The 144179-nt window shown below is 37.6% G+C and overlaps 1 protein-coding gene across 4 annotated transcripts; it reads right to left on the bottom strand.

The window, feature by feature from the left end:
• Nucleotides 1-40065: 40065 nt before the first annotated feature.
• CALCRL (calcitonin receptor like receptor) lies at nt 40066-139602 on the bottom strand. Of its 4 annotated transcripts, none has more exons than XM_055308495.1 (16): nt 139344-139602; nt 120448-120515; nt 84556-84646; nt 84291-84379; nt 83154-83246; nt 80755-80890; nt 78159-78269; nt 77953-78065; nt 76449-76540; nt 59272-59398; nt 55674-55896; nt 54234-54294; nt 54082-54148; nt 48738-48956; nt 48543-48584; nt 40066-43119 (listed from the first exon to the last, which is right to left on the bottom strand). In XM_055308495.1, exons 5-16 carry the CDS (start codon nt 83202-83204, stop codon nt 42904-42906), a joined length of 1458 nt encoding a protein of 485 aa, XP_055164470.1. In that variant the 5' UTR covers nt 83205-83246; nt 84291-84379; nt 84556-84646; nt 120448-120515; nt 139344-139602; the 3' UTR covers nt 40066-42903. The 4 variants fall into 4 exon arrangements, with proteins under 4 accessions (XP_055164470.1, XP_055164473.1, XP_055164471.1 ...); XM_055308498.1 differs by having other exon boundaries at nt 55743-55896; XM_055308496.1 differs by lacking the exon at nt 120448-120515.
• Nucleotides 139603-144179: the final 4577 nt, after the last annotated feature.

The raw sequence follows: 144179 nt of genomic DNA, 5'->3' as shown, positions 1-144179 counted from the left end.
AATTGTCTGAAGTTTTAACAGTTCAACAAGAAAGAATAAGCTTCACTGCATTCAATTACAAATAGAATCATTTCTAAGTTAGTTTTCAGATTATTTTATTTTTACTGATTTTAATGATTCACATATTGTCCCTAGCAATATGCTTGGGTAAACTGCATCTTATATAAACAAAGCTCAAAATAGGGGTTTTTTTTGGTACCATAATTAGGGATTTACACACAGAAATGTTTGGTAATTAAATTAAACTACTAAGTATAATTGTAAGGGGCAATTTGTTTTCTGAAAATGTCTCATGAATTTTTAGATCACACTTCCCACAGAACTCCTTGATATATATATTTTATTGACCAAGTAGTAATACATAATAAGTAATATTGTTCAGGTAATCATATCCCTTTGAATGCTATAAACAGTATAGTTATTTCTACTCCTATGAATTTTGTGATTTTTAATTTCTAAGACTATCAGTTAAAAAGCGTAATTATCATTTGTATTCAATTGTTCCCATAACATAAGGTTTTAATAACTATTTCATATGTATAATACAGATGACATAGAAGAAGTTTGGTGATTATTTTTTTAGAGGCAGATAGGGAGAGAGGGAGAGGAAGAGAGCAAGCTCTCCACCCAGCATGTAGCCTGATGTGGGGCTTGATCTCACGACCCTGAGATCGCGACCTGAGCTGAAATCAAGTCAGACACTTAACTGGCTGAGCTACCCTGGTGAGGGTAAGTTTGGTAACTGCTGAATTTATTTTGTTACCTTTAAAAAAAAATTTTTTTTTTCGAAAAATAGCAGAAGGCCAAAGGAAACTAATCTGTTCCCTTTTCTTTCACAAATAATGCAACACAACAGGAATGCAGGAGTAACGTTAGGCAGTGAATGAGATGATGCACCTCCAGCATCTTCACTCGCATCGTGTCTCCAGAAAACATGCCTGTGCTGCTAGATGAGAATCTATTGCTGTGTCTTCTGAAAGTTTTATGAAATAGAGCACTTTGTTTCTTCTGTCTTTCCAGGAAAAGTTACCAAACACAGTAAACAATATCTGCTATCAACCCTCCATGAAAATGAGAAAAATTTCATGGTAAAAATAATCTCCTATATTTGTACCTCCAAATGAAGTTTCTATATGGCAATAGAAATTGGAATAGCAGGAAAAGTTTAGAAAGTTTGCAAAAGAATACAATATTTGAAATGTTTAAATTCAACATTGTTGATCACATTGTGATACGAACATCAGAAAGGTAGAACTCTGATAGAAACGTCATCTTTAGGGATTTTGAAATTACATTAGTGTTTAAATGTTTTTAATTATTTTTTAATGGAAACCATTAGAGTGCATCTCACATGAAAAAGAAACTGTAATAAAATATTTTGTTTCAGGGGTGCCTGGGTGGTTTTGACCCAGGTCGTGATCTCAGAGTTGTGCTCCAAACTCAGAACAGAGTCTGCTTGAGATTCTCTCCCTTTCCCTCCCCTGCTGCCCCTGCCCCTGCTTGCCTGCACTTGCCCTCCTCTCTCCCTCTCTCTCATAAAGATTTGTGACTTGAGCCAAAACCAAAAGTCAGATGTTCTACTACTGACTGAGCCACCCAGACTTCCTAAAATAAATAAAATCTTTAAAAATATATTTTGTTACAGATATATAGAGATATATCCTGTACCATAATGTATAATATATTCCTACAGTAGATGGGGATCCCTGGGTGGCTCAGCAGTTTAGTGCCTGTCTTCGGCCCAGGGGCTGATCCTGGGGTCCCGGGATCGAGTCCCATGTCGGGCTCCCTGCGGGGAGCCTGCTTCTCCCTCTGCCTGTGTCTCTGCCTCTCTCTCTCTCTGTGTGTGTGTGTGTGTCTCATGAATAAATAAATAAAATCCTTAAAAAATATATTCCTACAATAGAAAGTAATTTAGTAGCTAAAAAGTTGGAAAAAAATGCACTTGAGAATTTGTCTCATTTTCCCACATAACAGCCCATTCAAATGGAAAATAGCTCAAGTACATCATTAATATCTTTTGTTTATGTAAGGAGCAAAGCACTGGATTTCAGATTTGCAAAGAAAAGGTGTTGACTAGTTATGGAAACCCATATGTTTGAATCCTAGTTTAAGTCCTAAACATGAAAAGTCATGCTGAGAGTAAGGAAAAAGAGCATTTTATAGAAGGTGAATTGCTCATTTTTTAAAATAAGGCAACATGCTGGCTCCCAAAGATAGATAGATAGATAGATAGATAGATAGATAGATAGATAGATAACTAAAAAGATAAAGTTCTAGTATACAACAGAACATGGTAAAATAAATTATTTTTCAGAAACCATTACCAAGGTCATCGATAGGATAATGCACCAATTTGCAGCTTCAAGTCATTCATTAGATGTGGCACAAAGGAAATCCACTTAGAGAAACATTTTACAAAGACTTGGCGTTCCAGAAGATCACAGAGTACGTAACATTATTATTCTAGAGAGAAGAATGTACAACTTTAGGAACTGGAAAATTTAATATTTTGAGTCTAATACGAGGGATGAAAGATTAAAGATGAACCACAGTTTTCTTGTGAAAAGGAAAAATATTCAACATACTCTTCCTCTTTTCTTCCTTTGAGTGCTAATGTTTTCCCTTTATTAGAGAAGAACACCTTATAGAAGAAGGGCCCTGCCTTGGAATTGTTACTTGGAGGAGTCGCAATTATTTTTCTTTAGAAAAAAACATTATCATCACCTAAGCTTGAAGCAATTAGAAAAATTTCTACTACATGTGGTCTTTTTTAGACCCAGAGTAGGGCCTATCTTGTGATTTTGGGTTTTAAAGGCCTCCCCTGGGAACAGCTTTAAATCTAGGAAATACTCTTTCATACATAAAGGTGTTGCTGACCTTACATTTACAATGCGAGTAGTAATGGTAATGTTGTTTTCCATATTTTTAACTTATGAAATAGTACGTCAAAGTACTTTAGGAGAATAAATGTGTCTATCATCAGTTCCTAGTTAAGTGAAGGGTTTTGGCTAATGAATGCAAATATCACTTGCTGTTCTTGAGAAATGTAGGGAAAAGGACGGGAAAAACTTCATTTTCTTGATGAGTCATTGGTAGTACTTGAAATTCTACCATACTGGTGACATTTTCTAGTATTTTATGAGTAATTTCTTTGTTTTCTTCACATGCCAATAATAAAAGAAATATTTATTAACTTATTCTTCATCCAAAATAAAAGTAATACGTACCCCCCCCCCCCTAAAAATGATTACTGGGTACTACGAATTTCTTTTCTTACTAAGATAAAATCATGACAATTATGTAAAATTTATCAAAAAAATAAAGGATAGTTTTCTATCCTCAAAAAAATTAGGTTGTAAAGTTAGTATGTGTTAATTAGGTACCATTTTAATTTATGACTTAAAATCCAGTAAATGACCATAACTAAAATTCAAAATTATGTGGGCAGGACATTATTATATAAGATTTTAATCAAACCAAGAGATTTGCTGAACTTATCCCTCAAATCTTAGATAATTTTTTTAATGCCCTCAGTTAGACGAAGTATCCCTATTCAGTTTCAATAATTCAGTTTTATTATTACCATGGAAGTTGAATCAGAGGTTGAGATTAGAGTAGAGGATCAACTATTTTTCTTTACTGTGTGGTTACAAACATGTACTGGGGTAGAATTAATACTGAGTTTGGAATCACAGAACCAGTTTCGAGTCCCCGGTCCTACTATATTAAGTATATGATCTTAAGACAAGTCACTTTTAATTTTCAAGTTTTAGTTTCTTTATCTGTATCTGTAATGGTGCCTACCTCACAGCGATGCAGTGGAGTTTGAATTGTGAGAACCTATTGTAATTAAATACGATACAGAAATGAATTCTTTCTCTATAAGACTCTGAGTTATTGCAAATGCATCTCTTGCTTAAAATAAATTAGCTTTTTGTCAAGCATAAACAAAATCATGTCTTTACATGATGTGTGGAGAAAATGTTGCACAAAGCTGTTTCAAAGCATAGAAAATTTGAAAAACATGACTGTTGAGAATAATGCAATGCTGTTTGTTTATAAGATGAGCTCAATTTGACTTTATTACCATCTTTAATCAATTTGTTCCTATTACATCCAGGGATATTGGGATTTACTTAATCTGAAGGATAATATGAAAACTCTGGCTCAAAATATCTGTTGCCTTTGTTAACCTTTGCTGTGGTAGGTATAGTGTCCAAGCAGGAATTATAATAATAAGTATGAATTAATGCTTTGTTTCTCAAAACCTATTAGGTCAGTAGAGATGATCCAAACCTTTTCCATTCCAACATTTCCTCTAATGAGGACAGAAAAAAATATGATAATAATTACAAAACAAATTTGATTTGTAAGTCTTGGACATATCAACACATCTGTAAGTTGAAACTCTTATGCACTAAGTATTTAACTACCTGTTAAAGAAACTGCCAATTTTCTCCTTAAATATTCCCCCTGTGTCTTTTTTATTTTTCTCTTCATCTGACTTAAGAATTGCTAATCTTTTGATTTTTGTTGATGTTTTAACTTATCTAATCCCACCTTCTTCCAAATTCATTAGACCAGTTATCTTCTTATCAGCATCTCCAACCTCTCACTCTAGCTATCTAAGATTAAAGACATTTTTGAGGGTTTTCATCCTATAAAAACATTGCTCTTCCTATGCTTATAAAAAATACCATTCTTTTATTCTCAACTAATAATAATTTTTATTGTTAATTTTCACTGAACTAAGTTTAAACTTAGTTTAATAAAATATTTATTCTTAACTAAGTCACTTATTAGTCTACAGTTACTTGTTTCCCTCTTAAATTTGGCTTTTACTACCACTTTTCTATTGACACCTCTTCCTGAAGCTTTAGCATGCCTTACCTTATTTTTCATCCTTTGAATTCTTAGCAGCATCCATCACTATTTGATATGCATGCAGTTTGGTGGAATTTGAGAGTATTTGACTAAGTTCCTGACATGCTGGAATCCTGCCTTGCCCAGTCATCTCTCTCCTGATAACAGTTTCTGAATGAGAGAGGCCCAAGAAATAACACAGAATGGGAAACAAATTATCACTTTATTTTTAGCTAAGCCACTGCCAATAAACCCCATTTCTAAGCACTTGCAGAAGTAAACCATTATATGTTCCAACCAGAAAGCCTATAATCACCTCTTTTTTAGCATTCTAAACTAATAGGGAAGATGGAAAAAATCCCAAATATCGTACAGAGACATTAAGTTCTCAAAATGAAACCTCTTTTCTCTGGATAAAGTTCCAAAGTAACTAAAGTCCACTGCACTCCTCTTTCTTATTGTCTTATTTTGTTCATCTCAGAAGGATTTTCATGTGGATGTCTGGATGGTCTGAATCCCTTGCCCAGCATTTGTAGCATGCCCATGTTCGCTGGAATGGCTGCAGTCATCACCACAGATCCAAATTTGTTTTATTCAGTCCCATTTCTTACATGTTCTACTTTTTCAAAATTTCAAGAATCACCAAGTTCAATAAAAATAGCTCCGCACTCAATAAATTTAAAAATCACTAGAGGATATAGAAATGCTTTATCTAAGCTTTATTTTCATTATATCAATAAAGAATAATATACCCAAGCCCCGTGACCCTAAATTTGGATCGCTTCTTGCTTTAATCACTCATAGGCCACAGCTAAGGCTCAGAGCTATTTGGAAAGAAGAGAATTTGTAGAGAGCATGTAAGACAAAAACAAAACAAAAATGGAAAGCTTCTTGGTTTCTGCCTTTTGCGGATACCAGTCAGTTCATGCCAGTTGTCAAAATGTTATAATAATGTCTTGGTTTAAATGACATTGGGAGAAAACTCCATTCAAAAAGCTGATTATCTTCCATAGAAGCCACACACTGTCTCAATTTCATGCAGCTTCCATAGGGCCATCCCAAACTGAGGGATTCAAAGGAAAGTCTAATGAGAAGAAACATTGCCTCCTCCCAAGATCTTTTCTTGGTCAGACTTAGTTGCCTGTGTCTTGATTAATTTTCATTATAACCATCCTTTTCCATCATCTACTTTTTTTTTTTCCTTTAGTATCAGGGCCTTTTTTCCCAACAGAGAAAAAATACCATTTCCTCAGTCATGTCTAAATACAGAAAAGAGTAACAATAATAAGCAAGAAACCATCTAAAGCAAATCAATTTTGGAGCCTCCAGTCATATTATATCTTTTATCAGTTCACATCACTGCAAAGATGTCGGTCCAAACCTCATGATCTAGACTTCTGCTGTGCATTACTTCCTCAGTCTTGCAGACAGCAGCCATTGTTGAGAATAGCTGTACTTTCAGGTGAGTCTTCCTTTCCCTTGCAAGGCCTTAATAGCTCCACAAAGAGCTCCGAAGTCTTGAAGATAGAGACCTTCCATTATTACCAGACTTCCTAGGCAACTAGGTTCCATCAGTTCTCTTTCACCACAAATATTAGCTGCAGTTACACCTGAGAGTACTAGTTACAACTCGTGGCTACACCTTTGAGCATTAAATAGGTAGTAGTAGTATCCAGATAGTAGTCTGAGTATGACATTAGTGAGACTATCTAGAAATAATGATTTTGATAGAATGGAGACTTTGAAGGAATTCAAGCTAAGGATCTACAAATTACTCTGTGCACTGAATAGTGTCTCTTATCACTCTTCATTGATACTCCTCCTCTTTTGTAATGGGAGCTAGGAGACCGAAATCTAATTTAACGCTCCCAACCCTCCTGTTATGTTACATTAGTAGGTGGCACTGATGAAAGATTGGAACAAGGCAAGAAGAGCCATCTCTTTTCATTTGTTTATAAGATGGAAAACTCTTATGTTCCTCCAGGAGAACCAAAGAAAAATAGCAGCTCTCCAGCAATTCAGCCTCAGACTTGTTAACAGCGTCTTGATTTTTTTCGGAAAGCCCTTTATTCCCTTTTGCTGTTCCAGTACCATGTATGGCACTCGGCCTTTCAGCACTATCAAGAGCTTTATAACAAATTTCATGACCTAAATAATGACCATCGGCTGCATTTCCAGCCTTATTTTTCTTCTGACTGAGCATTGATTGATAGATTTCTTGCTATCAGGAATGGAATCAGGAAACAAATCCACAAAAATAAGCCTCTAGGATTCGTGACTTGATCTAATTGGATTGAAATGCAGTGATGACTTCAGTGATAGTGGAAAATTGGAGGCTGGAAGTCAAAATGATGCAGTGGAAAAATAGTCATTCAGGTTCCTTTCTGCAGTTGTCTTGTATGAAGTGCCTATTGAAGACAAAATTTTGGATCTGCTGACCAAGGATCTGCTGCATTTGATCATAATGAGTAAATGATGGCTAAATGGTAGGTTAGCACAGCTGTCTTTGACTTAACTGGAGAAATTATAGAAATAAAATGTCAAGCTGAATATTTTAATCAGCTCAAGTCATTGTCAGACAACCAGAGTACTTCTAGTATTGCCCTAAAATTAATTATTTTCTCTAATAGCTGCAAGGCTGCTGCAGATAAAAATAAGACCCAAAATTTGATTCTGTGGATGAAAAATTACAAAGTGAGTTGAATTCGTAGTATTGCCAGTTTTTATTCTAAAGTATAACCCAGGAAGAGGTATACGCCATATAATGTCACTAATTTCTGCAATGGGAATTTTTCTAAGGATATTAAACTAAAGAGAGTAAAACATACCATTTAAGTCAAATATATCAATATCAGAGTACTTGCCAGAGATTCTTGGATCAATATGTTATCTTGAGCAGCAACTAGGAGTAGATCTAATAATTTGCCCAGTTGATTGACTGAAACTTTAACTCATATTCATGAAGTTTAGATCCCAGACTATTCCTCCTGTATGTCTCTTTAAAATTATGTAAAAGAGAGTACCCAAAGGTTTATGGCAATAAGAGTATTACAGTGATTTTATTACGTGTGACTTTCCCTCCTATCCACCAGCTGGCCCAGAAGATGTTCCCTTTAGCAATGTATTTAAAAATCTAGAAAATCTTTGCATTGCTTGTTTCCTGAAATTTTAAGATGATGATACAAGATTGAGTCAAAAAATGTATTTCTTGATTTCAGTGGAAATTCTGGCAATGGCAAAAAATAAGCTATGGTGGCTGAAAGAACAAGAGTCAGGTGGGCATAGTTGCTGGAGGACAGAAGGGTTTGGGTGGCACTCAGAAAGTCAGAATGATTTTTTTCTTTAGCATTGGCTAACTGTTCAAGTTCTGTGACTGAAATAGATGGGCAGCCTCCTAAAATATTATTGATCTGTATTAAAAAAACACACAAAGTGCAACCAACACAAGACCTGTCATACATCATCAAAATAGGCAAAGTACAGTTTCAAGAATTTTACCATTTTCTCTACATTTGCCAAAGACCCAGGACCTCTTAAATGATGGTGAGGCCTCTTACCTTGAAAAGGGATGTGAGCAATCACAACTATGTACTGTTAATTTTCCTTCATCCTTTTTCCAAAGGAACCAACAATCATTTTTTGGAATTATTGTGTATTGGAAAAATGGAAATATTCAGATCTTTTTATGGGATTACTAAAACAATAACCTTGAATTGGCTTTAATGATGGAAGATCTGAACTGTCATTATAGTACACTGATCAAAAGAGGGGAGTTATTGATCACAGGTGATTGATATTGATTGGACCCCAGTCCATCTCATAATGGATCCAGTGGGTCTGTGGATACAACCTGTGGCTATTTTCCCTTTCTGTAATGAGTTGTTAGAAGACACATATTTAGCAACCAGCAAAACACCCACATGGCTTCCTGACCCATGGAACAAGAGCTATTAAAAAAAGAAGATCATGTAAAAAGCTTTGAAATGAACCTCCCTCCATGAATAAACCAAAACAATACTCTGTCTGTGGCAGAATTACAGAAATCAAAGCCATCATTGAAAACTTGAAAGATTCATATATGATTACAGTTACATTTCAGGTTTACTTAATTATTTAGCATGCAAAATAATTACCTGCAAAATAAATACATGCAAAAGGTAGGAAAATCATGAAAAATGACATTTAACTGTCGTAAAATAAATGCGTACATTTGTCATAAATCAAATTGCAGATGCTGTTCTAAATATCTCTCTGCTAGACAAATCAATACTGTCATGTTGATATGAAATATTTTTCTTATTTCTGTGATTCTGTCTCCTGTACTTTTGAACAGCACTAATAACAGCAGCTTATTTTGCTAAGACATGCCTATGGGTAGTCTAGCTGAAGCGATTCTCTCTTTTTGAGATTAATTATTATCATATTGACTTCTTCACATTTGTGTAATACTTCACAGTTTACAAAGCATTCTCTCATATATTTACTTTGTCTCTAAGGCATATTTTGAAGTAGGTATTTTAATCTTGGGGGAACTAATATTTTATATATATATATACAATTTTACACTATAATAGGTATTTTTATCTTAATGGGGGAACTAATATTTTATATGTATATATATATACACATATACACACACACAGTTTTACACTATAAATATATATGTAGTTTTTTCATATATATTTAATAACTTTGCCGAGGGCAAAAGGGTACCTAACTGAGAAGAAGAGGTTTCATTTCACATTTTCTTAAGTGAATCCCAGACTCTGTGTTGTTCACTAAGGAGAGATCAACATTCACTGAGGTGAGAGGTGCTTTGAGGCCTGCCCACTGCTTCTAATAGAAATATATCTCCCTATGGAATTATAAATTATGAAGAACCAGAAAGACTTCAAGGATCCAACCCACTCATTTTACAGACAAAGAGACTGTTATAAGCAGTTCGAAAAACATCACAAATACATACCAAGGAGACAAAAATTTCCTAATCTATTACATAAAACTCTCAGAGAAAACATAAATTGTCAATATTCAGTGATTCTATTGTATATAACTTCTCTTACTATTCTTTTATGATTGTATACGTGTGTGTGCACGTATGTTTTTTCACCATACAATGTTATTACAATATTGTTGACTGTATTCCCTATCTTGTACTTTTTATTTCTGTGACTTATTTATAACTGAGAGTTTATATCTCCTAATCCCCTTCACCTATTTCTTCACCTATACTAGTAGGCTTTTAATAATATATCTGAAATGTTAATTATCATTATTGTTATTGTGGCTGGATATGTAACACTTTGCAAGTAAAAGGATTCAAGTGACACTGAAGAGTCAAAATAAAAGAAGTCTAACTAATTATTGTAGTTCAATTTGTCAGTATGTCAAGGATGAATTCAGTGATGAATTTCCCTCCTGAAATAGTTGCAAGAAGCTAAGGCAAACAAATAGGGATTAAATGTCGTATGGAGTCAAGACAGCTGGTATTTGTTAACAGTATTCATGGGTCATATTAAAGTCAGTGGGAAGAAGCGATGGGTGGGGAAAGTTGTATTCTTCTTTCCAGATGGCTTCTGTAGCTTAGCCTGTCAGAATTAAAGCCTGATGATGGAATATGAGTATATGCACTGAGGCCTAAGCTTACCAGAGCTTTGAGGGATAGTAAGATGTTCCTTAATAGCCTGGGCCCATTCTTTCTATCCATTATCTAGGGAGATGGTGCACCATTTTGGAAAGAACACAGAAATTAGCATTAAAATACTTAGATTCCAGTCTCGTCTGGTGATCTTGGGCAAGTGCTACTTGTACTGACTCCTTTAGGTTAAGTATTTTAATTCATAACAGAAAGGAAAAAATAAAACTAACAGAAATATTATATGCCAAAACAGATGATGATAAAACCTACTACTAATCATTCTCTAAATTTTAATAATTGTTACATATACATATATACATAGTGCATATCGCAGATGGGTCTTTTCTGATCACCTCAAATCTATAATGGCAACTCCTGTGTCTAAAGATAATCGAATATCTGGTTGAAGTGACAGCCCACCATAAATATTAAAAAACTGGATTAAAGATGTGAAATGACTGTTTTCAGATTTTCAACAAGACTATTACAAAGCGATAATACCTAACATGAGGGAAATCAATGAGATAAACCCCAGAATAGTCAGTTTTTGGCCTAGAGGCATTTTCTGGATGTCAGCACAGAGAGGGGGAGTCCAGTGCAAGCACTGCAGTCATGCTAAGCAGACAAAACACGATTGGTCATTTACAGGTACTGAAGTGGCTGAAATAGGTGGGATACCAGAACACAGGACATGTTGCAGAGAAACAACCGGAGAACTGAGGGTTGCAAATATTGTACCATTGGCCATGTAATTTGCTCCAAATATTTAAATCGATCATGTACTATAGGGAAAAAATATATTTGAACAATTTTTTATTTGGGCATCATTGAAATATTTCAGAATATCCAATCTTCTGATCTTTCTGGATTTGGATCATCTTAAATATCATACTTCTTACTCCTACATTGACCTTTCAGAGAGTCCCAAACCATTTGTTATAAAAACCTATGCACAGAGAGAAAAATATACTAATGCTCTCTGTCCAAAAGATGGCTGTATCAATATGTTAGCCAGAATTCAGATATTTCTTATGAAAAAGGTCAAAATCTTACTCTTCAAGTCTCTTAAAGATATAATTCTGTGAAATAGTACCTAATTTATAAAATAACGTTATAAGAATAACTGTTATTACAGATGTCTGTTACTCATCTTCTATGCTATGGTCACAGACCATAACATAAGTTGCCGAAGCTTCTATGTAAGCATTAAAAAAATGGATTTTTTTCAGCTTCACTGACATTTGCATCCTTATTTTTCTGTTTTTTGTATTTGTTTACAAGATTCTGAACTACTTCAGGCACATAGAAAAGTAAAAGAACAAAATAAAGCAAATTACGTAATGCCATGATTAAAAACATGGCCTCAAGAGACAAAATGCATGGGTTCAAACCCAGTTCAACCTTTATTTGCTGTGTAACTTTGGAAAGCTTACTTAACTTCTCTGTCTCAGTTTTTATCCCATAAAATGGAAATAATATGGTGTTCTTCTTATACGTTGTTATAATAATAGGTGTAAAGGACTTAATGGTAGTAGTGGAACTTCAATAAGTAGAAGTGGTTTTAATAGAAATTATTCCATTTGGTCCAGTCTTTATATTTAGCCATATTTTCTTTAGCTCTGTCTCATTTTTAAGAATTAAAATATATGTAGTGCAAACTCCCTTGAATATTTTTCCTTTTTCTCTCCCTATAAGTAGCAAATGAGGTTGGCCTTTATCATTCCCCTGCCTGTTATAATTTGTATGTATTATGAAACTATAATGAATACATATATTGTTTTACATACTAAATTTGAAATTCCATACTTAGTGCCTAGGTATAATAAATGAGGATGCTAATTTTTCAATATGTGTGTTTAAATCACCTTTTGAAAAAGAAATGTGTATTTGTGTCTTCTATTGAGTGAAAGTTCAGCCTTTTATGGCTTGGTGTACCAGATAAATAAAAAACTTTATAATATTTCTCAGTGATATTTTAACTGTTGAAACATATCCCACAGTTATAAAAGGATGAAGCAAGGACATCTTAAATCACACTATAGTGACTTAAAACAACAAAGCGTTTGTTTATAAATAATCTTGGGCTAATACAGTAGATTCCTATCAATCTGAAAGATTTGGTTTTATTTTTATATTTTTATTTATTTACTTTTTTAGAGATGGACTTGGTTTGAGAGGTGCACATGAGGAACTGATGAGAAATTGGATATTGCTTTCTTGGAAAAAACCAATAAGATACTCTAATACTCTTAAGTAACAACTGAGAGAGGAAGAGGGAGAAGGGAGGAATAGCTTCAGTTAGACTATCCAGGGACACGTCTTAGCAAAATGAGCTCCTGTTACTAGCGCTGTTCAAGAATGCAGGAGTTGGATATCATGGGAATAAGGAAAACAGAGCCTGAATGGTACATCAGTTTGACTTGATGGACCCCTAGGGCTTTTTTTTTGTTCTTGTATAAGAATGTGCTTCTGTGTTCATTCATCAAAGGCAGTGCTATAGCATTTCATCATAACAGAAACATCATATTTTCAAATCGAGCCCTCATGGAATCTGTTATAAATGGTCTCTTCACGAGATACATGTTTTAGGTTTCTGCTTCCAAGGCGATCTTCTTATGTAATTCACCTTGAATTTCACTTACCCTGCTTCACCACAATCGCATAATATATGGGATCCTGCGTGCCAGAAAATAGTCACAAAATGAGGTCTTATCAAAACAATGAAAAGTTCCAGCTAACATTTATTTTCACAATCTTATTATATAAAATTATTGTTCAAAATTATTTTAAAATAAGTAATTTTGCCTCCTCCCATTGCTTTTTCTCTTTTTCTCTCTGTTTTTGTTATTTTCTGAAAACTCTTTTCGGACAAAGACCCGTGCTAGGAAATTCAAGTGGTAAACAAAGTAAGTTATGTGAACTACGTATTCAAGTGTACTTTAAGGGTAGAGGGTTCAGACAAGCACAAAAGAAAACCAAAGAAAAATCAAAAACTGTATATACAGCTTAAAGATGTTAAGAATTTTAGTAGAGAATAAACAAAGGAGTATGAGAACACTGAGAAGAGAGAGAGCATTTACAGAAATAACACAAGATTAAGAAAGAAGTAAAATTAGTTCGGAATAAAAGGGTGGAAATTCAATTAATGGAGATAGAAAAGATGTAGGAACATGCATAGTGATGTTAGGGGGGCTAATGAAAGCCACGTTGGCTGTCAGATATGAGGAAGAGTAGTAAGAGAGCAAAATGAAACCAGATCCTAGGGAAACCTGAAACCCAGCCTCAGTTTCAGAAGGCAATGGGGAATATATGAAGAGTTTGACTGTTGTGATACTAGCAAGAAAAATGGTATTAATTTTAGAAAAATCCTGATTTTAAAATATTTGAAATTTTCTTTGTGTCTTCAGCATTTAGAAAATGGCATGGAAATGGGTGGATATGGAATGTTTTCAAGAGGTCTGAGTCTTCTGTTCATTATTTTGTTATTGATTTCAGTTTTATTGCATTGTGGTCAATATGCAATTCTGTGTATCCATTTGTTTTATATTGTCCATTGCATCATTTAAGACTCCATGTACCTTCAACGTAAGTCTCAATTATTCTGCCTTTAGCACCCCTGTTCCTATCACCGCTGCCCTATCATCCTGTCCTTCAGATGGTCAGTCAGAGTAGTTAGAGATGCAATTCCAGAATGCTCTATGGGTCACATCACTTCTCCACTAACAATCATTTAATGGCTGCCAATCGTTTAGTTGCACGAAGGTTTGAATCAAAGTCTTTTGCCAAAAATTCAAATACCTTCATGATCTGATTCATGCCTTTCTTTCTAGCTTTATTTTCCATATCTTTCAGCATATTTTTTTATCTCATGGTCATGAGGAAATAATTTCTTTCAATGACATGCCTTTATGTCTTTGAATTTGCCATTGTCTCTGCCCAAAATATTTTTATCCTCTTTGCCTTTATATCTTCTGTTCTCCCTTGATATGAGCTTCAAGTATCCAGGAACGATTTTTTTTTTCTCACTTCTATAGACACAATTACTTAACCCTCCTCTATGATTTTTTCCACATAACTCTCTCATCATTTTGCTTTTTGTTGATTGATAGAATGAATAAATTATCAATTCTACAGAAGAGTGGTGGCTATATAATAAACTTAAAATATCTGTCCAGGGGGTGACTAGACAAATAAAAAACTTATATGTACTTATAATAACTAGTCCATGTCTGGTTATGCTCTTATCTTGAATCCTCATTTAATTATAGATCACTTCTGGAATTTGGCACAGTTGAAATGATTAAGGAAGCAGGTTAACTTTTATTGCTACCATTTGTTTAAAGGTAGATAACTACCGTGCTTTGTGCTATAATTGTATATATTCATCCTGATAAATATGATAGAAATAACAATTATTACTATAGGCAGGAATATAAAAAGTGGCAGTAGTAGTACCTGAAAAAGAGTTAATTCTAGAGAGTCTAAAAACAGATTTATTTCTGCCAAATCAAAACCATGATGACTGTGGGTCAGAAGAGGGCAGCAAAGTGCAGTCCCTTCCGAAATCTAGACTTGACAAAATGGCCTGAGAAGAGATGAAAAGTATACCTGAAAGAACCATCGAGGTGGGTGCAGCACTTAGCAGTGGAGAGGTGTAGACCCAAGAAACTAATCTGCTGTCTTTGTAGCAGGAATAGTAGACAAGAAAGTTGATGAAATAAGGAGTATGAAAACGATACTGTGTTCACCCTCCTTACCACTTTTTAATCTTTGAAACAATTCTCTGCAGTATGAATAACTAGACACCACCTGAGGGAAATAAGCAACAGTAGAGCCATGGCTTCTTTCAGAAAAATCCAGCCAACATGAGCATGAGCAAGTCAGATTGACAAGAGGCAGAGCCAGTAAGGTTTCAGCCATGAAAGCAAAGGCCAAGAGCAGAGTCTAAGAATCAGAACCAAAATGAAAGCAGCAGAAGACCAGAATTAGGAGACATTAAGTCTCCACAAGACGCACAACGGCTTTAAAAGAATATTGGGGATGGATTCTGAAGTCTTGGAGAGCCTTCTTCCAGGTTAAAAAGATGCTTTGTTATGCCCAGAATCGGTGGAGACCTTACATGACTTGTGGGAACCCAAGTCTTCTGACCTCTTTATCGCCAAGGGTTGTAGCATGGCATTTAAAGTTGAGTTTGGTGTATTTATAACCTGGTCATCGTAGTCCTACTGCTTTTTCCCTATTTGGTGAACCTAGGACAGTTTTACATGAGTTTGAACTGTTCAAGGGTATGGATAGGATAGGATATTAGCTCTCAAGCAATTTTTATTAAATGAGTGTACTATTGTACTTGCCCTAACATAGATGAGATATTTTTAGTACTCCGCTAGTACTCTATTACTTTGCATTTGGGTGGTAGTCCTTGAGGTGATCATTACAGCCAAATCAACACAACTGTTTTGCTGTTGCAGGGGCAGAGGGATTCTCTGAATTGGGGCCTTATCCTTAAAAGAAGTAGGTGCCTAAAACCCTCAACTACCCCAAGAGTCTGTCAGAAAACTGCCAACACAGAGAATCTCAAGAATTTCTGCCACATAGTCACGTGTGCACAAGGGCACAATCAGAAGGCCTCTCACTTCCTTACCCATCCCCAATCTCTCTCCCTCTTCTCTCTCTCTTTTTTTTTTTTGAAGCCCTATAGGCAGAAGAGAAAATTTCTCCTACCAAATGAAATTCTCATCATTTCCTTTTTCCTTATAAACACATTTTTCCCTTGGCCTTACACAATTTACCTTCTTGATTATTTGAGTCACATTCCATGCTTTCTATTATTAATATATTGTTTATACTTCTCTTAAGGTTTTCTTAAATTTAACTATAATGTGTATTATGCCCAGTAAAACAGCACTTCTAAATCTTACTGATATAAAGATCAAAAATCAACATTGCTTGATTAAGAGAATTATTACTGAAGATAAGCACTACCCGACCCTTTGTTCACTGATAGAACAGGCTTCCTTACCAACACGTTGGTTGAAAGATTTGTCTGAGAAGTATTATTTTAACCATGCCACTAACAAAAACAAACTTTCTAAGGTCATTGTCTAGTTTCATCTCTATATTCTAAAAGCATATCACAGGATATTATACATTCAGTTTCTCTAGGGAAATTTTGTTTTCTTTTTAGCTGTTGTAACAAAGTTCTGAGATTTCTAAAAAGTAATATTGTGGTATATAGCAAAAATTTTCTCTAATATTTTTATTTTAACCTAGTCTGCAATTCTTTTTTTTTTTTTTTTTGCAATTCTTTTTAGTAATTATCTGGATAATGGCCATGAAATTAAGATTCTCAAATGACAAGAGCAAAATCTGTATGTTGTTTCAAAAAAAGGAATTTTAATTTTAATAACAATACATTTATAAATGTATGTTTAAGCATGAAATGTTCAAGTATGATAGCCCTAGGATTTATTTGATGAATCAAGGATATACATACTCTAAAAACACTTCTTACAATTTCCACTTCCAATATCCATTAGGAAAAATATTTCCAACTAGAATGAAAATCTTTTATATTTGATACCTACATTTTCTATAGAGCATCATACAGTAAATTCATATTTTTTTGTCAATATCAGAACTGTATTTTTAATATCGCAAAATAATTTTTAATGAAAGTTAAATATTGACCTGAAGAAAAAAAAATCCTTCTAAAGTTTCTTTTCATTCACGACTTCCATAGTAAATTTCAGTTTTTTCTGTTGCTAGAAAAAAATGCGTAAATATTGCAGATGTCATGTTGATATTAGAAACAGATTACCCATTCATTACAATGTGTATTATTTTTAGAGTTTTGATTTGGCAAGACTTCTTTGTATTTTCTAAAAAAGCAAAAAAATCATTTAGACCATGCATCCGGACAACAACACCTCTATTTAGAGAAAACACAAACAAGTGACCATGGAAGAGTGCTTTTCTGTGTGTACTAACCCGGCGTGGCAAAAGTTCAAAAGCAGCAGGACTCTCCCATCTGTTTGCAAGCTGCCCCGGACCACTGGATTCACAGAAATTCCATTTCCCTTTGGTAAAGGGCACATTTCTCTAGATTTGAAGGGAAATTTTGATGGTGCTCAGGAGGAGAAATAGGTACACAGTAGTAAACCTAATAATCCTTTATTTGGCAATAATAAGAACTCGACTTTGGAAACAAAACACAACCTCTGGTAATTAGGGTAGGGTTATTTATTAAAGGATATAGGAAAAGCAAGTAAAAATGAATAATTTGCAATCATTAGAAAAGAAAGCACAGTATTCGTGGCATAAAATGGATCACAAAATATATAGAGCATTCAATTATTTGATAATTTTTTGGAGAGATGTGTGCAGGCGTGTGTGCACGCACACACACACACACACACACACACACACACACACACATTTCCTTTCACAGTGGAAATATTCCCCCTGTATTTAGTACCCAGTTTTATCCCATTGTTTTTGAAGACCAGGATGTGATTCATCCTAAAAATAGCTTTCTCCCTTATAAAGTGTCTGAATAAAAATAGTTTGTTGTTGTAGTATTCAGGGAAGTCTAAAGACCTTGTGTGTGTGTGTGTGTGTGCTTTAAACTTAGCAGCCTCATAACATTGCTAAAGAATCACCTGGTAGTAAAGGACTATATGCAGAAAAATTATTTAGTAGCTTGAGATGTTAAGACCGTGAAGATACACTGGTTTTTAGCTATAGTGGTAAATGATTTAAATATTAGTCTTTTGTATTAATAATTGAACATAGTTTCCTTCATTTTATGTAATGCCTTTAAATATGGCATGGTCAGATTATAAATAAACTTAAATTTTCATATTGTTTTCTCTTTACATGCATGCTACCTTTTGTATGTTTTAGGTGAACCAATATCCTACTGGGGAGTGTTTCTACATTTAATGTTTCCCATAATTACTGCATATCGTACAATCTTACAATGATTATTCACTTTTAACACTTTTAAAATATAAAAGAAAAAGACTGAGAAAATGCAAAGAAATACAATGAGAAATTCCTCGTGTTTGTGACTACTTGTTTGGGGTTGTTTTACTTTTTTTGTGTTTTTGTTTTGTTGTTTTAAATGAAACTGCTGTACGCTACTGCAGCAGAAGGCTTTTTTTTTTTTTTTTTTTTTTTTAGTTTTCTTTCCTGAATTCAGTAGTACTGTGAACCAAAAGCCTGAACAACGTTAGATACAATATCTACGTGGTAGGTGTTTAAAAAAAAAAAAAAAACTTCTCAGCTCGTTCCGGTAATCAGAATTTATCTGAAAAAGACTCAGTAAAACAAATAGGAACAAATAAGAACTTCAATGTCAGCAAGAGCTGAGGGTGTTGACAATGAAGCATGTCTTTTCTTCAATATTCAAGAATATATCATCCTGGTAGTTTTTCATACTGAAGTCCAACGTGACCAGTCCTTTAGTCTACTTCAGGTGCAAGTAAACTAAAGTGATTTAAGATGAATAGATACAATTAATAATGCAGTGAGTCGTATTTGTGAGTAACAGCACAACTCCAGAGCAAACAGAACATTAATTGGAACTGTAAAGGTTCCAATTTTGAGCTTAAACTTCTTGAGTGATTTTTATGATCACACTAGTTCACACTCCTCCAGCTATTTTTTTTTTCTCTTTCATAGGGAGGTTTTCTTTCATTAATTCCCTACTAGAGTAATTTAATGTTCGAAAGCAGGAAGCAATCACTAGGAGTAGGCCAGACTCTGTTATATATTAAAAGAACTGAGTTTTCCTTGTCATTCTGTCTTTGCAAGTGGTGATGAATATTCATGAACCTAGGGAAAGATTTGCCAGCTGTGAATCTTTGCACAGTGCCCCAGTGCTCCAAACCAAAAAGAGAACAAAAATGATAAAGCCTCTATTTCTGTGTATCATAAAGGATGAGGCAAATAAACTAGCAGAAGGAGTCCGGGGAGGAAGTATATTTCTATCTTACACAATTTAGGGGAATGTATGCACTTTTTTTGAGTAAAACTGTGATTTTCAGATTTTTTTCCAACATCATCTTTAAAAGACAAGATTAGGCTATCTCCTAATTTTTTACCCCTTAAGTTTATTTCCTTTCTGCTGTGCTGTGTAAGGGATCTAGATTGTTTTATTTTTTTAAACAAAATGTGACTTTCTGAAGCAGCCCACACTTTATATTATATTTAGTCAATATGAATGGGAATGGGGCACCTCTGCTTTAAAAGAACTATATCTTCCATATAAAAATCTGCGTTAAAATTCTTGGATATGAAAATATTTGAGTTAATTCTGGGTTTTCCTGTGTTTAAATGGTGACCATACTTAAAAAGAAATGTGCTCCAATGTGTTAGAAAAATGTTACCAATATTTACTGAATTACAGTGTGTTTTCAGATTTTATATTCCCTTAGATAAGAATGCTTTTACATTTTAATGTATCAGACTAAAAAGCACTATTTGAAAGTTTTACCTTCATTTTTCTCCATACTTCAATAATTACTTAGTAATTATTTAAAATTAATGTTAGTTTGTATTAAATAAACATTAAAGTCTCCACTTTAAGTCATAATTAGGAATACCAAAAAATATTATTTTGTTCCCAAAATATGTATTTATTTATTTTTTTATTAGAAGGCTTTCCTGTTGGTCAGGGAGCAAAGAGACGAGTTTCCCACTAGCCAAAATTAGCTTACTGATGGCTTGGAACCATTTATTTATAAGAAGAGTAGACTCAAAGTGAAAGAAATAACCCACTTAAATCACCACCCTGGGCCATTTCCTTTTTGGTAATTTGCACTAAGATCCTTACATGAAGTAGGAAGTGTCTGTCTTCCTAAACTATTGCTGTCCAGCTGATTATTCTTGATAAATTGTTCCATCTTTAAAAAATCAATTGTTGGGATATAATAGGTGTATAACATTGCATATGTTTAAGATGTACATGAGTTAAGATTTGACATATTGCAGTATGATTCCCACTGTAGCATGAGCTGACACTCTATCACTTTACATAATTATCATTTCTTTTTTGTGGTGGGAACAATTAAGATCTAGTCTTACCAACGTTGAGGTTTATCATACAGTATTATTATCTGTAATCGCTGTGCTGTGTGTTAGGTCTCCAGGACTTATTTTTACCTTCTGGTTGCATGTTGCTATCCTCAAACATCTTCTGAATCCCCCCCCCACCCCAGAGCTCCTGATAACTACCATTCTCCTGTCTTGAGTTTGGCTTCATAAAGCTGCTCAGTCCTAATGAGGATCTCTGACGTCCTGTACTTTCTGTGGGAATTTCAAGTGCCAATACCCTACCTTCGTGAAAATGAAAAATAGCTACCTTTCCGAACAGAGTGGAAAACTCCGGTTTGTAAAATCGTGGTAAAATCGATACCACTAAATGATTCTTTGACTACAAAAGCATCGTAGTACAATCAGGTCCAAAGGATTTTAAGTCATACTTACCAACGTTTTACTTCTATAGGGTAGTGGGAGGATACTACTGATAAATTTTTTTAGTTACCTATAATGTACTTGTATCTATCTATGCGTGAACATGTAGAGGAAATATTTTTAATGTAGCATAGGTATGTAGTAAGTGCAGTGTGGTAAAGCAGATTTCATATTTAACTGAATTTCCAAATCTAGATGACTCTTCTAGGAATCATCTCCCTAACTGCCCCTGTTTGTTGGCTGCCCAGAGCTCTCTCTAGATGTGACTTCCCCAGGGAGACCTCACTGATCCTTCTGCCTTTTTACCAAGGCTACGTGAGATATGACTTATATTTCTCCTTCTATAACACAGAGTACAGTTTAATTATTTGTTTGAGTTCTACTCTGCGTCACCACTAACATATTGCAAGTTTCATGATGGTACGCATATATAATTTCTATTCAGCTTCTCCATGTTGTATCCTTAGCACCTAGCAAGTTGACTGACATGAGGTACTCAATACATTTTTTGAGTCAGTAAATTAATTAAAATTTTAACCTTACTATGTAATAATTCAATCTGTCATATTAATTTTTAGTTTCACACTTATACACATGTTACTTGACTGGCACATTGTTGTAAGTTGCCTCCAATAGCTGGTGACACTGAAAATATAGGTAGATAATTGTAGCAATGTCAGGAAACTAGAATAACATCACATACCTAAACCATCAGTTGATGAGGAAGTATAGAGGTAAGCCTAAAAACCACATCGATTGCCTTCAGAATTAGAAAAAAAAAAAAGATCCTGGAATGATTTTATATGTTTGTTTATTTCATTGATATTTGTATTTTCAAGAACTAAATTCTTCAGACTGTATCAGGGAACAAAAGGGCATCTTCCTCTTTTCCTCTTCCGTTTGTCTGAATATTTAGGTACATTCACCCTTTGAATGTTTAAAATTAGACATTCTCACAGTCTTTCTTGGCATTTCAATGCTAGATATGAAAATATCAGCAGGAGTTATCTATGTTCTTAATTTAACCTCTCTTTGTTTTGATATTTGTGAAATCTCTCTTCTCCCATGCATTTAAGAATCCGTAAAATATAAACATGAACATATGTAAGTTGCTTCTGTGTTATGTATTTTGCTTTGTTTTATTGGTGGGGATTGGACTGCAGTCAGAAATGTGGCTTCTTATCCTGTTTTTATTTTCTGGTTTTTCTGTTTTGTTTTGTTTGCTTAATGAACTTTTTCTTTTTTCTACTCCCGACCTCTGCAGGCTTCTGAAACTGTGGCAGGGGCACTCAATGTCCTTTGTTAACTTGTACAAGGTCAGTACAACATATCAACTAGTCACACATCTTGCAGAGGCAGAGGTTTTCCATTCAAATCCTGAATCTGTTGCCTCTTTACCCCTGAAAACTTCTAGAAACTAGTTACTGACCATGCGCCTTCTTTCACTCATTGATGAAATGAAGATCATAACGTACTCCCCTCATAATGCCATTGTGAGGACCGACTCCATTAATGTATGTAAAGTGCTTACAATAATCCCAGTATGTAGAAACAGGACACAAAATGTTAGCTGCTTTTGTTATTCTCACTTCCCTCCATCTGTAGGAAGGGGAATATGTAGGCCATGTATCTTCTGTTGTTGAACCCCTGTGTAATGCAAGAACAAGTGAAGGAATGAAGTTGTAAAATCAGAGAAATTGTGGAGATAACGTTGTAGGGTACTTAGAAGAGTACCACCTGATAGAACACATTCAATAAATGTACTCACTTAACTTTCCTTTTCCTTAGTTCGTAGAGTTTATAGATTACTTTTTTAAATTGATGTACAATTGACATCATGGTTGTTTCCGTTATATACTATAATTATTCAACATTTGTATATACTGCAAAATGATCACCGTGAAAAGTCTAGTTAATAACTGTCATCATAGGGATCCCTGGGTGGCGCAGCGGTTTGGCGCCTGCCTTTGGCTCAGGGCGCAATCCTGGAGACCCGGGATCGAATCCCACATCGGGCTCCTGGTGCATGGAGCCTGCTTCTCCCTCTGCCTCTCTCTCTCTCTCTCTCTCTCTCTCTGTGACTATCATAAATAAATTTAAAAAAAAAGTTTAAAAAAATAAATAACTGTCATCATACATAGTTAAAATTTTTATAACTATAACAATATGTAGATTGATTTTGATTCATTTACTTTTCAATTTAAAAAGCACAGTGCAGAATGGCAGATGAGTAGTTAGCAAATTTGATCTTTTGTCACTATTTCAGATAGGTCCCTCAGCTTTTATTGATCCAGGATCTTTTTAATATATTGTTTCTCGCCAGTCACAGCTGGGGTGAATGACACTTCTTTTGCTCCTAATTATGTGATTTTGGGCAGGTTACAAAATCTCTGTGAATCTCAGTTTCCTTATCTGCAAAATGGAGCCATAATGACTGTCTGAAAATTTATTGTGGAGGTTAAAATAACAGATTTTGAAAAACTTAGCATCATGTCAAGCACATAGGGTAGGATTAAATAAATGGCATTCGTTGTTTTGTAATCTTTCCTAAATCCAAATTATAATTTGCTGTTTGGTTGACTTTCAGCTGTTCTTGCTTTTATAGGGACATTCCTCTTATCTATCAAGTCAAATGAGGTAACATGCACATGAAAAACCTGGTGACACAAAATGCACTATACACATGTTATAATTTTAAGATTTGCATTAATAACTTCTCTACTATGGCTATTATCATGTTTGACCTTACACCATCTGTTTTCCTTTAAATGTTCTCTCACTATTCCTTCTCTTGAATGACTTCAACCATCATCTTTCCAGGCCCTTAGGCACAATTTTCAGTCTTCCCCATCTCCTCCTCCTCTCACTCTTCATAATCAAAATCTTGCAAAATATTCTTCTGTATTCCTCTGAGAAAAAAATTTATTTCATTTGTCTTCTTTTATCTACCCAAATAGGATAATCCCTAGTGAAAGTTTTAGTCACATCATGTCATTTTCTTTCAAATCAATGCTCCTTTGTTTTTGATAAAAAATCCTCCACCAAACCTGCAGATTCTCTTATTCTTGAACTTCCAAGTTCATTGCTGAGGACCTCAAGATCCTCAGATACCTTCTGATCTATATGACTTTTCTTTTTCTCTTTACTTTAGCACATATTACTTATTTATTCATGAGAGACACACAGAGAGATAGAGAGGCAGAGACACAGGTAGAGGGAGAAGCAGGCTCCCCTGAAGGGAGCCCGACGTGGGGCTCGATCCCAGGACCCTGGGGTCATACCCCAGTCCCAAGGCAGATGCTCAACCAGTGAGCCACCCTGAGGACTCTTAAATTTCTGTTAATAAATTGAATAATTTTAAGAATCATTGGGATTATTCACCATCTTGAATAGTAACAAATGATATAAATATGATTTTAATTTGTATTATTGAACTAATATTGTTTGGAAAATTGAGCAATATAAAGATCAACAATTTTTACTCAAATCTAGTTAATTTTTTAAAAATTCATAATCTTTAAGGCATAATCATTATAACATCATTTAGATATGTCTTAGAAATTGCCATCTACAATAAGTATACATAAATAAGTTTATGAAGATGTAATAATCATAGTTCTTAAGCAAAAATTAAATATATTATTTTAATACACATAAAACGCCACATATACAGAAGAGAGATTTTTCTGGCTACATATGTGTTTGTTTAACTCACTGGACAAACAGTGGCTGGGAAAGTACAATTCAGTCTGTGAATCTTTTAAAAATTGGCAGTGATTCCAATTTGATGAAACAAGTAGGGGGAACGGGCGAAAGGAAAGGTCTCAAAAAGTTATTCCAGTGGCATTTGTCATCTTTGCTATCCTTAATTTTCACTAAAACAGATGCATAAACTTATGACATTCTGAGTTGGATTGAATTCAGCTATTTTAGAGGAAAGAAATTATGATTATTGTCCTCAAGCCAAGATAACAACACACCGATTATGACTAGACAAGAAGCCTGGAATTCACAAACCGCCTTATATTTATTTATTTCTTCATGTTGGCTGTTTATCAGGAAGTGACTTCAGTAAAGAGCTGTAATTCATTTATTAAGTAAACTCTCAAAACTCTGAAAAGGATGGCTCATACGCTATATTCAAAAACTACTCTTTCAGTACCTGTATATGTAGACATTCACTGCATTTAATTTGACTTACACTTTTAAAAAATCATTTGGAGAAATAAGGTCATGGTGAAATGAATGTATTTGCTTTTTAATATCTTTGCTCTTGTTTTTAAAACATCTTATTGATCTAGTACAATACCTAAGAGCAAAGGAGATATATGAGTATTTTAAAAAATCATTTTTCTTCAATAATAAGTCAAATGGTAATGTAGATCACAAACCACAATTTCAGGCGTCCTTCAGAACAGAATTCAATGTAAAGTTTATATGAATAACCAGAGGCAAGTCTTGGCTCAGATGATTTTGAGGGTTGTAGATCTAAAATTACTTTCCCCAAAATTGTTTGTAGTAAACACTAAAACATCTAAACAATAAGGAAAATTTCTGTTTCTTTTATCCTTTTATCTCCATTCCAAATACTAAACAAAATAGCAACTTTTTTTGAGAGGTCTTTAAGTCTTTAACATATCCTGTTTTATTTTAGAATTCTTTAAACCTTTTTTTTTTTTTTTTAATTTGGAGCCTCAAAAGTACTCTTAATTACTGCCTTGGAATTATTTCATTTGTGATCTCATTCTCTCTCTCCCTCCTGCTTTTTGGGTTCTTAAACTTTTAGGTAATTATAGGTTCCTTGGAGGATCTGATGAATGTTATTGACTCTTTTTCCATTAAAATATACTGCAAATCATATCGTGTCCTGAAGCTCATTCATGATGGCACATTAAGATCACTTGTTTTGCTATATTACTCTCTTTTCTCATCTGTATACCTAAATGCCTATTAGTAGTCAAAATAATATCAGCTTTGTGGTGAAAGGGCACGATGATCATGTTCATTGGAACTGAGTTGAAATCTATGCTTTTGTTAAAGGTCTTCTGTAGTTTAGTTCTGGCCTGTGTTTTACATGTATATTCACACAGTCATGGAACACTGAAAATTCTGGGGCAAAGACTAAGAGAGTCCTTTTCCTTTTCCACATTTCTAATATAGTTTATTGAATATGTAAAATTGGCACTTTCTGCAAGTTAGACAGTCTGATGGTGTATTGCCTAAATAATATTTTCTCAATCTCTCCTATATACTCTTTAAAACTTTCACACACTTATTTATTAGCTATGCTAGCTACTAAGTTCTCTAACTCCCTTTTTCATTATACATAACATACTGATTCTCTGTTCATCTACAATTTATTATAGGAATTTTTCATGATGTGCTTTTAGTAACACAATGCTTGCCACACCTCTTGGACGTTAGAGACCTACTAATGGAAGAGTGTAAGTGCTGTGAAGCAGGTGCGCTGTCTGTGCTTATTCAACATTGACGCATCTCTTGCACACTACAGGAATTGAATAAATATCTGTCAAATGATTAAATGAATTTAAAAGACCATGATTACAAATTAGGTACAATATTACAATTGCCATTGAATAGAAGTTAATTGCATTAGTTCCTAGTAAACTTCAGTGTCCCTGAATATACCCTGTACTCTTGCAAGGAAACCAAACAGATCAAAATACCTGTGATATGTTGTACAAAATTTCATCATGAAAGCCATAGATTTTATTCTCTCAGAGAGGCCAACCAATGCATTCTTCCTTGGGGGATATTTATTCTTTATAACATAGTTATAACATACTTCTAATCTTCAAGCCAAATAATATTTATTTTTTATTTTTTTATTAGTTTCAGAGGTAAAAATTAGCAATCCATCAGTTGCATACAACACCTAGTGTTCATTCCATCTTGTGCCCTCCTTAATGCCCATCACCCAGTTACCCTTTCCCTTCACCCACTTCCCCTCCAGAAACCACTAGAATTGGTTTCCTAGAATTCAGTGTCTCTCATGGTTGGCCTCCATCTCAATTTTCATCTTACTTGATTTTTCCTTCCCAAATCTTTTTTTTTTTAAATTTATTTGTTTGAGAGAGAGAGAGAGAGAGGGAGAGAGAGAATCTCAAGCAGACTCCCTGGTGAGTGCATAGCCCAACACAGGGCTCAGTCTCCCCATCTTAATCATGACCTGAGCTGAAATCAGGAGTTGGTCTCTTAACTGATGGAGCCACCCAGGGGCTCCAAGCCAAATCATATTTTAAAAAATTATATATAGACAGGTTGTTATTTGTAGATTTAGAAAAGACAAGAGAAACTATAATGACCAATCATGAAGGCCTGTGGCACTAAGATTAAGGAGCAGGTCTAGAGTGAGAGATGGAATTCATATTGATGAAGTTACACATGCCTGTAAGCTGGCATGCTGATTATATTAGTGATCATCATTTTAAACAATATCAGGTGTTTCGGGATATCTGGGTGGTTCAGTTGGTAAAGTGTCCAACTCTTAATTTCAGCTCAGATCATATTTTTAGGGTTATGAGATTGAGCCCACATCTGGCTTTGTGCTGAACATAGACCCTGCTTAAGATTCTCTCTCTCTCCCTCTCTCTCTCCTGCTGCCCCTCCCTTTGTATGCACTCTCTTTCTCTCAAAAAAAAAGTATTTAAATAAATTATTTCTTTTAAATAATTAAAATTATTAGGTTTTACCAAAATTTCAAACCAGAATATATCATTATTATACTGACTATAACATTAAGCTAAAAGGAGATAGGAAATAAATTTAAAAGGATATTTGAATGAGATTTCAGCATGTAAATATGCATGCATAAATTTAAATTATTGTGAATTTATTAGGAATGGAGGCACAGATGAATAAAACAGTATAGTGAAGAAGGCATACCCAAACCAATAACTACAATAGTGGGGTAACCACTGATATAATCACCATGTGAACTTGAGACCCTTAGGAAAGAAAAAATAACAACTGCTTGCCTGAGGGAGCGTGGAAAAGCCATGGATGAGATATATTCAAACTGGCACTGAATGATGAGTGGAAGTTTACCCAGAGGAGGAGGTGGGGTAGGGTATTCAGGGCACAATGTTCTGAAAGCGTGTTGTGCATTCAGAGAATGAGGAGAAGGTCAGCGTGCTTGGCTCCAAAACCATGGAGAAGGGAGGGAAAGATGGGTAGAGAAATAAGTTGCACCGGGTTACAAGAGACCTCATCTTCCGTATGAGAGATTTTGAGCTTCACACCACAGGTATGGCGAGTTTTCAGGAGGAAAAATGAAATGGTCTGATCTGTCCCGAGTAAAGAATATTAACCATTGGGAGCAGCATGTAGATAATTGCCCGGAGCAAGGAGAGATCAGCAGAAGGAAGCCAGACAGGAGAAAGAAATACTGCTCCGACGGAAAGATTCTAAGAAACTAAGCTAAGGCAATGGACGAGGAAAACAGAATGATAGTCCTGAGACACTCACAAAAACAAATTAACAGGCACAGACAGGCAGTAAAAAGGAGTGTGTTCAAGGACTCTTCAAATATGAGTGTAAGCGGACACAATATGACAATGGTCATTAAATACCAAATGCTGGGAAGATGAGGATTAACAGGATAAGTGAGTAGTTCTACTTTTGCCATATTGATATGAAGAGACTGTAGGATACCAGCTGGATATTCCCAAAGCCAGTTTCCCTCCCTCCCTCTTTCCCTTCCTTCCTCCCTTCTTTCTTTTTCAACTTTCCCCCCTTCTCTTTTTGTTTCTTCAATACAAACATGATACTTGAAGCCATAACATTAATTGGGATCTCCTGGAGAGAGTGAGTATAATTGGGGAAAGTCATCAGGGGCACCCAGTAAATTCCCTGCATTTGAGAGATGGTTAGAAGAAGACAGTAAAGATGACAGAGGAAAAAAAAAAAAAACAAGATCATAAAAATAGTTAGGGAAACAAAAAGAAGTCAATGATGTCTTGGAAGATAAAGGGGAGAGTGGGGAGAGTGTAGCAACTTCTGCAGAGGCCAAGGAGTAACAGGATATTGGTGCCTTTGATAAGACCAGTTAAGTGTGAAAGATTTTAATTATTCATTTATTCAATAAGTATTTTTCAAAGGTCTTCTCTGTACTTGGGCTTGAGACACAAATATCAACTATATATACCACAATGTACATTGCAGATTTTTACACTACCAATAACTTTGCCAATAAAGTATTCCATTACAAGTAGACCATCATGGTTCCACTTAGGCTTTAGTTTGCAATCTTCTCCCTAACAATAGTGATCTATCGAAGAGGCATCTCATTACATGGCATCTATCACCAACAGGTTCGTAACCTCCTTTTTATGAATCAGAGATATGAACCAAATGGAGATTTCTATCAAAACAGTTACTAGATATTGTTTACTTGAAATGACAAATCAGTAAAAAATTCTCCCCATCTTCTCCGCCACACACTTGTTATTAACAGCCGCACATCATTATCTAAAATCACTGGAAAAAATGGAAATTATATAAGTGAACTTTTTTTTTAATTTCTCAATTAGAAACACAAGCATCCCTTGCATTTTCAACTATTAATCATCTTTTTTTTTTTTTTTTTTTTTTTTTTTTTGGAGAGAGAGAGAGAGAGCGTGCACACATGTGCACACATAGGTGCAGGGGAGGAGGGGCAGAGGCAGAGGGAGACAGACTCTTTAGCAGGTTCCATGCTCCATGCAGAGCCCAAGCTGTGGCTTGATCTCATGACCCTGAGGTTATGACCTGACCCAAAATCTAGTCGGAGGCTTAACTGACTGAACCATATTAATCTTTAAAAATGAATGACACAGACAGTTGTAAACAGCATAAAAGCCTGGACCCAGATATAGTCCTTCACTTTCCCACTTACAGTCGTGTGGCTCTTAGACAAATGTGTTAATTTCTTTTCAATTCCACAGTAGGAATTACAATATCTGCCTTGCAGAGTCATGAATTAAGAGGAAATGAACAAATATGAAAGAAATAATTAAGAGTTTGTCAAATGGGATTTTGATAAATAGCAATTATTAATTTCCTAAAGTATCTACCAAAACTGTTTAACAGACTCAATCCTATAACTATGTTCATCAAAACTTCCTGCATTTCTTAGTATCCCACTAGACATCATAAATATCTTAACTAGTTTAATTCATAGAAAGTTTTGAAAATTGTCATTTTTTTGCCTTCCTGCTGAGGAGCAAAAGAAACAGAGATATAGCAATGTAAGCAACTTGGCTACGGTGGAAAATGACGGAACTAGCATTTGCACCTTGGCCTTTATAACTCAGAATCCTATGCAACTAAACATTATATGATCCAGTCTGTGTCTCCTTTAAAGCTTCTCCTCACATTTCCTCCATCTTCTGATTTTATTTTTTTTTTAATTTTTTTTTAAATTTTATTTATTTATTTATGATAGTCACAGAGAGAGAGAGAGAGAGAGAGGCAGAAACACAGGCAGAGGGAGAAGCAGGCTCCATGCACCGGGAGCCCGATATGGGATTCGATCCCGGGTCTCCAGGATCGCGCCCTGGGCCAAAGGCAGGCGCCAAACCGCTGCGCCACCCAGGGATCCCCTTATTTTATTTTTTTAATGTTTTTCATTTCCCATAAATTGCTAGTAGGCATTCAGAAAAGCAATTGATTTTCTGAAACTCCTTACTTGCTCCCAAGATCAGTCACTTGGGAGCCTCAGCTTACTATTCCACATAGGGCTACTAGTAATATGAAATCCCTCTGGGGCATCAATAATTTTTCTTAGAGTTATTAAAATTGTATACATCTATCAGTTCAAAATATTTTCACCAAGATTAAAATTTTCTAGCGGCCGAGATAGCTCAGTTGGGAGAGCGTTAGACTGAAGATTAAAATTTTCTCCCTTCCTGGGAGACCCATTGAGTTCTCTTTGTTTAATGTAAAGCAATGACGTCATGGACGAGAAAATGGAAAATATGAAATTGCAATTAAAGAGGTAGTAATGTAAATTTCAGAGCTTACCTTATATCATTATATACCTTATATATATGCCTTATATATTACCTCTTATCATCTCTTTTTCACTTTTGACACAAGAGAGAACAATATCGATTGCCTGTTACCATTTACTACTTAAGAAGTGTTCATCCTTCCTTGTATACTTGAAAAGATGAGCGATGATGATGATTCTGCTAACACTTTGTCAGCTGCTTCGTCTCTGAACTGGAATGAATCTTGGAATGTCTTAGAGATCCTGGATACTAATGAAAGCTTTCATTTCTTTTGATAAAAAATAAACTAAGAAATCTTTTTCTTTCATGGGTTAGCATCTGTATTTCAATCATTCTCCTTGTTGCTGCTTTTGTAGTAGTAGTAGTAGTAGTAGTAGTAATAATAATAATAATAATAGTAATAATAATAACAGTGAAGTGATCCAGGCCTTATCCTTTAGAAACCTAAGTGCCTTTTTACTTGGGATTCTCAAATTTGAAATGCCCCCAGCCAAATTTGGTGGATTTATTTAAATTTACCAAGCCTGTTTGATTGCTGATACTCCCACGCAGGTAGCAATGTAGCTCAAGCTCGGCCAGCTGCCCCCCATCCTGAGAGTATTGTTGAGAACACACATTTCCTTTTACCCAACAAACATTAATGCTGGTCCACCATACTTTTTGTCACTCTGGTTCCCTCTATGCTCCAAAATTACCTCTTCTTTAATAGGTAAGCTAAGCCTAATACAACGGTTGTCTAAGCAAAGAACGTGTGTATATGGAGTGGGAGCAGGAGAATGGAGTGATACCAGAATTCTGAGCTGCACATCAATTTCTAGAACATGGTGTGTCGAGAATGCCACGGGTTGCTAAATGTATAATCTAAACCGTGAACGCAAATATAACTCAGGGGCTAATGTTAATTAAAAATGCGCAGCCACAAGGGGAAGAGGCTATAAAACAAGAGAGTCTATCACCACACAATCTTTGTAATTCTTCTGCCTGAGAAGAAAGAGACATGCTTGAGAGAAAATTAAAGATTCCAGAGGCAACTATGCTAATTTGGAGCAAGACTAACTGAATGATAAATGCAACACCAACCTTCATAATTTAAATCAATTGTAGGTGGAACGATGCCTTTACTATTTTCATCGATGCATATTAACATCCACGCAGTTGGACTTGGAAATGTCCTATCTTGGAGAAGTTTCTGGGAAGTGACCTGAGGAAGAATCAAGGAAATAGAATGTTTTATTTTTTTTTTAATTGTTACAATGAACCATCCATCACATGCTTGCCCCACTTAGAGAAACTGAGTGTTAAGGAATGTACCTTTGAAGATATCAAAACTAGACACATCTCCTTGGGTATGGTTTCTCAAAGACAGCATCCTGACTACTTGCAAATTCCTTTCCTTGAGGTAAAAATGTGTTCCTCTTTGATGAGGTTGATGTTTTCTATTGATTCATATCATTATCATTGTGAGACAGGGCCAACTGATTAAGGTATAAATCTTCATACAATGGATTCACTGTACTCCAGGAACAAGAAGTCATCTGAGCGTTTCTTTATAACGTGTACGGATTTCACATTCTTCTGAACTATTATTTGCCTATATCTATATGATCTTTTAAAAACAATTCTAGGCTTTGCTTTTAAGAGCTGCCCTCCCTTCCTTCCAAGCAGTGCTTTTGCGGTCATTTACACAGCGTGGTCCTTGGACCTGTGGCATCAGCTTACCTGGAAGCTCACTCCAACTGCACGTCCTCAGGTCCCCCCAGAGGGGCTGACTCAGGAGCTCCCGGGATGGGTGGTAGTAATCAGTGTCTTAACAAGCTCCCCAGAGAACTCTGACGCACACTCAGCTCCCAGAACCACCGCGCTCTTCTCAACCACAGCTTGGGTGCTTCACCCCTTTGGCAGGATGGTGAAGCTGATGGATATTTTGTCAGAATATTTTTAAATATCCAAAATAAAATACATAGATTACTAAGGAAACAGGTTATATTGACATTGCATGATCTGAATATTAAAAAACAAATATGTGATACAGTAATACGTGTGCTTATCTATTAACACATTTAACAAGGTTCATGGGTGAGTCTAATACCTATCATAGTATCAAAATATTGGTGATCAAAAAGTTGTTTCCAGATACCTGCAACCATCATGGTGTGGTATGACTATACCTATGATTTATATTGGTGACAAAGTCTCAGATATTGGTAATGCTATTGTGGTTTATCCCTGTATTCATAATTGAAGGAGAGATTGGATTTCAGCCAGCAGTTGATGAGAATATAAGTTTTCTGTGCATCTGCATTCATGGATTCCCCTGCATCCTATCCACAATCCCTTCAGAGAGAAGAAGCGTTGCAAAATGGGTGGTTTGCAGCCCATCTAAAAAAAAATGCTTATCTTGTCATACGATAAATATGATACATTGTAAAACAACATAGGAGACAGGATATGAATCAAATGTGTTCTGAAAGCCATAAATGATTTGCCCCCCCCCCAGGGCACCTCGTGGTCTAACACCTGTGACAGCGAAAGCATAGCTGATCTAATAGTTTACTGGAAATTACCAACTGTGTTACATATTTTCCTGCTTATTCATACAAAACCTTTGTATTCATTATCATTTTACATTTTTTTCCACATGCTTTTTGTAGATCTTTACCTGTCACCTTATGTATTGTTGACACCTCCCGCAATTCCTTAGGACCTCTTAGGAACTTCTTAGGAACCTCTTAGGAACCTCTTAGGAACCTCCTAGGAACAGTGTATCTTCGACTCTTCCCTTGCCTCACAAACCCCATTTGAGGAAATGGACATTCAAAGAGCATATAAACAAGTCAAGGTCGTGGAGTCATGGAGCACAAATCGGGGCCTTGACTTCCACTCAGTTCCCCTTTTCTGGTTCTGCATTCTGGCCTTGCTGGCATGGCTGCAGGGGTCAGGGAGCCAACGGGACCTGGCCTGGCCACCATGTGAGATACCCAAGCGGTGCTATCAGTTGAATATAAAGAACAAAAAAGAGATTCTTTCTATTCCAGATACTGATGACAGACTGCTCAAGCAGGAAATAATCAGAGTATAAAAGGATAAATCTACTTCCATCGCAGGACAGAAGAGACAATAGACTGTCAGGAAAGGAACATGCCCCTCTTTTGCAGGTGGGACATTGTTCAAGGACTTTTTGCCAACTCCCTTTTTCAGAAGCCATTATTTTGAAGTCTTGTCTTTGCCTTTCAGCCCATTTTACTTGACAAATTCTTCCCCCACACCCTAATTATTAAAGGGCATTAAAAGGTCTTCTGAAGGGCTTTCTTATAACATATTTTCTTCCATGTTGTTTCTTGTTGGTTTGAATAGTTTGATACTATTTCTGGGATCAAAGACTGACCATGATTTCTGGTCTTAACTTTATCATTTGGAAACAGACTGACTTTAACATAAGTTTTCAAAGGCTCAGTTTTATTAATTATCTGAGGATTACATTCGCCCTACTGATTCAACTATAGTTTTTAATAAGAGAAGGAAAAAAGAATGAATATTTATTGAGTGCCTACCATGTGCCAAGCTCTTGCAATATAGAAGGAGCTGTGTAATACAGGGAAGGGGGTAACACATCCACTTGGGCAGGTGGAGGAAAGGAAGAGGAGGAGGAGGAAGAAAATAAACATCTGCAGATGTTATAGCTGTTCAGGAAGCCAGAGGCTGGCAGTGAGAAGGCACAGAAGAGAACGGAGAGTATAGGAGCATGAGCTCTTGGTGATGCTCACCATGAGCATCTCGGTGACGTTGAAGTGTCTGCAAAAAATTTGCAGCAGCAGGAACCAACCAAAGTATTTTAGTTATGCAGAATGCTGCGTTTTCTCCTTCAGCATTTGCTATGGGTATAGAAGGGTCTGTAGGCAACTACAGATGGAAAACTTAAGAAAGATGGAAAACACAGCAGATCTGTCTCATGAGGAACAGAACTGACTGTATTTTTAAAAGAGAATGAGGAAGGAAACTAGTGTTTTCTATTTCTGTTTATCACCCATAATCTCTACATTTGAAGAGTTGAATAAAAGCAGAGAGGAGAAAAAGTGACAGAGCTTCTGTGCAAAAGGGAGCATGAGGATCCCTTTGGGGAGGGGCTTCTTCATGGGAACCAGTAGTACCTCCAAAGAAACAACAACTGCCCCACAACTATGACGCTTAATTCAGGGTTTGGGAAAGCAGTCGATATTTATTATGTTAGTGCCAGGAAACAATTAAAATGATCGTTAGAACAACAGTGTGAAGCCGGTTTCCAAAATGTATCAGTGGAAGAAGCTTTATGACTTCCAAAGGAATCCTATTGCAATTCGACTTAGCAAGTCGGAGATAATGATTGTTAGTTACTTTCAGGAGTGGCCCATGCTTGGCAGGACCATGAGTTGATCGATAGGCTTATTATCAACTGGTACAACTAGCTGTTGTTGTTTTTTTAAAGATTTTATTTATTTATTCATGAGAGACCCAGAGAGAGAGGCAGAGATAGAGACAGAGGGAGAAGCAGGCTTCCTGCAGGGAGCCGGATGTGGGACTCAATCCCAGGTCTCCAGGATCACGCCCCAGGCTGAAGGCGGTGCTAAACCGCTGAGCCACCCGGGCTGCCCAACTAGCTATTTTTTTATGGCTATTGCCAAGAATTATTGAATTGTGACTGACTGAAAATAGCAGGTAAATGTAGAGTTTAGTACACATAATAAAAGCACGAAATAGATCTCTTGGAAAAATGGAAAAGTCTTAACCATGTAAAAAGTACTTTTCATTTGGGTTCAGGGAAGGCTTAGGGTAGAACTCAATTAGGGAACATCTAACTCATTATCCAAACCAAGAAATGTTTATCTAGGAAAATTGCTCAGGCTCCTTCCCTAATATCTGTGGAGCCAGAGGCAAGAGTACAAATTGAAGCCCTTATATTTGACATATTTCAAGTATTTAAAGGAAGCCAGAAGAACATTAAGTAGTTTTGTTCTTTCTATATTTACAACAAAATATGCCAAACACTCAAGAAGATTAGTTTCAAATTTCGATTTCTCAGAATTCTTAGAGTTTTGTGCAGGGATGTGCTGGTATTGGGTGAACTGGCCCCTGGCCTCAGAAAGCCCTTCCGTCCATCCTCAGCTCTGCTTGTGCTCATGCAGATCTAAGTGCACCCCTCAGCCTGCACATCTGAATCTATCCACTTCTCAACATAAATAGCGATGCTACGGCTACTCCTTGAGACCAGGGGTGGGCATAGAAGAGCCAAGGTCCATCATCAGACAGGGACATCCAGCCCAAAGACTTGTATAGTTCCTGAGTATGAGGCATGAGCATAAGTCATTTGGACTGGAAGCTCTGGGGTCCCAGGGTGCCCAGGACGTGATGGGGGGGGGGGGGAGATTAAGCTCTAGGTGGACATGTTTTCTTGGCTCAGATAACTTCCAATCACATGGAAAGAGGTCAATCTAGAATAAGGCCAGAGTTGGGGTTTCTAAAGCACCAGGACAAGAGCACAGCCCCTTTCTCATGGATCTGAAGCCAATGCTACAAATGCTAAACTGAAATGACACCAGGACAACATGCAACAACCCTCGATTCTTGAGAAAACTGGAATGTATTGTTACCTTAAATTTATGGAGCACATACTAAAGGATGAACTGCAGTCTAGAAAACTCCTGCATACATAGATCTGGATCAAACAGGTGTTTTCTAAAAAGAGCTCTTTGTAGATTATTGGAAATGAAGAGCATCCTTATGCAAACTTTGTGTGAGTGAGTAACACTAAATATACGAAACAGATAGAGCTGGGCAAGGTTTCTGGACACAAAACCAAAAGGGGAAGAATGATTCTGGCTGCGTTTGTTACACGAGCATGAAAAAAATAAAAGGTTAAAGTGACCTAAATGAACTTTAAGGAGAGATAATTTCGAAGTTTGGGAGGAAACTGGATGTCCCATGAAGAAAGAAGATCAAGAAGACAGCCATCAACAACTGTCTGGACATAGACTTAGGCAATAAGATAACGTTTACAGAACTCTGATTTCAGAAAAGGAAACAGTATCAGATTTATAGGAAGACTGTAAATTTTAGTTTTGTTATTGCTTTATTAGGTGATGAACAATATATCGGGAACTTCTGAGGAAACATTGGGGTGTTATGAATCAAATGTTTGTGTTTCCCCCAAAATTAACATTGAAGCTCTAACCCCCAATATGACTCTATTTGGAAGACGGGGCCTCTACAGAAGTAATTAAGATTCAATGAGGTCATAAAGGTGGGGCCTTGATCCAATATGATTAGGATCCCTATAAGAAGAGATAGCAAATTGTTCACTCATTATCTCTCCACATGCACCAAGAAGTCACGTGAATGCACAGTAAGATGGTGGCCAAGCCTAGGTAAGTGGTTTCAGAATGGAACTTTGGTCTTGGTACCTTGCTGGCACCATGATCTTGGACTTTCCAGCCTCCAGAACTGTGAGAAATAAATTTCTCTTGATTAAACCCCTCAGTCTATGGTAGTTTTGTTATGGAGCCTGAGCAGACTACAACATGGAGTAAATAGAGACTGGGGATTAGATATATAAATATGTTTACAGGAAATGTTGGACCATAATGGGATAGAATATAACATATAGCCTGAACTAGGATAAAGAGGTCAAGGGAGGGGCTCCTGGGTGGCTTGCAACTCTTGACAAAACTTTGTTGATCTCAGATTCATGAGTTCAAGCACCACATTAGGCCTGGAGCCTACTTAAAAAAAATAAATAAAATTAAAATTTAAAAAGAAGTCAAAGAAAAGTTAAAAATAGATTTTGAAGGGCAAAGTGAAAAAGCAAAAATATTTTATGAAACCTCTTAAAATAAAATTACATCATAAAAATATTTAAGTTTTCAGGAAGCCAGAGAAATGCCTTCTTACTGGGGTCGAGAGAAGTGAATGTGGATGGAATTTAGAAACAACAGGCTATCCAGCCAACTTTGTTATAAATGTAGGCTGAATGGTGTTCCTTGGGGTTTAGGTGCCCCTACATTGTCCATGAGTGCGGTTTGCATCCCTGAATCTATTAAATCAGTGAAATTATATGCAAAATCTTCTCTGCTTATACTAGTAACTCGAAACAGACAATTGGCTTGCCCACTCCTTTCCCAGGCGAAAATTGATGAGGAGGATGGCTGTTTTTCTACAGACTCCTATACTTACCAGATGATCATTTCAACGCATTTTCCCTTTTAAAGCCACAATGGCAGCCATACCAGTCATGCGACTTGCTAATAAGCCCATTTCTTACACCTGGTATTCCAGGGATGGCATGTTTTTGAAGAAGAAAAAAGTGAGAAAGGAAAAGAATTACTGATTTTCTGGTGACAATGTCATCTCGCTCCCTATCCGGATTATCATTTTTGGCTCTGTCTCCAGCAAAATATTTAAGAGCGTAGTCTACACACTTCTCCTCCCCATTCTCTCTGACCTTTCTTCATGTGCTAGTAAAACTGTTTTTTTTTAATTTTTTTATTTATTATTTATGATAGTCACACAGAGTGAAAGAGAGAGAGAGAGAGGGAGAGAGAGAGAGAGAGGCAGAGACATAGGCAGAGGGAGAAGCAGGCTCCATGCACCGGGAGCCCGACGTGGGATTCGATCCCGGGTCTCCAGGATCGCGCCCTGGGCCAAAGGCAGGCGCCAAACCGCTGCGCCACCCAGGGATCCCAGTAAAACAGTTAACTGTTAGGCTACAAAATATGGCAAAGCTTATCTCCTATCTACCCCTGCCCCTTGTTTAGAGCTTTCATAACTATTTATGAAATTGAGAATCATCACATCTGTTTTCAGAATAATTATCTACCATTATTTTTATTTGGGCCATATGTACTTTACAATTTATTGAGGGGCAGATTGACATCTTTATGGCGATCTTCCTATTCAAGAACATCGGGTGTCTTTCCATGATCTGACTGATTATTGTGATTGTTCATAGTGTTGAAACATATTTCACTCATTTCTTATTAATTTGTTCCTATATATTTTACCTTTTCTTGATGCTGCTACAAATTTGCTCCTTTTTACCCCAGCGCACCTTATACCTGGTGGCTTTATCTACATATGGGAAATACTGACCTGTGTACATTTACTGTGTGGGTTGCTACATTTCTGAATTCCCCCACTGCTTATGAGCATTTCAGGTGCGTCCATGTCTATCATTTCTTTATGTATTTATTATACTTATTGCATGTGCCTCATATTGTTCTCTCATTGAATAGGCAAGATATAGGTTGGAGTCATTAAAGTGTCCTTTCTAGTGCTCTCTTGTATGTCCTTGAGGGTTATCTTTACCTTTCATTATTTTGAACTATTTTACAGATACATTAGTTGTAGAAAACTGATCATGAGATACATTATTCTTGATCATAGAAATAAACATTAGTTATTCAGTAGACTGCAACTGATTATTGCCCTAAGAAGAGAGCGTTTCTTTATAAATTCATTTCAGCATTTCATATATTCTATATGTGTGATATTTTGAATTCTTCCATGAATCGTTGTGACATCTTATCCCCTCGTTAATGAACTAAACAAAATCCATGACATGGTTTCATCTTATGTTTGTGAGTCATGATTATGTTCTCTTTTTAAAATTGTCTTTAGTTTCTTTCCTTCTTTTTCTTTCTGCTATTCAATACAAAAACTACACAATGGAATATATTGGAGAGGGAAGAGAAATCCCTGTACATTTTCCTATTTCTGGGCATCCTTTCCCTTCTTTCATCCAAGGAAGGAATTTGAATATATTGCAGGTTGTGTGGAGTATTGTAGCTTGAAACACTAATTCATAATATTTTTTCATATCCATAATTTTTAAAAAAACAGTTTAAGGGGTGTTTTTCTGGTTTACTGGAGATTTTAAAGAGAGTAAAAGAGATATAGTCATTGATTTTAAGTATTATTCCACTGACCACTGTAAAGAATTAGGTTTGTAAATTATTCGGGACTTCAGTACACATAAGTGAAAATCAAGTTTAACTCATACCTTTAATATTTTCATATGCTCAGAAAATAGAGATAAACATTAAGTCGACATAACATGATTTATTTTAATTGATCAGAATATCTTGTTTATGACTTACAGATAAAAGAAATGGTGGTTTCTATTAGCAGATTAAAACCAAAAGAAATTAAAATAAGTTCACATTTTAAAAAATTATTAAGCAGTAATTACAGCACTATGCCTACCACTAATTCTATGTACACTGGATTACACTTGAGCAAACACCAAGTTCCAGAATGGATATTTTACAAATAAGTGCACTGGAAAATAACTTTAGAAAATTAAAAAAGGACAGATTAGAATTTTTTTAATTAAAGTGTGACTTTCAGAAGTACTTACAGAAAAATAGATCTATATTTTGAAAGTTAGAAATTCCCCTAATTAGTCTTTAGATACCAAAAAAGTTTCCTTTTAAAAAGTATTGATTTTATCTTTTCTTCGTAAGACATAAAGGAGATTTTAATTAGCACTTCTGCTTTAGAGAAGTCTTATATTTAAAAATATTATTCGTAAAAAAATATGGGTATAAAACTAACACTGAGTAATTATTGGATGCTTTCACCTGAAGACTGCAATAGATAATTCTCGGCCAGAAAGGAAATCTGATCTGAACTTAATATGATAAAATCACAATAAAAAAATACTGGAAAATTACAGTATTTAGAAATAGAATGCCCACGGAGAATTTGAAATTTTCTACTGTAACTTATGGTTGAGATTTGACAGTTTGTCTGGAAGAATGTGGAAATATGTGTACCTTATCAAGTGAAGGATTTGAATCTGTGTCTTTGAATAATAAGCTAAAAAGTGAGTTTATTTAAAGGAATTTTTGTATAATTTGGACAGTAGTAAGTAGAGAACAGCCTGAATTCCTTCTTAAGACAGTTTGCTATAAAATCCATAAATCTGAAACTGACAGCAAAATCTTTGCATGTACACAGATAAATTATAAAACTATCGACATTATTTAATTCTTACTAATTTAGATAATCTTCCTGGACAATTTCAAATGACTTCTGAACTCACGCTCTATTGACAGCTTAAGAAAGAAACTATGATTACCAAGTCATTAGTTTAATCCATTTTAAGCAAATTAACACACATACACAAACATAAAGTGATTTCTTCTCAAATTGACTTTTACTAATTAAAGGGATTTTTGTTTTTCAGAAATTTGAGTGGAAAATAACATTAGGGAAACTGAATCCTATTTAAATGTCCCTTTAATTCATTAGCAAGGCTTGCTTTCATCTTAATTAGTCCTTAAATGTTCTGATAACAATTCTTCTTCACTGATATATTCAAGTCTTTCACTGATTTTTAGTATTGTATAGTATGGTAGCTCTAGTAAAGTATTGGGGAATATATATATATTTTTTTCTAGATCTTTTTTTAAAAAAAATAACCTGGAATATTTCCAAAGCCATATATATTTATACAGTAAGAGAAAAGTAACATTTTAATGGTGTAAAAACCATAAGAGTGGCAGATTGGCATTTATTACTTAGGAATCCTTTAAAGCTTCTAGATTAGAATGCAAGTTCATCGTCAAAATAAAAGGAGAAATATGTCAAGCATATCTATTATTAAGTTATGAAAGAATCACCTAAGCTAATGTAATAAAACAATGGCCTTGAGTTTTTTTTAATAAATATTTTATATCTTATCATAGATATTTCCATTTTCTTGGTTCTCAAACAAACTTCTGATGCTGGCATCTGGTTGTCTTTAAAATATTTACCAAATATAGAATTCCAGACTCTATTTTATTATAAAATCAGCCCAGACACAGTATCAGATATTAACAAGCATACATTGTTACATTATGCATTTGTTCTTTTAAAGACTTACCTAGATTGTATGTATTTGATTTGAGACTATAAAATAGAATAACAGAGTATTTACAAGCTTATTTTCACAACTTTTTTTTTTTTTTTTACAAATTTCCAAGAAAGTAAGAAATCCTTCACTGATTTCCTTCAGGTAAAATAATTGCTAGGTTGTCTACACAGTAGAAATGGAAGGGGCAACACTTCTATTTACAGGTACAGGGAAACTGACTCCCTTCCACTTGTGTAGTAAGATAGGAAAGTAGCTGAGAAGGTGTTTGTAACATCAACCAACACGTCTCCATAACGATACCAAAGTAGGATTGCATGTCCTACATCCTATTCATCTAATCTAAAAAAACAGGTATGAACTGGATATAACTGTGAAATATCAGCCAATGAGTAGCCAATAGCAGTTCCACTCAATCACTTTTCTTGGAGAGAAAAGGGTAAGCCAACAGAAATGGTTACTTCTTTATCAAGTCCATTGGAAAGTGTAACTAGAAAAAGGGCTAGAATACTTGCTGTGTTTAAAAAAAACTGCACCAATGAATATGGGAGAAAGATTTTAAAAACACACAAATGAAAAGTTAATTTTTCCTCTGAGTCCATAGGCCTTAGCTAGCTCTCTAGTCAACAAGAGTAGAATCGCACCCATGGTGTATATGAACTTTTAGTCTTATTTGTCTGTGAATTCATGCAGTGTTGTACTAGAGCTGACACATACCAGCCTATACGAGTTGACTGTGCTCGTATTTTCCCAATTTCACATTAGGTAAAGTCAAATTGGTAGCCTGAAATCAGCCATGGTGGAAATATACCATAGAAACTGGAAATATTACAGATCAGGATTTTTTTTCCCCCAGAGAGCTAGTTGTTCAACATTTGACAACACACTACTGAATCGATGTGCGGGTTTTCTTTGTGGCATTCAAGAAATTCATTTAATGTTGAAGTCTTCTGGTTGTAAAGTCATGGATCCAAGTCCTTTAATTAGGAGTGGCACAAAATAGTTAAGCAGTAGTCCCTTGATTATCAATCATATAGCTTTTCTGGCTTTAACACAACATTTTCAATATCATGGATGCTTTTTCCATTTAAGTGTTCGCTAGGACAGTCATGACTATAACCTGTACCATCACTGATTGTTGACACTGTGTAAGATGCACTACGAAGAGCGTCTGAATGGGAAAAGCTGTTTCCAAATTGGATTTTATATTGATTCCAATTTCTTTTCAGAATTGCTTGAACCTGTCAATCAAAAAGAAACAGAAACGACAAGAACAATCCATTATCTGAAATAAAGATACTGTATTTAAAAGTACAATAAAATAACTTAGGTAAAACTTAAAAAAAAAAAACCTCAAAGATGTTAATTAGTGAATAATATTGCTTTATTTTCTTAATTAAAAAAATTAAATTGGGAACATTAGGAAATTTAAATTTAGGAAATTCACTGCATTACTCTTATTTTTAGAACCCATTAATATTGTTTTTAAAAATTTTATTTTTTTATTCATGAGAGACACAGAGAGAGGGAGTGAGAGGCAGAGACACAGGCAGAGGGAGAAGCAGGCTCCATGCAGGGAGCTCGACATGGGATTTGATTCCGGGACCCCAGGATCACGCCCTGGGCCGAAGGCGATGCTAAACCGCTGAGCCACCCAGGCTGCCCCCATTAATATTTTCTATGCTTTATCTTTGAAGCTTTAATAATGCATATGAATGTATTATTGTCAAGTAAGTAGTTAATCTAGACCCCCATTTGCAAGCTTCCATGTGTAACAGTTTTATATCAGTATCTTAATAATAGAATAAGAATATAATTGAGTATAAAAGAAGAGACAAAAGATATAAAAAGAAAAGAAGTTAGGGATACAGGGAATATAAATCATCATCATCATTAACAGCAGCAAGTACTTTTTATTGAGTGATTTTCATGTGCCAATTTTTATTGTGCTACTTTTTGAAAGAATGATCAGGGATTTTGTCCTCCTGAAGCTTACTACCCAAAAGCAAGAAAGTGTGAACAGGCAATTACAAATGGGATAAGCCTGTGAAAACGTGCAGGAATGTCACCGCTCCACTATTTTGTGTTTGGATTCCCCTCTGACAGGATGACTCTGATACTTAATGACTCCCTTCTTCTCTAGGAGTAGAGATCGGGACTGGTAGGCCATATACAGAGACACTAAATATGTCTCATGTTCAAAACTGAGAAAAGAAAAACATGATTTTCTTCATATTGAGTCAGGGAGTAGAAATGAGCATATTCAAATGTATCTCCAACATGGAAACCTGGATATTTCTGGGTGTCTGATGACTGGGCAGCCCAGTGTGGGCCTATCTGCTTCTACGTTGTGAGCGTACCGGCCATGTCCTGTGACCTAAGCTAGGTCTGTCCAAACCATGTCAAGCTTTGAATGGTCTTCCCCAAGCTCTCTACTGCTCTCTGACACTTGGATTGCTTCCTCAGAGGGAATCTGAGTATCACTAGGAACAATTTTCCAGTAATCCATGTACCAGAAATGTATTCATACAATAACTGTTTAACTTTCTCCTAATTACATAGAATTCCTCAACTTTCCATTCACTATATTCATGTGTAAAGATTAATATTAAGCTTTTAGAGCTGGTTTATTTCACTCTTCATTTTTTTTGGTCTAATAATAGATCAAGAGAACTTCTCCAAATTATGAACGATCTATTACTGTCATTCCTAGAAGATCTTTTAATGAGAGAACTTAATGGGATACTTCAAAGTCCTTTTAGAGTCTCCTGTACTCTGTCACTTAAAATGAACACAAAGTTTTTACTGTCTCACTCTGTCTCGGCATGTAGAAAAGTGAAAGACACATATACAAAGTCAACAGGTTTCTTTAGTTAGAATTCAGAATAAGTTATTAGAATTTCAGGTACTGCATTAGAAATGCAGTAAGTGTTTTAAAGGTTGTATTTTTATGAAATTCAGAAATTCAGGACTTTCAAGCTTATTTGTATATTTTAACTGCATCTGAAGGGAATAGCTTAATTCTTGTGAATTTACTTTGAAATAAAAGCATTTATAGGATAACAAATATATTTGTTTTGAAAAAAAATTAAATACACTACTGCTTCCTTCATGGTTTAGTATTGCCTTTCTTAATTCTCCAAATAGCATGTTAATTAAAGTAATTTAAAATAATATCTGCATATGTAATATCTTCAAAAGCATAAGTAAGTGACAAATGGGATGTCTTTAGAGGGTGCTTTTTAAGACAATACTAAAAGATTTATAACAAAAATGACTTTTGGCCAATTATCTAGATATTTCTTGTGGGAATTATTTTTTGTCTTGATTTTCTGCTAAATTCACTTCACTTTGTTACTAAATGATGGATTGACTAAATATATTTACTATATAGTTTCTGCTTGCAAGGAAGTGGAAGGTAACTTTACACAAAAGATTCTACATAAATGTAGGGAAGCAGCTGACAAGAAGAAATATCTTAGCTGTGAATGTAATACTTATGTTCTTAAAAATGAAAGCTTAAATTCAACTCTAAGAGTCAAAATGACCTTTGAAATATCTGTTTGCTCTTAAACTATCTGCTCTGATTACAATCATCACCCTATTTCTTCCTTATGACTAAATCGTCAGAAAACCCATGGAAGTTCAATTTCCTGAACTGTGTGGACTTATTTACTGAAGTTAAAAATGAACCTAATTAAAGACCCACGGGGCTTGTAGGCATCTGTTTATATTATTCTCTATAAGGATTCATATTTTTCATCTGCTTCCTCTAATACAATGTCCTACCTGTTTGACAGAACATTAAAGTGGCCACTTATGAAACACTTTTAGTGAGAAAACTGTAATGGGGAAAGATAACAAGGGAAATTGCCATTGGAAGGGAAGATAGCCTGATGTTATTAAAGATATGAAAACATTTTTCATTGTTTTACACAGGAGTGTTATACAAATAGTGAGGCCAGCTGTTTTTAGAATGTGACATTACAACTTTATATGCCCGTTAGCACTTGATAAGGAATCAACTCTATATTCCTTAACCTAAATTAATTAAATAATAGTTCATAGAGCTCCATATAAAAATGCTATCTAGTTCTCATCATAGAATACTGGTTTGCTTATTCTCAATAAATCTTTTTTTTCACTTTATGAAAGCATCCCTCTCAGGTATAGCTAGATTTACCCATGAGGTTAGGGAGGGCCCTTCTCATGACTAGGTCTCTCGCTCATGCTAAGGGTCCACAGTTTAGGCTGAGTGGGCTAGAGATGTGATGAATGTGGCCTGAGCATTTGGCCCACCACAGTTATTTAAATAGTGATAAATGCAAATAAGAAGATTTGGGCTAAAAAAAGAAAATAAAATGTGAGAGTCAAAAAAAAAAAAAAGAGTAGAGACTAAGCTAAAGGGAAGCTGTTTGACCTCTGTGGAAAGCAAGCAGGAAACGTAAGCCTGAGCAAATGATTTTAAGAAGTACATGACATAGTTGGAACTGCATAAAATGAATTTGGCAGCTGGTACCTTCATGTTATGAGAGAGGGAAAGACTAAGAGGCAAAGAGACAAGAAAGGAGGGATGATAGTATTTCTTAAGATGAGAAATGAGTCATCCACAAATAGGGACTGTATCTTGAGAGGAGAAGAAACGGGGACACATATTGGAGATGTTACGAGGAACCAAAAGACTTGGCAACAACTGGGCTCCAACACTTTGTACTATTGTAATTTTTTTACTGCCAAAATTTTCTCAATCTTAGAGCATGGCGGAAGATCAAGGTCTGTTGTGTTCTGCTTCCACGGGGGATGTGCAGCAAGAGGGTTTGGCATCAGCTTAGATATTCCCCGGGCAACTCTTCCAAATGAAAAGTCCAACTTGAGATAGATTCCAATACAAATATCACTCCCATTTGTACGGGTATTTTTGAAAATGAATGATTTGACGGACCTAATAAGGACTCTGTACTGTCCTGGTCATCGATGGGGGGGGGGGCACGGTGCTAAGACCTTTGGGTTTCTAGCTCACACTAATCGTTGTGGGACTTGTGTAAGGAACGTGTTTTTATTTCCCTTGAATAAAAGTGGACTCTGAGACTCCAGGAGGTTCAGAACATTGCCCCCCAAGTATGACAGCCAGGAACAAGGTGGCATCTCTGGGGTCTGAATGCATTGCTGGGTCTATGCCTTTATTCTGCACTGCTTCCCGCCACAAAACATTTTACTGGGGGTGATGATTGTAGATCATCATTCTAAATGTAGAAACATTTAGAAATCACCCTTTATAAAAATGAAATCTGTGCCTGCAGGAACAGAGGTGTATAGTTCACATTGCATGTTCTTTGGCACGGAGGCCATTTCTCTCATACCTACATGTAATTATAAAAACCCATATAGGCAACAAATAAGACTGTCTATTCATTGAGTAGACAATCATCGATTTATAGAGGTCCATAATCAATGCTATTTAAATTTTAGTATCAAAACAAATGATTTCTCTGTTCTTCCTCATTGGATTATCCATCTGTACTTCTCGTCAGCTCAGAAAAAGTCACTCTCGTTCACCGTATAGCGGAAGAATCATGGAAACACCACTTAAAGATATGAAAGATAGCCTACTACGTTTGAAAGTTCTATGCTCCATTGTAAATAAATAAATAAATTAAATTTAAAAATCAATAAAAGCAAACGTGAAACTTCATTATACGCCAAGGGAAAGAAGTAAACTACCATTGCAAAAGGAAGCAATATTTTATAGTTTTTTATGATGTGTACATGATTTCCAATGTCGATGTATTTTTTAGGAATAGTTCACATAAAGTTACATCTACTGGTTCATACGTTTCCCGTCTGAAGCTTTGTGATAAGCTTCACGGTTACCAGGTATTCAAGTCTCACTCGGGTGCTGTCTAGATTTCTAAACTTTGTTGAATTTACCAAAATCCTCCAACAGGTTAAAATTTGTCAAATGGATTAAAAAACAGATGAAGGGCTTAAATCAGTATCTCCCACTGTTCATATCACCACTGAGCTCTAACACTGTTCATATGCACAAGAAACATAGTCCCAGTCCCTAAAACACCTGAAACTTTCTAATCAGGCAAGCCATGGATAAAAATCTTGAAATATCCAGGAGCACATCACCGTGTTACAAATGACAGCACTCTGTTCTCCTAAGTTTTCTACTTACTGCATGTCCTCCTGTATAACTGAGAGTTTAATTTTTTAAAAATTGTTTTGTAACCACCATAAAACTGTTATCCAAGAAGACCATATTATGAGCGAGACAAAACAAAAAACAGACAAAGGGAGAACATGAAAATGAACCAATTCTCTTTTCTGTTAGAGTGTATGTTTTATGGGGTCAAGGATTGCCTAGCACTACACCTAGGAAAAAGGCCAGACTTAATAGGATTAGTGCAGGAGGTAGGTCAGAGGCTACATGAATCAAAGTCATTGATGGAGTGTTTTAAAGTGAGGCCAGATTTGCCCTACTCTTGAACTCCAGGATGACCTAAGCTTTTGGGAAGAAGAATTGCATTCTACGTTTTTATCCTGATCAAAATGGAACTTGAAATTGTTGTTCCTAGAGAATGCATGATTTTCTTTCTTTAAAGAAAAAGATCTATTACAAATAGAAAAGGATAAAAGGAATAAAAAACAAGCGCCATACCTCTCCATTAAAGAAACAGAAAATTGTAGAAACCAAAAGACCCTGTAAAAGAAAAATAGAATTTTCTGATTCCAAGCGGAAAAGACACATTATTTGTAACCCACATGCTACGTACATAGTCAAAACCAAACCCAAGCTATGTGCAATTTAATACCAAATTTCACAAGCTGCCTTCCTGATTCCAGGACATCGTACCTGGTAGTGCATGAGGATGTGCATGATGTAGTCATAGATCTCCTCGGCCATCCTTCCTTCAGGTCGCCACGGAATCAGCACGAACTCAATGCCGAGCAACGGCACCAGAATAAGTGTCGCTCTCACAGCTTTCATGTAGAGATTGGATTCCGCTTGGTGAGTGACTTTCAACTTGGTGATGAGAACACGTACGATATTTAATAGAAAAAAGAGATTCACCTAAAAAAAATAAAATGGCATACTGAAAATTATTTAATATTTAAAATTAAGGCTTATCGAAGGATCTTTGATTTTTATGTCTTAGATTATTTTCATTGTATAAGAATACGTTCTATTACAGAGAATATAAGCCTTATATATTAATTTATATTTCTAGAATTGTTATTTGTTAACAAGCACATCAGTTTTAATGGAGTTAGGTTTTAGAAAAAAAAATCATGGTGGAATCATCGTGGAACAGATTAAGGAATATCTGAGTGTTTTTCTCAGTTCTTTTTCTTATGCAATTTTTTAAAAAAAAATTTTACTATGGCCCCCAAATTAAATCTTTTGAACATTTTCAAAAAGCTCAAATAAAGAATTGTTTATAACAAATACTAATTTTTCAAGTGTCTCCTCTGTATCACTGTCCATACTAGTACTTTCCAAATACATATACCGTAATAACCATTTTTATCTTTTTGGTTTCTCCTTCCTGTCTTTCTCTTTTGTAACCCTCACAACTCCCCGAGACAACACTGTAAGTGTCTTTATCATTCTAAGGAGGCTGATGGTACGCTTACACCAGCTGATGTTCAACCCAGATCATCCTAGAGCTAAGGCAGCTTTGGCATCCCAAGGGGCCTTCTGTTAATTACTTTCCGTAATTACATACTTGCTGTGTGTTCACAATTTTCCCCAAGAGAAATCATTCTCTTTGAAAGGGAGATGTAAAACTTCAAAAATAGGGAGCCCTGGGTGGCTCCGTCAGTTAGACGTCTGCCTTCGGCTCAGGTCATGATCCCGGGGTCCTGGGGTCAAGCCCCACCCTGGGCTCCCCGCTCAGTCTGCTTCTCCCTCTGCTCCTCCCCCCACCGCTGCTTGTGTGCACATGCTCTCTCGCTCTCTCATTAATAAATAAAATCTTTTTAAAAATAAAGCTTCAAAAACAGTGTGGTTACTAAGTTAGGAAACAGAGTTCTGCTTTAATCTCTCTCTCTCTCACGTTGGATACCACTAGCTTATCTTTATCCAAGTCAATACCTTTTGTGCTTGTCTATTTTTCCTGTCCCATATTTTACACTTTCCATAAGATTATGGCTCTTAACTGCAGAGGAGCCCGATGGGGGCTATATTATGCTATATTTTCTTTCCTTTTTCTTCACCCTCACTTCTAACATGTGTGCTTTAATCCTCTAAAACTTTTAAAACTTAAAAAATAAATAAAATAAAAATAAATAAATAAATAAATAAATAAATAAATAAATAAAACTTTTAAAACTACATGCTGATATATAGTAATCTATATCTGCCCGCCTTCATAAATTGGAATAACAACGATGGCGTCTCATTTCACGTAGACAACAATGAACAAGTAACATACATTTGCTGATTTAAGGCATGTGGTATGAAAAGAACTGGGCTTAAAAATACTCCACTACTATTCTTAGAGAATCTAACAGAACATATGCTCCAGAGATCTACGGCTCACTGCGATCCTGACGGAAACACATCTATGAAAAGTAACATGGTGATAGACACAGGAATGTCTCTGCTACAGACAAAAGCAGAATAAGCCATTTCAACAGGTGTGAGAAGGAAATATGACAAATCAACACAGCAGCTGTTATTCCGTCCATCTTATTATAATCCCTTCCTAAGCGCCCATTGCTGTTTTAAAGTTTTGACTAAGTGGAAATTATTACCAGCCCACAGAAGAAAATACAATAATGCCTTTTTTTCTGCTTATAAATTCAGAATATAAAATATTTTATGATCTCTATGTGCAAAAATCAAAAAATTATAAAATCAGTAGAAATGTTGCAGTTTAGATGGCTATTATATGGAAACTTTCAAATGCAAAGGCCTTCCCCAAAATGGCAAATCTGACTTAAAAATGTGAACCCAGGAACCGGAAAGTCATCCTACTTTATTGTCTGTAAATGTTACCATTTATTTTGAATAAGAATGGAATAGGCGTTTTAAATTTCAGATGAGCTATATCTGAAATCTCATTTATCTGAGAGCAGAACAAGTGAAGGTGGAGAAAAGAAACTCGTGTTTACTCCAGTACTCATAAGGACCCCATAGATGTAGGCACCACAGGACGTTTGCATGTGACGAAACCGTCCTGGGGTCCCTGGAAGGAGGCGGTGCACATCAGCACGGGGATGCAGGAGGACTAGAAGCCATCCCCGGACCGGGACAGCCCGCTTAACTGCACGCTGAACTGACTCAAAAATCTCTCCCTGAACACAAATTAAATGTGTCCTCTGTCGACTTCCCTTTGGCCAGATCCCAACAGTGCTGTAGCCACTCGAATACCACCCTGCTCAAGGGGAAATGGGACAGGGGAAGTCTGAGGGGAAAGACACTGATTGAGGCCGAAATATTTTCTGTGTCAAAGTTGTACCGAAGCATGTGACCATGTAGACGGCGGCCAAGGCCCTCCCAAGGCCCTGGAATCAATCAGAACCAGCGAGGAGCCCTAGGACTTAAACTAAGACACAACCATTTATCCTGTTAGAAAAATAGGCTCCTGCCCTGTGTTCAAGCCAAGAAAATGGAAAAAGACTCATGCAAACACCATGGTTTTTCACTTCCCTTCTTACAGAGCCGCTTAATGGGCTATGTTTCTATGTGACCCTTGACCCTTGACTGCACCACCGCCTCCCGCCTCCCGAGCTGATGTGCAGGGGCTTTTCCAAGGACTGTGTCTCTTGCAATCACATTCTTCACTTGCTCAGTGCTTTGACTTACTTCCTGACCCTCTCAGACGTAGGCATTTGAATTACTTACCCCCCTGCAGAATCAGAGCTCTCGGACTAAAATTTTGCCTTATATTTGTTCTGCAAGCTCCTGCGTGGCCCAAACAACGCATCTGAGTTCTTTGAACACGCCTTGGAGCAGAATCACGGTATTGTGTGGAAATTACAAGAAACTTTTAAAAAGCGTTTTTTTTTGGAGAGTTTATTGTATTCTATGCACCAGGCTGACAAGATGCATCTCATTTAGTCCTTACGAAACCTTACGAGGTATCTGTTCTTTTTATTCCCTAATCACGGGAGGGAGCACAATGGCACTGAGAGATTAAACACCAGAAAACACATACACACACACCAAAAAATAAAAATAAAAAATATATAAAAATAAAAATAAAAAAATTAAAATTATAATTAAATTAAAATTAAATTAAAATTAAAAAAATAATTAAAATTAAAATTAAAAATAGCAGAACTGGCTCCGATATAGACAGCCTGATGTGGGTGAGCTAGATTTATCGCCAGCTCTCTAGGACGATGAGGCCGGGGTATGGTAAGGTGCAGCTTAAGTGCAGCGTGTCACCGTGTCCCCAGGGTATGCAGGGCAGAAAGGAAGGAAACGCCTCTGCCTGTGAGATTCTCACTAAAGTCTACATTAAGGTATTTTAAACTTCCCATAGTGATACGATGAATCCCACGCGTTAATTTTCCAGCTGCCTCTTACGGAGCTGGGCTCAGCTCAGAAGTTTGACGCTTCCCACGTGCCAGGCTAAGCCCTTTATCTGTACTAAGTCATTGAACTCCTTGTTAAAAGGACTAGAGGTCCCTATTGTTATTTATCCTTCATTTTACCAATAAGGCACTAGAAACACAGAGTGATTAATCCCATTGTCTCAGGTCGTACAGCAAGTAGAAGGTGGAAGGAGCTTTCAAGGCCAGGCTTTCAGCCTCCAGGAGTTTCCCTTCTTTTTGGGACAAGCCTTTGAGGATGGCTTCACCAGGATTCTTTTTTTTTTTTTTAAGATTTATTTATTTATATATATGAGAGAGAGAGAGAGGCAGAGACACAGGAGGAGGGAGAAGCAGGCTCCATGCCAGGAACCCGGTGCGGGACTCGATCCCGGGTCTCCAGGATCGCGCTCTGGGCCATAGGCAGGCGCTAAACCACTGAGCCACCCAGGGGTCCCCTTCACCAGGATTCTAATACCACCGTACGCTACACTGCATCTAGCAAATATAGCAAAACAATAGAAGAATCTCTGTGTAAAAAAAAAAAAAAAAGCATTTGAAAACAAGGATTAGGAAGCTCTGAATGTTGACTGAGAAACATGCCACCTTTATCTTTTTATATATGATGGAATGTCATCCGTAATCATAATCTCAGACATTAACTGGGTTCTGGTCTCTAATGCTCTATGGAAAAAAAAAAAAGCATATTGATGTGAATTTATTTCCCCATTGAAATAATGTAATGAAAACACAGAATGTGACTGTTTCCCTGTGACCACACTTGAAAACATCCAATTGGTGTGTTAGTATTAAGTGATGATCATTATAATAATAAAACAACAGGGATGCCCGGGTGGCTCAGTGGATGAGCGTCTGCCTTCAGCCTAGGGCGTGACCCCAGGGTCCTGGGATCGAGTCCCGCATTGGGCCCCCTCCATGGAGCCTGCTTCTCCCTCTGCCTGTGTCTCTGCCTCTCTCATGAATAAATAAATAAAAACTTAAAATAATAATAATAAAACAACAGCTTAACCAATACTCTCTTTTTCCAAATTAGACTCTTTTCTTTATTGAAAAATCCCTCTCGTTACCATCGCAGGTGTAGAGGTTTTCCCACTTGCCCTTCCCTGTTGTCAGCTCTATGCTCTGCTCTTCTCTGTTCCCAGGAAAGCCCGAGGCCTCTCTAAGGGCGGCATCCCTGCCCAGGCTGCTTGCTCTCTGACATCTACGGCATTTGGCCAAGTAATCAGGGCCGAGAAGAGAGAAGTTAGAGTATTTCTTCCTCTTTCGTCTTCCCTGACAGACTGTGGTTTGGGGCAGTGGCTGTGTTCCTCTACTCGGGGCCACCGCTCCTTTGGACCAGCCCTCCCAGCACCCGCCCAAGCCCAGTAACACTCTCATCCCCTCGTGGGTCTAGAACCATTAACGACTTCCCGCTACAGGGCCCTGGTGCAGGGCCATTCCTTACCAGTTAGCTCCTTTGCCCTTCCTGCCAACTCCTCAGCTAGAACACTTTTGTTAACCCGTCTTCAATTAAACACTGTGAACATGTCATTTATGTCCACCAGGATCCCGAAAGATCCCATAGGTCAGATGATTCGGGGAATAAAGTTGAAATATGAACCATGATGAAAAAAGGGAAAATTTTAGTTACCTACCAGTAAAGCAGCACAAATCGGACCATGGATAATGTAGAGGAGATGAGTATCGGAACTGATCCAGCAGCTTGGGGAGAAGAAACAGGAAAATCATGTCAAGGATTTTCATTTTATTTAGTTCCAATAGAAATCGGAAAGAGAGATTATCTTACTTGTCATTGTAATACAAGCTTCTTGCAACCGCGTGTATACAGGCGGGGATCAGTGGAAATCCTGTAAATAGCAGACAAAAAGAAGATAAACAGGCAACCTTCTCTACAGATGGAATTCCTAAAATGTGTCATAAAATATGAAACTCAGGGGTCTCTAGGAGCAAAAATAACTGGTCATTATATGAGTAAATATCATCTGTATGGTCAAGCAATAAATATGGCAAAGTACGAGGTGTTGATATACTCAGGTTTATGTGTCCGTGTGTGTGTTTTCTTCTAACAGAAGTCGTTCCGAATCAGTGGACTTCAGAGCCAAATCCATAAATGCGCTGCCTAAGCCCCAAGGCTTAGGATTTATATGTATTTTCTGTGATAAGGAATTAACTAATATTTCAGAGACGGTCAGAGGTGGGAAGTTGAGACTGACCAAGTGAAGGAGGAGAGAGGGTTTATGTATTAGATGTTTTGCATGTTTCTAGCTTCCTACTTCAGATCTTTCCAACATGAAATGAAGAAACGTTTTATAAAGGTGACCTACACTAAATATTCCACGTACACTGGCGATTGTGTGTGTGTGTGCCCGTGCCTCTGTATATCCGTAGCTATTGTCTTACTGGGTAGACAGGCAGATTGATGTACATAACTATAATTTCAGTTATGTCCTGGAAACTAGTCTAATTGAGTTCATTTTCAGCATTTTATATTTTGCACTATTCTAGTTGTTTTTTAAAAAATACACTAAAGCACAAACCAAGAACAGAGTCTTAATTACAGAGAACAAACAGGGTCACCAGCAGGGAGGGGGTTTGGGGGGTGAAATAGGTGATGGGGGTTAAGGAGGGCTCTTGTGATGAACACGGGGTGATGGATGGAAGTGCTGAAGCTCTCTATTGCACAGCTGAAACTAATATAATACTGTCTGTTAGCTAACTGGAATTAAAATAAAAACTGAAAAAACGCAGAAAAAATATGCTAGAAGTGTATTGTTATTTGCTGCGTGAATAATAGCACAGCAGGAGACTGTGTGGAAAAAATCTTTTGTATGGCTTTTTTCGACTACTGATCTCTCTATTCTTGAGATAAAATGTTATTTTTTTAAAAAACAAACTTTTTTAGACTGGAATTTCAAAGCTGGCTAAGCCCAGTGCGTAGGGATTTTTGCACATAGAGAAAAGGAAATTCTAACAAGATGAAGACCGAATCCCTAATTCATGCTTCTAATTCTATTGTATTAGCCACTGCATGTTTAGCCAAGATACACACTGGAATATTCAATAGAAAAAAAAAAAAGCCCAACAACATTGTGTTACTGACCTGTGACTCCTGGAAACAATGAGTCAGTGGTTCTCAGTGTATATATGTTTCAATTTACAGCAATAAGCAAAGGTTAATCAACTGATGTTGTTTAAGGATGATTAAGAGCAAGTATATTTTGATTACCAGGGAGCTCTGCATCCTCCAAGAGCTTTCTGAAAACGTGAGTCCGCGGACACGGGTGCTGGCACTTACCCCAGCCTAGAAAATAATACCACATCAGGTGTTGCTTCTCCGCAAACACCGCCACCACAATGAGAGTGTGGAGGTAAATGCCTTCACAGAGCATCCAGAAGTAGTTACAGCCCATCAGGTAAAGATGAATAAACTGAGACACTTTACAACTGACCTGTGACAAAAAAGAAAAAAAAAAAAAAAAGAAAGAAAGTCACCAATAGTGTGTGAATTCACATGTAGCGCAATGGCCTGGTGTAGCTTCGTTATACAGAAATATGGAATTTTCTCTCCTCTCCACAAAATCTTATACACTCATGACTCAGATTTGGAAAAGGCAAGTCTTCATCCAGTCTTTAACCAGTGACCCTGAAGATTTATAATGATATATACCCCTCCCCCACCCACCCACCCACCCACCGCGGGAAATGTGTGAACTCCAAATTTATTACAGGGATGAATGTGTATTTTCCAAATACGCCTTTTCAGGAAGAATGCCCAATAAACAAAAGTCCTGCATTTGACTGCTATCAATGCAATTATTACTTAGCAAATAATAATCTAATGAGCCCATATTTTATCTTATTCAAATATGAGGTTTGAAGATTTCATGTAAGTGCAAAGAAGAAAAAGTTAGGGTTCCTTCCTCTTTTCCTGAGATCTCCACTTTCTCTTGTCTAAAGGAGATCAGAAGAGGAAGTTTCAAGCACGGAGTAAACATGAAGTCAGAGATATGTTTTGCTCCCTTAGAAAGGAGAATAAATTTAAACGTCTCCCAGAAATATTTAGCCAATTACTCCCATCAGCTTCCAATTTCCAGTCTGGTCAATAAATATTTTGTGGCAGTTATCATTATTTTTCTAAATAAACTTTTTTTTCCATTAAAGAGAAAACCAGAAGTGAGATACACTAGAGAATACATAGCGGGATCTCCTAGAATAGTAATCGTGATGTGCATGTTAGTTAGCTTAAAATACTTTTAAGAGGTCGTTCTATTTAATCTTTAATTCTGTGGAGCACTATTTATCACCAGTCACATATTTTACGGGTAGAAAACTCAATACTGGAGAAGTTAAGTGATCTGCTAATATTCGGACAACATCGATCAAAGCTACACCCTGAACACGAGTCTTGTAATTCCAATTTTGTTTTCATGACTCTACACAATGCCTTCTTCCCGCAGACATTTATAAAACCTGTTCTTGGGGATCCCTGGGTGGCGCAGCGGTTTGGCGCCTGCCTTTGGCCCAGGGCGCGATCCTAGAGACCCGGGATCGAATCCCACGTCGGGCTCCCGGTGCATGGAGCCTGCTTCTCCTTCTGCCTGTGTCTCTGCCTCTCTCTCTCTCTCTCTCTCTGTGACTATCATAAATAAATTAAAAAAAAATAATAAAACCTGTTCTTCCATTAAATACATCGGCAGAGAGCACCGCATTAAATTTTAAATAAAGTATCTCGATGTCAGACGTAACTTATAACAAAGTCCTCTCAAGGGTACAAATGAGTTATCCAACTATATTATAGAGAAATAAGAGACTTTTGCTTCAAATTTTTATATATTCTAGTTTTTAGACATGCATATCTAATGGGCTTTTTACTCCTGATTTCACTTAAAACATTCATCTATAAAGCCACTGTGATATGGGCAGCCCGGGTGGCTGAGCGGTTGAGCGTCGGCCTTGGGCCCAGGGTGTGACCTGGGGTCCCGGGATCGAGTCCCACGTCAGGCTCCCTGCATGGAGCCTGCTTCTCCCTCTGCCTGTGTCTCTGCCTCTCATGAATGAATGAATGAATGAATGAATGAATGAATGAATATATAAATAAATAAATAATAAATAAATGAATGAATAAATAAATAAATAATTTAAAAAGCCACTATGATAAAAAGAACTTAAACATGCTTCACAGAAGTATTTCTATGGAGGGCACTGCTGACATAAACAATGAATTTTCTGAGAACACCCCAGAAATACAGTACAGCTTGCCATCTGTACGTTAAACACATGTAAATGTGAGATTTAGAATCTCTGGCTCTGCAGCTTTGTGACAAAGCTTCTCTTCGCTCTAGAAAAAGTCCCTCTCAAAGGGTAGGCCGCCCGCCCATTTTTATGTTGCTCATTCTGTCCCAGCGCCTTTCCTGGCCCCGTGACAGCGAGAGTGGAGCATACACAGGGTTATGCAGTCCGGGTGCATATGTGCAAACAGTGCAGGGAATTTCAGGATTATGGAAATTACCCTAAAACACATGTAAAATGCATAGAGTGTTGTTTGTTGATGCCCCCAGTGCAAATTCCTTTCCTCTCCTGATTTCAGAAACTAGATAACTTCATCTTCAAAAGACCACGTGATAGACACCCTACATACAAGCTCCTGCACGAATCCGGGTCCAGAGCTCTCGTACGGATACCACAAACATTATGAAAGCAGATGATCTTAAATACTTGAAAATATGTTTGTTATTTATGCCGATAATGTTAAATATAGCTCAGATGTGCATTTAGTTTGCATAAAAGATGTACACTGATGATGTACATAAATTTTAGTTTATGTTTTGAAAATATGGCTTTTGTATTAGGACATAATTAGAATTATGCTTTTGGAAACAGACCCCATAATACTGAGAACAAGCTGCTAGGGAACCAGGGATGGAGGGGAGCGGGTGGTGTGCAGGACGGGGAAAGGGGAGTCGCAGATACAAGCCTCCAGGGTCGGAAGAAAGGAGTCACAGGAGCGCAAGGTGCAGCGGGCAGATGTCATCACTGACGCTGACGGGGCCTACGGGGCCGGGGTGGTGCAGGGCGATGGGCAGGAGCCACACTCCCAGGGAGCAACGCAGAGTGCTGTGGAGTCACTAGGTCATGCGCCGGAAACTCCTGTGACATTGTGTGTCAACTATACCTCAATAAAAAAATTCCAAAGCAAAACAAATTGTGCTTCCAGAGGGGTTAGAAGGAAACAATTCGTAAATATTGGCTGAGATCCGAGGACCTGGTGGAGTCCTTTAAAAGTCCAACCTTGGGAGACGTTAGCATTACCCAGGGGGCGTATGATTCATTTTCCCCCTGGGTTTTATTAACTATTGAAAGTCAACCCGATCCCAAATATGTCATATTAAAGTCTTTCTGTTTTCACGCCTTGTGTTTTCGAGCTACATCTGTAGTCAGTTGCTTCGATTGGTTTCTTAAATTCGATAGAGTGAATGTCACATGGTCATAAGCCCTTTCTGTCCTACCAGCAGCAGGACTCCAGCCATAAAATGGGGGGGGGGGGCGGTATGTATGATGGATATGAATCATGGAAGCCAAGAGACACGTTCCTCCTCTGGATAGTCAACCTTTATAACTTGGGAAAGACTGAGATGTGTCTGCCTTCACAGACTGGAGTATAGATACACGTAGTCTTTATATGCCAGACCTTAAAATATCAACATAGAGTCCTGACACACATTCACACATATCAGGACACCCTACACACCCACCCCCCACCACCCCCTACACGTTTCTTTCCCTCTAAACTCTTGAACCTAAGGGAACAACCTCGTTTTACTTACAGGATTTGTGGCCACTAACGCCTGGTTGTTGGCCACAGCAGTGAGATGAATGATCGTTACAATAGAATTACAAACAAAAGAGAAGAAGAGGTTTTTGTGCAAGGTAATCCTTTGGCAGCTTAAGCTCCTAAAAGGCAAGAGAAACCAAATATTTTATTTTTATTTACAATCATCCGAATAAGACACATTCACAATTCCTAGTAGCTGTTCCAAATCTGCGAGAATCATTTTATTTTTCTCCTCAAGATTCACTCACAATAGAATCTTAATTAGAGAAAACTTGTGATTCCTTAAACAGAGACAAACGAGTTGCTTCAGTGCAGATAGACATACGTAGGAATAGAAATCTGCTCGTACCAAACTTTTACGTAAATTTCTTCTGTGAATCTCTCAATGTGATTAATATTTTAATTTATTCCGAAACACAGAAACTGAGATTCAGTGAGGTTAATTGATTAAAAAAAAAAATCCTGCAGCTAATTAATTTGAAAACTTTGGATTTATGTATCAGAATCTTATACAGATCATGCTCTTTTCATCATGCCACGTCGATTGTTCTGTCTAAATAGCCTGTTTATGATTGCTTGTGGTGGTTCTATTCACGGAGTCTCTGGGTGGTGGTAGTGATTAGCACACCAACCCTGAGAAAGATAACGTTGTGTTCAGGATGGATAAATTGATAAAAAATATATACTCAGCCACCAATGATGTTTGTTCACCTTTCCTCAAATTTTTTCTATTTGAGCCAACCACACGAGGGTATAAAAATATTACCACCTTGGGCTGGAGGTCCTCCCACATAAAATTAAAGAACTGGCCATTTGGAATTCATATAGAAATGAATTTTAGGAAAAGTCACTGTTAATGATAAGTCATGCGTTCCTCGGATCGAACCCACATCTCCTCTACCAGATTGTCCGCGTACGACCGCCTTACCTGGGCTCAAAGATCAACCCAAGTTCTCCCTCCTTCATGAAGCATTTTATCCGATCGCTTATATTTAAACTAATACAAAGGAATCCATTTGAAACTGAATTTTTAACATCAAAACAAAACGCTTGTGGGAAGACAGGAACGATTTCATTACAGAGACTTAAAAGTTCATTTTGTACTTTTACAGAATTACACAATATTACTATGGTCAACCTAGATAATCCCCCCTACGTAACACAAACTAATGACTTCTCCTCTGGAAACTTCCAGGAGATTATAATTTAATTTTATCACTGCATCACCTTACCCTAAATAAACTATGTGCCCGGGATATTATAGCTAGGCTGAAGGCCTGGGTTGTCTATATTTAAAAATGCAAGGTTTAAGCTGCATTGTCTCTGAAATTTCTTCCAGCTAGAGATCTGCAATTTTTATACACAGCTTTAGTATTTTAAAGGGCCTAGAAGTGAATTCAATCCAAACTAGTATTTACTGATTTTCCATACATGCCTTCCACAGAAGCGGGTTCTAAGAAAGAAACTATGAGTGGGATGGCTCTGGGTCAGTCACTGAGCGTGACAGTCATTTGGGGGCAAGTGTGCCAACTCCAGCTGGAGTCCTTTAAGACAGAAACAGCTGGAAGATGCTGGTATTTTCGTATTAGGGTGTCTTTGGTCCGACTTTGCAGCGCATGAGAGCAATGAGAGGCAGGCAGGGACCAAACTGAGTATAGATGACATTCTATAGGAAAAAAAAAAATCTTCAGAAGTTTTTTTAACAGAGAAGTGGCATGACGGCTGTTACTATTTAAGTAAAGTCAACATTGATGCAAAGGTGGCTCTATTTTGACAAAATATGGCAGCCGGGAGGAGAGCTTTGTGTTCCCTGAGAGTGAAGAAAATCAATGAATGTGAGAATAGGTCTAGAAAAGAATATTCTTTTCCAGGCATTTGTATCATGAGTGTTTTTGTGTGTGTGTGTGTAATCACTCTTTTATGATGAACACTCTGAACACATAAAATTTGTCCACGTGGTCTTATTTTAAAATGCCTTCCTTGAGCTTACCCTGTGTCCATGCAGTGCCAACTATTGTTTAGGGAAAAACTGCTTAATAGACACTTTTCTTTTTTTTTTTTCAGAACGGAATTTGAATAACTCAACTATCATCATGGGAAAAATAAAATAAAAAATATTTTTCTTAGCTGGCCTATTTTGCCCTTTCCTGCTGAGCACACTTATATTTAGGTCCTTTGGTTAAGACATGTATATAAACAACAAAGCTTCATAGTTTTCAAATTATGACCAAAATACTGGGAAGGTTTGCTTAGACAGCAAATAAGAAATGTTTGTAAAGAGTAAGTTGTAATGAAGGAAAACAAACACTAAAGGAGGCCTTTGAAAATAGCAATTCATGATAGAAGAGCCAAAGGATGAGCTAAGGAACACTAAGTGAACAGCATTTATATTGACTATTGGTGTTTGTAATATTCATGTGTGCGAAGATTAAAAATAAGTAGATGAAATGCTAACTGTAGTTAGTTGAAAACAATTTTAATTTTTTAATTAAATTTTAATTTTCTTCGTGTACACTTAAACTTCCTTTTCTACTCTAGGAGAGCGTGTATTTCTGTTCCCCAGAACAGAAATTTCTGGGGAACAGAAATACACCTTTCTGATGAATCTGCTCCCACCTCAATCTGGCTTGAAAGTTAAGAACTTTAAAAATGACCTGCTGGCATCTACTCTCTTCTAAAGATAGAGTTATCATGAGTCCACTAGCAAAAATAAATTGCTTCTAACTCTCTTACTCTGTGATACATGGATATTCCACACTTTCCCTTGGAGAGCCAAAATAAGGCCATATTATGGGCAAAATTTCGAAATAATAAAATGAAATCCTATTATGAATAAAATATCTAACATAAAAGCCAAACCAATCCTTAAGAGGATGCATGAAATCATTTCAATACAGAGACCTAAAGCTTATTTTGAGTGTCTTACAAAATTATCTAGATAATTTGGTCCACATACATATTCAAGTCAAATACTTCTGCTTTAGAAACCCTCCTATCCAGTTTAACTGTTCATGTTGTTGTGTTGAACTGAACCATTGCAAAGTAAATTCTCCTTGTGCTGTGTAAATATGTTCCACTATCTACAATATTCGCCTATGGCTGTGGTTTTAGTTTTTTCCAATTCTTCCTCCAGGTCCTGTGCGACTTAAATGCAGACAGATGCTATCTGACACATGTTTTCTATCAACGTTTGGGGTAAAAAATGTTCCCATTTTTCTAGTGATGCATATTGTTTTTCTCTAAACATATTCATTGACACATGTAAGTTCATCAGCATGAATAAAATCAATTGGTAAATGAAAGCCAAAATACATACACGGTTAAACACATTGGTTTGTTTACATAAAACCCTACAAATATCCAGGTATTTTTTTTCAAATGTCAACCTAAAACCAGTTTCATCTACTCTAAGTTTTAAAATGTGCCTATTTTACTCAGAATACTAAAACAATTGTTTCATACACTTGGAGAATGTTTTACAAAGTCCCTCTGCCTTCTTCGTAAGTTATAATGTCCCTTTCTACCCTAGCATAGCCACAGAAGAGAAGATGTGGCTTGTGGGTTTGGATTGTTTCCACCTCATATTTTTACATATAATTATTTTAGAATACTATTTCAGTACATAATTTGATGAGCAGAATGATCGAGGCAGCTGATGAAAGCATGTCAACAACCCATTATTCTTCGTGTGTAAGGGACCTATGCCTTTCAGGTCTCTTTTGGAACGATTAGGAGGAGGAACCATCCAATCCGTACACACACGTCAAAGTGGGTTTTGAAACGTGGCCTGAAGGTTTTTCATTTAATTTTTATTTTTTAATTTTTAATTTTAATTTTAATATTACAAACACCTGGACTGTGCTACCTACTGACACTATGACTTGGGCAAGTTATTTTAAAACTCTAACCCTTAGTTTCTACATCTGTAAAATCCAGGTAACAATAGTACTTCATAGGATTAGCTGTAAACTGAAGTGAGATTATTAATCACGTCTAGAGTTTAGCATAATATCTCATCCATGTTAAGTGAGCTATTATTTTTTTTAACACAGTTATCACGTGGCTGACTTTAATCAAGTTTTCTAATGGTCTTCTCTCACAAATAATAAAACAGCATCAAGTCTCACCTTAGTAATCTAAAACTGTCTGTATTTTAGGTAATACAATGGAATGGTGAATTGCTGTCTTTTTGTCACAAAGTAAAAGAATTTAGCGTTGTAAAGACAGTGTCCTGGGGGATCCCTGGGTGGCGCAGTGGTTTGGCGCCTGCCTTTGGCCCAGGGCGCGATCCTGGAGACCCGGGATCGAGTCCCACATCGGGCTCCCGGTGCATGGAGCCTGCTTCTCCCTCTGCCTGTGTCTCTGCCTCTCTCTCTCTCTCTCTCTCTCTCTGTGACTATCATAAATAAATAAAAATTAAAAAAAAAAAGACAGTGTCCTGTGACGAAGAGCAATAGATCAAGCAACCTGATTTATCTCCCAAGGAATTTCATCCTTTCCAGAGTTGTCTCCAAATTACCATTTTCATTATCATACAGGCCCCGAATATTAAGGACTTACATTTTTATTTGAGAGAGGACACGCACGCCTGTGGGTGAGGAGGGGCAGAGAGAGGAGAGCGAGAATCTCAAGCAGACTCGCCACTGAGCACAGAGCCTAATGCAGGGCTGAGGTCATGACCTGAGCTGAAATCAAGAGTCAGACGCTTAAGCGATGGAGCCACCCAGGGGCCCCATCCAGGCCCCAAATGTCACCCTGCTCCGCATTCAAAGTTCAGCCACAGTATCAACAGAGTACTTGCCTTTGTCTTCCATTTGGTTTTGACCTGAGGTAGAAATTTCCAAACTACTTTCACTCATTACTATTCCTGAGCAAAACTAGTAATGAAAAGAGGAAATATAAGCAATAGAAGAACAACCCGGTCTACCAAGTACTGCTTTCTTATGCTAGTGTGTCTAATTTAATTCCCTAATGCTTAGCTCTTTTCCCAACAAGACACTAACCATGTGTCTGGGAGGACAGCTCATGCCAGCTGGAACACTGTGAGAAAAGCAGGCAGAAAGCAATAAATCTATTACAAGGAGAAGGAGTACAGCTATCTTTTGTCTATGGAGGGGACCATGGACTGGATGGGTTCAGCAGGTTAGGTACGACACAGTGATACACTCTCTCAGTAGCTCTCTCTGGAGGCTGCTGCGGGTCCATTTGGTCACACTAGGAAGACCACAAGAGTGTTTTAACCAAGGTGATCAATGAATCCAAGAAGCTCTTGCTCCATCACACCCCCTTCTCCCTTGCCCCTGCCTTCTTTCCAAGACTGCTCATTTACCATAACATATGAGTACGGGTGCACGAACAAATGGGCGTATTTTGTGTGGCCAAATGGTGTTCTTGCGTGTGTGAGCTGCCCCATGCAAGACCACTTCATGGTCTTCTAATGGGCAGGAAAGCAAAAGTAGGAACAGTCAGGCCTCCTCTTACACCCCTCAAAAAACCCCCCTTAGAGATAAATTTATAACAGTAGCTGCCACCATTTATTGAGCTTTTAGAACATCCCAGACACAGAGATAAGTACTTCACATTCATTATGTCACATAATAAGCCCTTGCAGTGTCATTATCTTTTAATAAAATGGAAGTAGGTTGCTTCTGATCACAATCCTAAGTGATCTGTCGAATTTGAATGTTGAATTTTAAGAACATAATTAAGGTTTTTGTCTCTTTTACTATACATTTCATCACTCAGAACTGTTTATTGATGCATAAGTAGTATATTTTACACTATTTCTAGATTTTGAGGAAACACTTCTGAATAATACAGATGTCATTCATGTGAGAGTAGAGGGTAAATACACACATAAGTTATGTCATGGGATTCCTGATAGTGTTATATGTTTTTTAGAAACTAAAATAGGATTAAGAAATAAAGACTATGACTAAGGGGGGATCCCTGGGTGGCGCAGCGGTTTGGCGCCTGCCTTTGGCCCAGGGCGCTATCCTGGAGACCCGGGATCGAATCCCACATCGGGCTCCCGGTGCATGGAGCCTGCTTCTCCCTCTGCCTGTGTCTCTGCCTCTCTCTCTTTCTCTCTCTCTCTGTGGCTATCATAAAAAAAAAAAAAGACTATGACCAAAATGATGGGGAGACTCAAGATAGAACTCAAGAGGAGAAGATAGGGGAGAAAACCATTCCAAGAAGATTAAAAAGATACCCTGAGCCAAAGTCTTTTTTTTTTTTTTAATTAAGCTTAGAGTTTTTACAGGGTACAAAGAACAATGTGAATAAAGGCATAAGGCAAGACTCCACCTTGTTTTCTTTTTATTCCAAGTTGAAGAAAGTTAAAGAGCATAATTTACTAAAAGAATTTTTGATTCTGAAGCTCATACTCATTTGTATTACATTTTAATGTTCTGTTAGCAAATGTTAACAGCGTATTATCCAGTCATTTTTGGTTTTTGTTTTTCCTAACTACTAAGAAGATGGTACACGTCGGAGGGTTTACTTTGGCTTTCTCCTAATATATAGTCATATCTGTGGGTACAGTCTAGCAAAATAAACGAGGCCCACAAGAGTGGAAAGCCAAATTGCAAAATATATCATGACTTTGAGGAGGGAATGTTATATTATTTATGCTATTTCAGATCATGAAGTTTCAATCCTTTCAAGTGCCTATAGTCTTAACATCAAGCAATGGGTCATTTGTTTTCTTAAAATGATTTGTCATTCTATTTCCGTGAAAATTTAGCTATGCTTAAATAGCACTTATGTTTTAACTTGCTCATGCAAAATAGATTACACTTATGAAGAAGTTGCATATTTATCAAAAATATTAACAGAAATATGTGATCCTTAACATTTAGTTATGGCTTTAAATAATAAATTTGCTGGTGAAAGTAAGCCCAAGATCTTTAATTCAGTTACTACTTTGTATTTCTATACCTGGGACTCTTCTCCGTAAACCAGTAATAGCAATTATATTACAGTGGAACTGATTTTTGTTAGAGCAAATCTATTGGTTTTTGTACTACTCCCTCCTTTTTTAAATCTGATACTCTAATGTGGGAATACAATGCTTTTATTATATAATTACAGTGGACATATTTAAAAAGCTTTCCAACCAAGACTCACATTACTGAATAGGAATGTTTTTTGTTCTCACCATGTTTAGTTTGAGGCGGATGGATTTTTCACCACATTGATCAAAGTTCATTTTTTTGGAAATAGAATGAATATGATCTAATAAAATATTACATGAAAAACTATGGTTAATTAACCAATATTCAGTGTTAAGCTGAAGGGAGCTTAGGATACATAAAGCAGAAGAAAATATGTCTTGGAACCCTAGTGCATTAAGGAACTTACCAGGAGTGAAATGGACCAAAGAGTTGAGAAAGCCAGGATGATCCTGGGGAGGCCCGGAGACAGATGTTACTCAGGGACCACGTGATGACTGTTTCTGAACTCAGCCATTGTCAAACCTCTGATGGGGCACATCTGCCAGGTTTTAAACAACTTACTAAGTCAAAGTTCTGATTTCCCAAAACAAACGTCAGGATATGGTCTGTAGAGTAAGACTCTGTGTTCTATGTTCCTCTGTAGGATCTCTTTACATGGTTAGCCTTGTTTAAAATTGACTTGACGGTTGAATCATGAACAGTTTTCAGGTGACAATTCTTAGCTTAAAGAAGAAAACTACACGTTGTTCTAGTTCAAGACATATGTGAAGAAACTGGAATTGAGATAAGTGTTCACAACATTGATTGACTATATTTAGAACAGTCTAAGAAAACAAAGATGAGATTTGGATCACTTGTCCTGAAAAGCAGAAATATACGCATTAAAGGATTATTTTATTAGGAAAGCTGGGCCTAGGGATGCCTGGGTGGCTCAGTTGGTTGAGTGTCTGCCTTCAGCTCAGGTCATGATCCCGGGGTCCCGAGATCGAGTCCCACATCGAGTCTCCCTGTGGAGAGCTTGCTTCTCCCTCTGTCTCTCCCTCTCTTTCTCTGGGTGTGTCTCATGAATAAATAAATAAAATATTTTAAAGAAAAAAAAAAAGAAAGTTTGGCCTATCAACTGCGTAGAATTTTTGCTGAATTTTATTTAGGACCTTAACTACCTAGAAATGACATCATTGTCTATATAGTTGCAAATGTGCAACTTGGCTTTGAAATTACTTGGAGTCAGTGTCTGAAATGTCAGCAAAATTAAGATGTCAAAAAAAAAAAAAAGCCATTCCCCCCTCCCCCGTACAAGTCAGATGTTACATGTGCTCCTTTATGTGCAAGAAGATGGAGCCCTTTATCTGGGTTGAAAGTAAGAGCAAGATTTGTTATGCTCTCAAATTTTAAACAGTAATTAAAATAAAATTTATAACTAATTCTGGTAAGGTTTATTTATTTTTTTATCTAAAGGGTTGTGCTTTGTTTTTCTAAGGATCATTATGAGTAAGAGTCATTGCCTCTCAGGGCTTGGCAAATCCCAAAGCTCTGTGTCTCTGTTCCCCTCCCTTTTGGTTCCCTTTCTTTTTATCTCTCGCTCTGACTCGTTCCTTTAATTGGTTCTAATATAAAACTGAAGTATATCTGGTAAATAGTGTTTTGAGTTCTCTGTTTCTAATTTAAAGCATGGATGAGTAGGAGACTTTTTCTTTTCTCTCTCTAAATAAAAATAATAAGCAGCACCCTAAATCAACTTTTTTGCTTGGTTCTTGGTTCTTTTTATTAGGATGGGTCAGTAACCCTGAATTAACAGACAAAACATGTCACCTCTATCAAAGACTGAGCAAGAATGACTGCAGTGCAGGGAGCTGGGTTAAGAAGCAGAAAAGAGAGGGGCACCTGGGTGGCTCAGTCAGTCATCGGCCTTTGGCTCAGGTCATGATCCCGCCTGGGATTGAGCCACGAGTCAGGTTCCCTGCTCAGCAAGGAGTCTACGTCTCCCTCCTCCTCGGCCCCTCCCTCTCCACCCTTCCCCCCCTCCCCCTGCCATCCCCCTTGTCCCTCCCTCATCTCCTCTGCCTTCCCCCCCTGCTCCTGCTTGCTCTCTCTTTCAAATGAATAAATAAAATCTCTGGAAAAAAAAGAAACAGAAAAAGAGGCTGCTAGCTTTTCGACACACAATGATTTTATGTAAAACCTCAATTCCTATAGGATGTTTCCAGGTTGGTGGGAAGAACACTAAAATTTCTAGGGCTCTTGACTCTTTGTAGGGGCTTCATTAACCATTCAAGTCAGTATTTTCTGAAGTGGTCTTGGTCTTCCTTCAGTCTAGCCACAGAGTATCCTATATCGTTTTATACATTTTCTTCTACTGATTAGAATTTTAAGGAGTCTTACTCTAATGCTTTTTTTTTGTTGTTGATGGCAACAGGGAAGGCCAGATAAACTCAAGGGACTTGTCTAAAGGTCACAGATAAGTCATGGGAAAGTCAGTCTTAGAAACAAACTTCCAAGTCAGTTCATGTCTTTCATTCCTCAAGAATGTTCTGAGTGCCTACTACGAGCAAAGTCTCGTGCTAGGTAAACCCTTGAATGTGTTATAGACAAACAAACAAAACAGAGATGATTTGTGCTCTCGCGGAACTAACTTTGTGATGTTCTTTCCATTACTTGCTGTTCAGGGATGGTTGGTAGGTAGCAGCTTTTACTGTTTTGGTAGATAGTTCTGAGGAGCATATCATAGAAGTGTCTTAAAATCAAAGGCTACAAATTCTTTAATATGGATTCAAGCACTGAGTTTAAAGCTAAATGGTATCTTGTGAGCATAGTTTTATTAATTTGACTAATTTACTTAACCATAAATTTTTCTGGTATAGTTATACGACTAATTTGTTTGTAACATTTTTCATTCACGGTTTACTTATTTTCTACATGAACATTATGACAATTTCTTTATAAATGTAGCACATACAAAACTAAAAGTTGTGTTTTTTTTCATTCTGTTTTAAAAGCGCCCACTGGTATAATGTGCCTATCAGGGCTAAATGTTTATATAAAAATGTTTCAGTGGACTAATAAGACTGACAACTATGCCAATAATAGATAACGTTTCCAAATTAGACATTCCATGTAACACTGAATATATACTATATTAGTACTTATACCAAACCTATGATGTAGATACTGATACAATAAGATGTGAAATTAAGGATTACAGAAATGAAAGAACTTGCTACACAAGTTCTTTGAATGACAGGGGTGGTATCTAAGACCAAAGGTGCCTCTCTAGAGAACATACTCTTAAGCACTCTCTGTGAGTCAGGATGTCTGGACATATAAAAAAGTATTTAGAACACTGTACCTTGGTCTTACTGGGAAGAGGGTTTTTCATGATTAACCTGAAGCCTGAGAATGTATAATAAGAAAAAATTATATAATAAGAAAAAAAATAATTTGTAGTTTTACTTCTTTTTGTTCAAATGCTCCATTTTTCAAAAGACAAAGTCAAATAAAATTACTACACCAAGCAGAAAGAACACAGATTGGGAGGAAGTCTGGATAACTTAGTTAACTACTTAGAACATAAGAAAAATCAGGTGTTGGACTAGGTGGGTGATCTCTTCACTGGTTGTGGTTTACAGTTTTTACCTGTTGAAATTTTTACCCATCATTTAACATTTATCTCAGTGAGGTTATCACTTTAGGAATCTTCTGATTCTATGAGTCAGAATGAGTCTTTCCTTCCTCTGTCTTCCCGTAGCTCTTTGTACCTCCACACTAGCTTTTTCTTTTTCCACTCTATATTACTATTAGATGGGGCTAATTAATGTTAGATGACAACTTAGTGCAGTCTCTGTGCCTACATGATGAATATGGTCCAATGATACCATTAGTACCTCTTTCTTACCATTTATTGAGAAATTGCTACATGCCAATTACTATGTAAATCTTCTTTGTCCAGTATTTTAAACAACATTATGACTCAAACTGAGGCTTATTAAAAAGTGGAATCAGGCTAAATCCAACTATTAATAAGTGGCAATGACAAAATTTGAATATATCCCACATTTTTAATTACTGTGTTTCACTATCCGTTAAAACTAACTTATGCCTGAAATCAGATATGCATTTCTCATGGTAACTCATCATTAAAGATTTTTTAAGTTCATTAGAGAATGAACAGTGAATTGTACTATCTGCATAAAGTTTAAGCAATGTAACTAATTGAAAACCTTAATTTTTCTTTAATGTGGAGGCAGGAACCAAATTCCACATATTGGCAAGGCATTCATTTGGTTTAACAAAATTTTGTGTGGCATGCTAGATATTATGTATAAGAGCATGGAAATTTTAGCAAATAATAGATATATAAATTCATTGTACACAGCGTTCTCAATTTTAAAAACTTGCTTTCTTTATGAAAAAAATAAGGCCTATTTATATTAGAATATGAGAACAACATTTGGGGCAACAAGAAATTTCTAGTTTCTCTTTTAAAATGAGGTATGTGGGGTGCCTGGGGGGCTCAGTCAGTTGAGTACCCAAGTGGGTGTTGGCTCAAGTCATAGTCTTGGGATCATGGGATTGAGCCCTACATAGGGTTCCACACTCAGCATGGATTCTGCTTGAGGTTCTTTCCTCCACCCTCTCCCTCTCCCTCTGCTCCTCTCTTAGCTCATGCTCTCTCTCTCTCTCTCTCTCTTAAAAAAATAAATAAAAATATTTAAAAAATAATAAAATTATGAAATAAAGTGAGGTATGGCTCTACAGATTGTATCTTTAAAACTAAAGTACTTAGCATATATACATATATATGCACACACACACACATAGTTATAGTATTTTTTAAAAAAATTTTTTCCATAGAGAAAATAAATTGATTCTAAAGTTTTAAACTTAAAGACTTCAAGTAAAAATTAAAATTACTTGTATTAGTTAAATAGTGTTTGCATTCTTAAGTAAAGTGCCTAAATACATGGGGACGCCTGGGGGGCTCAGCAGTTCAGGGTGGGACCCCAGGGTCCTGGGATCAAGTGTTACTCTGCCTGTGTCTCTGCCTCTCTTTATCTCTCATGAATAAATAAATAAATAATTTTCAAAAAGAAAAACCCTAAATACAGATATAAAAATATTGAACCAGATTTTCTTTAAATTATTAATCAACAGTACAGTTTTTCTGTATAATTTGCTTTTAGCTTATAAAATACTTTCACAAACACTAACTTCCCTGATATTGAACTTATGCATTTTTATTTTAAAAATATTAATTATTTCATTATAATCCTCTTTATTAAATTACTGCTCATTCAGAGATGTGGAAGTAGCATTATGGATCCTTAGGACTAGCTATGAACTAACCCAGTATAGGAATCCTCCATTTCAAAATTCCCACTAAATTGACTTCTAATTTCTGTCTTGCGTGACAGGCTGGCCAGTTGGTCAACTGGTGGTTCATTCTGGTTTGTTTAGCTATTGGTATTTTTTATTTTTTTTAATTAAGCCAAATTACTTTTATGTTACTATGTAAACTCTATTCCCAAGTACAGTCATTTGGATTCTTCGAGTCATCTAATGTGCCCCTAATATCTTGTCTTTTTCTGGCTTGGTACCTTGAGTCCCTGATCAGTAGACATTATTTTCTTCAATTGCTTCCCTGTCAATAAGCCAATTCTTACAACATCTGCTTTTCCTCTTACAAAATCAGTCCACAGTGGACAGAGTAAGTGACAGGTCTGAGTAGAGGTTTGGAATTGGATACTTTGCATTTATTGGTATATTCTGGCTCGTAGCATTGTTTTCACTTGGCAGTTTTCATCGTTTTCACTACTGCCTCACTTCACAGCAAGCATTTGCTCAATTAAATCATAGACTCTTTCATGAAGAAGCTTCGTTAATTTTACATTTGACTTTATGGAATTAGTGTAGGACTTTATTTACATACTTGCTAAATTCAAACTTATTTGGGACCATTCGACTTGGTATTTGAAAAGACAATTGTTCTCATTTTGACTACTGATTTTGGCATGTAATATACTCGCTATGCTTCCTAACTTTTTGTCATTCAGATATTAAATGTGCTTGAATATTTTGGCTTATTACATGGAAAATAAAAAGACATTATTTAATCTAAAGGGTCTCTGGGACGCCTGGGTGGCTCAGTGGTTGAGAGTCTGCCTTCGGCTCAGGTCGTGACCCCGAGGTTCTGGAATCGAGTCCCACATGGGGGTCCCTGCAGGGATCCTGCTTCTCCCTCTGCCTGTGTCTCTGCCTCTCTCTGTGTGTTTCTAATGAATAAAGGGTCTCAATTGTATTAGTTTCAAATCGATAGAGATAGGTGGTCTCCTTAATGGCAATTAAAACTGTACTCTGCATCCACTGTCACTAGTTGCAGTTTTAGAAATGCTGGATTAAGGAATTTGGGAAGATTTCACTGAGGAACTGATGCTTAGATCTGAAAGTTGAATACCTTTTTTTTAAAAAAAAATTATTTATTTATGATAGTCACAGAGAGAGAGAGAGGCAGAGACGCAGGCAGAGGGAGAAGCAGGCTCATGCACCGGGAGCCCGACGTGGGATTCGATCCCGAGTCTCCAGGATCGCGCCCTGGGCCAAAGGCAGGCACCAAACTGCTGTGCCACCCAGGGATCCCTGAAAGTTGAATACCTTTAAGTAGGCTAGGGTGGGAGGATAGGCAAGATATTCAATTAGAGGATACATTAATGATTTTGATTTTATATAAATTACAGTAGAAAGATTTTAAGATTTTTTAAAGCAAAGGATGAAAATATCCTATTGGTATTTGATCCAAAGCTTTGAAAATATTGTGGCTGCATTGTTTAGAATTAATGAAGGTGGTGAAAATGGATTTGCTGCAGCTAGATAAGACAAGGCTGGTGGTGCTGGCAGTAGAGGTGTAACTAAGCAGATAGATTGGAGGGCTGTTGCAAGGCTGACTCCACAGAGGATGAGGAAAAAGGACAGGGAAGAAAATTGACAAGATGCAACAGATTGCTGCTGGTGGTATTTTCTCAAAGCCTGGTCACTCTAAAAAAAAAAAAAAAACTGCATCGGCTTAGGAGGTACATATTATGAATTTCTTTCTTTCTTTTTTTTTTTTTTAAGATTTTATTTACTTATTCATGAGAGACCCAGAGAGAGAGACAGAGACACAGGCAGCAGGAGAAGCAGGCTCCATGCAGGAAGCCCGACATGGGACTCCATCCCCGGACCCCGGGGTCACGCCTTGAGCCGAAGGCAGACGCTCAACCCCTGAGCCACCTAGGCGTCCCATGAACTTATTTCAAATGTGTTTATTTTGAGATACTTTTGAGATGATGTATTTCAAGAACCATAAAAATATATGTACCATTTGACCAAGAAATCCCAAGTCCCTGGGAATGTAGCCTAGAAAAATAGTGCAAAATATGGGAAAGGTTGTATCTGAAAATGTCCATTGCAGTGTTTTTTATGAATAGGAAACATTGGAAGTAATGTTAGTGCTCAAAAATAGAGGAATAATTTAGCAAATTTTTGTCAGCTTACTAAATAGAATATTATTCAGCCAATTAAATGACTAAATAATAGTTTTTAAAACTCTTTAGGGACATGGAAAGAATTATATAATGCAAAATTATAAAAATAGTTAACATGCTTTGTACATAACAAAGCAGTAAAAGAAGTGAATATGAACTAAACTGCAAAAATATAAGAAATTGCTCAGTAGGGTATTAAAATTACAGGGTATTAAAATTATTTAAGTAACATGCTTAAATTGATTTTGAGTTTTAAAAAATATTGCAAATTTAAGGGGAAGTCTTATCTCTCATAATTATTTGTTTTTAATTAAGGAGTGAATTCTTTTTCCTGAGGCTAGAAATAGTTAAAACTTGCAAGTTTTTTCCCAAGATTTGTAAGACAGTCTTAAATAACTCGTATTATTTCTATTTTATACCTTTAGGATAGAGGCTGATCTCCTTGAGATTCAGTCATAGTTGTAAGAGTTTTCATGGTTAAAAAAAAGAAGCTTAGTTAATATTAGTTACGTTTAAATTAATTCTCTCAGTGTGTTTGTGCGGTATGGGACAGTGCCATAGATATGAAATTTTCATGAACTAAAAATCTGAGTTCTAGGAGTACTGCATAAATTTAATGGCAATTAATTGCATTATTTAGTTCTAAGAGCTGAGATAGTCATATGGATAGTTGGTATTTTTAAATTATAGAGACTCTGTCTTTGTGAACAAGAAAAGGAATTAACCATATCTTTGTGAGACTATTTAGTCATTTTAATATACTAAATGAGAATTTGAAATTATAATTTTGTTTTTAAAGTCACTAAATATTAATTTTCATTGCCATATTTCACCAATAAGTTTGTTAGCATCAGCAACATTTCTTCACTTTGTCCATTAACATAAAGTATATATTAGTATGGACCAGAGGACTCTTGAAAAATTATCATTTTGGGCACCTGGGTGGCTCAGTCGGGTAAGTGTCTGCCGTCAGCTCAGGTCATGATCCAGGATCCAGGGACCGAGCCCCACATCGGGCTCCCTGCTCTGTGGGGAGGCTGGTTCCCTCTGCCCCTCCTCCCATTCATGCTCTCTCTTGTGCTCACTCTCTCTCTCTCTCAAATAAATAAATAAATAAAATCTTTTTAAAGATTAAAAAAATAAAATTTATCATTTTGGAAAATGATTTATTTTCTACTTCTTAGAACAGATATATTTAATCTATTATATAATCATAAAAAAAGTTTTCCCAACTCTAAAGACAGTAGTCATTTACAAAATCATAAGTGAGGTAAGAATATATTTAAGAGTAAAGACATGAAGTTTTAATAAGCTATATGTAAGCAACTGATAGGACATAGCTCATTATGAAGGCATTGGCTGAGAACTGGCCATTTGTTTTAAGCAAGAACCTTTTGATAACTTGTTGCAAAATATAGTAAATTTAAATCTTTAAGAAATGTTTTCTGTATTTTAGGATAAAAATTATTTTCGATTAACGATACATTTTTACACAATTTACTAAAGAAAACATGTCAAATATAAAGATGTGCACAAATACCTAATTAGCTTTATTCAGAGTGGAGTTTTCTGAAATCAGTTCCTAGAGGTGCCTACATAATGTTATAAATCAAAAGTGCCATTAAAAAGTATCTATGTGGATTCCTCAAAATAACTGATCTTGAAGATTTTTTAAAAATTTTCCAAAAACAGCAATTCTGATGCAATCTCTAGATCCTGTGATTTTTGGAGCCATGAGATATGACAATAGTTGATGGGTTCATCTATTATTCGATATACTCTGAATATTTGATGGACGGTGGGCCAAGAGCTGCTGCTCTAGTTACAGGCATCTAACATCCAGCTGCCTGATGATTTCTGGGTTTGGATTATTGGGATGGGCTACTACTCTAGCTCGTTCTGAAGCTGCTAATGTCCCAAGACAATTGTTGAAGAAGAAAAGAAGAAGATCATGACAATGGTAATGAAGACACAATGAAATGCAGCTACTCACTCTGCACACTGCATTCTAGAATTATTGTTGATAAAAAATTATGAAAACCATATTAATGCATAAATTATTCTATGCATGGTTTGGAATTTACTTTCCTATCAATTTAAAAAAATTGCTTATTGATTGGTTAAATCAAGAAATTGGAGTTGATGCTTCCTTTCCTTCCAAAAAAAGGATGTAAATTTCAAGTAAAATTCAAAATATAAGCAAACTATATTAATGATGACCGCCTAAACAAGGAAAAGTAACCTAACCACACTATATTTAGATTATTAGATTTAATAATATATATAAAATCCTATTGCCATTATTCACACAAAACACCAGTTTCTGTACTATACCATGTATACTGACACTAAAATTGACCTAGAAGTTGAAATTTCAATTAAGAAGGCCTATAATGTTTGAGTTTCTAAAACAAATATATTTATATAATGATTTTGGCTCTCTTCTTACGACATGACTTCAGTCTTATGTGTCTACTAATTTTGTAAAGTTTGGCTTCAAATTTTCATCTACCTGTGCTCTATATATTTTACAAAGTCAAGATAAGATCAATGTATTTCACATTACTTCAATTTATTTTAAACATAAATCATCTATATTTCATATATATTATCAGCACATGACATAAACATGCGCATGGCACTGCATTCACCAGGGACAACTAGTAAATGAAAAAAAATATTTTACATGTACTTACTTGAAATAAAAGAATATGCCAAGCGAGATAAGCAGGGAAGCAATAGATAATCCATGTCCAATTATAGTCAAGTAGAACAAGTTCAGTGCAGTCTATAATTTGTGTGGACAAAAAAACAAGCTCATATCAATACTATAATCCTCCATGTGTATAAGCTTGAGTCAACAGAATAAATTATATTTTTAAAAATATGTGCTCTCATAGCCTTACCATTTCATTTAGCTTGTAGTAGATACTTGAACACATCTGGAATGAAGAGTGTCTATGCAAACTCATCAAGTGACATCAAAATTTATGAACTGTATATCCTTTTTATTTAAGCAATTAGAAGTCATATGATAGGAAGGAATATTTTTATTGATCTAGTTTGTCTAATATGTGAAACTAGCATTTTACGTTTTGAAGGATATTGACCGTTTTCACTCTATCACGTTGTGCACATTAAATCAAATGCTATGTAATTATTTTTGCATGTTTCCTTTAGAGAAGGCTTTCTTTCCTACTGAGTTTTTCTTTTTCCTCTGACAAATTTGAAACCCCAAGACGAATCTCGATATAGTAATTATAGGAGCCTCTGATCTGAACATACAAATCTGTTTTTTTGCATGGTTTTGACTTTTCCTCTTTTATTTTTTTTTTATTTTTCTGTATTCCATCTATTTGTAGCTTATTATTTTATCATATTTTTATAATTCTCTTTAAACCCTTCTCTGAATAAGCAAAGAGTATGTGATTTATAATTATAATGGTAGCTGACAGCCAATGCTTACTATATGCCTGTAGTTTTCTCAGGTTTTTCCTTGTATTCAGTCAATCCCTATGACAACCTAGAGGGTGGGTTTATTGTTATCTTCATTTTATACACAAGGGCGGGGAGGCAGAGGGCCTAGCTTGCCCCAGGTCACGTAGGTGGTAAAGAGCGGGAAGAGGAAGTCAGATTGCAGGACTTGACTTCAGTCATTGACCACCTGCCTCTGTAGTCCCCCAAGTGCAAATACATACAGGCACTTTCTATCCAATCTTAACTGTTGTGACAAATCGTGACTAACCTTGACTTGCCTGATGGGGCTAAAGGAAGGAATGTGAGTGAGAATAACCCCGCAGCCAGTCGATAGGCAGCCTTCTGTTGAGGGACAGATGGAGCTGTTCAAACCCTGTTGGGCTCACCTTGTTTGCCTGAGCACAACTCCTGAACTTAGTTCTCAAAATTCCAACACCAAGGAAGTGTTCCTTTTTCTCATACTTTTAAAGTATGTTTTCTTTGGGAAATTTGAAACTCCAATACCAACACATTGACTTTTAAATACACTATTACCTAACAGGATTGCTTCCTCCATGTCACGACAAAATGAATAATTATTCTCCATTGTTTTTCTCAAAGTATATCATGAAAAGGCTTTACAATAGAATGGAACACAAGGTAAATTTTCTCCAATCCTCCATCAGCAACTAACTTTTTAAACAGACAATGTAAATTACATTTTAGTTTGTACTTATTCCCTACCTTCACTTTCTCGTGTGTATTAACGTTACACTGGGTATAATTTGTCCATGTTCTGTTGCTTTCTGGATGTCTAAACCAGTTTCCATCTTGGTCACAGATCTTTGTGACTTTTTCTTTAAAATTAAAAAGGAAAGAAGACACAGTAATTTAGTCAACTTAGGTTTATGTAATATCCAGCAGATTTCTATGTAAATTTCTGCTTTTACCTGATGGATCGAAGTCCTGAAAGTAATCAGGGCAGTGCTGCATGGACTCGGTTCCAGCTGCAACATCATTCCAGCATAACCAACCATCCCATGTTCTGTTGCAGTAAATGCCTGAAGGGAAGAGTAAGAAAACAGCAATTACTAGTCCCTCTAGTTATACGTGAAGACAAAGTCTTACTAGTGGGTCAATACTGACATGAAATACAGACCACCGACTGAAAATGAAGACCTCATATAAAATCTATAGCTATTTAAATTTTTCCCCAAGTAATTATTGGAATAACTGCTAAATTAAATTTAGAAATACCTATAAAAGTATATTTAGAAGTTCAGCTTTAATTCCAGTTCTCAATGGTAGCTATTTATTCAATAAATCAAGTGGTCTTTGATAGTTGTCCTTAACCGGAAAGGTAGTAGTTACTTAGTGTTCCTCCACTTAAAATCTTTTAAAATATGGGAAATTGGAAAATGTTTTATCTTAGAAACTGTGTTCTTAGGGCAAGGTGTTAGTATTTTCTGGAAAAAAAAAAAAATAAACCACTCCAGTGTTTCCTATTTCATTACATTGGCCCTCACAGATATTTCAACCCCTCTACCAAATTCTAGCTCTTACTTCCTTTCCTTTCCTTCTCAAATGGAGTAGAGTGTTTAACATTCTTATGATTTCCGTTTACCAGACTGAAGAGAAGGAACCTCTTATGTGAAAAAAAAATATATATATATATGGTTTTTTTAAAGGAATAGAGAAGTAAAATGACCAGTGTTCCAATGTTAGAAGTCTATAATCAAATAATTTCCATCTTGTCAGACAAAGCACTCATAAATAGAAGCCCGATTGTTGTCTGAAATGTTTGTTATTTTTAACAGATTTGTGCCGCAATCTCAGAATCAACCTAACTTTCATGGGAGTAGGGGAAAAAAATTCTATTGGCCTGAAAGTATAAATCATTCTAATTAAAAAAAGAACTCAGACCATGTCAGTTTTTTCTCCTGTGATTTTCAGGCACTCATTTAAATAGTCTGCCCTCATACATTACTAAATAAAATGCATTTTGTGGACTATCAGAGAAAAATTCCTGATAGAAAATATTTCAAATAAGTCCTTATCACTGGTCCAAAAGATTCTATTTAGTTAATGACAACCCTGGCAGTATGATAGAGCGCAAGGCCCAGAAGTTTCCACACCGTGTGGTATGGCATTTGAGTGAGACAGCAGTAGGTATTCCATTAAGAGCTTCTGTGGTCAAAAGATTGGGGAAGCACAACATTAAAATAAAGACAGTCCTTTATTGGAAGACTTTCTAGAGTATTTAAAATCACAAAGTGTGGTATGAAGCTCCAACAGGAAGATTGATTATGCAGTGATTCTAAAATTATTTTATCACAAAATTATCTCCTAAAGATAGTTCTACTAATCAATATATCTACATGACCTGGAAGGAATTAATTCAATAATTTTAAACTTATAACACTTAGATTTTAATGGAATAAAGCAAGAAGCCAGATCAATTAATACAGAATTTGTACACAACTCATGTACTTGATAATTTAACCCCTATTGACAGCATCAGATAGTTTGTCATTGTCAGATACACTTCCAAGATATCTTTAACTGAATAAATTTCTCATGATAAAAATGTCTAGTTAGATATATCTAAATATTTCTCCAAAGTTAAGCAAATTACATTGTTCAGTTAGACTCTTCATTAAGAAGAATTGTTCCTTAAAATTCTAAATGTCGCCCAATGTGGGACACTTTTTTCCCTCACAAGCAAGTTCATTTTGTCAGTTACAAATATTAATAATGTCTTACTTTTAGCATTTCATTTATATAAGAAACATTATATATCATCAAGTATTTTTCCAAAAATTTTAAGATTTTTGTTTCCACCGATAATTTAGCAATATCCAAAGTCTTTACGCTTTGCTTTGTTTTGTTGTGAGTTTTGCATTTTATATTTTGAAGATATACCCTGTCTTTAGGGTTGCCAGATAAAATACAGGGCCTCTTTTTGTGTTTGATTTTTTATTTTGTTTTTGTTAAATCTGGCAACTCTGATTGTGCTAGTCATCTTTGTATTGTCAGAATCAAGGCAGATATCTGGCATTTAGCAGGCCCTCAGTAATGTTACAAAAATGTCTAAGGAATATCTTAATTGAAACAGAATAACTTAGGCTCATTAGCATTGCTAACAAATGTATTATGCAGAGCATGTGTTACAAAAAAAAATTGTAATTTTATTATGCAGACTCCCATCCAACAGCTTGTGGAAAAAAAAAAATACAGATTACATAAACTGAAGATCAACAGCCACTGATTTAATTCAAGACACACATTTGATATTTCAAATATCTTTGTACCATAGAAAAAGTTACTAAAAATATTCCTGTTACACCTTTTATTAGATTTTTTTAAAAGGAGCCTGATAAATTATGACATAAAATATTCATACATAATTAAGAATGTGCACATACAGGAAAGCTAACAACTAACCCATTTTTATTAATGGGCCTAAGAAACTCATAAATGATGTAATGCAGTAGTTTTCTTTTAAAAATATATCAAATGCATTTAAACTTAAATAGTCCTGTTTACCTTCTGTTTGTTGAATAGGGTCTTGCATAATTTTTTGGTAACATTCGTATTGAGCTGTCATGATTTTATTTCTAGTGTAGACACCCAACTGAATTAAGTCATCAATGTTCTCCTCGGATTCTGCTACGCCGAGAATCTAAGGGATAAGACACACAAACAAAACCTTCAGAATTGGGAGACGATCAGAGCACAGTGATGTGCTATGTGGTCGCTTGGCTCTGGGAGGAGAGTCCCTGATTTGGAGTGTTTTCCAGTTTCCATGGTTTAAATATCCCCACTGCATCTAATTTCAAGTGACCCCAAGCAGCTGCCAGGGCAGCCCTGGCAAGGACAGTCTATAAGGGGCTCCCCGACGCCTGTGGGAGCTGGCTGTAGGACGAGCCTTCTGGAATACACAAGAGCGATATGCAGGAGCCACCTCTACTTTTCTCACCTGCTCTGTGAACAGGAGCAAGACATTGAGCCCCCTGAGCTGCTGCTTTCTTGTCGTAAAGTGGGATAAAATTATATCGAGGTAACAGGAGGGAAGCATCGGACACATGGCAAATATTCAAAATCATTGCCATATTTATCATCATATTTTGATAAAATATTGAGAATATTCATTTATGCTGTTGGTAAAGAGACTTTTCATCGTACACACATCAGTAAATGTTTTGGACAAGGTATATATTTATGATATTCCAGTTCAGTAGCACTGTTTTAGGCCTCACTTCTGTTTTAATGTCTTCATGACTTTTCGTTCCTGTTCTGTACCATGAAGCCCCCATATTAATTTTTTTAAGATTTTTTTTTAAAGATTTTATTTATTTATGAGAGACCCAGAGAGAGAGGCAGAGACACAGGCAGAGGGAGAAGCAGGCTCCATGCAGGGAGCCCAACACGGGACTCGATCCTGGGACCCCGGGGTCACGCCCTGGGCCCAAGGCAGATGCTCAACTGCTGAGCCCCCCAGGTGCCCCATGAAGCCCCCTTATTCCTGATTCTTGTTCTCTAGCCTGAATCTGTAGGTAATACATTCTAAATAGTAATATTCCCTCAGTGTATGGCACCCTCATTTTCACTATCACCTGCCCACCATTTAACATTTACTCTAATTCTTTGATTAGTTTTAATCTCCTAATAAAGATTGATGCAGCAGCTGTGCTGCACGAGCAATAAATGTAAATTTACAGCATCAGGAAAATTAATATTTTTCTCCTGTTTTCAGGAAGTTTGTAGAATTGCATAAAACCAGTATCATTTTTCGTCCTAAAAACTCAGATTTGCATACTGTCTGAATGAATTCAAGAAAAAATGGTCACAATCCTTAAATTACAATAATCAGATTGGTAATCTGATACGGAATTATCTGCCGGCGAGCAGAGTTGGCAGGTGCAGCTCTTTGGCACACTCGGGGAGGAAGCGAGCTGAAGAAACAGGAGTCTTGCTTCTTGAATTCTCATCTATTTACCTAAGATAACATCTGAGCAGTGCAGCGTCTGGATTGCCCGAGACCAGAGAATGTTTTCAAATACAAATGCTGACAGGAATGTAGTCTTGCTTTTTACTCCTCTAGTTTTTCTATATTTTTCTTGAGTGTCTTTGTTTGAATCTTTTTATGGGGATCGCTTGAAAACACCACAGGAAAATTATTTGCTGGCACAGAATTAAGTGGGATTACACCTCTCGGTTCCTAATACATGTAATGAGATAAGAGGACAGTCCCTCTTTTAACGTGGGACAGAGAAAAATGTGAACAAAATATTTCTGTAAATAAAGTTCTAGGATTAAGGAATATGATCCCTCCACTAGAGCCGTGGCCTCACATTCCCTGCAGACGCGGGCAGGGGCGTGCAGGAGTGTGCACGCTCACGGACACACCTGCCCCAAACCCAGCATCAGTGCCTGTCAGAAAAAGATGCTTAATACATGTTGGAAAGAATGGATAAGGAAATTAATTTAAAAACAGTGCCTGGTTTCAATTAATATAGACTCATCTATTGGCAGAGTGAGAGAAACCCCAGCAGGTTGCAGCCTGCTTTTTAAACAGATTTAATGCAGAATCAACAGTCTATGTACCATGTACAACGAAACCACAGAGCATTTCATTTTTATTCCAGTCGCTCTGATAATTACCTTCCTCTGATGTCTTTGACATTTTATCATTGACCGTCCTCACTCTGACATCCCACCCCCACCGCCACTGCCGATAGTGCCTCCTATCGAATTAAAGCCTGGAAGTGTGCACTGCAAGAGAATAAAGTATTGCTTTGTTGATTAAAAATGTGCTTATATTTATGCATCGAATAACTGCATGTTATTCTGTTGTTCGTAACCCTTCTTAATATTGGAATATTGGCATAGTGGAAGTTAAAACCAATAACCGTAAATAGGGAGTTGCAGGAATTTATGCTTACCATAAAAAAAGGCAAGATTAACAGGAAATGCAGGAAACACTTTTTCTCCATCTTCGAAGCCAAAAAGAAATATGCTATATAACATAAAACAAACTGCAAATGAAACAAAACAATATATAATTAATATTTGTGAAATAGACACAGATGGTAGGTACTCCACGGTAAATTTTTTTGAACTATGCAACAGTTTTGCTTGAAGAATTTGATTAATAGTTTTCTGTATTTCAAATGTTAAGAACATTATGGCTTAAAGTATTAAAGAACCTAAAGACATTCCAGTCTTACAAACAGGAAAGCTTCTTACATATGAATTTCTAATTATAAAACATCTTACTTTCCTTGCCTTTACCAAAATTGGAATAAAATGATTAAAGTATCAAAATAAAGAGTGTCACAAACAGAACATAAGAGCAAAAATTTTGAAAACGTATTTTACTATAAAGCTCACCTTTATTTTCTATCAATATTAATCTCATTTTTAACTTTCTGATTCTTCAATAATTTATGGGGGAAAATTGTTCTCAGGCCAATTTCTTGAGAATCAACAACCATATGTCATAAAAATGGCCCTTATAACTTGACAGAAATTCATCATTTAATCAGGAAATAAAAGATTCCCCAAGTCATCTATGTTATTAAAATGAGGTTACAGGAAGTGGACAATACCACATTAAGTATTTCTGTTAAATATTTCTAACGGTAGATATAATTCTGAGCTCATGAAAAGGGCTCTAAAGCAATACCCCTAACTTCTTAATTCTTAGAGACAAACACTGGTGGGATTGCTTACTCCCTGTAAGGCCCATGAGCAGCCTACTTTGACAGTATTTTTATGAGATAGAAATTATCATGATATAGTCATAATGTAATATTAAACTGAATGTATAAGAAGTATTTTTCAAGGCAAGGGAGATTTTCAAAATCCAGTTAATAGATATTTGCCAGATAACAATGAACTTAGATTTAATTTTATTAAGAAACTGGTCATGATTCTTAATATACGGCCAATGTTCGAGTAAGAATTACAAAAACCGTTCCCACATATTATACTTATTATCTGTATTATCACATGCAATGAGAGCACACGAATTTCTAGAACAGAGTCTGTGTCATTGCTTGCCCTCACCAATGACTCACCTAGACACAGCTTTTCCTTTTAACTGTAGCAATCTTCACGATAATGTTTGTCTTCTATCAGTTATGCTGAGTTTTTATTATTAGTTGATCTTGAAAAAAAATAACCAAAACTTCAGGAGGCATTGTATTAATTTTAGATATTAAAAACATTTTGTAGCAGAAGGAAAACAGTGAATTAAAGTTTTTGCAATTTAATAATTAATGAGTTGATATTTTAGTTTTTATTACATTTTACTATGAGAAAATCTAATTTTCCATTACTTACATACACAATTGTCTCCAGACTCAAATCACATTTTCCCTCGAATCATATTGGACATTGTCTTGAAGAATTTCTTAAATCCAAGGGTCATGACCTAAAATAATTGATTGATGTAATAATTTAATGTCATTTCAATGAGCCAACAAAATTTCCATGATTTCCATGAAAATTAAGATTTTCAAAGAAAATACCGCTATTATTATTAAAGTATTTTTATTAAGCTATTCCAATTTTTAAAAATCTCTTTGGCTTATAATATATTTGGGGTTTTTTACAAATATTTGTTGTTTTCCATTATATGGAGAAACTTACATTAATTTCCATTCATCTGCGATGGTTAAGATAGTGAAAATTTGAATTACACTACAGCTTTCCTTTGAATGACTTTCTTTAATGACTCCTTGGAATGTGTTATCCATTTCCCTTGCCGGTATGGTCTCTGGAAGCCAGAAATGACATCTGATTGATCCATGTATCTTTGGGGACTGGCAGTTAATTTACATTTGCTGTGTAAATGCATGAGGAAATGAATGAAAAAACTAAACCAATATGCTGCTTTAGGATTTTAAATTTACACTCAAGAAAAATAAGCATAACTATTAAAACTGCCATTTCTTCTATTGGAAGGCTCTTGATAGTTTTGAAATCTGTACTGACAATGGAAATCGGGAAATCAAGTTCTCATATCAGCATTTTTACTTTCTTAAAAAATAATGTCCTGAAAACTAGGTTTTTTAAGTTCTGTGGCTGTTTGGATATTGAATAAACAGTAGTTTACTGACATTCGAAGTCTTTATAAACGTTAAACCAAACTTAAAGCACTGGTAGTTCCCATTTCTGTGTGCTCACTATATGGAATCCAGAAGTCTACGAATAAGAATGAAAAGAAATATCATTCTATTTGGAAATCAAGTTTTTTTTTTTTAATGAAATAATGCTTTGACGATTTACACGAGTCGGAATTAAATTAACTATACTATATGCCTGGCACAAAAATTGGAGGGAAAAGTGCTTCACAAACACACTTGGGGTTTTGCCCAAACCCGATGTATTTGAAAAACATTCACCCGACACCAGCAGCTCTTTATGTTGCTTATCCAAAAGGCTTCAGAATCAGATGTCCAAAAAGTATGTCAGTGAGGCACCTCTTCGCGTTTACTAGATTATCCTGGCACCAACAATTTAAGAAGACTTCATTCATTTCAGACATTATTTACCAATGCAAACAATTCCGCTTTCATAGCCTTCTTCGTCACCCGATTCCGTAGTGACCTGGGAAGCATGTTATTAGTGACAGGGTCGTTTCCGGTGGTGTAGACTCGTAGAACTCCTCACCCAGGACCTGCTCCATGGCCCCTGGTCCTGTCAGGTGCAGCAGCACGTCTGGGTGGCAGTCTTTCCAACCCAGAGGGGCCTGTACTCTCCACGTGGCCTAACACTTCAGCCTCTGCACGGCAAAGGGTCTGTGGCCTTTCCTTGCCAGCAGACCGTGGTGAGTGGTGGTTAAGGAGCCATCGCCACTCTCATGGCAAGTTCTCGAGGTCGGTAACCAAGGCCCGTGCTGGGCATGTGGGTAACACCCCTGAGGATGGACCCGAAGGTCAGGTGGGGCCGAGGCTCCTGGCGGTGGATGCGAGGGCATGAAGGTCACCAGAGTATGTTGGGTTGTGCTCCTCAGCTTGCCTTCCTGGTTCTCTGCATGCTTCTAGTACGTTCACTGAGCAAGTCCTTCTCTCTTCCATGTTTGGCTTTTTCCAAATTTATCTTTGCTAAGATACGTTTGATGGTAACTGACCGAAGCTCTTCAGCAAATCATTGCAAATCTCAGGTCTTGTTAAATCCTCTACTGACAGCTGAGCTGCTGTGGCCTTGTGCGTACTGTGGTCCCAGTCAGCTCTACCGAGAGGTGAGGTACGCAACCAAGGGTCAAGAAAAATGACCAGATCCGCCAGTGGGCCTTTCCAAGTGTCCTCAGATTTGTTTAGGAGGAAAAGGACTTATCCAAAACCAAGAAAGCTCTCATTTAAACTCTTAAGTGAATGTGTGATCACAGCATCCTAATAGTAGGTACGGGCACTTTCTCTAACTGCCAACCTCACGGGTCCTATCAGCTCTGTTTTATTTTCACTTCTCAAAACCAAACAAACTGGAAGCTTTGGTTCTATAATGAGAAGCAAAATAATTTTCTTTACTATACACGTGGAATAAAAAAGTAGCTTATTTCCAAAGAGTGTTCATTCTTCTTGTCCAAAGAATCGCCAACATAAAGTAAAAATGACTTATTTCATCACAGTAAGAACTTTGAAGAATGTCGTAAAACCTCAAAGAACTTTTGAAATATAGTTTCCTAGTTACTCAGGACTTTTATGTGATCTCATTCGGGTTTCATTTCCTAAAATTACCATTGATCTGTACCACAAGACATTTTCATGGGCCTACATTTCCAAGTCCAAAACTTTGATTTATTTATTTTTTAAGATTTTATTTATTTATTCGTGAGAGACCCAGAAGGAAGCAGAGACGCAGGCAGAGGGAGAAGCAGGCTCCATGCGGGGAGCCCGATGTGGGACTGGATCCCAGGGCCCCGGGGTCACGCCCTGAGCCAAAGGCAGACGCTCCACCGCTGAGCCCCCCAGGCGTCCCTCAAGTCTAAAACTTTTAACCAATCTTTTCTTGCTTACTTCAGTGTAAAATCAGGTTTTATTCTACATAAGAAAGTTTTATTTATTTATTTTTATTTATTTATTTATTTATGATAGTCACAGAGAGAGAGAGAGAGAGAGAGAGAGAGAGGCAGAGACACAGGCAGAGGGAGAAGCAGGCTCCATGCACCGGGAGCCCGACGTGGGATTCGATCCCGGGTCTCCAGGATAGCGCCCTGGGCCAAAGGCAGGCGCCAAACCACTGCGCCACCCAGGGATCCCTACATAATAAAGTTTTAAATCAGGGTGACTTAATCAATACTAAGTTATCAGGACACAAAAGCCTAAATCCTGTAAATGCATAGCAGTGCCTTGCAAACCTGCTTTTCATTTTCTCAAAATCGTATCATTCTTAAATAGGCTTTTCATCAATGTGTTTTTCTCTTACCAATTATTATGTTTAGCTGAGTTGCCGAACCCGGATACTAAAAGGATATGTTCACTTCCAAGGTTAATTTTTTTATTGATTTATGATAGTCACAGAGAGAGAGAGAGAGAGAGAGGCAGAGACATAGGCAGAGGGAGAAGCGGGCTCCATGCACCGAGAGCCCGACGTGGGATTCGATCCCGGGTCTCCAGGATAGCGCCCTGGGCCAAAGGCAGGCGCCAAACCGCTGCGCCACCCAGGGAAGGTTAAGAAAAAAAATCCAACTTTTTAACTTCCATTCCTCCATTTCCAGAATATCTTGGATTTCTATGCCCCCCACGCCATGCCCTCTCCTTCTATCCATCCCGTCACTGGAAGGTGGGCGAGCAGAGGCATTTCCCGCACAGCCCTCGTTTACCATCAAGTGTCCTCAGCCTCGCGTGGGCACAGGGATGGGTCTCCTATTAGCCCACGCCTTTCCCTTAGGGCACATTCACTGGCGACATTTCTCAATCAAAATGGGGAATGGGCCGCCCCCCCAAGCCCAGGGCCCCGCGTGGATGGCAGATGGAAGCTCCTTTGGCCGAAGAAGGTGCCACTAACTCACCATATCCAAGTACCAGATCCTGGTTACCTTTTATTTTCCCTTCAGTGCTTATTTTTTTGGCAAAACCTGTCTTTCTGCTGGAATTATTTTAGCAAATTACTGTCTTTACTTCCAATAAAATCTTTAAGAAATAAATGCCAGTATAAGGTTTTAACTCCCCACCCCCATCTCGGTCTGGAATGTCCTTAACACTTTCAATCCATGAAGCAGTAAGAAAACTCAAAGACGAGGACTTCTTCCTAAGCATCTGATACTCACGTAAGAGACTCAAAGAGAAAGGCTTTAAAAACAAAACAAAACAACAAAACAAAACAAAACAAAACAAAAACCAATATCCCTTGTGGCTTCTGTGATTTTTTAGACGATTGAATGAATGGGAACCACCAAGTCGCTGATGTAGCATAAACCACTGTTCCTCAAACTGTGGATTCTCGCCTCACCTGCATCAGAATCACTCCCGGAACCTGCTGGATGCGTGAGAATGTCAAGGCCGCACCACAGACCCTCTGAATCAGAACCTTTGGGAGAACTGGGACTCTGCATTTTTGGTGAGACTTCAAGGAAATCCAGGCCTTTTAAATTTTGGGAAGCACAACGTAAATACAGCAGCCTCCTTGGACCGTGCTGAATCCTGGACCCGCTCACACGCCTCTGGCTCTTGGTCCTGCCAGACTAGGCTATTCTATTTTTTTTTTTTTTTTTAAGATTGGTTGATTGAGGGGATCGCTGGGTGGCTCAGCGGTTGAGCGCCTGCCTTCGGCCCAGGTTGTGATCCTGGAGACCTGGGATCGAGTCCCACATCTGGCTCCCTGCATGGAGCCTGCTTCTCCCTCTGCCTGGGTCTCTGCCTCTTTCTCTCTCTTTCTCTCTGTGTCTCTCATGAATAAGTAAATAAAATCTTAAAAAAAAAAAATTGGTTGATTGATTTGAGGGAGGGGAGGGAGAAGGAGAATCATCAAGCACACTCTCCACTGAGTGCAGAGCCTGACCCAGGGCCGGATCCCAGGACCCCAAGGCCATGACCTGAGCTGAAATCAGGAGTGGATCACTTGGTGGATGGAGCCACCCAGCTGCACCCCTGCAAGACTGTTTTAAAAGTAACTACGAAGGAGACTGGCGGGCTCAGTCTGAGGAGCATGTGACTTTTGATCTTGAAGTCGGGAGTCTGAGCCCCACATTGGAGGTAGACCTTACTCAAAAAATCTATCAGGTCTAAATCCAGCAAAACGGCCTGCCATGACCCCCTGCACAATGCACGTCACAGAGCTGCCAAAGTACTCAGATAACTATTTTTCCAACATAGCCTGTAATATTGTGATTCCTTTTTGTGTGTGTCTGTTTATGCCACTAGATGGAGAGCACAGTCAGAGTAGGACATGCATTTGCTCCGTCCCTGTAGCTCCAAACCCTAGGCGTCCCGAGAAGGTCCACATGGGGTGTTTTGAAAGGATTACGTACAATACGAAGGTAATCGAGTTGAAGAAGCTGGAGTTTGGGGTGCTCCTGGCCCCAGGAAGCACACATTTTCTGACACCTTAAGAAAAAGTCATTGACTGGATTCAGTGTGTCTTGATGGGGCCTTGGGATAAGCGTGTTTTCAGGTTGCGAAGTGACCCCGGTATGCAGCTCGCGTTGAGAACCGGTGGTACCGCTAGGAGAATCCCGAGGGAACCAGAATCATAAGCTTCCAGGTATTTCCATTCCCTAATCCCCGGAATGTGTTGTTGTAAGGGTGTGGGCCTTATAATAGTAAGAGTGTCTAGGTCACCACAAGGTGTCCTGGTGGGCTGGACTCCTCCTCTGAGGCCTTCCGAGGGGAAGCGTAAGGTCGAGTAGTCAGCCACAGACACGCAACAGAAGAGGAAATGAGAGATGTGGCCCCGTTGGCGGCTTTGCCAGGGAGCCCACGTGCAAGGACCTGAAGGAGCCTGGAGGAGTGGCCCCCAGATGAACAGCCAGCCAAGAACCAGAGACCCTGCTCTATGACCTCAAGGACCTCATGTGCCAACAGCCTGAATGCATCGGGAGCTACAGTCTCTCCCAGAGCCTCCACAAGACAGTTCTTTGATTTTTCCCTTGTAAGACTTGAACTGGAGACACTGGCCGTGCCCCCGGGGCTCCTGACCTCTGTGACACGGGGAAGGAGTGCTGTTTGAAGCTACCAAACGCCCGGCGGTCCTCTACAGCCATAACAGGACCGTGACTGCAGGTCTCCATCTGATCAAAAATCACATTTTCCCATCAAATGTTAAGGGGTGACTTTCTGCTTCACCGCTGGCCGGTCATCATTCCCCCAAAACTGGGCAACACATGCCCCATGGTGCAAGGCCCTCGCCTCAGCTGTAGAATTGCTTCTATCTGTTCCTGAATTGTTAGCTGTTTTTAAGAAACTCATTTCAGCTCTTTCCTGCATGGCGCACCCAACGAGAAAATGAGGACTTAACCTTGGGCTTCCTTCTTTGCACTGCAGACTTATTAAAAGAGGCGTGCTGGCATCACAGGGGCAGGGCTTCAGCCTCCAGTCCTCATGCCACCTGGACTCACTACGCCTGTTTTCCGAAGGACAAGGAGGATCCAGACAGTGGCTTGGTCAGTGTTGCCTAGGATTTTTATCCTAACCCATGTCGTCGGGTTGTTCCAAGCGCTGAATTAGGTGATAGATGTAAAGAACTTCTAATAAGCACCCAGTAAGCACTAGCTGCTGCTCGTCTCGTTATTACGCTGTAATATTAATTAGTCATGGCAATGTCAACCTCGATGGAATAAACCCGAGAATTCCAGCAAACATCTTAGTGACTTGGCCAAGGGCAACCAGATGCTTAGGGCTTAACCCCCAACCTAAGAACTCAGACTCTCCAGCTCTACATCTGAAGCCCTACAGCCCAACTGTACTGATGGAGAGAATTGAGCCATTTTTTTTAGATAGTTAAGGCTAAAAAAAAAGTGCTGTAGGATACATCTCTGTCTTTGCTTACTCAGTTATTTTGCCAAAGCATCCAATTTTCACATTTCATTTCACCAAAGCATGCAATTTTCACATTTCATTTCACTTTCGTTTATCAGGCACATTTACATTTCTTTCTCCTGCAATTCCCCCTTTTGATTCATTTTCTTAGGGAAGTTGGGATATTTTTACTCCTTTTTTAAACTTACATTAGTAAACAGCTTCACAACCCAGACTTGCTATTGTGGTAAAGTACCAAGATTAAAAACCACATGAGGAAAAAAAAAAAAAAAAAAAACCACATGAGTTTTAATTTAAGAAATACTTCTAGAAATTCAATTACTCATCATACCCTATTTATTGAGCATCTACTTTCACCGAGTTGTGTCAGGAGATGTAAGTGAATGTTAGGATTCCTCAACAAAAATATTTATCATTTTGGAGAACAGTAATGAGTTCATTACTTTTAGACAGAGTCCATACTACTAAGTCCATAAGGTTCTAAAGAGGGGAGATTTCACCAACATTTGAGACAGGTACTTAGTCCTGGTGTTCAGTCAATATGTTGCCATTCAATGAGCTTGAGCAAGGTACATACCTTCCCGGGTACCTCATCAGTAAAATGAAAGAGTAGGATAAGATCATTTGAACCCTGAGTAAGGATTCAAAATTTATGTAAAAGACAGGAGGAATAGTTTTGTTTAAGCTTAATCCGTTTTCCAGATCAAAATATCCTGGAAACCAACCCATTTCTGATACTGTATCTTCTGGCTCAGGAAGACGTTCCCTAGGGCTCCTCCTACTAATGGCCCAGAGGAATTTGCATTAGAATCTAAGGCAGTGGAACCAAGACCCATGATTTTTTCCTTTGCTGCATAAGAATTCAGGGAAAAGGTACTTCAGGCCAAAAGACATCATATCCTGATTTCACTTCTTCATATGCTGCGTCTTTCTAGAGCTATTCTTACTTTTGAAAGGCCATTTGGGGCAAGTCTAGTTTTCTCTTCTCCACTGCAGAAAACTAAAATTAGAGCAGCCAACATACTTCTTCATAAAGCCCCCCGCCCCCTCCAGACTTCTTCAGAATGGGATCTGATTAGTTCATTTAAGCTAAGCTACACTTATTGTCATCAACATATTATAACAGCCTACATGCTCCTGGGACTAGAAGCCAACAATTTATGAATCTTAGATACATTGGGTTTTTATCTCTTTTGCATTTTAAAGGAAATGACATGGGCTAAAAAAGAATTTTAATTATATAGCTCCAGAAATCACAGGGCATTTTAGGGAATGATCCACAATGCATAAACTCAACAAGGTAATCAATGAAATGGCAAGGAAGATGATTACATTTAGTTCATCAGAATCTTATGAATGACCTCATATATAAAAGCACATCTAATAGCCAATTTTAAAAAGCCAATAAAAACCTCCAGAAACTGTTTTACTTTTGAAGAGACGTCTGAGCTCAACAACAACTATTAAATTCCACATGCTAAGAAAATACATATTATAGATATTGTCCTACTAACCAATGACACAGCTTTCCCTCTTCAAGGGAGACGGTAAAATAAAGTAACATCCAACTAATATTTAATAATTAGCCTAATAGAAGGGCAACTGTGATAGGTGGACGCAGGAGTTCTACTGGCTACAAATTCTGATTTGAAAACCCAACTCAGCCTCCCACTTTCAAGTTAACTTCTGTAAGACTAGTTCTCTCATTTGCAAAGTAGCCCCGACACCAGAAGGCTATTGTGAAGATGAAATGAGATAATGTCCATAGACATTTTAGAATTCAGTAAAGTCAGCTATTGTTTTTATTGTTATTGTTATATCACATTAAAATTTTTAGAAGTGTAGCTAAGCTTATATACTTTTTTTAAGTTATTTGCCACAATTTCTACAGCATTGTAAGTGAGAATTTATCCTATATTTCAAGGTAAGTGAAAAACACCCTATATTCCAAGGGGTTGGTCATATGCATTGTCAGTTTATCATCTGCTTTAGAAAAAAATGTTTGTTTTTAATTCTGTCATTGAAGTTATGAAAATATCAAATAAAGTGAATGGTAACAAGCATATTCCCAAATATGTCCATTTAGTTAATATAACTGCTTACTCTAATCTAATCTAATCTTCTAATATTCTATAAACTAAAGCTCTAGCAAATTGTATGCATTGTAATCAAATAGTTGCATCTTAAAGAATATAGCATGCTAATCCAATTAAAAACAAGATTTAAAATCTCCCAAATTTGATTTTAGTCTTAGGTTGACTATGATAGCCTTTACTGACACCATATTGGAACTAAATATATATATATATATATATATATATAGACTCTATGTTTACTTGCTTATCTAATGAACATTCCAGGTTGAATAGCTGAATAGCCATTAAAGACATAAAGACAGATAAAATTGTGATTAAATTTGAGGCTTCATTTTACACTCTGAAGTATGTGCTCATGGGAATAATTTTCCCATTGTGGGCATGATTAGCCATTTTCCGGTGATTTTGGTCACCTTCTTTTTATTTGAAAGAGGCAAGGGGCCAAATCTCAGCCCAATTAGTAAAAGGTGGGAGGGATACTGAAAAAAAAAAATGCTTTGTACTTGATGGAAACACTCTCCCTCCAGGAGATCTAATATGGAAAGAATTGCTTGCTCAAAGAGCATAGAAACAAAATATATCTTTCCAGCTCTTTGGATGAAGATATTTACACCTATTTCCCTTTTACAAAGTCAGGAGTCAAATTCCATGTGAAAACATGTTTTCTTCCAAAGGCAATAAAATCAGAAAACATATAATTCTCTTGGAATTTTAATTTAACGTAGCAGTTCATCATCAAAGTTGTATTTGTTATTTGGAGCTTTCAATTTTTCTTAAAAAATGAAATTTATGCAGTACCTCCTGGTATATTTCAGCATTTGGGAACCACAGGAACTCTGAAGATCCTGTTGATCCAGAACAGTATCTTTTTTCCCTGATAAAATGCACCTCACTTTCCAGTAGAAAATCTATTCCCTCTGGTTCAAGTGAGTCTGTCCTCCTGGTCACAGAGGTGGGAAGTCACTGAAATCTGGTCAGATTAGCATAATCCTCTGACTTGGGTCGGTCTAGGCATGGAAATGCAGTCAAGCTACATCATCAGCATTCTCTCTGGGACATTTCTACTAGACTTATCAGGGAAGATTTTCAATTTCTAGGGGTTTGCATGGGACAAGGTTATTGGGCTATCTATCATCCTGATGCATTCATGCTACCTTGCCATACGGAAAAAAACAAACAAACAAAAAAAACCCTATTTTAAAAAATGAGGCCAACCAGCTGAAAGCTAGGGAATGAACCTTAGTTCAGTCATTCTTAGAAATTAACCCAAGTTTAAAAAGCTTACATCCTTTGTCCCTCTCCCACTCATGTTCTCTCTCACTCACTCTGCTGTTTTTCAAATCAATCAAAAAAATCTTTTTTAAAAAAAGCTTACATCCCAACTATTTTCCTTCTATGAAGTTATTACTAGGCAAAATAAAAAATGAAAGAAGGATGGAAAATAGGGAGGAAAGGAGGGGGAAGGAAGAGGGCGGGAGGAAAGAGAAAAGTCAATGGGGTGTGTCTCAGGCAAATGCACACTTTATTTAAAATTAACCACATTTTCCATTATTTTTCTAAGGAAGTAAACAGAATGTTTTAATACTAAAAAAAATTAAAAAATTTTTTGAGAAAGCACGAGGGGGGAAGGGCAGAGGGAAAGGGAGAAGCAGACTCCCCGCTGGGCAGGGAGCCCGACATGGGGCTTGATCCCAGGACCCCGGGATTATGACCTGAGCCAAAGGCAGACACTGAACCAACTGAGCCACCCAGATACTACAAGAATATTGAAATGTGTTCCTTTACAGGATCTCTATTTCTTACAACCATTAAACATGGTTCCATCTTTGTATTTTTTAATATATTCATGTATTCATTTACTGTAAACATTTACTTAGAACCTAGTATATTCCCAAAAGAATGTTACGTGCTGGGGATCCAGAGATGCTTTAATTTTTGCTCTGAGAGATGGTTAAAACCTTAGAAGAATAGGTGTGCACAAATATGGATGATGGAGTGCTACAGGAAGTCAATAAATGTCTTTTTAGTGTCTGATCAAATGGAATGATGCGTCCTACATGGGAGTGATTTATGTTTGAGTGTGTGTGCGTGCAGACGCATGTGGAGAGAGCGAGAGAGACATAAAGAATAGGACACTTGAGTGCAGTTTTTAAAAATCAGTAATTTGAAGTGACAGATGTTTAAAGATGCAGGTACACAAGTGATAAGGCCTTCCAGAGACACAGGGAGGCAGATTGGACATGGTAATTTTTGGTCACATTGAGGAGGTTTTGTTTAATGCTGTTTAAGGCTAGAGATGTTTGCGTAGAATGCCTCTCTGATTTGCTGTGGTGGCAAGTGGGACCCTGATTAGCAGAGACCAGCTTAGGTCTAGACTCAGTGACAGGCACTGATGATCCATCACTGATGTCTGCTATGGGTACCACCCTGCGGATGAATGACATGTATTCCTAAGACTTGCTAAGTCCATTACAAAAAATAGTAGTAATAGTAGTGGTGATGGTGGTGGTGGTAGTAGTAGTGACGATGGGGGTGGTGATGGTAGTAGTAGTGGTGGGGGTGGTGGGGGTGGTCGTAATGGTGGTGATGGTAGTAGTAGTGGTGGTGGTGATAGTAGTAGTGGTAGAGGTAGTAGTAGTAGTGGTGGCGGTGGGGGTAGTAGTAGTAGTGATGGTAATAGTGATGGTGGTGGTAGTAGTCCTGGTGGTAGTAGTGATGATAGTGGTGATGGTGGTGGTGGTAGTAGTGGTGGTGGTGCTGGTGGGGGGGTGGCCGTGGTGATGGTGGTAGTAGTGATGGTAGCCATGATGGTGGTGGTAGTGGTGGTAGTGATGGCAGTGATGGTGGTAGTAGTAGTGGGGGGCTTAAGTAGTAGGGCTCTGTGGCAAGGTTTTCCTTTCACAGAGCGGAAGGATTAAGCCAAAGGCGGCGGCCAGGGCAGCACTAGGGAGACCAGTGGAGGCTCCGGTGACTTCCAAGCACCTGTGGCAAGAGAGTAACCACGAAGGCTAGAAGTGAGAGTAAGAGTAACGGGTGGACGGGTGGAGACACGAGTACTTAGCAGAGTCCGGGAACCCCGGTCCGTGTAGACGCTGCTGGAGGCAGGGAGGCCCGCCTGCCCCTGGAGAGCAGCGGGGCCACTTGGGGTCGGGATGAGGAGCGAGGGGGCCCGGGCCCAGGTCCCTCGGGGTGGGGAGGACGTCGGGGACGGGGACGGGGACCGGTGCGTGCTCACCTGTCCTGTCCCTGGGCCTGCGGGGCGGCCCCGCACCCACCCCACACGGCTTGGTGTCAGGGTTCCCTCCCGGGGCTAAGTCTGTGCCGCTGGTGGGGGGAGGGGGAGGCTGGAGGGGAGAGGGGTAGGCTGAAGGAGGGAGGGGGGAGGCTGGATGGGGGAGGGGGAGGCCAGAGGGGGAGGGCTGAGGCTGGAGGGGGGAGGGGGAGCCTGGAGGGGGAGGAGGAGGCTGGAGGAAGAGAGGGCTGAGGCTGGAGGGGAGACGGGGAGGATGGAGGCCGGAGGGGTAGGCTGGAGGGGGGAGGGGAGGCCGGAGGGGGAGGGCTGAGGCTGGAGCGGGGAGGGGGTAGGCTGGAAGGGGAAGGGAGGAGGCGGAGGGGGTAGTCGGAGGCTGGATGGAGGGAGGGCTGAGGCTGGAGGAGGGAGGGGGGAGGCTGGAAGGGGAAAGAGGAGGCAGAGGGGGTAGGGCTGAGGCCGGAGGGCCCGCGGCCCTGTGAGCACCACCACGCGCGGCAGCCGCTATCGACCCAATTGTGTTTTTTCCTGTTGCACAAACATGTTCCCAGAAGACTTTTAAAATAGCTGCTTTCCTGCTAAACTGTCGTGTCAGGCACTTTTTCTGAACCTGGGCCCGAGGAGAAGAGGAGCAGGCCGTGCTGAGCTCCCCCGTCCCTCCCCCTGTACCCCCCTCCCCCGCACCCCCCCCAGTCCGGGCCCCAGGAGCCCGCAGCCCCAGCCCCAGCCCCAGCCCGGCAGCCCCTGCCCTGTAGCGTCACGAAAACGCAAAATCCCTGAGGACGCGGGACGATTTCCCAAAGAAACTCAAGTGTGAAATCTGTGCACTGAAGTAGGATTTGTTTTCCCCATTAAAGGGAAAGAAAAATGTCTGTACGGGGCGAACTCATTGATGAAATTAAAAATAAACCGGATTTATCATATGCAAGCCTCCCTGGGGACCTAATAAGCCGATCTCTTTTTCTTGGAGGAAAATTAAGGCTTCAGCACCTCCCGAGGTGACCTGGGGCCCGTGAGCCTCAGGCCCGGGGGGCCGCTTCCTGCACCTGCACCCGCACCTGCACCTGCGCGCTGGCCCCGAGGGTGTCTGTCCCTGGAGCGAGGGCTGGGTCCCCGCGGGGCCCCTGGGAGCATCTGGGGGGGAGGGGGTGACGGGCGAGGTCAGCACGAGGTCCCCCGGGGCCCCTGGGAGCATCTGGGGGGGAGGGGGTGATGGGTGAGGTCAGCACGAGGTCCCCCGGAGCATCTGGGGGGGAGGGGGTGACGGGCGAGGTGAGCACGAGGTCCCCCGGGCCGCCGCCTTCCCACCAGGCCTTTGCAGCCCGCCCCGTAGGAGGCGCCTTCCTCCACGTGCTAGAACGTCCCTCTAACACACCTGCGGTTCAGTCTTTGGCTCTTCACCGCTGAAGGAAGCAGAGGCTTTGATGTTCTGCACACGCCGGGCCCGGGCCACACGGTGCTTATCAGCTGCTGGGTCTTATTTGCCCGCTAACGCTAACGGCCTGCGAGGCCAGGGGTCTTAGTGGCAGATAAATGGGGCAGGTGCAAAACCTAAGAGGCTCAAGGTCAGAGAAAGAAAAGCCTGCAGCAGCTCTTGAATACGCCTATTCTATTGTCCAAAATACAACATAAGGACACACACATACAAAACAACTAAAATGATTGAATTAATACTGTTAATAATTAGTGAAATTCATTGTTTTGTGTTTTAAACCGTAATGTGGTCCCTTACTATAAAATAGTGTCAGTGCGGGGCTGTGATGCAGTTGGGCTTTATCACTTCATTCTTACTGTCAGGGCTTGATTCTGGGCCACCCACCATCATCCCAAGGGGGGAAAAATAAAAAGTTGATATGTCTATGTGTGGCAAAGAAATAATAAAACAACAAAATGATTTTTGAGCTAAACACTACTTTCTTGTGTAAAATTGCATATATTTTGAGTTAGTTCTTAGTATTTTATGAAAATTACTTGTAGGAAAACAGGAAAAATTACTTGTAGGAAACAATTTATTCCCAATTTTTAAAAATTGGAATTTTTTAAAAATCCCAATTTTTAAAAAAAATTTTGAAAATCGGGAATAAATTCTTTAGTGAAGATATACAGAGTACTCTGTTTACAAATGAAACAAATTTTCTGCTATCCAGCCTCATCATGAAGTGCATCTTAGGAGGATTCCTCCTCTGGACGAGAGAGCGTAACAGTAGGTAAGAAAGAGAAGGAAAAAAGAGGAGGTATAGGGGAGCCTAATATCCTTGGTTGCCTTCTATGGGTTTTTAACCATTGTTTGTAATGCTACGGAGAATACTTAAAATAGGCAAAAAAAAAAAAAAAAAAAAAAAGCCTCTTAAATGAATGTGGTTTGGTCCCGTTCTGCCGTGTGTGTGTGGGGGGTGGGGGGGTGGGCGAGAGAATGAGATTGAGAGGGAGAAGGAGGAGGAGCTAAATGAGAAAATAGGGCCTGTTTCCTGTTTTATTTCCTACTCAGGGAAGGACTGATGGAATCAACATCCTTAAAAATACATGGTGACTACTCAACTGGAGAATCTTCAAGTCTGATGTAAAAAGAGTAGAGTTTTTTGGGGGAAAAAGTAAGCTATTTTATACCATGAAGCTAATAAGGCTTTATGAAGGCTCTCACAAGTGTCGTTGCAGGACGTGGCCTTCCCCGCGTCCTTACGAAGCCCTCTCTGGGCTTATCCCGCAGTCACCCTCACGTCCTGGCTCTTCCACCCTGTGCTTCATGCTCCTTCTGCAGCCATCCCCATCCGGCACCTTACAACACGGGCCTCGGGGAGGCCCCATCCCTCATCTTCCCCACTAAATGTGAGGGCTAATTCGAGGGCCTTGCTTTCCTGATCCTTAGGTCTCCACGGCCTCACCTGGTGCGTAGTATTGGTCCTTCTTCATGAAGAAGTAAACAATACCCATTACCAAGTGTATCCATAGTTCTAAAAGTTACCATTATTTTAATGATTTACAAAAACTGATCACAATAAAATTCATGTGTATTTAGGAAGGATAAAAGAAGATTTAGGATGGTTTATCCCATCCACTTGTTTTTCTGTTTGTTGGGGTTTTTAATTGTTTTAATTTTATTTTTTTTTAATGATCTCTACATCCATTGTGGACCTCGAACCCCCAACCTGGAGATGGAGGGTCACACATCCTTCTGACTGATCAGGCCACGCATGTCTGTCCCACCCATTTGTAAAATAAAGAAAAACCTATTAAACTAGTCAAAAAAAGTGTTCTCTCGTTCTTCTGAAAAATATTTTTAAAGATTGGTACGTGACTACATCATGGCAATCAAAAAGGGGAAGTTACAAATAGTTTCAAATGAACTATTCTAATTCATAAATGGTGCATGTTCACAAGTTTAGTAGGATTTTTTTTCCTGTTAATCCTAGAAATTTATGACAGCATTGACTTTTGTATTCTAAGAGAAAAAAAAAACAGATCTAAAAATAAAAGAGTTGAGAAGTCTTTGGGCATAAGGTGAGAACTGGGATACAGTGAGATATAGACATAGACTGATACTAAAGCTTTCCTTGGCAGTAAGCGTATTTACGTAAAATGTCACTTTAAAAAAATTCAAATAGCATCTGATTCAATATGAACAAACCCAGGGTTCAAATTTTAACCAAACCTGAGTATTATAGGGGAAATGGAGTGAGGGCTGGTTGTAGCAGCAGATGTGACCCAAGGCTTCTTGCACATAGCACATTCAGGTTACTTATATTCTCACCTCTGTACACTCTTGTCTTGGCTCATATATATATATATATGAGCAAACCTATTTATTTTTGGTGGTCTCAGTTGTATTTTATTTGTAAAATAAGGCTATTGAACTAGATTCTTAAGGTTCTTTTTTGTTCTTTAGTTCTATTGTTCTGAGTGGAAAATACTGTTATTATATTCAAGATATATATACATATATATAGATATCAGTGCAAATATATTAAGTATTGAATGTCAAGCTAAAAAAAAAAGGAACTTTTCTCCACTAATTTATTTCAGATATACAGACAACCAAATATTACAGTTTGCAAAATAATGCTAATATGATGCTCATAAAATTCTATCATGTACTGTGTACCTTCCTTTCAAAAAGTGATGATGATACAGAAGCTCAAAGGCCTCCTGCAGAAATAAATAAATGAATTCACTATAACCTTGCACTGGACTATTTTGTTCTGTACAAGTGAAAATTTAAAGACTCTCTTCTGCACCTAGTTTTAGTTTTCTTTGCTCTTGTGATAATCCAGAACAATTTTTATATTTTACTATAATTCATCTACAAACTCCCCCATCTCAGAAAAGCTGCCAATACAATTTGAGTAAAAGAAATTAAGCGTTTTAATCACTGTATAGTGGATGGTGATTATACTCCAGGGATAGCTAAAGAATAACAATAGCTAGACCAAGAAGAAAAAAGAGATTAAAAATTCAGTTTTCTTTAACATTTTTAAGCTAGCCTCTCGTTTTCCATGCTCCGTACAGTTCATAATTAAAATGTTTCATGGAGATCTGTAATTTGCTTTTTCCTAAATTCTTTCCTAAAAATTAAGTAACAATTACATTTTAAAGAGAGCGCACATAAATTAATTCAGATCCTATAAAGTGTTTACACTCAGCTAAAGGTCTGTCCTTCTCCCCTTACTCTTCCTCCCCAACTTCCGCCCCAAGTCCCAAGGCGGCACCAGCCACTGGGAGCTCTTTGTACAGCAGTGTTTTACATGTGAATGCCTTTAGTTGACTCGGTTTACCAAACAATGATGGGTCACATCCCTGAAATCCCTGGGAAAGTGTTTTAAGCAGCAAAGATCTCCCCCCCTCCCTCCCCTGGATCAGCTTTTCAAACTCACTTGTTTTGATTCAGGAATGAATCTTAGTTAAGGCCAGGGTTTTCCTCTGGACCAATGAAGACAATATTATTGTGTTCTAAGCAACTGTGAGGGAGAGGGAGAGGGAAGGAGAGCGGGAGGGATGGAGGCAGGGGGAGAGAACGCGCCCCTGAGTGTGGGACCCAAAGGCTACCCCAAAAGGGAAGTGAGGTGGGCAAAAAAATAACAAAAGACAGGGAGAAAGAAAAGCAGGAAATGAAATATCAGAATTTCCCATTTCAGAGATTCCAACATTCATTCTGTCTTCCTTGACATCATCTATTAGTTCGTGTGATTCTGATCAGCTGTTATATCTGAAATCTTACAAGGTAACTGCTCCATCTGATGACTGGGCTACCTGTCATTGTTACATTTTTACCCAATAAATTCTTTCTGTCCCCTCCCATAAGAGGAAGGCAAGGGAACGTTGGAGGACTATGATCGATCTTAACACTGTTACAAACCAAAAGGGAGGAGGGAACAGGAGGCCAGCTGAGGACCAAGCAGAAGCTGACACCCCACAAAGACCCCCACCCCCGGGGGGATGTGTGTGACATTCCTCAGGCACCCCTGGCGGCCCTAAAGCGAGGGGAAAGGAAAGACAGAGTTACCTTACACAGATTATAGTCCTATGGACTGGAGTCTCCCTCTGTTCACAAAATGTCTTGGTGAATTACGAGAAAAAAAGTATTCTTATCAATAACCTCACTTCCAGAAGGGAACTCCCGACCTTCTTAGTGTTAATGCTTCACTAGGGAGATGAACAAATTAACTTGACAACGGCAAGGCCTCCGATATCCTGTAGGTCCTTTTAGCTTACAAAAATTCTGTTGAAAACCTCCCATTCCTTACGTCCCCCAACGCCCAGGGATATGCTCAGCCTCCCCTCACAACCCCGGGGCTCTTCCAGCCTGACGTCCAGTTCTCAGGCTTCAACAAAACCACCATTTTGCACCAAAGACATCTCCAGAATTCTCTCTCGGTCGTGGGCTCCGGACCTCATCCACCAAACCTCACCTATATTCCAAAACTTCATCAAAAAGGATAAACACAGATTTGGGGCAAACTCTTTCCAGCAAATAAGGATTAAGAATAAGAAATTAGGATTAAGAATAAGAAATTATTCTCCTCATCAGCAATTCTGATAGAAAACTGCACAAAGTAGTTGTCATTAGCCTGATTTTGAAATAATCTTTTTGATTGAAGCCATAACTTGTGTGCTGACACATACAAAACTTTGATTTACGTCTCAAGAGGTATGAAGTGTCACAGAGGCCAACCCAGAATTTGCTCTGTTCCCATGTAGGTCTTAGGAGAGGTGAGAAGGATTGCCTTTTTGGAGTTGGTCATTGATGAAGTCTGTATTTCATTCAGTTCTGATATAAACCGATATTATGTATCTAACAGGCAAATTCTTTTACCTCCATAACCTTGATATCTACATAAAATATGGATAATGATGTTATATTCCATTTAGGGCTGACGTAGTAAGTAAAGAACACTTTCTGGCACGTTAGTAGGCACTTGATGAATGTTAGTTATTATTATAATGCAAATTTAATATTGGATATCATCGTCACCCAGCAGGAGGAGTGGAAAGCTAAATTGGGACATCAGTAAGCAAATATTTTATCCATACAAAAATTTCACTTTTGGGAGGAACATCTTTTCCATCATGTTTGGGAAAGCTGTATAATTGTAGTTGCCTAAGAAAGTCAATTAGCGTATTTTATCCAAGGAGACTTTTTAATTCCACAGTACTAGTCAACAATATTTCACTTATATAAAAAAAGTTACTTTAAATAATAAACTTATAAAAAAATGACCACATTTTAAACTCACTGCTCACATCTTCATGTAGAGAGTGGCATGTCATAATGGACTCATTTAAATCCACTTTTATAAAGAAAGGTCATAATTATTCGCTGCCAAATCTGTAGGAGATTGAAAACATGATCTTTCTTTTATCATCATGGAATGAATAATACGTAAAATCAAAGTACGTATGTGGATCCTGGCTACAAATAGTGTCTGACTGGCAACGTATATATGCCATCTGCTATATACCCAACAGACAGAAAGCTGACAAACACATCATCCCCAAATTGCTGTCTTTTCTGAAGCTCATAGGATAGAGAGTTGTGCTCATCGGGAAATTAGTAAGTACGGGTGGTTTTGTTTTTTTAAAGCAGCCAGAGAAATGAGTCTCCTCTTTTTGTACGCATCCCTAACCCCCGCACCCCCTCCCCACTCCGCACCCCCTCCATTTACTCTAGAATTCCACTCCCTGGACAATAAAATATATTGTGTTCATTGATTGGTTGATTGATTTGGTTTAGGAGTAGACACTGGTGTTGTCTCAATAATCTCAGCAGTTCAGAATAATTTAACAAATCAAGCCCTACAGGGAAAAAATGAAGTAGCAAGACCCCCAGGGGCAGTATATTGAAGTTCCTAAAGAGGTTTTTGTGCATTCTGTTGGTCAAAGTGTACGAGCTCTAGACAGGATATGGGATATATATATGTATATATATATGGCAGAAATCTCACAGAGGAAGACATAGATATGGCCAACAAGCACCTGAGAAAATGCTCTGCATCACTTGCCATCAGGGAAATACAAATCAAAACCACAGTGAGATCCCACCTCACACCAGTGAGAATGGGGAAAATTAACAAGGCAGGAAAGCACAAATGTTGGAGAGGATGCGGAGAAAAGGGAACCCTCTTACACTGCTGGTGGGAATGTGAACTGGTGCAGCCACTCTGGAAAACTGTGTGGAGGTTCCTCAAAGAATTAAAAATAGACCTGCCCTACGACCCAGCAATTGCACTGTTAGGGATTTACCCCAAAGATACAGATGCAATGAAACGCCGGGACACCTGTACTCCAATGTTTCTAGCAGCCATGTCCACAGTAGCCAAACTGTGGAAGGAGCTTCGGTGCCCATCGAAAGATGAATGGATAAAGAAGATGTGGTGTATGTATACAATGGAATATTCCTCAGCCATTAGAAACGACAAATACCCACCATTTGCTTCAACGTGGATGGAACTGGAGGGTATTATGCTGAGTGAAGTAAGTCAATCGGAGAAGGACGAACAGTGTATGTTCTCATTCATTTGGGGAATATGAATAATAGTGAAAGGGAATAGAAGGGAAGGGAGAAGAAATGTGTGGGAAATATCAGAAAGGGAGACAGAACATAAAGACTCCTAACTCTGGGAAACGAACTAGGGGTGGTGGAAGGGGAGGAGGGCGGGGGGTGGGGGTGACTGGGTGACGGGCACTGAGGGGGACACTTGATGGGATGAGCACTGGGTGTTATTCTGTATGTTGGTAAATTGAACAGGAATAAAAAATAAATTTATTAAATATATATATATATATAGGATCTAAGGCCATTCCACGTTAGACAATCTAGATAAATGTTGAGATAAATGCTTCCTAAATGTTGGGAATGTGGCTAAAATCAGTGCTTATATGCTTGCCTTTGAATTTCTGACCAGAAAAGAGGTTTTGGGAACCCCTAGGAAACAATGAGCATAGCCAAGGTCATTTCTCAAAATGCGTCTGTCAGGAAGCAGATCTATCTTCAGGCCACGATTAGCAAACAAAATAAATTTGTTCTTTAAAGGGGCATGCTTGAAAAATATTGAGGAATGAAGGACAGAGAAATCTTTTTGAAGAATCTGAGAAAGATCTGAAAAGTATGCTTACTAATATACAGAAGATTTTTTCATAAACCGTTGTGGCATTTAATAGTGTCTCTGGTAGGAAACTACTAGTATCTCTGATCTGAATTTGACATTCAGTCATTAAAGGGTTTTTAATTATGTATAGCTCATGAAATATTTGGCTGAAAAAATTCCTTTTTTGAAGGACTGATTTGTAAGATGTTCCTACACAACAATTTAAATTGGGGAGTTATGGGCAGCCCAGTGGCTCAGCGGTTTAGCGCTGCCTTCAGCCCAGGGTGTGATCCTAGGATCCTGGCATCGAGTCCCACGTCGGGCTCCCTACATGGAGCCTGCTTCTCCCTCTGCCTGTGTCTCTGCCTCTCTCTCTCTCTCTCTCTCTCTCTGTGTGTGTCTCTCATGAATGAATGAATGCATGAATGAATGAATGAATAAATGAATAAGGGAGTTATTGGCATATAGAGGACATGATGATTTTTTTCTACTTAAGGATTCAACTCAGTTATTATCTAGGATAACAAGTTTTTAAAGTAACTCTTACCTATTACATCTTTTTTAAAATAATTTCTTAGAAACTGTTGGCTTTATGGACTAAATTTTCTTCCAAAAATTTACATGTTGAAGCTCTAACCCACCATGTGACTATATTTGGAGACAGGGTCCTTAAGGAGGTAAAATTAAGATTAAATGAGGTTGTAAGTGTGGAACTGGAAGAGACATGAGGAATGCACACACAGTGAGAAAAGGCCATGTGAGGACTCCTTGAGAAGGTGGACATCTAAAAACCAAAAAGGGAGGCCTAAAGAGAAACCAAACCAGCCAAAACGTTGATCTTGAACTTTCAGCATCCAGAGCCGTGAGAAAATTAATTTATTTGCTCAAGCCTCCCAGTCTGTGGTTTTTTTTTTGTTTTTTTTTTTTTAATGGCAGCTCTAGCAGACTAATAGTTAGGTTTTAGTCAGTTCTCAGAACCTGAATCTAAAGTGAAACCTTAGAAACCTTGGGACAATTTCCAAGAACTTTATAAATGGTATTATTATAAATTATCTCATTTTAAACACTTTCTTATTGATGGATGGGCCATTTCATTTATTCACAATTTAGAACAAAGAAATATATTTTAATTTGCAAAAGAACAATTCGTACTATATGTGCGGTTAAATTAAAAGGCATTAAAAGGCCTTCCTTAGATTATTTTAATAGAAGCATAAATCTACCTCTGAAGGATATATAGTATCTGTCTGACAGCATTATAAAGATGAATAGCATAATATTAAGCCATTAAATATAACAGTTCAAAAAATACTATAATTAATAACTCTTAGTTCTGAAGTCACATGCTCAACTTTTTGGAAGCAGAGACTGGCTCAAATACCAGCTTACCTTTGCCCTACTAATTGAACCTTCAATTGTGATTCAAAAATCTATAAAATGTAATAGATGCTGACATTTCTTTTGTTTTGTTTTTATTATTATTTTTTTGATGCTAACATTTCTAAGAGAGCTTTCAGTATAAGAACATTAAAAATCATTTTCATGGAATGATTGAAGTTAATGAAATCTATTATTTCATGTTTTTAAAAGATCATATCTTTCCAAGATAATGAATGCAACATAGAAGTCAGTCTTTTGTATCAAGCTTCAGTTTGACAAAAAGAATCATTTAAATAACTAGTTCTGGGTGAGATCAAAGTTTTCTCATGACATTATGACTTAATGTTCATAATGCATATGTTGGAAAAATCTCTTCTTTATTGAAACGTTATTTTTTCAAAGTGTAGAGATAACATTATAAGGAACCTGGCTGAAAGTGTAGCTCAAATAAGCCACTACTCATACTTTTTCATATTTTTTCTTCTCCTTTTGATAATTTTTTAAAAGAAAAGAAGGGGACCAGTAGGGAGAGGCAGCTGTCTCTGTGATGAAGAGCATGCATGATGCCTTTGCCAAGTTTCATGTATTTGCCTACAGCTACAAAGATCGCGGCAGGCCAAAAAACATCTATTAAAAGAATACATTGAAACTGACTATGAATTCTTGTCAGCTACTTCCAAGAGGAAAATAAATCCTTAAGGGTTCATACAACCGAATTGGGACTCCAAACCCAACAGGAGATAATATGAGTTTACTTTTCGAGAGTGTTACATATTTGAGTGGTATATTCAGAAAAATAAAAAGAATTCTGAAATGTACCTGAAAGGGATATGAGACAGTAGAGTGTTGGGGAAGGCTAGTGTTCAGACAAGAAATGAAAGAAAATTTCTAACATCTAGTCTTAAATTATTTCCACATCAATATATCAATAATACATGTCTAGGAGTTTATCTCTAAGTAGATATTGCTCTAGCAAATATCGAAAGCTTTGGATGGGTTTTAAGAAATAATTGAGTTAAGGGTTTCAAAGCCATTGGAGAGTTTCCTCTGAACACACTAACTGCTGACTTGTGAATGCTGACTTACAAGAATTTACATGTTGCCTTCTTAGCTAGAGCTATCCAAGCCATGAATAGATTAATCCTTAGGGTTTCGTAGAGCAGTAGCAAGACCTCGCACGTGGAAGTCGCTACCCTCATTTTTTCCGATCTGAAAATGACTTTATTAGGAAGCATCACACACTTTCTTTATTGCCAGGTGACTCACGTGAAACCACAAGACACTTTGAATCAAGTGAGTAATCCCATAGTTCACATACTATTTCCATAAATCCAAACTCCTTGAAACCTCTTGGTTCCACACTATTGAAATATCTTAATTGTCATTAAGACTAAATTAAGACTAAGACTAAAAAACTCTTTTTCATGTGGCTGAAATCTTCTTAGACCCTGGAAGCCTATGGATATTAAGTCATGTTATCAATAATCCACAAATTTCTGATTTTGTCTCCCCCTTAGAACCCAGGTCCTTCAGCATCCTGCAGTCTCAAGTGTCCCTTGAAATCCCTAGAGATGCTTCACAAGCCAGTCTCTTTCAAAGGACCAACCCACACCATTTGTTCTCCAGCATTCAAACTTCCTTGGTCTAAGTCCTCTGCCCTAAGAATCACTGTAGTGACCTTAATCTTGCCATGACTTACTACTTCAACTTGACAATGATATCACAAAGACTCCATCCTAATCCTCTCAAAGTCTTCAAATCTAGAGGCGCCAGCGTCCTTCTGTGTTCTGCACAGAAATGGTAGAAAATGGCCTCTAAAGAAAAAAGGCCTCTAACTTGACCCTCTGCAGTACTGGCCCCTGAACAATTCCTGACCAGAGTTTTACTAATTTTCTCATGAAAATGTTGCTTCCATCTTCAGGTCCTTAGAATCCCCAAGCCAATTCAAATGACCAGTAAAGTATAGGCACTAGGCCATACTCGGTCTTTATGTTTTCCCCATCACAGGTTAGTTCTCACAAAAGAAAACAACCTACTATTTTCTTCTTCAGTAACATTCAAAGTCCCTCTGTATATTTTTCAAGTGTATAGATGCTGGTGCAGGGTACTAGGAAGTAAACTTTGGACCGGGCATCTCATCCTGGTTCCTCTAATTAATAAAAGGAAAGCAGAAATTGTCAGGATTCATTGAGGTAGCATTCAATAATCCATTATCAAAATATCAAAAATAGATATATTATCTAAATATGATCTAAAATAAATTACTGCAAACCAAGGTCTAATTCAATGTTATTTATAACAATTACAATCAGGATTATAGGATAATTTACATAGTAATAACTACTCTTTATTGTTTACTTTGCTAAGCATGGTCATAGGCACCGTAAGCACACTATCACATTCAATTTATTACATTCTTTCTCTTATTTTTTCCATTCAATTTGTTACATTCTCTCTCTTATTTTTTCCAGGTAAGGAAATTAAAGCTCAAAGTCGTCTCACTCATGAAGTTAGCAAGCTAAGATTCCAACCTGAAGACTCTCTGGCTCCTAAATATACCTGTTAACTAGAACTACCTTTGGACCCTGTTATATTTCACTCTCCCAAATAGTCACTGGCTATATAGATATTTATCAGCACTATTTCAGAGTTTATATGAAACATATGCTCCCCCTCCCACCCCTATAGAACAAAACCTTCACTAAAAGATCCATTATCGTGGAGCATTTGCTTACTGTGTGTGCACCACCATGGTACATCCTACAGAGAGGATATGAAAATAAATAATCCTTACTGTTCTCTTATATTCAACTTGGTTTCTTTGCCTATATTAAGAGCATTAAAATATACTTCGAGAAAAAAAATGGACCATAATAAGTAATGCTATGCAATTTCTGCCTTGAGGTTGTTCATTTTAGCAATCACATACAATCTTAGATCTTTCTGACTCCAGAAAGTATCTTTTTTTATCATAATAAGCAAAACAGTATGTAACATGATTTTTTTGGAAGATTATGTAGTGAGATATCTATAAGCCATACATGTATGACCAGTTAACAGCTGAAGAGAATTAATTATAGAAGACACTTTCAACTCACTATTTTACCTTCATATTAGCTACCCACAGTAAGTGCCCATATTTTACATAGAATTCTAGTGAAACAGAGTAGTGAAATGATTCAAAATAGAACATCATCCGCCAAAATTTAACTCCATGCCATTCATAGAAATTAAAAGGACCTAATGGTTTCATTAATAATAATAGTAATAAAAGCTTGTATTTGATGCAAACCAATTATATGTATTGTGTTTATTATTTTGTTTAAATATCATCATTTCACAAAACAAGATCAAATAGGTACAAAACATTTACTTTATGGATGAGGACACTTAGGACCAGGGAAGTGAAATGTTCTGACCACATTAATGCAACTGGTCAGAGGAAGAAGAGAGACTAGAAACATGCCCCCTAACTCAAATCCCTATTTGTAACCCTATGCTGTGTCAGAGAAATCTATTTTCAAGACAGAATGTGCACAACCATTTATAACTACAAATGGTCGTGTGTTCTATATTACTGAGATTTCAGTAAAAAATATATATATATATGGGTTCAGGCAGATTTAAAAATCAATGACTTAAAAGAGTTACATGTAATGAACAGAGTCTGTGCTTTGTCTCTATTTTTTCTACTTCACCAATGTTTGACGTCAGCTTGATGCCCCTGCTCACTCTGGTTTTATTTTCCATATAAAATACATTTTATCTGAAACCTTTTTCAACATAAAAACTTATTGCCTGGTGAGTTTCTTAAGGCCCTAGTGCGAAGTAGGTTGTTACATAAAGGGAAAAGAAATACAATAAAATGATGAGACCTGGAATAGACATCATGGCCACAAAGTCTCTACACACACGTGTGTACTGTCTGTTCATTGGGTAGCATTTTTATCATGTCAGGTTATGGAGAGCAATATCAAAAATTTGATAGTTCAGATTTTTTTCAACAGATACGATCACGGTGCTTATTTGAACAGAGTTGGCTGTAAAACCACATGAGAGATCTTGAGGCAACAACTCTCCTGAAGTTTAAGACACATCAGCATATGATGTGAGCCCAGTTAGAAAATAACTTGACGAACTCAGTGGACATTGGATGGGACATGAAACCTAAAACAGTATGATTTCTTGAAGTCTAGATTTAACAGGATGTGGCTGTTTGGGGGCATCAGGAAGGGGGTTTATTTATCAAATCTAACGAGAGTGATATCCTAAGGATAACAATATCCTTCATGAGAGAATGCTTAAAGTTTCAAGTTCACCATATTAGAGAACATCCAGAAGAACATGGAGATAGATTAAGTCTATGTGAAGAATGGAGTGTTGTCTATAGATAATTTCTAAAAGACATGATAATGTCATCTGCAGTCATTGTGTAGAACAGTCAATACAAGTATATTGAAAAGAAACAGATGTTAATTTTGGTTGTGATACGAGGTTACTATCTTCTTTCTTTTAACCGTTTTTTTTTTTTATTTGCTTGTTTCTCAATTTTTTCATTTAAAAAATGTAGGGGGTTGTATCAAAAATCTGTAAGGATACCTGTGGTCCTATAAAGCTTTAAAGCTAATATTTTAGAGTATCAAATATGAGGCTTTTGAAAGCTCTGTGCCAGACATGGTAGCAAAGACTTCTAAATTACAGAATTGTAATCCAATAGAAATTACAATTCTATTTACATTACAATATTTAGATAGAGAGGGCTTATGGGAGAAAACATAGCTATTCCCTGTTCCCTGCTAAAATTTAGCAAAGATTAATTTGACCTTCAAAGACAGTAATAGGCAATAATAATAGAAGGTAATAGAAGAATTTTTCTTTCTTTTTTTTTAAAGATTTATTTATTAGAGAGAGATGTGCACATGTGCAAGCAGGGGGAGGGGCAGAGGGACAAGCAGAGGGAGAGACAGAGATCCTCAAGCAGATGCCCTGCCGAGTGGGGAGCCCCCACAGGGCTCCATCCCAGGACCCTGAGATCATGATCTAAGCCAAAATCAAGAGCTGATGCTTCACCGACTAAGTCACCCAGGTGCCCCTAGAAGAATTTTTATGGCTACAAGGATATACAGGCCTTTCCAAACCAGGCATTGCAAAATGTAGACCAAAAAGATAGTCTGATGCTTTTTAGCTTAGTATATCTTTGTGAATACACTTCTTTCCCTTCGTTTTTGTTTCGTGAAATTTTCCCTCAGAACGCATTTGAAGTTCAGCTAACGTTCTTCAAGGTTACATCTATGTATGTATGTATGTTTATGCATGATTTTCCACCGAATATTCTATCAAACGTCATGTAGAATCTGAGATGTTATAGAAGTATCCAATATTATTTTCCCTTGGAAAGAAAACACAAAACTTATCCTATAGGATATTATTGGGGAATATTTTTATGATCAGGATATAACCATAAATTCTAAGGTCTGCTATGATTCAGAAAATTTACACTTATGATGGGAAAATTCATTCTAAAGTATTTTGTGACCTTATGTGTGTATGCGTGTTAGTGTTTCCAGTGATGTGGAGTCTATGTGTCACAGCACTGTTTTCTGGATCCTTTACTGAATGTCCAAAGACTTTGGAAAAAATTGAGAGTAAATAGGGAATAATAAACTTTTCCTGGAAATAAGTAACTATGATTAGCACACTCTTTAAAGTGGAATCCAAAATGATTTAAACCTAGAATTTGTTACCAATTCTGTAGTAAATGTGAAAAAAACAAGTCTCCTCTATTTGAGAGATAATAAAAAATAATAACTTCAGCGGGGCATAATTTTTCCTCGTAGATAGGGGCTGTCCTGCTGAAAGACTCATGAACAGTAGCCAAATTTTGTTTTTTTTTTTTTTTAAATGTGGACATGCCCAACGAGGTCAATCTTCATGGTGGGAATTGATAGCTATTGGTTACATAAGTTTCTCTTACTCTTTGGTGTCATGTAGACAAAACAGTTGACAGAGAGTTGAATTTTCATCTGGAGGTTTGGATGTCCTATAAAACAGCCTAAAACAATAAAAGTGGGCCTAAAGGCTGTCTTGAATTAACTAATTGTCACCAGGTCTATTTGCCAGGCTTATTGAATCATAGCGTTAGTTTCCTTTAAATCCAGAGTCTATTTCTCATGGCAGGCAAACTTCAGATTCAGCATATTAAAAGCTACAACAATTTGTGTTGGTTTTCCTTTGTCTTCTATCTACAGCAGTCTGAGAGAGCAAAGAACTTTTAGCCACAGCAGGAATTTCCTGTAAAATACAATAAATGACTGTGCTTTCCTCATATGCCACATCCTTTTTTAATTCCTAGGTCCTAGGCATTTTTCCACTGCTTTAGGTAGAAATTTTGCTCCCTCTTCCAGGAAGCAATACATGTCAATGTTTTTTCAGCTTTTTAATGATTAGTAGACATATAAATAGCATATCATTAAATACATTAGCAGAATTCTATACATTAACGGAGCAAGCCACTAAGAGGAAGGCTTGCCCAACTGGCACTATTTATTATTATTATTATTTTCTTAAGATTTTATTTATGTATTTGAGAGAGAGTGTGTGTGTGCTTTTGAGTTTGAGCAAGGGGGAGGAGCGGAAGGAGAGCCCTGGGCTGGGCTGACCCCGACCATGACCTGAGCCAAAGGCAGCCGCTTTGAGCCACCCAGGCGCCCCCCATCTGGCATTTATAAGTATATTGTGACTAATAGAGTAACATAAACAGAAAATGAGATAATCCCAGAGAGATATAAATATGGGCAGTTTAGGAAGAGCGGGCTGGAAGTTAATAAGCAGCTCGTTTATAATCCTGATAGGTATAAATGAAGTGGCATGATGTAATTGGTGATTTTACTTTGTCACACTTAGGCTAGGGTGTGCATGTTCTGGGAAGATGAAAGATTTTGTCAAAATCAATATATTCTAAAGAAAGATAAGTAATTTGCTTTGAAAGGAAGCTTAAGGAGGGTCTGGGAGATAGGATGGAAGACAAATGAAACAATAATAAGATATCTGAGCAAAACAATGTTTTTGGTGGGGGGTGGGGAGGCACTTTTTTTTTTTTTTTAATGTGGGGTTTTCCTAGATAGGGGAAATCCACATCCCATCAACTATTAGAATTCATCTGGAGTCTGACAGACTCTGGCTGGAATTTGGCCTGTAGGGTCTGATTCTTAGTCATAAGGATGGATCTATCCCACTGAACAAGCTTGTTAAATATCTTAACAATCCCTCCATAAGATACTCTCTGTACAGCTGATGGCTGACTTTATGAGTCCATGCATCTTGGTAGAAGGTTAGGGAGTTTTCCCATATCTAATGGCAACCTCTTTATGTTTTTTTTGCGAATGTATAAAGTTCTTCATTATCAAAAATAAAACTTCATTATCAAAAGAAGTAAGCTGTTTGTTAATAATCAGAAATTACAGATATAAATTATTATACATAGAATTATAAGCCCCGGTTTCAAAAGGAACTTTCTTAACCTCCCTATGATTTATTATCCTTAATAACAAAAGAGAAACCTTTTTGCTATGTTCCAACCCACTGCTTATAAAGCCGTATATTTGTTTTACTTACTAGTAGCACCAACGGCACACTTCCATGTGATATATGTAGTATCTAGTCACATTACCCCAGATCCGATTAGTCTTACTGTAATTAAGCCAGAAAGATGGAGAGAGGCAGAAAATCGATCACTGAGTGAGCAGGACATTTTAAGGACTGCAATGTTTGTTGTCTTTCTTTTCCTTTGAAGTGACTGCATGGCTACTATGCAAGCCTCTTCTAATCTTTTTATAGGAAATTTTCAATGAAGTCTTCGCTTCTAAAAATCTTCTGCAACAAAATATGTACCTTGGTGAAATTTTATTAAAATTTTTTTCCCATCCAAATGACTGTCAATGAATGCTTTTTAAAAATCCTACCTGATTGTATTACCATTACGATTTTATTAGAAATAATAATGACGATGATGTTGATATTATAGTAGCTAACACTTTTGAAAAGTTTACCTAATATCAAGCCCTGATAGTACTAAAGACTTCTATCTCTACTTCTGTCTATCAATTTACGTACAGGGTGGCCACCAAGTCTGGAAACATAAATGATGCATCATAGATGATTTTTCTCGGTGGCTCAGTTGGTTAAGCAACAGACTCTTGATTTGGGCTCAGGTCATGATCTCAGGGTTGAGAAATCAAGCCTCAGGATGGGCTCTTCCCTAGGTTTAGGATTCTCTCTCTCCTTCTGCCCCTGCTCCTTCTTTCTTCCTCCTTCTTTAAAATACTAATAATTTCTCACTTATAATAGATTAAAAAGTAATATTTGGTTTTTGGACTTTATGATCACCTTATTAAAAAGCATGTATGATAAGTACTATGTTTTCCTCAGGTTTACCTATGAGGAAAGTGAGGAACAAGTAGGTTTACTAACTTCACAAAGTGATTAAAAAGTGGTTGATTCAGGATTTCAACCAGGTAGTTTGGCTTTAGGATTTATACTCTAGATCAAATCATAGTAAATTTATTATAAATTTTGAAACATGATTTTTAAATGCAAAAGTAAAATTTTATTATTAATACATAGTTAAATGAAATGAAGAAAAGGGGGAACTCATTTTGAAGGAGGCCTGGGTGGCATCAACATCAACATTGTCCCTGTCCTCTTATTTATGGCCTAACATATTGTTAGCACTTTGCAGAAATGTTTTGTAGTAAGACTCAAAAGTGTGAAAGAATGCCCACATATATGTGTGCATGTGTGTGTGCATAAATAAGTAAAAGGAAGACTATAGGGCACCCCGGGTGGCTCAGTGCTTTAGTGCCGCCTTCAGCCCAGGGCGTCATCCTGGGGTCCCGGGATCGAGTCCCATGTCGGGCTCCCTGCATGGAGCCTGCTTCTCCCTCTGCCTGTGTCTCTGCCTCTCTCTCTCTCTCTCTATCTATCTCTATCTCTATCTCTATCTCTATGAACATATAAATAAAATCTTAAAAAAAAAAAAAGGAAGACTATAAGAAAGGAGAGGTAAAAATGAAGAACTGGCCTACAGCTTGAACCCTGGGGATTTTCTAATGGCAAGAGTTAGAATGGGGTTTAAATGAAGGTTAAAGATATAAAAATTGATTCCTATAAAGTAAGCTGTTGCTGCCTACCCTTAGGAGTATCCATACCCTGGTTTATAGATCACTGGTCTAAAGTGTAAGACATATTAGATGATGAAATTCAATTCTACCTAAATATTGAGAACCATTATGCTGAGTACTACAGTCAGAAAAATGATTAAGGGTTAAATTATAATTTAATGTAAAGCAAATGTGAAAAGGAACAGATGATAAGTAAATAAATTTATGAAAATTCATACTATCTACACTGCATATAGTGTGATTTCTATTAAATTTCAATGACAACTTTTTTAGCTATTAAATATGAAATGAGTATTAAAATTCTCATAACAAATTATTATCATAACATTGGCATCAGAAATCATCTTATGGAAAGAACTGGGTTTTCTGGATAAAATACATTAAAGATGACATTGGGCCCCTCGCTGCCTCAGTTGATACGGCATGCCACTCTTGACCTAAGGGTTTTGAGTTTGAGCCCCGGCAGGGGTGTAGAGATTAGGTAAAGAAAAAAAATCTCTAAATAAATAAATAAATAAATAAATAAATAAATAAATAAATAAATAAGTAAAGTAACACTTGGAGTGGAGCAGGCACATGGCCATAAATGTTAGCAGGTGCTCAAATAAAAAGAAATCTTGTCTCCATAAATCAGTATCAGAAAATGTATTATTGTCTCTTCTGGAAAGGAATCAGGCAAATAGGTGATAAAGAGAAAGAATAAAGAAAGTCAGAGTGGATCCAGAACAGTGGAGAAAGGCTGGAAATATATAAGATACTGGGGGGATAGGTGACATTTTAAAAATGGCAATGTTCACCATTTAATTTGAAGTGATTTGAAGTTTGCATTGCTAGCGTGTCAGTTTCTTCTGAATCTTCCATTATGAAAATCTGCAATGAAGTCTACTATTCTCTAAAGCAATTTATATGTATACAACTTTTTATGAAGGTCAAGGAAGGGCTATTTCAGGGATGAGAGTCAGGTTAAAAGTGAATTAGAAAGGAGTTTTCAGAGAAGCATATTTTTAAGGGATACCAAGGCACTTGATCATGGCAACACTGAGTTTTGAGGTGGGTGTTTGACTTAGATTCATTCTTAAATTTGCATGTGACATATGTAAGTTAACATAAATAACAAGTATATATAACAACTGTTCCTCATCAGTGGTGCTAAATTCATTTTGTTGAATTCATAATTTTTATTTCAATCATTTTTATTGGAAACATGTCTCATTATACAGCAAGATGAGAACAGGTATTTTGGGGGACATTCTAACTATTAGGAATTAAATCCTTTGATTCTTTAAAAAATACATTTAAGAATATATTTTATATGTTTTTATACCTATATTTATAATAGGTCATATCTCCTGGAAAAATTGTCTTCTAGTTCATCTGTTTTTAACTCTGAGCAATGGGACAGTTTGCTATAACACTTACAAGGGATGGTAGGGCAATCATGCATGGAGTTGATCTCTTGAGCATGGTTCAAAAGACTAGACATACAACTTTTCTGGAGTAATTTAATACAATTTACAAACATCAAGTTCCAGCTTTACCTCAATTTACTTCCTACTATTCTAACCAAACTGACTCACTATTGATTCTCAGCACTATTCATATTTTCTGAGAAAAATGTCATCCTGCTCTGTTGGGAAAGTCTTACCCAATAATCAAGAATAAATACTCCTCCTGCAGATAGAGCCATTTAGAAGAAAATATATAATTATTTTATAGTCATAAAATAATTTTCAATAAATAGGCATTGTGTGTTAGTAGATGTAAAACTAAAATATATGAAGATGCTTAATTATCTCCCAAATAATCTATAAATATCATGCTATTAAGGTAATGAATAATTCTTTAGAAAAAAAAAAAGATTTTATTTTATTTGACAGAGAGAGAGAGCGCACAAGAGCACAGCATGGGGAGCAGTAGGCAGAGGGAGAGGGAGCCTGATGTGGGACTCAATCCCAGGATCCTGGGATCACGCTGTAAGCCAAAGATAGACACTTAACTGACTGAGCCACCCAGGCGCCCCAAGGTGATAAATAATTCTAAAGTTTAACTGAGCAAATAACAACAACAAAAAAAGATGGATCTTAGAATCCAAAATAATTTTAAATATTTTTTTTTTAAATTTTTTATTTCTTTATGATAGTCACAGAGAGAGAGAGAGAGAGAGAGAGAGAGAGAGAGAGAGAGGCAGAGACACAGGCATAGGGAGAAGCAGGCTCCATGCACCGGGAGCCCGACGTGGGATTCGATCCCAGGTCTCCAGGATCTCGCCCTGGGCCAAAGGCAGGCGCCAAACCGCTGCGCCACCCAGGGATCCCCAAAATAATTTTAATAGAACTTAATAAATACAACAATTCAGTTAAATTTCAAATCAGTAATAGAAAAGACTAAATATTTAATGAAAAGTGTGAATACACCTGTCCATCAATTTGGTGGAAACACTTTTATCTGAGATTCAGTTTCACTTGGATTAAGAGTTAAATGTGAAAGTGGACTTGTCACATTATTAGAAATTTAAAAATTAATATTGCTGCTATGTTGAGACATTGAAGAACTTTTAGTCAGATTATTAACCTTTAGTGATAACTAGAAACAGATCCTTCGATTGCCAAAATTCAATCCAGCCAGAAATAGTCTCCTTAGTTTTTTCCTCTTTCCCACCTCTTAGCCATCAATTATGTTTCAGAGCCTAAGTGATGATTTTCTAAATAAAGCAGCGCAAAAATATTCGAAGTTAGCCTTGATCTGTCACAAATCACTTGGTCGCGAAGAACTTCAGATAGTACTTTATGTCGTCCTGGTCCTTAATTGAGCAGAATTGCTTTCAGAGTTTCTAGAATCTCAGAGCTGAGTGGACCTGAGCAAGTCTCGCAGTGAAGGCCGCTTATTCTACAGACTTGGAAAGCAGGAGTTTAGGAGACTTCTTGCCTCCTCTCCCCCAGCCATGGTCGGTGAGCTCAGACCAGGAGCTCCCCAAGTCCCAGTCCTGTGCTTCTTTCATTAGGTTCAAGTTAAACCACACACACGAGTCAAACTAGTATCATAGCAAATGGCAGGCCTGGGTCTCAGTTCTATTTTTTAGCTTCCCTAGAGACAGTTTTCAGCACCTTTCCTGCTGGAATTTAAACACATCGCCTTAAACTGTCCTGTTACCAATAAGATTTTAAAAAGTGCAAAAGAGGCAGGAAACTTCTCCCCAGAAACGGACCAATACTCAGATCAGAGATCAATCTAATGAAAACAGTTTAAATTAGCACCTTTCATGTTCAAGCCACATCCGATTTATCTCCTTCGCAGTATCCAATAAATGTTAACATTTATAAGTTGGAAAGACCCTTAGAAAAAATATCATGTCATCCTCATAGTTTCCACTGGTACACACAGGCAGTGGAGGTCAAAATCGGCTTTTGCCTAATAAGTGAATTTCCTTCCATTTTATGCTCTTTCCTATATGTCTTCGTTAAGCAAAATTGGGGCTTATAAAAATTGATCTGGCTCCACTTCACATAAAAAAGTTCAGGAAAAAAACCCCGGCTGTCAGATATAAGTAGGCATTTTGAGCATTCAAACCTTGCTCTAAGGAACAGTGACTCATATAAAATGTAATGTACTAAGGAAGCTGACACATAAAAGGATAGAACAACAATGATGAGTTCCCAAAGACGTGCTGTGGGAAAAAGAATAATTATAGAGGGCCTATTTTTGGGTCCAGCCGAATGACTTGGGAATTTGAAAATCAGAAGAAGGAATTATACCACTTAGCTTCGAATTTAAGGTAAAATTATTTAGGAGCCTTTTTTCATTAATGCTATTATCGTTTATCGGGATGATACATGATTGACTTGTTAACTACTTTGCAATCTAAAAATAAGTTAGGACAGGAAAACTAATTTTGTCAGGAAGGGGGCCTTAGGGTGTAATAATAATTGCATAATTAATATGTTATCTGACAGGGAAGTACAACGCTAAATATAAATAAGAAGACACATCTGTCTACAGCAGTAACCTTTTTGGAAGCATCCCTGCCCCTGAAGCTTGTAATTAATGCCCAGGATTAAAATGGAAACTGTTTTTGGCCAGGGAGTTCTAAAAATAGTGCCTAGAACAACTTAAATCTTTGAAACAGTTTACCCCCCCCCCATTTTCCTGTTTGTTTATTTATAAGTGATGTCCTAATCAAGTTTTACAATCACTTGTAGGAATAGAACAGCACCAGTGTGATTCAGAAAAGAAAGAACTCTAGAGAAGAACATTATTTAGTTCAAACGAGCAATCTAGCCCTATTATTTAATAACATCAAACATAATTCTGTTTTCTATGTACATATATACAGTTATAATAAGGTTAGCCACAGATATTATATACGTGCATGTGTGTACCTGTGTGTGTGTGTGTGTGTGTGTGTGTGAGAGATGTTTGTGGCAAATATTAGCAAATCACTAATATCACTAAATCTGATAGGACCCATTCAAATTAATTTAATGCTCTTAGTTTTCTGGCCCAGGGAACAAGAACTCGGGGGCTCAATGCATATCCAAAGGTCCCAAGGAAATGACCTTGTAAGTTTGTCCATAAGTCCATCTCTACCAGTATTTTGTTAGACTCCCTTTCAAAATTCCCTTTATTCAGGAGCTATTTGACATTAAGTTATAAATCATTCTGTGAAATCTTTCTTATTATTGTTTACATGTTCGTATTGTTTTCAACTTCATTGGAAAGTAAACATGTTCCTTTCTTTAGGTCCTGAATGTTCTTTTGTAATGTGTGCAATACCTGAAAGTAGGGCCATCCAAAGTTTTGACAGGTGGCAGCACAAGTGGTTGGTGTATCATCGTAGAACCCTGGATGACAAGAGAACATTCCTGTGAATTTGGCAATATTATTAGTGAATAATGGGATTCCCTAGAACTTAACTTAAAGTTATATACTAGTGAGGTTTTTTGTTGTTGTTGTTGTTAAAACCATAAACCCCTGTATTTTAAATGTTGAATTTTAATGGGAAGTTGGGAGGAGAGGTATCAGGCACTTTGAGGTTGCCAGGTTGCCATCATGCTAACCTGGAAGTAATCAAGAACTTTGTTCTTGGCACTTTATTTTTTAATAAGGAAGATTCTAAGGGGCACAAACATGAAGGATGGTCCCTGTTGTTTAAGATCTTAGCAATAGGAAGAAGTGGATGTCCTGAAATGTTCAGGAGAAATGTTCCAGATGGGAAGGATTGGTCAGTGGTTCTGAGGATGGAATATATCACAGGTTCAAAGTATAGGGAGAAGTTCTGGGTGATCCAAGTGGAATGAGTGATGGGAAAAGAGTGTCATAAACCTGTCAAAGAGGGAGCAGAGGCTGGATGATGGCAGTTTAACATTTAACTTTCTTTAAACAGAGGATATTACCAAAAAGTAAGATCCACCCACCACCGAATGTATATAAACGTATTATGTATATATTATGTATATTAATGTATATAAATGGAGTTTGAATCTATATTTTTAAAGATTTTATTTATTTATTCATGAGAGACAGAGAGAGAGAGAGAGAGAGAGAGGCCGAGACACCAGCTGAGAAGCAGGCTCCCTGTGGGGACCCCAATGTGGCACTCAATCCCAGGACCCTGGGATCACTATCTGAACTGAAGGCAGATGCTCAACCACTGAGCCACCCAGGCGTCCCTATAAATGGAGTTTATATGCATCTTTTCAGACCCAAACTAATGTTGAAGACAAGATATAGCTACTTGTTTATCCTGCTGCACATTTACATGGTAATTGGGCTTACTGAACTTCAAAAATGTTAAATTTCTGTTCGCAAACTATTCATCTCCATTAGTTCATATTGTGATTCGGGAGGCTTTTGTTAAACTTACTTTTATGAATCATCAATTTGTTGCTACTTCAAATGATAATCTTTGGATGATTGCCCAGGATGTCTATGGAGCCATTAGGGATATTTATGTGAAAACTCAAACATGTGAAGAAAGCTATGTTAAAAGCAATCTCTGCAATCAAATCGTTGTGTCTCAAAAAACATTCTTGGATTACTTTGTAAATTTATACACCTGCACATATTTTTAATAATTTATTATATATTATTATAGATTGTGTAGTAGTATATGTTATAATTAGCATCGTGATCTTGTCTTATTAAGTAGATGTGTATTTTTACACCAACAAACTGCACAGTTTCAGAATCTGGATTTTCTTCAAGCTATTTTGAAAAAAGTAGAAACTCTTGTCAGTCTCGACTTTACTGGCCTATATATGGAATTCAGAGGGTTCAAAGTTGAAGTTTATTTTGAGGGATGCCTGGGTGGCTCAGTGGTTGAGCATCTACCTTCCGCTCAGGGCATGACCCCGGGTCCCAGGATCGAGTCCCACGTCGGGCTCCCTGCATGGAGCCTGCTTCTCCCTCTGCCTGTGTCTCTGCCTCTCTCTGTGTCTCTCATGAATAAATAAATAAAATCTTAAAAAAAAAAGTTTATTTTGAGTATTTTCCCAACTTACTAAAAAAAAAAATAGCACATGAAATAGAAAGGACCGTGTAGTATGACTGGTTTTCTTCTGCATGGCCCTGGAGATTTTATTTCACTCCAGCTGAAAACACTATGAAAGAATCTTTCCATTCTTTTGGTGATTTGGGATGAGTGAAAAACAAGTATGTCAGTACTTTCTTCTGGCTATCAGAAAATTTACAGATGACATAATTTTTATTAGTAAACATGTACATGTTTTTTTTAAATTAATTAATTTATTATGTATTTATATTAATTAATTAATTTTAGAGAGAAAGAAGGAAAGAACGAGAGAAAGCAGGATGAGGGGCTGAGGGAAAGAGAAAGATCTCAAGCAGACTCCCCGCAGAGCATGGGGCCTTTTATGGGGCTTGAGTTCACAACCTTGAGACCGTGACCTGAGCCAAAATCAAGAGTCAGGCACTTAACCAACTGAGCCACCCAGGCACCCCAATGTGTTGTACATTTTTTTAAAAGATTTTATTTATTTACTCATGAGAGACCCAGAGAGAGAGAGAGGCAGAGACACAGGCAGAGGGAGAAGCAGGCCCCATGCAAGGATCCCGATGGGGGACTCTATCCTGAGATCCCAGGGTCACGCCCTGAGCCAAAGGCAGATGCTCAACTGCTGAGCCCCCTGGGGCGCCCCTGTGTTGTACATTTTAATATCATAATGCATATGTCAGCATGGTCTGACTTCCACTGTCTTCTGAAAAATATCTGTATCTGTAGCACCAGAGATTAATTAACATCCAAGAAGAAAAGATGCAAAAAAGAGATAAAGCCTCTAGGTTTAAGCCCAGATAAAACTCAAAAGAACACCTATCTTCTTCAAGTAGGGCCATTGGCTGAACTGATTAGACAATGAAATCAAAATCAACTAAACCTCCTGAAAACACAAAAGAAATACAGCAAACAAGAATAACAGATAAACCTTCTTCATGTAATATGGTGATTTAACACAACAACTGAGCTACAAAAAATGCAAACCTAAGCATACTGATTAAGAGGAAATCAGAATATTGAAAAAATATATTGGTTAAATTCAGGTGATGTGTACAAGGGCAATCAAGGGGTTTCAGAAATGAGGGATTATGTGAAAGGCACAAGCTCCAATGCGTTCTGTAATATTTTTATGAATAAGAAATAATTTTTATTGCAGTAGAAAGAGAGACACCAGCTCTTTCAAGAGATTTATAAGCTCCATAAATGATCTTAACTATGCAAAAGTTTATAAAAAGCATACAACACATGTCATTATGCATTTGTTCAAAGTCATAGGATGTTAAACACCAAGATTGAACCCTACTGCAAACTGTGGATTCGGGGTGATTATGCTCAGGTTCATCGATTGTAACAACCATGCTACTCTGGTGATGGACATTGACAGTGAGGGGACGCATGCATGAATGGGGACGGTGCAGTAGGGGTAAGCTTTGTTCCTTCCATCCAATTTTGCTGTGAACCTATAACTGCTTTAAAAAATAAAGCCTATTACAGAAAAAGTGCACATGCATCCAAATGGAATTAGTCATTTTCTTCCTCAATTTTTAAAAGAGATTTTGATGTGTCTTTGATGGGGTTTTTGAATAAAGGAAATAGGAAGTTAGGGATATGATTCTAGGGATTATCAGTTCGTGATCTTGTCACGGTGAGAAATGCTATTCACACACTCGGAGTTCTAAATGTACTAAAATACACTCTTTCCTTTCCCCGGACCGCCTAACAAAAACGAGATAGTTAGTCCTTCTTTTAAATAATTATAAGCAAAAATGGCTTGGCCATAATTCTATAGCCTCAAGTCACTGCTACCCCATTAAAAACAAATGTTTCAGAGAAAATTTTTAATTCTTTTCACGTACAGATTTTCGGTGATGCATAATCAGGGCAACATACATTAAAATCACGATGAGATATTATGTTACTCCCACCAGACTGGCAGAAATTTAAAAGTTTTAACCATAATGGAAAGTGTTGGAAAGGACGTGGTGCAGTGGAAACTTCAGACCCTGTTGATGAGAGTATAAATTGGTACAAGCACTTTGAATTGCTAAAGTCCTGAAATCCCACTCTTACGTAGATTCCCTGAAGAAACTCAGGCATATGTGTACCAGAAGATTCGTGAGAAATTCACTCATTGCTTCATCGTTTGTAACAGTAAAATGGTGGAAACAATCCAAATGTCTCTCAGCGGGAGCAAAGAGCAATGCACGCTGAAACCCTCATAGTGTGGGGCGCTGCAACCGTGGAAAGGAAGAAATCGCAACATGCATTAAGAGGGCTGTGTCCCCAAAATACTAAACGAGAGAAGCAAACTCTGGAGGCTCTGGTTCAGAGGGATGGGACTTTCACAAAAATAGAAACAGCAGAACTAAAAGACATGTTGCTTAAAACATGTGCGTATGTGACAAAGCCCTAAAGTACCCTAAAGTACAGCAGAGGAATGACAAGTGCAAGTTTGGGGTAATGGTTTAACTTCTGGGGCCATGTGTGGGACTTAACTGAGAGGAACATGATGGACACGCCGGGTTCCAGGTAGACAGGCATCTATTTGTTTAAATAATATATTTGTGGTATGCATAATCCTGTGTGTACCCGATTCTTACAATTATAAAATAGTTTTGTAGGCACGGTATGGAGAATGTGACTCCGTACCCTGGAATTAGGTGTTCGTTGTGGAATTATGGAGCAAGATATCAAAATGCAATGTCTGTGTAAGAGGCCAGGGCACTGGGGCGGGGAATGTGGCTGCCTCACACATTACCAACCCAATTGGAAAGTTTACCTCCTTCGGTCAGAATATTGTTAAGATTAGACTCCCTTGGAATATTTCACACTTAAGACATAGTCCATGCACAATTTAAAAGCTTAAAACTTTGTAAATGTGACTTAATTGTATGACCTATTTTGACTTTAGGTTACTTTCCTAGTTATATGGAGGAAATTTTGGAATGCCAGGGGTGAAAAGCTCATAAATCAGTTTGCATGCGTGTGTGTGTGTGTGTGTGTGTGTGTGTGTGTGTATTTACCCCTGAGTCCAGTGAAGGAAGAAAGGGTCAATAAAGTTGTATTTTGGATTATTACCAGGTTCTCAAGACTTTTAAGTGAGGATGACTCAGGCAGGGAAAATGCACCCCCACATCACAAAATTAGTAATTTTCAAAGCCAAACTTAGAAGAGAAAGTAACATATATGTTTTGTTATTTGTATGTAGTTCATGACCAATTGGGCCCAAGCCTTAGAGCATGATTATCATCCAGGGGCTGGTGTTTGCTTCTCACACCTGCTTCATAAACACTCCTCGCCTCTTATCAGAAGGAATAACTTCTAGGCTTAACCCTCAACCTAATTTCCCAAACCAAAGGGCAGGTAAAGTCTTGCTATCTGAGCTGTTAGACCAAGCAGCTGGAAGGCATTTGCATACTAACAATGTAGACATGGCCTTGTATTCACAGCATCTCCACATCTTAATTTATGCAGTTCAGGACTGGATTTTTACTTTCTAACCTTTATGGCAATAAAATATATCTTATTGAACCAACTTATCTCTGTTTATTGCCTCTTTCATCTTCTCTTTCGTTTTCTCTCTTTGGTTCACTCCCCTTTTCTTGATCTAATTTCTTTTACTTTGAAAGCCCATCTCTCACTCTGGTTTCATGTTCACACAGTGAGCGGTAATTTCTAAGTCAGTTACATTCTGACAGTCATATAGATAGAGATAGAGATAGAGATAGAGATAGAGATAGAGATAGAGATAGAGAGAGAGATACAGAGAGATATAGAGATATAGAGATAGAAATAGAGATTGGTTCTGTAGATAAAAAATTTTCTGAACCTTTTCTTTTCTCTGCTCTCCAGATTGGCCCCTCACTCCCTAACTTGTTCCTTTCATGTCTTGTTTTATCAGCTTCTGGGGGAAACTTCAAACCCTCCATCTTGTCATTTACCGAAGACACTATCACCAGACCTGTAACAAAATAACGTGTTCTGGATTAACTCCGAGGGTGGGAGGCATGTGAAGATGGAGAGCACATTTGTTCCTTTAGAGACATCAGAGGTGAGGACAGTTGGAAAGAGGAATTAGTTAAAATAGGACTAATTAGAGAATTGTTAATAACATTTGTTTGGGGAAGGACACCTGGGTGGCTCAGTGGTTGAGTGCCCGCCTTCCACTCAGGGTGTGATCCTGGAGACCTGGGATCGAGTCCCATATCAGGCTCCTTGCATGGAGCCTGCTTCTCCCTCTGCCTGGGTCTCTGCCTCTCTCTCTGTGTGTCTCTCATGAATAAATGAATAAAAACTTAAAAAAACACACACACACATTTGTTTGGGGCAATATAATGAACTTTAAAACAGATTTAAGATCATATTTTATCCTGTAGGCAAGCTAGCTGTCTCTGGTGTTACTATGAATCTTCTAGAATAGAGATACTTAACACAGTCAAGGTGATCTAGCAGATATAAAGGCTGAAAAATCGCTAAAATAATATATGAATATTAGGATATACCTTTAAATCCACTAAGCAGTGGAGAGCCAACTGTGATATTTAGTGAAACCTTTTTAAATTGTCAGCAATTTCTTATGTCAGGCAATTATTCAAACCTCAGAACAGCCTTTTTTTCATCCTACAAGTAGCACTATTAGAAAAAGTTCTCAAGATTATGTGGTGTCTCTGCTGAATCTTGATGAGAGAGAACAAATAGTTTGGCACTGCCTTTTTCTGAATCAGACTGCTGGGAGTATCTGTCATGGGAAGAGCTGATTACTAGCTTGAGAAAGTATAAAGTGTGTCTGCTCCCTGCAAGAAATTAGTCATTTTTTGCAGTCTATTTTTTAAATGAGTTCCTTATTCTTTAAGTTCCTATTTTATTTTAAAAGATTTTATTTTTTAAGTGATCTCTACACCCAACGTGGGGCTTGAACTCCCAACCCTGAGATCAAGAGTCACATGCTCTTCAGACTGAACCCACAAGGCTCCCCTGTACAATAATTTAGTACAGAGTACTTGCATTGAAACTTTTATTGGGGCTCTTATTGATGTTAAGGTTATTTTTAAGTGCTTTTCCCCACCATTTTGCCAAGCCTATCTAGATTAAAAGTTGTCAATTGTCTCTTGGTCTCAGCTTAATTTTTTTATTATTAATTTTGTCTATTTTAAGCTACCTGGGACAAAGAAAATATGTTATAGAATATTGGGTTGTGATGCTATATGTAAACATACCAGAAATAAATTGAATGTAGACTAATCCTTAAAACAAAATACATTTTTGTTAGGGCATTGGTATCATTTATGTTTTGTAATCAGAAGCAGATTATAAGCACATTATTCGATAATGACCATATCCAATAAAGCCAGGAAGTTCAAGAAAAGTTAAAGAACAGGAAAGGATGGTGCCAAGAAGAAGCTGTTTGACAATTTAATGTTTGGAGCAATACTTCATTTGGGATGGAAGGTTGTTTAATCCAGACAAGTTTTGTTGCTTGAGGTTTAAAAGTCAGTCAGATAATATGTTAAAATAACCAGTAAAATAACTTCAACATATTTTATATACGGATTTTCTCTGAATATTATGAGCATAATTTGAGAAGTCTTTTTCTCAAAGGAAGATTATGGTTTCCATAAATGACATGCATATCTGGGCTCAGAAGAAAAAAATCTGATTTTAATATTTTTAGGTGAATGAATGATTAGCAGTCTGTTTTAAAAGAAAATCAAGTTAGCTATATGAATCTCAACACATAGAGAATCTAAATTTAAGACAAATATTGTTATAACTTATGAGAGGAGTCCATTCAGAAGATATATTTTGTGAAAATCCACCATGAAGTTTTCAAACAAACCGTGACTCTACTTGATGACAAATATAGATTTCCATTTATAAAATAGTTCTTTGGCTCTACATTTGGAAAACTTCCAAAACTACACAAGAATGAAAGGGCATTGACAGTTGGCATTCTTTTTAGAATTGTCTTTCAATATTTACAAATCAACACTTAGAAGCTTCATGAATCACAGATTTTCACACACATAACTCATCACTTATCAAACAGTTGTATAATTTTTTGTGAATTAAATTTGGATTCTACATATATACATATTTTTAAAAGATTGATTCACTTTTTTTCAATGTCACTGCTATGGTTTTTTTCTCCTTCTATAGACTTTTTAGGGTTATTGTCCAGAAAGGCAATCAGTAATGGAGCAAGACTCTTGTTGGGAGGCCACAGTTGGCAGGTCTGCCAGTTTCAACAAGAAATCCTGCCAAGTTCAGCCATTGTTTGGCCATTTGGGGAAATGCTTCAACATTTTGTGTTAAAATGCCCAGCAACCTTCTCATTTACCCTAGTTTGAAAGGTCACTCCTTGGAATTCAGTGAAACCTGAACACTAACTACATTACAGAAAGCATCTTTACTAATTCATTTCCCTTTACAAAAGCAGTGGAGTGATAAATATTAGGTTGACCTAAGAATAATAAAATGATAATTAGTTTCTGAATATTTTCTCCCTCGCCATGGGTTGTGTTTCTAACACCTCCAAAACTTCAGCTCTAGCATCTCTTGTACACTGCATACAAAAATCACATAGAGTCGCTGTTTAGTTTTCTGTGGAGACAAAGAAACATATTTACTCACTTAATCACTTATTAAGCAATACTTAAGCATCTACTAGGTGCTGCCATTTATTTAGATGCTTGGGATATATTAGTGAATAAAGAGAAAGCAGCAGAAGAGCCTGTATTGTAGAGCTTCCATGTTAAAGATACGGACAGATCATTTGTAAATTATAGTTGATGGTTTGTTGAAATGTGATTGGTCTTACGGGAAAAAGCTAGGACAAACCAAAGTAGATGAAGATGAGCCAAAGGGTCATGGTGGTGCAGGTGTAGCTGACTTGGAATAGTGTCTAGGTTAGGTCCCAGGGAACAGTTTGTACCTGAGCAAAGACTACAGGGGGGCGAGGGAGCTGGCCTATGGATTACTGAGGCAAGAGCATTCTGTGCTCCCTGAAGGAAACCCATGGATAATTTTTAATCTTACTTCAGATAAGGTGCTTATCTTTTTAAAAATTTTATACCAATCGATACCAGAAATATTAACAAGAAGTAAATTTGTCTGTGGGGGAAGGAAGAAGAAATACTGAAGTCTGGAGTTCAGGAACTATGGGCCCACGCATAAGAAAGATTAGCATTTTCTTTCATATTCAGGTGCTGTAATGGTGGGTATGTGATGAAGAGTAGAAGAGACATGATAAACTCAGAAAGTTACTCCGTTGATTCATTCAAATACGTTTCCTGTCATTAATCTCTATTATAATCTTATATCAATAAATATGATGCACGATGTTTGTTGTTTATTACAAATTTATTTTAATTCTAAAGAGTTATCTGAGTTAGGATTGATAGAAAAGATAGAAAAGCTCCTACGTTATATTTACAGGTGCGTCCTTCCATGATTATAAAATTCTGCAGTTATATCTGGGAATAAAAACATAGGCCAGAATGGAGACCAGTCCTTGAAGTCTATAAGACTTTGATTAGTTAGAAGTAGAATGTTGTCTAAATGTAGAAATGTAACTTTTTGCTTTTTAAGTATATGCTATTTCAGGATCTACATCATATTTACACTCAATGAAGTCCTTCGAAGACATATTGAGCCAGAGTCTCCTATTTCTAAGTTAGAAACTCATTAATTAGATTTATTTACCTTACTCAGGACTCTGGCTTCAGAAACTATATGTAACATGAACAGTTTTGAACATGTAGTCCTTTATGGTACAGATAGTACCAGAGTCGATAGAGTTGAGAGCTTGCAACTTGGAATATGTAGTCTTTTATGAAGTTAGAATTTAGTGAATAATCAGCTTTCAGAGTTAACCTGAAAAAAAATCACACAATTAGTGGATTTTCAAAGGATGTGTGAGTTATACAATGACCCAAACATAAACTCTCTGTTAATTTTGGTGTATTTATTTTGAAGGAAATAAGCTGGAATCTAGTTCTTTAAATATGGACATGTATTAATTTTATGATCAAAAAGATTCAGTTCGGTGTTTTCTAATAATTTTGAACTGATAACATGGAACACAGCACAGGAAATCCTTTTGGAAAATGCCTAATTAAGGAGGTTAACTCATGTGAAGAGTTCCAATTAATTAAAATATTAAACAATATTTAGGAAAATCATTTTTGGGGCTTCACCCCTGTCAGTTTGTTTTTGACCTTAATACTTGCTCATATCTCATTTGAAGACTTTCCTGTTCAAATTAATGAAACCAAACATTCTTCAAAGCTTTCTTTTTTTAAAAAAGATTTTATTTATTTATTCATGAGAGACACAGAGAGAGAGGCAGAGACACAGGCAGAGGGAGACGCAGGCTCCCTGTGAGGAGCCCAATGCGGGACTAGATCCCAGGACCCTGGGGTCACACCCTGAGCCGAAGGCAGACGCTCGACCCCTGAGCCACCCAGGTGCACTCTCAAAGCTTTATTCTTAAGACTATCTTTCTTTAATCACATTCTTTCTGTCTTAAAAGTGAACAATTTCTCACCCAGCCATGATGTTTGCAGTTGATATAGATGCAAGGAAATCTTTCTGTTAAAGTATGAATTGGCAAAGTCATATTAGAAGCAGTTGAAAATAAGGTATTTCAGAATGTCTTCACCGAAGCACATACTATGGTGGGCTAAGTAGAGTTCATTAGACTGTCGTTCTTTCTTTCAGGGTTGAGGTTTTGTTTTGTTTTGTTTTGTTTTGTTTTACAAAAGTTTCATCTATAATCCAAGGTTCCCAAAATGTAATCAATATGTATGAAAAATATCTCATTTATCAAATCTTGTCATTTTAGAAAACACCCTACTTCAGGCATTCAGTCCTGACCTTGTGACAAGATGAAAGGAGAGTGGCAGCCAGCAGGAGAGATGAAGGGTGCATATTTTAATTGTGCTGAGCACTGAGGTGGAGCTGATGCAGTCCAGAGCGGGGTCCTGTTTTGCTAACCTGCAGCAGCAAGCATTGAGCCTGGCACATTGTGAGAGCTTGCTGAACTGAGGATCATCCTGTTGAACCCTTGCACCTCTCAAGAACAATAAGTCATATAACTTAAAAAACAAACTGTTCTCTGACAGAATTAAATTCTGGTGTGAACAGAAAATTCCCCAAATAAGATAGGCTGCAATAAGAACAGACTTTAATTGAATAAGAGAAGGGGCAATTCTGGAAGGTTTTAGGAGTCATGTAGAGAAAAAACATGAAACATGCTACTTTTTTTTTTTTTTTGAATATAGGAACCTTATACCCTTTAAGCCCCCCTTAATTATAATATCATTGTTTTAAATATTTCTTCTACCTATAATCAGACTCCACCCCCATCCAAAAAAAGGGGGGGGGGCCTCAGTCACTGGAGAATATATACCATGCTCAATGCTCATAGTTAGATGACTTTACATTATTAAGATGTTAATCATTTTCGATTTAACTAATGAACACACTGCAATTCCAATTATCATTTGAGGAGAAATTTTTAAAGAACTTCCAAAATCTAAAAACCTAAGTAATTTGGGGGAAAACAGAGCAAATATGGGTGAATGCCCCTCACTAGTTGTAACAGTTAATTGTATACATTAACTTGGCCAGGCTATGGTGCCTGGTTTGATCAAACACTAGTCTGGATGTTGCTATGGAGGATTTTTGTAGATGTGATTGACATCTAAGATCAGTTGACTTTAAGTCGAGGAGATTATCTGGATAATGTGTCTGAGTCCCATCCAATCAATTGTTGCTGTAAGAGCAACACTGAGGTTTTCTGAAGAAGAAAGAATTCTGCAAAATTTTCGTTTTCCAACTAGTCTTGACTACTGGAGGCTGGAGAGTAACTACTGGGCATTTGGTGTGAAGGAAGGTGAGGGTTAAGCAGGTGTAGATGAAAGAACTTAGTGGAAGGAAATGCATACACAAAGAAAGATGGGAAATTACCAATGGCAGATTTCACTTACTATGTACAGGTATATCTCATTTTATTGTGCTTCTCAGCTATTGCATTTTTTATAAATTGAAGGTTTGTGGTAATCCTGCGTTTAACAAGCTTATCGGTACCATTTCTCTGGCATTTACTAACTTCATGTCTCTGTATCACATTTTGGCAATTCTCTCAGTGTTTCCGACTTTTTTATTATTATTACATTGTTATGGGGATCTGGGATCAGTGTTCTTTCATATTACTATAGTGATTGTTTGGGGCACCACTGACCTTGCCAGTAAGTGTCGTGTGTACTCTGACTGCTTCCCCCATCTCTCTCCCTTTCCTTGGGTCTCACTACTCCCTGAGATACAACCATATTGAAATTAGGCTAATTAGTAACACTAGAATGGCCCCTAAGTGTTGAAGTGAAAAGAAGAGTCACATATCTACCACTGCTGTGGTCTGGATAGAAGATCAAACCGGCTTCAACACTCACTTGAGCCAAAGCCTAATCCAGAGCAAGGCCCTGACCCTCTTCAATTCTATGAAGGCTGAGAGAGGTGACGAAGTTGAATAAGAAGTTTGAAGCTAGTGGAGGTTGGTTCCTGAGGTTTAAGGACTGAAGCCATCTCTGTGGCATGAAAGCGCAAGGTCAAGCAGCAAGGGCTGATGTAGCAGCTGCAGCAAGTTATCCAGATCCACCTAAGATCGTTAATGAAGGTGACTACAGGAGACAACAGACTTTCAGTGTAGATAAAATAGCCTCCTGTAGGAAGAAGATGTCATTTAGAACTTGCATAGCTAAAAAAAAAAAAAAAAAAAAAAAAAAACTTGCATAGCTAGAGAGGAAAAGTCAATGCCTGGCTTCAAAGCTTCCAAGGACAGGCTGGCTCTCCTCTTAGGGGCTAATGCAGCTGCTGACTTTGAGTTGAAGCCAATGCCCATGTACCACTCTAAAAGTCCTAGAGACCTTAAGATTTATGCTAAACCTCCCCTGCCTGTGCTCTGTAAAATAGAACGATAACGTTTGGACGATGGCACATCTGTTTACAACATGGTTTAATGAATATTTTAAGCCCACTGTCAAGAACAACTGCTCAGAAAAAAAAAAAATGATTCCTTTCAAAATATTACTGCTTATTGAAGATGCGCCTGGTCACCCAAGAGCTCTGATAGAAACGTACAAGGAGATCAATGTCGTTCTCATGCCTGCTAAGACAGCATCTGTCCTGCAGCCCATAGATGAAGGAGTCATTTCAACTTTCAAGTCTTATTTTTAAGAAATACATTTTATAAGGTTAAAACTGCCATACATAGTGATTCCTCTGATGGGTCTTGGCAAAGTAAACTGAACATTTTCTGGAAAGGGTTCACCATTCTAGATGCCATTAAAAACACACATGATTCAAAATATCAACATTCACAGGAGTCTGGGAGAAGCTGATTCTAACCTTCAAGGCTGACCTTGAGGAGTTCAAGATTTCAGTGGAGGAAGTCACTTCAGATGTGGTAGGAAAAAAAAAAGCAAGAAAACTAGAATTAGAAGTAGAAATTAAGGATGCGACTGAATTGCTGTAACCTCAAGATAAAACTTTAACAGATGAGCAGTTGCTTTTTGTGGGGGAGCAGAGATAATGGTTTGAAATGGAATCTATTCTTAATAAAGATGCTGCGAAGACTGTTGAAATGACAACAAAGGATTTAGAAAACTCCATAAACTTAGCTGACAAAGCAGCTGCAGGGTTTGAGGGGACTGCCTCCAATTTGGAAAGAAGACCTGCTGTGATACCACGCTATCGAACAACATCTCATACTACAGAGAAATCATGCATGAAAGGCATCAGTGGATGCAGCGGACGTCATTATTGACTTATTTTAAGAAATAGCTACGGCTACCCCAATCTTTGGCACCACCACCCTGATCTGTCAGCAGCCATCATCATCAAGGCAACGCCCTTCCGCCAGCAAAGAGAGTACAAGTCACTCAGCTCCAGGTGATGGTTAGCATATACATTTAGCAATAAAGTGTTTTTTAATTAAGGTATATATGTTGTTTTAAAGCATAATGCTCTTGCACTATACTGTTTACATAACTGTTGTAAGTACTGGGAAACCAACAAATTCATTCAACCAGCTTTGTCTATTATATCACTTTGTTGAGATGATCTAGAACCAAACCCTCAATGTATCTGAGGTCTGCTTGTCCTTCCACCTAAGCTTCCGGGGACAATATCCATTCACACCAGGGGGACCAGATTCCAGCCACTAATTGGAAAGGGAAGCAGAGGGGTTAAGAGCAAGAACTCTGGAGTCTGGATTGCCAGGATTCATTTCCTGCCACCTCCCCTTGAATCGCTGTGTGATTTGGGCACATTATAGAATCTATTATTTAAGTAGAGGTAAGTCTGCTCTCTTGCCTCACATTTGAAGACAACTACATAGTTAGGAAAACGTGCGCGTGCGCACACACATTTTGTTTGACATTCTTTTCACATAGTTTTGATCCTCCCTATTTTCAGTTATAACATGCTTCATTCTTCTCTAGCACTTACCAAAGTTCCCCTTCAAATTATCCTTGGAAAGAAGGCAAAATTGAGATTTATGCCCCAAATACCTAAACAACTGGTATTATGCTAATCAATGAATATGGATTCAATTAATACTCATTGTAGAATTTATGAAACTGATACTTGGATATAAGGCAGATTTATCTTAGTTTTGATTGATAAAACCAAGCCTGTGTGCTCATGAATATGCTGATGAACTCCCTGAGACTCAGCTGTGAGGAGAGAGGCACCGTTTACTAGAGCGCTGTTATTTACTGTGCCAAACGACATGCTCAGGAGTCACTGTGCTTTTACAAGAAACATAGTTGAGCTCAGGTTAACCTACACTCAAAAAATAATGACAGATTCATACAAAAGTTTATGCCATATTAACATTTTTTAGTTTAAAAACTACATTCCAAGGTAAGGGGAATAAGATTTCTCTGAAAATTGGGGTTTACCCAACAACCTTAATGAAGCAGAGCTATAGCCTTTATACCATAGTGGTAGGTTGGTTATGTATAAATATATATTTACTTATTTATATTTATGTAGGGTTGAGTTGAGATTTTTGTCCTTTTAGTTGCTAGTAAGGTAAAAAAAAAACATACATTTAATTAAAAGCACAAGGGAATGAAAGATAAAACTTGTTTTACATTTAAAAAATAAATACACTATTTTGATAATTTTTGCAAACAATAATATATCAGTGTGTTAGTTTTGTAGAATACTGCATCTTGTAAGTAAACACACTAAAGGAAAAAAGAAGAAACCTGTTCTAGGAAAATATTTGCAATTTATCATCTGATAATTAATACTACTAATCTCATAAACATAGACTCTCAGTTACAGCCAGTGATTCTATTTTATTTTTAAATGATAGTAAGACTTTTATTGTGTAGTTAAAAATAAAATTCATTTCTTCATTTTTTGTAAATAATTTATTAAATTAAAAAGTAATTTGATTTTAAGATTACACAAATATTGGAAAATGTAGACTTAATCAAATTTAATGTACAATATTATAATACTAATTAGACATGAAAAAATAATAATCTAGACTTATTGAGGACTTTTCTTTTAAATTAGAATGGTAATATAATGTATAAAATATATTTCCTATCATTTCCATGGCTTGTTGACTTAATTATCATATATCTAATTATATATTCTTTTTCCCTAAATAACACAAGCTCAATACTTACATTCCAAATTTTACAATTAAATATATTCCATCTATCACTGCTTCAATGTTATACTAATTAAGACTATATATCTTCAAATTTATAAAACAAATTATAGGTAGGTAAACCAAAATTAAGTTATGAAAACTATCCAGATACTTTGAGTTGTGTAACTGCTGTTGATGGATTTGGGCAGGAATTCCTGTGGGAATTCTAAACAAGGAAAATGATTGAAATATCTAGTAGGTAGCCCTGATCCTGTGTTTCTCACAAATTTTTATTTTCCATCTAATTTCACCAGAACATTTTCCTATATTAAATGAGAGGATTTCTTGAAATAATTTAATAGTGCTGCATGGTGGAAGTACTTTGGTAGAAAAAGAGAGCTTTCCTAAGAAATTATAAATGTTTATAGTTCATGCATGGGCTTCAAACCCAGATAGAGACAAATGTTTTAAACAGCTATGTGCGGACTTTTCATCTTAAGTGTATTCTCTGATAGTCTGATTAAATCAAGAACTTAGAGGAGCTACAAAATTTGACCCTGAGTGTCCTTCATTAACACCATTGCAATGGGACAGCTTATGTTTTAGGATTAATACTATCTCTGAATCCCAAACAAAGATAAGATAGAGAATAAAGCCAATGATTTCAAATAACGTCCTTTAAATATATTTGTTTCTTGAAAAGTTGATATCATAATCATGATACCTCTAAAAACATTTTTTAAAGCTGCGTTGACAGTCATACTTAGAGTATGAAATCAGTTTTGTTTCATGAACGTACGTTTTGATCCTTTAAACAGCTTTTTGTTAACTTTTGTATAAATATCTCTAAGACAATTCTTAAAAATTAAGTTACTATGAAATTTTAACCATGGAGCTAAGAATTGAAAGGAAATGATGTTATAGTAGTCACAAAAAGTAGTCACAAAAAAATTTTAACTTATAGTAGTAAGTTAAAATATATGACAACATATTAACTGAAGTTTGATTAGTTTTATGTGTTTATCAAATAATTTTCCACATTAACGTAAAGCATATAAAGTCATCTTTCTTTGCCTTGATATTATTTTGAATTTCTTACTGAAATAAATTCATTATTCGTAAAATAATGTTAAAACACATAGGGTGAATATGACGGTTCTCTTAAATATGCTAGGGTTTTGGTTCCATTTAAACTTATGCTAGGCATCACCAGCAAGTAGAGTATATACACCTTGGTCACTCATTTAATACAGTTTTAAAAATTACAGAACCAGTTCTAATGTCTTTTTATTTTCCTGTTTTTCCAATCTTCTTTTTTCAGAGTGGATGATCAGTTTTATATATTCTAAAAGTCTACATATTTTAACTAACAAAAGAGTATTTTGGAATGTGCTAATATCTATCAGGTAAAAAAGATCTTGTAGTAATAACAGAAAGCATATTTCTTTAAGATAACTGAATATTACAGGTAGAACATGCCTCAGCTACACTATTCTTATGATTTCTGAATCCTATGTTTCATACTGAGTATTGGCCTTAAACTTTGCATTGATTTTATGATCCTATAGCATCTAGAAAAAGAAGTTAATTCTTTATGGCTGAAAGCATGCATTGATCCTCTGATATTCTCTTATCATTAAAGAAAGCAAACTTTATTTCAAACGCTCAATGATTTTCTCAAATAATAAGTCTTTGACCTTCAAATTCATTGCTTAGTGGTTTTCAACAGTATTTTCTGAAAATAAAAATAATAAATCATATTATTAGTGCAGTTGCAAAAACTTAAGTTACGGAAGAAAATTATGGGGTTTTGGTTAGCAATTAAGTAACAATTAGAGAAGTTTTGGAGAGTTCCTTATTATAAAATATGATATTGACTCAATATAATACCTCCTGCTAAGAAAATAATCTAATTTAAAAAATGCTATTCTAATTTTTGTTACTAGGCCATGGCTTTGGATTAGGCATTTAATGTGTTCTCTTCATTTCCTTCCTCAATTATCTAATGGTTATTTACAAAGTCACCTTCTAAAAACACATTTTCCTTTCCTGCACATGTATCAGAGAATTCAATACAATTAATGATTGAAAGGAAATCAGAACTCAGGCATAATATTTTTAAGAATCACAAAAAACAAGACTTAATTGACGTTTCCATTATTTGGAGTAATTTGTGAAAAATTGAGTAGAAAATTACGAGGGAGTTACTCAGAATGAGTTTGTAGTCCACTGTTAATGCACCAGATTATGGGTGATGAAGTGCAAGATTTCCCCATTGAAGGACATTTTGCAGAGTATCATTACATAGATAAGAATATATACATATATATATGTATAAATTAAGTCAGTCAATATAATCTGAACCCATATCTGAATCTAACTTTTATAATAAATAAACTAAATCAGTCAATATAATCTGAACTCAAATCTGACATCTAATCTTTCTTAGCAACAGATTTGTGATGTGTCTATACCACCACTTAGGTAGACGATCGTTCCTTCACAATCCAGCACAATCTGTACTGGCGAAGGAAGCATTAACAGATGTTTCATCTCAACATTACTGTAAGTTTTTTCTGGACATTCATTAAAAAAAAATACACACTTTCTCTGTTTAATAATCTGATATATATATATTTGGGAAAACTTTGTTACTTTATGCACAGTTATCTCTATTTCACATCCTGCCCCCCAAAGCTTGCAGAAGGATACCAGACAAATTGAAGGAATATATTATTAACTAAAGAATCGTAAAATTACAGTTAATGTAGAAGTAACATTTCCTTGACCCTAGCTGGGTTTTTGTTTTTCGGTTTTTTGGTTTTTTTGCAGCCCACTCCCTGATCCAATACAGTGGAAACCATTCAGGGTTAGCAAGGGAGAGACTTAACCACATCTGGCAACAATGAACAATGAAAATTCTATTAGTCCAATAGTCAGAGATGTATGTGTAAATAAAGGTGAAAGGCGAATGGGAGACAAACCTCATAAACCCAGAGTGATCACTTTTCTTCTAATTCTCCATTTTCCCCAACTGCAGAGTGACTGAGGCTCCAGGACCCCATACGTAGTTACTCCATCTCCCTTTCTCAGAGTACTGACAATATAAAAAGTTTAAAGACCCTTCTTGGGGGGGAAATGTTTTCCAGCTGTCAAAATTTAAGCTTAGCTAATAGCAGAGCAAATTTTAAAGGGCATCGTTCCCTGATTAAGACATTTGTTCGAAGTATGCCTTTTAATCCATTTGGAGTTTTATTCCTTGCTCAGTTTGTCTTCCGGAATGTCACGGTACATAAGAATACCTCGTAGTAATAGGCTCTGTACACAGTTTGGAGTAAAGCCCTGTCGTTTCCCTAACATTTGCAATAGATGAGAAGATGCTTGGACATTAGTCCGACCACCACGTCCCACCACGGAAACCCTGCCAGACTAAAGGATGAGCCTTCCCACACGACATGCATTTGTTCTGAATAATGTACTTACCCGGCGCAGCTTCTAGGGAAATTCTTGGTGAAATAGTCTCAGGATGGAATTTGATTTTCTGAGATTCCGAAGAAGAGATTAACACCACCCCCCCACGCCCGGGCAAGGTGAGGAAGAGGCAAAGCCTTGCCAGGTGACCCCGCAGACAGGCTGGGGTCCGGTTAGCAGAGCTCGATGTCCCCAGATCAGGAGGTGATTCGCTCTGCTGCAGAGACAGGGTTGTTCTGAGGAGATTGCAAGTGTTGTCACATTGTAAGTGCTCAGCAGCCGAAGGGAAACATCAGAGCTTCCTGTTACATCACTCTGACCCCGCCTGCAGTTAGTGTTAGGTTACTTTCCTCCCCAAATAGCATACCCCAGGCAGGCAGCCCTCCTCTGCCGCCGGGGGCTGGAGCGAGAAGCAGCCTGAACAGACAGACATCAGGTGCTGCGGCACCTCGCGGCTGGAGCTCACCTGGACGGGGGCTGTCACTACTTGCCACTGAGCTGCCTGCCTCCTGGAGGAAATGCGAGCGCACCCCCTGCTCCGGGGATCACAGGCGTCAGGGCAGTGTTTCTGGGTGTGGGTGTGTGCATGTGTGTGCGCATGTGTGTGCGTGTGTGTGCATGTGTGTGGGTGTGTGCATGTGTGCGTGCATGTGCACAGGTGTGTGCATGTGTGCCTGTGTGCGTGCATGTGGGTGCATGTGGGTGCGTGTGTGCTTGTGTGCATGTGTGTGCATGTGTGCATCTGTGCATATATGTGCATGTGCGTGTGTGTGTGTGTGTTGAACTGCACTTTGCAAAGCGTCGAGGAACTATTATCTAACTCACCTTCGTGAGTGAACACACAAACCATACCAACACCCATCATGATTGGCTCCGTGACCCCACTCTGACCGAGCTCTCAGAACCACAGCTATTCTCACACCGGTTTCTCACAATTAAACGATGAAACGTTTTCCTGTAGGTCTCTACACTTTTTTTTTTACTTTGTCCAAGACATAACTGAGTGTGTATGTGTCATAAACGAATCCCAGTGTGTGGACACATGCTCTGTGTGTGTGTGTGTGTGTGTGTGTGTGTGTGTAAAGATCCGTAGGATTGTTTTGTCATTACATGTAGGCATGTATATTAGGGAAAGTAGCTTTTTGAGAACATATTTATAAATTTAAAATGACTACACACGTTTTGAAATATTGCACTTCATTCTGTCATTGTCACCTATGAAATTAAAAAGTGATTTATATTATTACATGTATCCCTCAGAGTAACCCTACCAAAAATGTGGATGACTTACAACCAGAGTGATCATGTAAAATACGTAACATATTCTAATTTTATAGAAAATGTTTTCCCTCAACACATAGTTTTATTCCAAGTGTGTTTAATAAATCATTGGACAGTATCAAGGAAGAATGCTTTAAATTTGAAATGCACTTGTATTTTAATAATCCAGTAAATGTGTGAGATACATCAATCAGCATCATTGCTGAAACCTAAGCAGCTCTGGGCATCAATGTCTTCATCTGTAGACTAAAAAAGAGGCGAATCAAATAATATCTAAAATCGCTTGTATCTCTAAGAATTTGAATCGACAAGTTGCGTGACATTTAGAAATAGATAAGAGACTTTGATAATCATTCAAGTCTCCGTATCTTGGTAAATCCGAGCTCAGAGGTGCTGGACAACTATTCGATTACTGACATTCGGGAACAAAATGAGATGCTCACGGTTTTCGTTCACAGATGAAAGAGGAAAGGGCAACGTAAAGTAAAGGGACCCTATGTTTCTGAGGCAGTCTGCACCTGCCCACACTTCTTATTACCCGGATCCATGGAAGAAACTTATTATACAACTTGGGTTTTAAGATCAGTGGGATCCAGGTGAATAAAAACGCATGCATATAAAAATAGGGCACATCCTAACGTCTGCCAGTTAGGGTTAAGAGACCTGCAAGCAACGGAGTGATGCACGCGTGCCAGTGAAAGAGAGGAATACGCAGAGGAGTGCAGGTGCGGGTGACAGACGACTGTATGCGCAGGTGCGCTTTGGGGGGAGGCCCTGCCAGGCTGCTGGGAGGCACTTCGTTTGAGCATCTCCTCCAGCCCCTAAGAGGAAAAGTCAACATTGCAGATTAGGCCCGGCCCCACAGAACCCCACAAACAAGGGCTCCTTCATCAGGCTGGCGGCTGAAACCCCTGAGGACGGCTGCCCTGAGTCCTGCCACCGTGGGGAGGGGCGCAGGGTCAGGAGTCCCTGGGAGAAGCGGGAAGCCCAGAGGCCCAAAATCCCAGGCCGGGTTCCGACCCTCTCTCTGTGTGGGACCTTTCATGGGGCCTTTTATAAGCCTTGCTGTTCCCGTCTGCAAAGTCAGAGCGGACTCCCACCCTAGAGTGTCCTACCCGAGCGAGCCTGTCCCTGTGTCCTCGCCTTCCGCGCTGAGTGTAACACTGACGCCTGGAAGGGTGAACGCAGCTGTCGATCCTAAGTCATGAAAATCTAAAACTTTTCCCAATAAGCTCGTGAAAGCATTGATTTTTTTTTTTCAAAGATTCATTTACTTCATTTGCCCCACACTAGTGAAGCCTAGGGACCGCAGAGTCTGTGCTTTGAACTTTTGTCCTAGGGCTGTCCCACCAAAGCTCTTCCCTCTGCTGTCATCGGCTGCCACCCCAAGGCCCAGCGGGGTTATCACGTTCACACCCAAGTGAGCCATCTGGGCACGTGGCCACGTGGCTGGAGCCCCTGCAGACACTCACGTGGCGCTTTCCAGGCGCACCTGTAAGCCTTCCTAGAGCTGATGGGCCAGCTGCCCCACTGACCGGATCCTTAAGAGTTGCCGTGTCGTGAGCTCCCAATGAAACAAATGGCTTGAGCGCTTCTAGGCAGCCACTCTGGGATCCAGGGGACAGGACAAAGGACGAAGAATGCAAATTTCTCAAGTTCACGCTGAAAGATGATGACACGTATTTAAGAAAATGAAAATATTTCGGCAATGAGCGAGGTGATTTTTAGGCCGTGTGCTATGACTCCGTTAGCCAGCATCGTGCACCTCGTACACACGTAGGATCATCTTTCTCCACACAGATTGAAGACACTCGCCACACATCCTAGCGACTGAGCTTGTTATTGTGAGCCAGATGCGTAGTAGTTGTACTGGGGAGTTGGAGAAAACTAAGATGGGCCTCACTGGGTAGCCGTGGGTAGCACACACTGACGCCCGTGAGGCCTCCAGCACCTGCCTCTCCATGGTCACTGCTGTCACTACCCCCGGGGAGTCCCACCCACCTCTCAGAGCGCCTCAGTAGGCTTTCTGCAGAACTGAGGAACACCGTGTGCCTGGGACATGATGCACATGCTGCTCGGCAGCCTTGCTGTCCTGCACAAGGGTTGCACAAGTGTAGGCCCTGCACAAGGGTTGCACAAGGGTAGGCCCTGCACAAGGGTTGCACAAGGGTAGGCCCTGCGCAAGGGTTGTCCACGCGGCCCGGGTCGGGCTCGGAGTGCCATCGTGCCCCGGGAATGCACACCGGCTGCCGGGTGAAAGGCGCTTGGACTCCGGCTCAGGAGGAGGCCAGCCCACAGTCTCCGATTAGTGACTGACTAATCCAGACTCAGTCAAATGGACCAAAATGTGGATCGATGCATTTCATTCTGCAGCTGCGCCGGCGACTTTAAATTTGTGCAGCTATAGCCTTGCAGGATGGTTTTGCTACAAAAGTGAACAAGACAAAACAAAACAAAATGCTTCTACTGGAAACGTAGCAGGGACAGACTGCCCCTGGGGACAATGCTAGAACGATCTGTAGGAACGGTTTCTATGATTATGTTGCAAGTTATGTTTCAGGTATGAGCCCTGCGGTGGTGAGTCTGCGTTGTCGGTGCTCTAGAGTCACTACTTACATGGAGATGATCCCCGCCGTCCGCAAAGCTACACATACGTACGTGACTAAAAATGTACCAATAATTCGAGGAGAGACACATACTTTTTATCATCTTTGCATCGAGAAATTCTACTAAGGTAATAAGTTGACCTGACCTTTATCACTTTACCTCGCAAGTGCTCAGTGTACTTAAAGCTATTTCATTACAAAATGAATCTTCATTCAGTACAAGGGCCCGGATCCACTGGCTGGGTCATGCAGAGTGAACAGGCTGTTTTCTGTTATTAAAACCAAAGAGCTGATTTTTAATTGTAATTGTGCACATAGTTGATCGTCTTCGAGGGAAATTATAATGTCATTTTTTTAAATATCTACTAAGACTACAAGTTGGAAGAGGGCAGAAAGCTTCAAAATTGAAATGAGTAACATTACATCCGCCCGTGGGTAGAGAAAACAGTTTCCCTAATCTAGAGGTAGTATCTGCTTTAGTGTCGAACGAGGTGTTTCCCCAAGAGAGTCCAACAACACGCTGAAGACAATTGGCTACGACTCTGCCTGTTGTTTTAATCATTCTTATTAAGTTCTGATGGATTTGGATCTCCCAAGAAAATCAATATTTTTTGTGGATACTCATGATTGTTTGAGCCTCTCCTCCTCCAGAAGCATTCACCCTTGCTAGAATAAAGAGCTAACACAGGCAAATGAGATACATCACGGATGAATTCAGAACTGATGCTGTGATACAACAAAATTATAGATGCTCACTTAAATGAGTACAAAATGGACTCTCTGAGAGTGCACATCCTTCGTTAGGGTGATCATACGCCCCAGTTTGCTAGGTTAGTCCCAGTTTCCATCTCCACACTCAAAAATGACATGATTTGAATGAAGAAAATAATGTAGATCTATGATTCCCCCCAGCCATGCTTATCCATATGGCACTGACAAGTCGTCACATAAATATGGACGG

The sequence above is a fragment of the Nyctereutes procyonoides genome, unplaced genomic scaffold, assembly GCF_905146905.1.
Source record: "Nyctereutes procyonoides isolate TBG_1078 unplaced genomic scaffold, NYPRO_anot_genome, whole genome shotgun sequence".
NCBI classification, from domain to species: Eukaryota; Metazoa; Chordata; class Mammalia; order Carnivora; family Canidae; genus Nyctereutes; species Nyctereutes procyonoides.
The sequence above is the reverse complement of the archived record's forward strand: the minus strand, read 5'-3'. Positions and strand labels throughout refer to the sequence as shown.

Excerpts from the sequence above, each read along its gene's own strand:
- CALCRL (XM_055308495.1), bottom strand. The coding sequence starts at position 83,204 with ATGGAGAAAAAGTGTTTCCTGCATTTCCTGTTAATCTTGCCTTTTTTT. Across the intron at positions 78,270-80,754 it reads CCCTATTCAACAAACAGAAG|GCATTTACTGCAACAGAACA; the intron begins GTAAACAGGACT and ends TCTTCCCTTCAG. Across the intron at positions 78,066-78,158 it reads TCAGGACTTCGATCCATCAG|AAAAAGTCACAAAGATCTGT; the intron begins GTAAAAGCAGAA and ends TTAATTTTAAAG.